This window comes from Channa argus, chromosome 11 (genome assembly GCF_033026475.1).
Source record: "Channa argus isolate prfri chromosome 11, Channa argus male v1.0, whole genome shotgun sequence".
In the NCBI taxonomy this organism is placed as follows: Eukaryota; Metazoa; Chordata; class Actinopteri; order Anabantiformes; family Channidae; genus Channa; species Channa argus.
In genome coordinates this window covers 23,050,711-23,193,752 of record NC_090207.1, presented here as the reverse complement: position 1 = coordinate 23,193,752, position 143,042 = coordinate 23,050,711, and the positions used below count along the sequence as shown (strand labels likewise).

Here is a 143,042-nt window from a genome sequence, read left to right as displayed (position 1 = left end):
CTTTTTGCTCAGCACCAGTTAGCAAACTGTTGCTGACTCCTAAACAAATGTGCGTGTTGTCATTGTTACTGGGATCGTGTTTTCATGATAACATACGGTTTAGCAGCCTCACATTTGTAATTTGAAACATCAGAATGGCAACTGGGTTGTATAAACGAAAGATTTAATATCTCAACTATTTTAACAACGATTTAAACATGATGAGCATAGTTATTACTATCTATCTTCTATCTATCTATCTATCTGTGTCCATGCCCTTCCAGTATTGTCAGATCTCCTACCAACCAGTCCAATGGCATGGAGAAATCTTTGTCTAGCCCCTGCTAATTACCTGGCAAACAGATGGGATAAAGAAATCCTGCAAAATAAATTGTAAATCCATCCTTATTTAAAGAGCCTCTGAGACAGTTCAGAATGTTCCATCCTTTTCCCCACAGTGTCTTCCACATTGTGACCACCCATGGTGAATACTAAAAAATACCTAATAACCCTTAAATCACACATATTTTGCGATTGAGACCTTTATAAAGCCAGAATTTTTCCATAGCCTATGGAAAATGTATGTGTAAACCACAAAACCCAACGCTTTACTCAACAGAACCCAGGGTCCATTTGTTAAAGGAGTTTCTCTGTCTTTCCTCGTTACTGGCAGCTGGAGGTACTCAGCGCTGACTCTAACATGGAGCTTTGAAATAGCAATCAATGCGTTTATACTGCAGGGAGGCCTCGTAAAAGTGTCGTTGGGAGGAATATATGATGTCGTAATTCACCTTTCCCTTCTTATTTTTAAACACTGAGTTATGGCTGCAGAAATGTGTACCCATTAAAGGTGATATGATGTATTTTCTGCCTTGTTCAGAAACCCATTCATCAACATGGACCAAAAAGAAAACCGCACTTACTCTTTCACCCCGTCTCCTTCCTCTCCAATCTTTACTCCCCTTCTCACCCCAACACCCCCAACTCTGTTCTTGTATGCTGTCTTTAGTAATTTACGATATGCCGGCAGTACAACCTTCTGGCAGGAACTGCAAGAGCAGCTTGCTCGCTTTCCCGGCAACTAAAAAACCTTTTATAAAAGACCAAAGTTGGCCAAGTCATCTGCTCCTGCACAATAAGAGAGGACAGAGCTGGACAGGGACAGGAGCAACAATCAGGAAGAAGAGAAGAAGAAGAAGAAAAAAGGAAGAAGAAGCAGGGTGAAGAAGTTGCGCCCTGATGGTTAATGTGGAAAAAGTCCTTGACAGTCTTGGGTGCTGCAGTACAGAAGCAAAGATTTTTTTTAAAAGAAAGGCCAAAGTAATTAGAAGTTTACATTTTGGACTTTGAAATGGCCTTTTTGATGACATAAGGTTTTAAAGTAAAATATTCTTATATATAAAATGGCTGTTATTAAATGTCAACATTTATTGTTCAACAGCACTTGGATTTTACAATTAGTCTGTGGGTTTTCTGAAGGCACTGAAAAATCTCTGTGAAGATACACTGGGTATTAATCATTTGTATTTGTTGCTGCTGTATTCCTGTACTGTCTGCACCTTGCTCATTTGCATGTTTGTGTGTGTCTAGTATTACCTGTATGATTGCTGTTCATAACCTTCATTGCATGGCATCTTGCATTCTTTCCACCACCCCCTGCAACTGGCACGCTAGCAAGTATAGCTGAAATAAATCAACACAAGCTGTAATTATTGCTACTACAACAGAGTTGTTGCTTCTGCTGTTGCTGCTGCTATGTTTTGTAGTCATCAAAAGTAGTTTGTGTGTGTGTGTGTTTGCGTGCATGCGTGTGTGTGTGTCTGTGTGTGTGTGTGTGTGTGTGCACGTGCTGCTGTTTCAGTCTGCTCCCAGTGTCTGCCGACACAGGATTAATCTCCCCAGCTGAGGCAGTAGCTAAGGTCAGCAAGGGAAATATTTTATAAGTGTCAGCTTGGCCCGTAGCCCTCAACGTAGGGTTCGAAATGAGAATGCGGTCGCATAACAAATGGATGTGTGGGACTTTGCAAGGCTCACATGAAACACATGGGGGAGGGGGCATGATATATGGTAGTGCTTCACTTTCATGTATTCATCTCAGCTTGTGAATTACTGCCAGGGACAAGCACAGTGCTTTGTCACCACAAGGACCCAGTTGAGAAAAAGTTTGGCCCCACCAGTTCCATGTCTTCAGTGCGTTTTCAATTGCTACCTTTAGAAAGTAAGATTTAGAAAAGGTACGTAGATGGGTTTTCTTTTTTCCCCATGTTGATTTCAACTCAATAAACCAGAAAAGTAAAATAATCTGCTGCATGTGTTGTTTTCTATTGGGCTTACAAATGGTCTAACAAAATGTTTTTGTCATGTTCCCTGTATCTAATACTCTCACGGTTGCAGGTTTCTCTTCTCCTGCGGTGACCCAGGGTTGGCAAGCACACATAGAGAGATTAATAGCATGGGCGTGTCGCTTCAATAACTGTTTGTTTGATGTGTCAAGCCTGAAAGGCGTTGATTTACTTACACATTGATAGGTTTTTAATTGAGCAATACCATCTCTTGTCACATCAAAGACATAGGAGCTGACATGACTTGGCCTCTCTGCGGGTTGTGATGATTGACATGTGCTGCAGAGCCCCGCCCATCCTGACCCTCATCCCTGGTAATGTTTGGCAGGGACTTTGTGGCTACTGCAGCTTCTGTTGTTCATCAGTTCATAATTACCAAGAATCGTTCTTTCAAATCAGTTGGTGGGGCAAAGCTTGAGGAAGCTAGATTGTGCAACTTTCTTTCTGAAAATTCAATTTTAATTTTCCTGATGGGAATTTCTGTTGCGGTGTAGATTCTATGACAAAAATAGGTGTGGTTTCACAGAAGGAAAGAAAGACAGAATGTGTGTTCCCAGCAGCCTCCTCCTAACAAAGGTTGGATGATGAAGACACAGAGGCAGTGACTGTGAGTGGAGGAAGCAGCATTGACTTTAACAAGCATGAGGAATGTGCAGAGGAGATTTTCTTTGCATGGGTTGTTGTTGTTTCTTGAACCAGACCTGTCACCCCCTCCCCTCCCCACCACTCTAACATCGCCAGACCAATGGAAAATAAAACATCTTTTGATGTCATCTGAAATTTCACACAACAATACAGGACGATCTGATTTGAGGCGGGCTCTGTCTGGAAGGGCCCGTTCTCCTCTTGTCTCCCCCTTCTGCTCCCTCTGTGCTCTTGATAACTTCGCAGTGTAGAGGACAATGGGAGCTTTTGTTTCCCAGTGTGGAGAGAGGACTTGAGGTTGGATGGGTGTGGGTGGTGTTCAGCCTACGTGCCTGTCTGTGAATGTGTTTCAGGTGTAGCGAGTACAACAAGGCGGAACCATCCATGGCGTAGAATTCGGAAATAAAAGTGCCAATCTGCGAACACAGAGGGAAGCCTATTATCCTGGTGTGATTATAATGCAGACAGATAGACGACAGGTAGGCAGAGTGGATAAGAGCGTTAGCTTGCGAGACGTGATGAGCTGACAAGAGAGACAATCTCCCTCCTAAACTGGGGAGATAAGGTTGTCAGCCGCAGCTCCGACTCCGACTAACAAACACACACACACACGGAAAGACAGATACATGATACTGTACAACAACTGCAAAATAGACTTTTAAGATGGCATCATGAGTGATATGTATGACCTGTCTGTGTTTGTGTGTAAAGGTTACATTTTCACATGTGAGCACATGCACAGTCAACTGTGAAAGGATTAGTATATGTATGTCAAAGACAGAGGGAGAGGCAACCACAGAAAGATAAACGAGGAAGTGTGAATACATTAAGTACACTGTGTAGATATTGTTTGTGGACCTTTCAGCTCAAGGAAATCCTTGTTTCAACATTGTGTCTTGACTGGAATGTTGCCTGCGAGGCTCTTTTTAAGTGTTTGGGTCTAAATGCCATGTCTGCTACACCCCATGAAACTGTCTTAATCCACTTTTTTCCCTTGGTTTTATTACTGCTGGAGAAAACACTAGGGGTAGAGCAGAGCCCCAGCCTCAGGCCTCTATTCCCATTCCACACACCCCATAAGTCAGTCACAGATAATTAAATAGGAGTTATTTACACTCGTTTTCCCTCCTCTGCTTCTCTGGCTCTTTTATCATTTCTCTCTCCTTCTCTTTGTACAGTACTACACGTAGCCAGACCTTGTCAAAGTCTCGCTGACACCAGTAAAGGCCTGTGGAAGTATAATAACTTGAGAGGGGAAAAAAAAAAGAAACAACACTCTTATGAGCTCACATCAGTGTCAGCCGCTCATTAAACAATCACACAGAGCATCTACACAGCACTAATCCCCGTGTGTGCCACAAAACGCCTCAGCACTTCCAAACACGGAGCAAAAGACAAATGAGCAGATGAGGATTTGTTTGAGCCAGGTTTGAAGAATTCAGCTGCCTAATGTCAGCGTTATATATTTACTCTGGAGTCAGGCAAACAGCAGCTTTTCAACACGGGGATGAATTAGGCCCTGCCACAGAGCTATGGCGTCCATTACAGGCCTCAGTGGTTCTATAAATCACGGGGGCATGTGGGGTCTGCTCCTCCTCACTCCTCCACAGCCCCTATGAACCCCATCCTGGGGGGGTTGTTTGGCTGCTGTTCTAGCCAAACCTACGGCTTTGATACAGCCATGGAAAGTCATGGAAGTGCCCGAGGGCCAGCGGGACCTGGACATGCTGAGAAGCCTCTTTAAATGGGAAAGCTGTCCCCTTCAAATACCCACAACAGGAAACAGCTATCAGTCATCAACACGCCAAAACAGCTGTTACCAGCCTACATCAAGGGGACACATAAAAAAGGAGTTGCTCCCTGTTGTTTGAGCCCGCCCTTGTTTCATTCTCTTGCTGCCTTTGTCTGACTTTTCCCAGTGCCCTCCTCTTTGGTCTACTTTTATCCCCCCCCCCCTCTTCCCTATGCAACTCCACCCACACCGCAGTGACTTTTACCCACTTACTCTTTTAACAAGTGGATGACTGCGTGATAAACAGGAATACAACCGGACAGCTCATAGCTTAACTAGCTGTCTGCCTTGTGAAAAAAAAATGTTTGAAATCCTCTTAAATCTCTCAGTATTACCTTTAAATCTCGCAGTGAGAAACCGGTTGTCATGCATCACCTGTTTGTGTGTCTCGGCCTGAGACAGCGACAGACACTTTCAAACAAACAGGCGGATTCAAAAGGAGATTGTAGTGCACTTAGCATGGCGGCGTGCACATTTGCGTTGACATACTCTTGGATCTCTGCATGTCATTGAAGCATGAGTGGCAGTGTGTGGGTGATGACTGACAAATAATCCTAATGATGACAGGTCAGACAGTGATGCTGTTGAGTGAAGCTGAAGTGACTTCATCATCATGTTTTCCTCTCTGCTGCAGATTAATGGCAGAAGCCATTACAATCAAGGAGGGGGCTAATGGCAGTACAGAGTGATAAGGCCAGCCTGTGTTGGGAAATGTCAAACAAGTTTACCTATAAAATGTCTGAAGAAAGGCTTGTTCCTGCTCTCTTTTGCCAGTGATCAGTGATCCGTGACACTACTTTAAACAAAGTGAATACAACAGTGTTGTAATATTTTGGATTATAGATCGAGAGTTCAAGCCAAGCGATCTGATTAAATGAAGAGGCATTTTAACCAGAATGGAAATCCCCATAAAGCACAGCTTGTTGTTCTTTATGGAAAATGAAATTAAGTTACTGTGCTTCACGATGTGGCAGCCAAAGAGGAACGTCACAGTCTTTTGGTTTTCTCTTTTTTATGCTCATATACATTCAAAGAGAAACTTTTATAGTGGTCTGGGAGCATCTGTAAATATAATAAAATACAACGCTGGGATTGTTTTGGAGTTTGTGACTCTAAATAACCAAAGTGGAGATACTTTTTTGCTGCTGCAGCAAAACATATGTAAAAAATGTGAATATGCTTTATTGCTGGAAAAATTTAATTAGTTGAAGCACTAGTGGAAGCAGCTCATTGCTATAATGCAATAACACCATTAACATCCAGGCCATATCCATCGACAGTAGATTATTATTGTAAATTAAATGCTCCTATTCACAAGATACATTCCAAATAAAACTATGCAGACAGTTGACTCCAAAATCTACTTTGCATGTTACTTATGGAGGTCACTGACACAGACTTCCACCCCAGCCTGAGGATGAGGGTGGGGTCAGAAGACAAATCGCGCCCCCTGCCAATCTACCGCCTCTGCTTGTGAATGCGGGCACTTGTGATTGGACGGCGGCTCATTGCTTTGAAATCCCTCCCCTTACGTCGTTAGTATGTGGAAGAAGTGAGGTACTGTGAGACAGAGGGAGAGAGGGAGACCAGCACGCACACCGGAGCGCTGTCACACACAATCCTCTGCGGGGATATTCTTTCACTTGCCCCGTATATTGATGAGCAGTGACTACTTGTGGTGTTTTGTTTGCTTTTTTCTCTATTTCTCCATTGTCAACACTGGATAAGGGAATACTTAGGAATAATAAGCGAAGAACACGGTAAAGGATGACATTTGTTTCTCTTTAGAGACAGCTTGGTCCGACACGAAGGACGCGCACTTCGCCGATGCCCTTTTGGATTACCGCACTCTCTTCTGCTGAATTTATCATTAGGAAAAGTGCTGGTAAATGAATTCCCACCCTGCGTCCTCTAGTTACATGCCGTCGTCTCTCCTCGCGTCCCGATCCAGATGAGAGATCTCCCCGGTGGACTTGAACCGCTTTTACGCAGCCAGTCCCCGGAGCGCAGCACCGCCAACGCCAGCGGTCATCCACACCGGACAGGAGCGGAGAGGCCGTCCCTTTCCACACCCACGTCTTGTCCATCTCCCTCGGATCCCTTGCGCCAGGCTAAAAGGATTCCTATCCGGATCGTAAAGATGTTGACGGCGCACAGCGGCCACTTGCTGCACCCGGAGTATCTCCAGCCCCTCACATCTGCGCCAGTCAGCATTGAAGTGAGTTAAGAAAAAAATTGTTTTGTGAAATCTGTTTGTGCCGTCTTACGTTGCTTTTACCTCTCTGTGGGATAATAATATTAACTACAAGGCGTATGTTTCAATGAGGGTTATTATGACCAAAAAAATAAAAGAGTCAGCGTATGCGCCATTTTACGCACAACGATTTAATGTCAAGTTTCTAAACCGAGTTTAATGTGGTCTTCCCTCAATTAATATACTGTTTTAAAAGTCATCATTCAGCACGTCATTTTTATAGATTTAATTAAATGTTCTCTGTATAAAAACGTTTCTCTGAGCTCCTTTAATTCTTCCATCGTTCAATTCTTTCTTTGTTAAACTTTTCTATTTTTACTATTTTACTATTAATTGATTCCTTTAACTTCGTACTTGTGTCAGATATAAAGTTATAAAAAAAAAGGAATAATTGTGTATGTTCCTGAATTCTCTGCTATACATTTAGAAAACTCAGATAATTATTTTAATTATTGTAGTGTATAATTATGTTTGTAACAGAGGCAATTTATCTCGTAAAGCTAAAATTCAATTAACTGAATTAAATAACCAGTTTTTCACCTTGTTGCTCTCTTTTTCTTCCTCAGCTGGATGCCAAGAAGAGTCCTTTGGCTCTGCTGGCCCAGACCTGCTCTCAAATTGGCAAACCAGATCCCCCCTCCTCCTCCAAGTTGGCCTCCCTTTCCTCAAGCAGCCTTGGAGACAAGGAGTCCTCCAGTCGTTCATCCAAGTCTGGAGAGCAACACCAGTCCATAGAGGACAAATCCAGCTTCAAGCCTTACTCAAAGTCATCAAGCGACTCCCGAAAGGATGTTCTAGTGACAAAGGGGTCCTCAGATAAAGCAGCTTTCAGGGTGCCAAATGTAAGCTCCAGTGGTGGCAGTGCCTCATGTTCGTCCTTTCCTTCTCATTCCCAGTCACCCAGCTCCAGCTCTCCTCCCCTGCACACTCAAAGCCAGCCCCACAGACAAAGCCATTCCCCCGCCCCGCAGCCTCAGCCACACTCCCAGGCCCAACACATGGACAACAAGTCTGGGAGCTCAGAGCAGGCCGGCTCGGACACTAACAACAGCATTGCTGGCAAAAAAGACTCAGATGCAGCAAAATCAGGAATGGATGGAGTTGAATTAGCAAACTCCAGTCACATACGTGCCAGCGCCAACTCCAGCAATGCCAGCTCCGCCAGCAGCCCGCGGCCGGAGAGCAAGGTCGACCCGCAGGCCTCCTCACAGCCTGGACTAGGCTCCGGGCACATCGCCCCTGTCTCCCCTTTCAAACCAGGACATTCTGTTTTCCCCTTGCCTCCTGCTACCATGGGTTACCATGGCTCCGTTGTGGGAGCCTACGCTGGCTATCCCTCCCAGTTTGTTCCCAGTTTGGATCCTACCAAATCTAGTTTGGGGTTAGGACTTCCGGGAAAGCACCCCAGCTCCAGCCCACTCACTGGAGCCTCACCCCCATCCCTTATGCAGGGCTTATGTCGGGACCCTTACTGTCTGACCTACCACAATGCACCTCACCTAGGGGGCAGTAACTGCTCCACCTGTGTTCATGAACCCCCAAGCCTCAAGTCTGGTTTCCCTCTGGTTTACCCCTCACACCATTTGCACTCCCTGCACTCCAGCTCCTTGTCATCCAGCACCACGCCTTCCCTCTCCCACCCCCTCTACACTTATGGTTTCATGCTCCCTAATGATCCCCAGCCCCACGCCTGTAACTGGGTGTCTGTCGGAGGTCCCTGTGACAAACGCTTCGCCACATCCGAGGAGTTACTTTCCCACCTGCGTACCCACACAGCCCTACCAGGGATGGTGGACAGTAAGCTGTTGTCAGCCTACCCTTCGTCAGTCTCATCGACAGCATCCTGCCACCTTCACCTGCCCCCGCCCAGCAGCCCGGGTACTCTGCCAAGCTCCTTCTCCCTCCGAGGCTCTCCAGGTTTGGGCCTGGCCCGCTATCATCCCTACAGCAAATCACACCTGCCAGGAGCCCCAGGACTCCACATGCCATCCCTCCCCTCCTCCTCGGCATATTACTCCCCCTATGCCCTCTACAGTCAGAGACTGGGTTCAGCCTCAGCCCTTGGATACCAGTGATGTTTGAAATAGTGTTGATGCCCACAGACTGCAGGCACCAGCTTGGACTCTCCAGAGCAGACCTGAAGATGGATTCTTGAGACTGGGGTCATCACCAGTACATGGCATCATGCCTGCTGGTGTGTCTGCCAGGAACACCACCTGTTAGCCTCAGGATTGTGCCTGGTGCTCCAAAGGCAAAAGCCCCGTGATGATGGTCTGCAGCACAGAACAAACAGACTTTAGTGATCAAAGACAAAGAGCAGAGGCAGAGGAAAATGATGAAACTGTGGGAGATTTACTACGGTCCTAATTTTGGTTTTTGTTTAGTTTTTTCCATATCTGTCTCCCAGAACTGAAAGTCTGTATTTATTTTTCACTCAAGCGCTTTGTATTCAACTCTGGGGGGAGGGGGGGATTTTTGCTGTCCAAATAAATTGTTCTGAAGTATTCTAACTGAATAAGATTGATTTAAGTATAATACATTTTTGCCTATCATACACTCTAAAAATAAAAATCTTGCACCATGATTAAGATAGAGTATGAAGCTTTATTGTGGAGACCTCTTTTTATCTCCTCTCTGCTGTTTTTTTCCTTCATCTTCTACTGTGTATCCTAACTCTGGAGACTTGCATGTCAATAGGAATTATCTTGAACCATGCCATTATTTTTATTTGTAAATATACAAAGATGTAATATTTTTTCAAGCTTACTTGGGGGTCAGCACGTTGGGGTCACAAATGCAAATGGTACAAAGATAAGATGACATAAATAAAAACAATTAATAATGCTGTGCTATCTAACCAACAGGAAAAAGTCTTATTTTGTTAAATAAATGATACATGATTTGAACTTGTTTTTTCCTCAATGATTACTATATATAGCACCACCCTTTGTCACAAAAGATGGAGTAAATCTTGCCAGTCTGCTGCACTGCACTTATCAAGACCTAGCTATCATTACGGCTGTTACCGCTGAGCTATATGTGGCTATGTGCAATATTTCATGGCTCATATCAGTTAACAGGGCTGTCCCAAGGAGGACAGGCTGGGTCACATTAGCCCTGTTAGCTAGTCTCTGAGGACTTTCATCCCTCCTCCACTCTACATCACCCACATTGCTTTTGTTGTTGCAAGTGCAGCTTTTAATTGCTGATTCTTGTTTAAGAGGCCTGAAAACAGCCTCCTCAGCACAGTGGATGGCAGTGTGGAGTGGCCGCTGGGTCACTGGGACTTCAATAATGACCTTAGGGAGGTGTCGACCCAGGATCTCCTCACGGTCTGATGGATTGGCCTGCAACACAAAGGCCAGGGCTGACAATGGGAGGCGGTTAATAGAGAAATATTCATCAAAGTCCTGACACCTCCCCTGAGGAGAGCAGGCTGTCTTACAGGAACCGCAAACACGGAGGCCTATGTCCTCATGTGAGCAGCCATATCTGCTGTTTTCTGCTGCGCTGCGGTTTTCTGAAGTCAGCATTCTTGACTCAGAGCTGTTAGATTCTAATTTGAAGGGAAGGAGTCGGTCTATCGCAAAGCCACACCAGTGCTATTAGAGTGTTTGGGTCCTGATAATGTGTCTTGTGTCTCCACTCTATTTGGCTGACAGGGTGTAGGTGGTGCAGAGTCTCTGAAGCTATTGACCCTGACTCCCAGACTTCTCTACTCTCGCGGTTCATTAGCACTCCAGACAGGGGAAAGGCGAGCACAGGTGTCACTTGACAGGACCATTAAGAAAATAGATGACCCTCCCAAACCAAATCCAGCCCCTGCCACACCAGCAAGGTCACAGTGTCCTGATCACCACTCTGCGTTGCTCTTTGGGACCGTACACTTATTTTTCTTTTTTAGGAGCTAGAGTCATGCATGCATTTCTGTTTAATAGGACAAATTTAAAATTTTTTGATGGATTTTTGTAAAGTAGTTTAGAAAAAAATAGGTCAAGGATATTCTGAATTTATTGCAGTGTTGCACGTCTTGCTTCATATTTTTTGTTAACTTGCAGAGTTTTGCCACACGAGATACACTTGATTGTGTTGCCCCCTAAAGTAGTGTCGGTGAAGTACATGTGAAAATTTTACAGGCAGATATGGCTCTAACACATATAAACATACCGCATGTAGTGTTATCTTGCTTCTGATATGCATGACTGTGAATGTTGGGTTGCTGTTTGACAAGCCATAGATAGAGTATTGGTTGCACTGGCTTAAGTCTAATGATGATTCACACTGGAGGTCATTCAAAGGGGAGAACTTTCAATCTTGTCGGGGTGGGGTGGGGGGTGGGGGGTGGTGGAATTAATTCCACTGTTGCCAGTTTACACTCGTTCATCAAATGCCTCACTATTCTCCCTATCCCCACGCTCATCAATTTCCTCCATCTATCTTCCCACCCCCCACACTCACGCAGCTGAGTCAACACCCACACACTCCATTTATGTCGCCTGTGTGAAGCTCTGTGTGTGTGAGTATTGGAAGCATGTGTGCTGAGCCTTAATATTGAGTCCATGTACAGGGTGACACATGTGAGGCAAAAGTTTGAGCATCTGTGGGGGCAAAAATAGTATTTTGTCTAAATTTTTTGCTTTTATGTTTAGAGAAGTGTGTAAAATCCAAAGCTTGAAATACAAGTAGCCACATTAAGTTCATATTAGCAATGTACTATTTTTATCAATTACAAAAGCTATTTAGTAACACAAAATTATTACTGTACTCTGTTTGACAGACATTTAATTTGTTGGCTCAGCTAATTTTGAAAACTGGAAGCAAAGGGAACCAGCAAACCTGTTCTGTCCAAAGGCCACAACAGTACTTAAATCTGAGGCCATAAGTGTTAAAGAATATTAATATCCCCAATTAAATTGTTACATGTTTAACTCAAACAAAAACAGATTCAAACATATTTTTTTAATGTTGAACTGTAACTGTACACGTACACATAGCAGTCAGTTACAATGAATACCAATTGTACTAGAATTGACAACAGTAATCAGAATGGTATTAGTAATATCAGTAAAGATAGTGATGGTGAGGCCAGGGGAGGGGACTAATATCTTTTTTTCTGTGCGTCAGACCAGAGACGGTAGAGAGTGCCACTGTGAGGTCTTGAGCAGCGGCTGACAGGGCTGGTGATTAATGACGACAGGGTGTGGAGCTGCTCTTCAATTAGACGCCAGCTCTACCCTGGCTCACCATAGCTGCTGACAGCTAGGACAGAAAAAGAGTGAGCGAGAGAGAGAGAGAGGAAAGTACTCAGTCTCTCTCTGTGTGTCTCCAGAACAAAACATTAACCTCAACTCCATGACTACCAACCTCTGTGTTTAACATTAGGACACAATACAGAGCCTCCGGCACAGTGACCACAGTGTTAAAGCAACCCAGATGGCATGAACACATCCCTCATCAGGGCCTGTCACACAGCCTCTGCTTTATATCTCTGCATAAACCCTGTGACTGATTCTTTTACATGCCTGTTTCAGCTCCGCTCTCATTCATGTCTGCAGCCAGCCATGCGGTAATGTTCGCTGGGAAAACAATAACAGCCACATAAAGGAATTCCAGGTTGTTAGTGGGCTGCAGGTTAAAGCAACATCCTTTCACAATTCCATGTACTGTAATATTTGCTTGGTCAGGGGAATAAGAAGATCATGAGAACTTAACATCCCCTTCAGTGTGCAAACGCAGCTTGGTCATACTGTCAGGGGTGAGAAATGATCGTGGGATATGATCCAATGAAGCAGAAACTCAAATATAGATATCTGTAACAATTCTTTTTCATAGTAGATATGCAGGGTTTCATGTTTGCTGGCAGACAGCAGCAGATAATTACCTCGCCCTATTTGATAGGTACAAAAACATGGTTTTGGCAGTTTCCACTCTTATGCTAAGCTAACTGCTAATCCAAAGTAGCTTTGTGTTGTTATGGCTGATTGCTAACCAGTTAGCGGACTGTCATAGTGGGCCCCGGGGCACTATGAGTAGAGACGCGTAAATAGTTCTGTGTGCTTAAAGTGTTGAATGTGTATAATTTGCGTTATGTTGACGATTCTAGGTATGTTTAAATGATGTGGTTCTGTTAGTTATTATTGTTATTTCATACTTGGTGTGTGTGTTAGCGGGCATGGTGGCTGGAGGTCCTTCAGGAACTACGAGATCCAGCACTGGTCAGGGCGACAACATGGCAACATGATTACTGCTTCTCTGATGAGTGCTGTTGCCATCTGGAAGAATGGGACTTGGGGCCATCAGCGGTGGCGGCTTAGCCACGCTGTGTCAGCAAAAGAGCCGGAGATCAAGATAATCCACTCGTTTAACAGTGGTGGTGAGAACCAGGTGGTTAGCAGGGGGTTGGCGACTTGGAACTCCAAGACAGTGCGCTGCCTGAGACAGGCGGTTGCTTTCCCCAAGCGGTTGCTTTCCTCAAAACTCACAAACCACTGTCAGGGACCTGGGGTGATTCTGGACTCTGAGGTGAATGGGGTCAGAGCGTGGTGCTGTACAGGGATTGGCTGGCACCGTACCATCCCCTGTCCCTGACCCTGGTGACTGAACTTGAGGACAGCCATTCATCGCCCACCTCTCAGGACTCAGCCTTGGCACTGTGGGTGGACCACTAGAAAGACCAGGGCGTGTTCGACGCCAGCCAGGACATTTAAAAGACTTCAATGTGGGGCTATGTAATGACTGAGGGTTGTGGGGACACTGAACCCTCTTTGGGGAGCTGTGTACCAGCCTGGCTAGCTAACCAGCTAGCGGACTGGCATAGTGGGCCCTGGGGTAGAGACGTGTCAATAGTTCTGTGTGCTTAAAGTCTTAAATGTATGTAAGTCTAGGTGTGTTTAAATGTTCTGGTTCTGTTAGTTGTTTTTGTTATGTCATACTTGGTGTATGTGTTGGCCGGCACTATGGGGGAAAGTGTTGTTTTTAGGAGTGACCCTCGCAGCGACTGGCCCCTGTTCGGTGGTTCCAAAATAAACTCAGCTATCTCTGGTCACAGGGGTAGCTGTAAAAATGCAAGAGCTGTCTGGGTTTCTGACTCATACTAACCAGCTCGAGACACTTGGGGTTGTGCATTGTATGGGGCACAAGTGTTCTCTCTTCCGCCTGCCATTTTGAAAGTTTGCTCCTGTGGTAGCCTGCTAGCACCAAAGCTAGCCGCTTAGCCTAGCTTAGGTAGACTAGCTTAGCCTTAGCTTCGGGGGCTGGAGTCTATCCCAGCCGTCAAGGTGGGGTCTTGCTTGTACTGATCTACAGTCTATCTTAGGGGCAACACAGAAAGACATGCACAGACAGAAAACCGGTCAAACTTACATTTACACCTACAGGCAAAAGAATTATTAATTAACCTAACATGCATGTATTTGGACTGTGGGAGGAAATGGAGAAGCAGGAGGAAACGCACAGGGAGAACATACAAGTGTAGATATTACCTTAGCAAGTTTCATAATTTCATATTTTCACAAACCAATGACAACAATGAACTAATGAGTGGTGGTTAAAGAAGGGCTACCACATACTTTTCATATACTGCATGTACAGATTAAAGGGGTATTACATGATTTATATAATATTTTGGTCTTGTCAGTAATAAAGACAACAACAGTGACTGGTCTGTGATAGATCCTACACTTACTAACACAGCTATACATTATATTGCTGAATTATAAATACCAATGTTGTATTCCTTCCATATAGACTTTTTGTAACCTTTAACCTCTATGAAATATTTGGCAGCAATACCTTCCACATTTGATACCAACATGCATTACATTCATAATGTTTGTTTGACTTATTTAAGTCTCACATATTGTAAAGCAAAATGTACCTAAATGTACCTAAAAGCAATTCCTCTTCTTCGGTTGATTCATTTATTGATTAGTAACAAGGAGAGGCTGCCAGCTCAGCTGTAGTTTCAGATAGAGAAATTGTGCTTTTGATTTAATTTTCATGCAGCCCTGACCTTGGCAAACCTCACTTGGTCTCAACATGGAAAGCCGCCCAGATCTGCTGTGGTCTTTCCAAAGTTCCACTGGTGTGAATGAACACCATTAATAGACATACCCTTCCAACCACCAGGGGAGAAATGAACGTTTCAATTACAGTATACGGTGCACTGCACTAATAGCACTTGGACAGCGTGTTCAGCTAGATTCCACTTGTTGGCACATTTGGAGATTGTGATTGAGAGTGCAAAGACATCACAAGTGTATGAAAATGAATGTGTTTTTTAAATAATGAATCACAGGGCTGATGGTTGGTATTCATGCTTTGATTAAAATGTATTTTTTTTCCACTTTGGAACAAACTAGGGTCTTAATTTTCTCACTGTTAGCATCATGGGCCTAATGTATGATTTATGTCCACCCTGGATGGGAATTAAGACTCAGATGCTGCCAGTGTGAAGACTACGCTCTTGTTATTCACTGCACAACAGGCAAGAATATACAGTTTATACTTACATCCGATCAGCTGCTTAATTTACCTTGCAGGATTATGCAGACACGTTGCATGTGTCATAGATGTAATGTGACGTTAGTCCTTTAGCAAAGCCTTCCAAACATCACAGGTGTCACTCTATCTCTCTTCAGTAACTTAACACATATGAGATAGCTGACTGACAGTTGAGTGCGAGTTCAGCTTTTAGAACCAGACAGTGTTCAGTGTGTGTGTGTGTGTCTGTCTGTGTTTGTGCCACCTTCACTCAGCTGTGTGGTATTCAGACATAGCTTTCTCACAACTGTTCAAACAGATACTATTTTCCACATCAACACACTGTAGGAGCCTAGCTCAAAGACACACTTGCTATATACATTATACATCTGTATAGGCGACATAACACTTTAAGCAGGTTATACATTTGTTTTAAAGAGCATTTAAGCTGAACAACTGTATATATTTAACTTTTAATAAGAACTACAGCTAGCAGTAATAAGTTTGTTTAGGTGCTGTAGACTTTTACTCTCCTTATGCTGTTACATGCTGCAGGTGCTGGAGCCAATCTGAGCTGTCACTGGGCATGAGGCAGCATAAAATGTGATCATTTTCGAAATCTGAAAGTGAAAATTTATGCACCTAATATGCTTCATTAAAAACAACAGTAGCAATGCCTATTGCATCATGACAACTTCACTACAAATGTCGCTTTTCACAACAGATATTTTGCCCTGTCATGGCAGGTGCAAGTATTCCAATAAGTGTTTCCATAAAATATGCCAGTTAGCTAAAATATGCAATACCAGAGATCAACTTAATGAAAAGAACTCATTCAGTGGTGCTATGAGAAGAGTACAACTACTTTATTATACAGCTGTATGGAATACTTTTATAATGATAGACTTTCTTTCTAGATCATTTAAACTCCTAATCCTGTGTTGCAAAAATTCTGTATTTTACCACATCAAGGAGTTTCCTATGACCCAACACCAAACACCTGCTTATGAGACAAAGTCAGCAACAGATTGGTGAACACAGTGAAGCATTTAGCAGCTTTGGAGCCAGATGTTTGCCCCAGGAGTTGGGAGTAAATGTTGCATTTTGATTTTCCAGGTGACCCAAATCACAGTTCTAAATGAATACTAATGTTGCTTTTTATCAATTGGATGTGAAAACAAAGATGCAATGCAAACTTAACAACATGTCACATTTTGTATCACGTTCTCACATTGCATAGTCAGCTTGTGTTTTTAAGTCCCCACATATACATCCATATGTTCTGGCTCGTGTTAGTGCTTCTACACCATCCATGAGTTTTCTGTGTTTGCAGTTTAGCAGCACTGTGTCAGTGGGGGTGTGCGCTCATGTACTCATGTTTAAATTAGCAGAGGCCTTGCGGTTTAATGAGTGAGGGTGGAAAATAACATTTTTTCACAGGCAGGGTAATTATTTTTACTTTTTTTTTGGACAACCTTTTCAGACATTAATAGACTCCTCCCTCACCTCTCTACAGTACACCTAATAGTGACGCAAAAAAAAAGAACATGGGGAGGGAATAGAAGGGGCAACCAGAGAGAGGGTGGGAAGGAAAACAGAGCTGATTATCCAAATACAGTCATTAAAGGGGAAATGTGTTTTTCAAGCTGTCAAGATGATTAATGGGTGAGAGCAAATCCTCACAAATGCTCTTGTTTAGTCTAACTGGCAGACACGATCCTGCCCATTGATTTATGGCAGGCCTGCTGTGTGAGACCATAGTGAGGTTAGAGGGTGTGCGTGTGTGTGTGCGCGGGCGTGTGTGTGCGTGCATTCATGCCTGATTGTTGTGCATGTGCATTTAGGAGTGCAGGAGTGTGTGTGTAAGGCAGAGAGGGGAGGGTTCGTGTTCATGACTAGAGGAGTTGAGGAGGGATCACAGAACAGAGGAGAGCAGTGAGTAAATTCTCCTCATCAGCTTTCACCCTCCGCTCTGACAAATCAGCTACACAAACCAGAGGAGGTTAGCTAAGCCCTTTTTTGTTATTTTTATGGCTCCATGATTGAACATCAACAACAGGATCAATGTTACACCTAGAATGAATCAAACAGCTGTCCAAAGGTACTTAGGCTTTCATCTGTCACTTGCCAATATCCCTCCTCACAGATAAGATTGGAACAGAATAAACAATATTTCTCCCATAGCTCAACTGTAGCCGATGTTTTCTGGCCTGTGCTGTAGATAACACTACCTAACAATACCTCTTGGCAAGCCAGTACCCCTTAGAATTTAATGAACAGCACCATGCCATGGCGTTTATTTATTTATTTATTTTTTTTAAATAAGCGTGATGTCTCAAAGGAGTAATATGACATTTTAGTTGGTTTTGTTGCTGAGAGTTAGATGAGAAGGTGTAATGACACCACTCAGCCTAAACCAGTGGTTCAACTTCTGTATCAAACCACTGCGTGTTTGTTTAGTGGTGGCAAATATTTGCACACGCACAGAAAGTCAATGTATCTGTAATCTAAATAACAGTTTAACATTTTGTGAGATTGATCATATTCTATACAGTGACATTCTATAACTTTCCATCATGGTAATTTAATTTGACAAAGGTTACATTGGCCTCAGGTTAAAGTCTCCTTCTTGCAGCCAGTAATTTTTTGAGTGGGCAGATTTGTACCTGTATCTGTGTACATGTTCCTTTCATGGATTTAAAGCTACAATATACAGCTTTGGGGAATCAAGTGAGCTAAAGCATGAAAGTAGAAATCAATCCACCCTGTGCATCAAATACTTGTGCTGTATTAAAGCCTGTGGTGTTTCACAGAGTGCGTTCACATGGGCTTAAAGAGCTACTACACCAATGTTCAACTTGCTCTCTATGACTTTAGTTTAAGGTGTAAATGAACATTAATACTTTTAAACTTCCCTGTGGCTTCTTTATAATAACATATTTATCTAGCTGAAAAAAATGAGTTTTTCATCATTAGAAGTTCAAATGAAATCATCTGGGGGAGCCCTGGAAAAGCAGATTGACTATGATTATAAACACTATGGTATGAGCAACAAGATGACACTATTTAAACTTAAGGTTTCTCAAAGTGATGTCATCTGGAGGCATTTTTCAGCTAGAAGTACACACATTTTTTGATATAGGGAAGTCAAACGACAGTTTAAAAGCATTAATGTACACTTACATCCTAAACTAGAACCAAAAGAAGCAAGTTTAATATCAGTGAATGCGTCCTTTAATTAACCAGGTTACAGTTTTCTCAATAAAGCTGATTTGTTAAGTTACATGTAAACAGAAAAGCGGGAGTTTATATCAAAGGATGCAGCTTTCTAGGTTTTTAATCAGCTTTCTCCAATTCTGCCTGTGTGTAGTTTGTGGAGCAAAAAAAAAAAGGTAGATTTTATTTATTTTATTTTATTTAAAACAAAGTCTGCAGAAAATGTAACCAACACAAAGTTCCTCGTAGGAATCTAAATAAGTCACTTTCTCTTAAGAATTTCTTAAAATTCAGACTGTTCCTGTTGGGGATCAGCTGCATGTGTCTCCCCCTTTTGTCCTTTCTCTCCCCCTTGAGGTGAAGGAGAAATCAGGTTACTCTTCTGCTCTATGTAAACATGGATTTCCACACTTTCAAGTTTCTTAAGTGCATGTAAACACTGTACCACGATTACCTGAGAAAGCTGATTTCTCTGGTTACTTAACTGCATGTAAATGCAGTCGTAGATATGAACAAGGTACTTTTATGTGTCTCCACTATTTAACCTTCTCTGATTTGTTGGAAGGCAGAGCCTTGCTCAAAAATTTGAAAGAGGGAATATCTCATTGTGTTGCCTGTGCTGTTCTGTGGTTCTGTGTTAGGAACGAGGAGGCACCTCACCAAAATACTGTAGCTTTGAAGGGGGTGAAAACTTATGCAGTTAGTTCTGTTTTCTATGGATGTACCACTTTTGTCATTTTCTTTCTCTTTTTTGCAATTTAAATTTACTGCGATTCAAATCTGGTAAAAAGGTGAAAGCCTCCAATGGGGGTAATATTTTCTATAGGCATTACAGATGATGAGTAGATGATTAGTTTATCTTAGACTGGAAACAAAGGGAGACGACTAGGCCCCAATCTATGGAACAGTCCTAACATCCACTTACCACCACCTCTAAAGCTTATTAATTAAAGTTATATTCCCTTTCCTGCACTCGCTGCTCATGGTGACCACAGAACATCAGAAAATCACTGCGCCATGTAAAACTACTGCAGCCAGATTTACATTTTGAAATGTATTTATTTTTATTACACATAAAAAAAGCATATATGTGCTGACTTGTTCTCTTTAGTCCTGCCTTAGGTGGATTTCTTTACCTCGGACTGGTCTGGTTGGGGAGAACAAGGCTAGCTGATTACCGAATACCAGTCTTTATGTCTGTAGCTTCATTTTTATCTCTTCTGACTCAACTCATTTCTATTTTATACACATAACCAACAACTGGTGTTTCAAGGGGAAAAACGTTTTTCACAATAAGTTTCACAGAACATATTCCAGTATGTTGGTGCTTCAATATGTTGGTGGTTTTCTTCTCCACAATGTGAATAGAAAACATTTTTGATCCCCAAGGGTGAATTCACAATCGGGCCTTTCCTTGGAAGGTTTCCACGTTTTCTAATCAATTTAGATGATCTATTGCTTTCTGTACAAGGCTTACGGTAATAAACCAAAACGATTTGATGTGTATACACATGTTTTGACATGTTTTGTCTGAATCAACCACTAACATAACACCTATGCAATCAAATCATGAGATGTTTTACATTTGTTGCTGTAAACTCTTACACATGGGTAGAGCTTTTATGGATTGAAATCTACATGTTTTTTATTTGTTTTTTTAACACCTAAATGTGTTTTCTAGGAATTTCTGAGATTAATTTCTGGGAACAATTATCTCTCAAAGAGAACCATAGACAAAGGAATGAGCACCACCCACAGAAACAGAAACTTCATCAATAAGAAAATTCAAAGGAAAAAACAAACCACAGAACCTCCCACGCTGCTTGTCTGACAGATGATCTCTCAGAAATGAAAAACAATGAGCGACAAAGATTACACCACTCCAGTTCATTTTCCTGAATCCTGAGATGAGCGTGTGTTACTTTAGAATTTAAAATAACAATCTGTGCTAAAACAGTCCAGTATGGCCTTGTATGTGTTTTGGTATGATAAAGAAAAACACGCCCCATCAAACATGATGTATGGATAAAAATAATAATTGCCCACATTTACAATATCCAAATGTTCTGTAGACTCCCTATGACTTATTGCTTCTATAACAATTCAAGTTTTCTAGTCATAACTGAACGGTCATTTTATTGCATTTGAATAAATTGGGCCCTCAAGTAATTTTAAAACAAACTTCATTAATTTATTGCAAATAATTATTGACCCTGCTCTGATGGAAAGTCCCAGTGCACATATCCTCTGAAGGTGAATATATCACTGCGGATTGGTCCAGTCCAGCTCTCCAGGCTGGTCTAGATGGATGGCTAGCAGCTGTTGGCCCTACAACCTCTTCGCTCAGCACAACCATTAGGCCTATCTGTATGCAATTTCCTCATTCATCCCCAGTTCCCTCTGAAGTCCAATGCGATCGCTTTCCCACACCCCCACAGCTCAGCAAGGCACCGCACTGTACGTACACTGCACCATCGTTTGGCCTGAGCAGACCCCAGTACATTCGCAGGGCCAATTATCCTGTCCACCCACACATGCATGCACACATGCATCCATTCACATGATCGTGCACATACACACAAACACACACATAAACACATCCTCTAATAAATTTCCCCAAAAAAAGCAGGCAGACACCCACGAGGAAGATGTTAAAGGGAACCAAGAGAAGATTAATGTAGCCCTGCAGAGAGAGGCCAGTTGTGTAACTTTGTTGCGGAACCTCCTTTGGGACTCTGCAGCATCACAAAGAGCAGGATCCTAAAGTCCCAAACAGTAACACAAGCAAATGATACTGAGAAAAGAAAAAAAGAGGAAAAGTGGATGAGTGTGGGCGTCCAACCCTTTAAAGTTCAATTGTGACTTATTGGTGTCAAGACATTCATGTTAGGCTTCAACTAGAGCCTGAAGGATGCAGAGTACAGGACGGGGTTTTCAAATTCCATTTAAGCTGCTATATGAAAATGTTTTATAATAAAATTAAAATAAATGATTACATGTAATGTACACTAGCCACCCATAGGGATGTGTAACAAGAGCAACACAAAGCAGTCAGTAACTACCACACAGGATCTCAACACTTACTACAATGCTGTATTGGCTGTAATGCCTAAAATATTTGCCAGACAACACAAGGGCTAAGAAGCAGCTGACAACTGAGCGATAATTACTATTAACTTACTCTTTCTTTGGCGCCTACTCGTAGCCAGCAACTATCTTAAACACGAGTTAAAGCGTGATTTTATTGTACTCAAAAGGAATGAAACATAATGATTTGTAACAAATGTTTAAAAACAGCTGCATGTAAAACTAATGAAGCATCTGGTAACGCAATCAGATAGGACTGAAAGCAGACGGATGCACCGTGATCGACAGCTTGTATATCCTGAGGCCGAACATGTTAGTCAGCAGGATATTAAGAAAGAAAAAAGGTTCAGTGTTACTATAGAGACTTTGGTGTTGAACAAAATATCAGCAGGTAAAGGTGGAGCTGTATTTAGCCAATGCATGTTCTTACAGGTAGTTAATGCATAATAATACATAAGAAATTATTAGTTGGTTTTAATTATTTGTGTATATGTGAACTGTAGTGCAATAAAACTATCAATACATCTATTACCTTCAATCACTTTTCCAGTTTAGAGTCGCAGAGGGTGGAAGTCTTCTCCACTGCTGACAGAGACAGAGACGTACACGGGGGGGAAGGGGAGAACATGCCGGCCATGGATTCAAACCAGGGACCTACTAGCTGTGAAGCAGCAGTGCTAACTACTCCAACACTGTGCTGCGCTGAATAAAAACATAAGTAACATATTCACCTATGGATATAGATGCTAGTACAATTATTAGCTGCACACAGTTTTGGGGAACATGCCAAGGTAGAATAATTATGTGCTAAATCCAACCTGAGCTGACCCTGAGCCTATAAAATGCAGCTGAGCCTTGCTGGGTTTGGATATACTATAATAATGCAGCCCTGGAATGGAAGAGGAGTGTGGGAACGTGGAGGTGGAGTTTGCCAAAATCGGAGGCATGTAGCCCAGCAGTGAGCTCATTCTCCTTGCATGTGTGTGTGCACATGAATACTACTTTTACTTAATGTTCAGCGTTGGGTTGCTTCCTTCTGCAAGCTCAGCACCAGCACCCTCCAAACCTCCTAACAGTATGTGTGTAGGAATCTATAAATCCTTGCCTTCATGTGTCAACAATCAATGATTAATGACTCGCAGCCCTGCTTTCTTTAACTTCCTTCCTCTCTACTGTTGTCAGACATATCATCACGCGTCACTATAATGAATGCTGGCAGAGGGCTGTAGCAGCTCCTGCTCAGGCTCATGGATACATGGATACAAACGGAACATAACATCCTTTAAATGCAAATATATTTATACATTTACATATGTGACTGCCGTACAGTCAGTGGCTCCCTGACTTCAGTGTGATGACAATAATGCTCCAGGTTACGCCGGAGTCACCAGCTACTGTTCAGAGAAACCATCACAAGTTGCTGTTTCATTTCAGATACAAAAAAAACAGCACCTTAAAAGAATAATTTAAGATTTATGGAAATACACTAATTTGCTTTGGCAACAACAATCTATTGTTGGTATTAATCTAGCGTGATAAAAACTCCCTTAGAGCTTAGTTGTTTTGTCAGACAACGCAAGTCAAAGATGGGCTACCATCTTCAACTACGACTGCCAAATAATTTCGCCACTTTCCCACCTTTTCCCACTTTTTTCAACTTTGTTGCTCCCTTGTCCCTTATCTCCCTAAGTTGGTTATAGTTTTATAATATTTGTACACATCAAATGCTAATTTGTAATGAAACAGCTACAAAGCTTTACAGAATCAGGTGGCCAGGAACATTCTTCCATTATCTGTAACTGCTTGTCCTGTTAGGGTCACGGGGAGCCTTTCCCAGCTGTCATAAAGCGAGAGGCGGGGTACACCCTAGCCAGTCTATCTCAGGGCCTGGCAAGGAACATACAGTAACCAAATTAATTATATCGTTTGCTTATTATAATCAAGTTTGCTTAGAAGTTTGCAGTACCTGTATGATGACTAAGTTGTCAGTTTTGTGTTCAGTTGTTTAAAAAAACAAAACAGGTTATTCCAGCTTGGAACATACGTCAGTGTCACCACTATATTGGACCGGGCAAGACTGGCTAGTAAACAAATAAAAGTAAACCGGGATAAATATATTTGTCAAGAGATTTCAGTGAATTGCTTTTATATTAAATGGAAAATAATCAAAATGTACTACACAAAACATTTTGTACTACAGACAGTCTTGCACAAAGTAAATTACTTACTGTACGTGGTAAAAAATAATTGTGAACAATATTGTTGACAAACGTGAATGTTGCTTGCTATCCAGCAGAATTGGAGCTACAGCATTTCCCAGTCCAATAAGGCAGGGACATTGACATTTTGCAGTAACAGGCCGAAGCAGCCAGTGTGGTGTGTTTGTGTTTGAAGACATAGATGCAGACAGCAGCTGATTAGCTTAGCTTAGCATTAAGGTTGAAAACAGGAGGTAACTGCCAGTTTGGATCTGTAGGCCTAAAGCTGAAAATAGAGAAGGAAATTCTGGCACAACTTTACCCGCTGTCAAAGTGCATAGATGAGGGAAATTAAATTACTTTTGTGGATTTTTTTTTCTATTTTTAAAGGTCTAAAGCTCAATATGTAACATGTTTTATCACGCCCTGACTAACCTTTCAGCCTTTATGCTAAGCTAAGCTAAGGGCCTCCCACCTTCAGCATTATATTGTATTTCTTTTGTTACCATCTGATAATTTGATCATAGATTATATCATATATTATACAGGAAGGTCAGAGAAACCAAGAATGAGGAGGAACACATAACACAGACCCAGTGAACACATCTGATCCATCAAAGAAGCACAAACTCTTCCAAACCCATCCTGTCAAACTAACTCGTGTGCGGGATGCCAAAAAAAGCAAGTGTGTGTTTGTGGGAGCACATGTGTCCTGAGCTGTTTGCTGACATGCTGCAATGTGCTGTAAGTATGTGTGAAAGACAGAGACAGAGCAAGAAAAAGAAGGGAAAAGAGAAAGAAAGGGAGTGGAACTGACAAGGAAAGAGAAACAAATGAGAAGGAATGGAAGATAAAGAAGGGGAAAGCAGTGGGAAAAAAAGGAGTGAAGTGGAAGAAAGGGGAACAGCAGCGAGAGAGAGAGAGAGTCTTGCATGTGTGTTGGTTCCCAGCCCTGTCAGGGCCCTGTCAGCCTGTGATTTATGGCACTGAGACTGGGAGCAGTCTTCGCTGCCAGCTCAGTATTGTTACAACTGACAGCTAATGAGGCCGGACGGGCTTTCAAGCACAGCACTTAACAGAGGCCTCCATCTTCACGAGTCACGAGCTCTCCTTTCTTTTCTCCCTACTCTTTTTCTCTCCCATTTATTTCTTCTTCCAGGGTGGCAGCAGTGTGGTGAGCTACCACAAGATTTCTAGAGTTGCGGAGAGAAAATAAGGCAGGCCGACAGAGATATATGGGCAACACTCTGCTACTGCTGCACTTCCACTCTCTTCCTCCTGCTCCATGCTATTAAGCCAGAGGCTCAGCTCATATAAATGAGGGAGAGAAGGTGAAATGCACAAAAGGGAGAGATCCAGTCCCTATACCAAACTATACTTCTCCTCTATAAATAAAATATTCCAGCCTTTCTACAATTATCCTGTCATGTTTCCAAACCCTCCAGGTACATGTCTGTCTGCTCAGTCTGTCTGTGATCTGTGTGAAGATACCTGAACTTTACATGCTTGGCTTTGGTGTGTTTTACCTTCAACACCTCTGGCCCGGGCTGCTTGGACCCTGTTTTATAATCACTACCAGAGTCTCTGGCAGAGCACTAACCCCCCCCTCCTCCTCCTCATGCGGCCCCTGGTTTCTTGTCAGTCGTGATTAATGGCACTAGGGCCCCGGCGCGGCTTACGCTGCCAGTTCCAGCCGATGTTCCCTTGATACTTAATGAACTCTGACAAACTTCTTTTCCCTTGCTCTGTTGTTCCCGTTCCCCTCCACCACCCCACCCCTCCCTGTTTAAAATGCACAACACAGAGCTGCCACTGCAGCACCTAGGGGTGAGCTCTGGTCCTCATAAGGCCAATGTGTAAAAATGAAGTCCCACAGCCATCTTGGTGTCAGGACCTCTAATAGTGTTTCATTTCCAGAGGTTTTTTAGTGACAGAAGATGAAATAATTTGACCTCTTAGACTGTCCTTTTCCTTTTTACACGGAAGCCTCATTTTTCTTATTACACGTAAAACTGTATTGTTTTTGCTAACAGCCAACACTATGAAGTGAACATTAATAGATCATTAAAATAAAAACCCACTGCCATGTAGCAGTGAAAGTTTCTGAAGAAGTCATGGTAGACTGACGTCTTGGGTTTCTGCAGCCTTCTCATTACATTTTCCATTGAAATCAAGCAGTGCGTGTCATCTGGTCTCTGTCTCCATCTGCTGTTCATATTGGAAAAGTGGGTAAAAACACATTTTGTATAAATTTTACAATCCTGTTCTAACTAAAAGAATTTAATGGGATTTGCATTCCTAATACCCGAAGTACAGATTGTTGATTAAAACATATGTAATAAATTATTAGTGTATAAAGTGTGCATAAATAAATGAGTTGTGGACATAATGGGAAGTTAATACCACTATGGACATTTGTAGAGGTAGAAGTTTTCAAGAAATGACATCAGCAAATGAGTATTTAAATAATTAAAAGCTAAGTATGCACAGTTTACTTTTTTAATGGGAAATGCAAAAACATTGTAATGCAATGCAAGATTTCTTGAATTATGACAGAAAGTTAGAGGAAGACTCGACACTAATGCTCCTGTGTACATGCACAGACCTGCCAGCTTCTGGCTCTGCAGCTGCAATGACAGCTGGGATAGGTTCCAGCCCCTTTGCAACCCTAAACGGGATAAGCAGTTACAGATAATGGATGGATGGATGGATGGATGGATGGAGTTTTATACTCTACTATTATGGCCCAAGTTTACATCATGTACCTATATTTGGAATTATTTGGAATTATTTGAGATCAAAAAATAGGAACAAAGGAGTTGAAATTTAAAAAATATATTTTTTAAATTCTTGAATGTATTTAAAGTATGCTATATTGTTAGAATTTTGGTAGATATATCTAACCTTGTAAATGTTTACTATGCAGTCATTCAGTATAAGCAATTCAAAGTATTGGAAGACGTATATCACAAAGTTGTCAAGACTTAAGATATATATGTAGACTATTGTTAGAGTTGAAATGAGGAGAAGGTAAAAAAAAATAATTAAAAATGCTTTTATAGATTTAAAAACAAGAATTTCCAAAGGTGGGGGAAATGTTTGCCGTGGAATAAAGTAATTGGGGAGTGACAACAGTACTGGGATCAGGAATCAAAAGGGAGGCATTTATACTGATTACAAAATAAAAAAGGCAATATAGTAATTAGGGTGAGAAATAAGAGGGAACAAGAAACTTTGATAAGAATGAGAACTGGAAATACAAACCTTAACAGCACATGGAGTCAAGCATCCAACTGTGTTACATGAAGAGTGTGAGCAAACAGTACGACATGTAGGTATCGTTCAGTGCATTAAGAAAGGTTGGTTTGAAAAAAAACACAGATAAAAGGATTTTAAAAATTGGGAGAGAGGGACAAGGAAATAAGATGGCTGTCACCGCACTACTAAAACGAATATGAAGGAAAGTGCAGTAAAAGAATAAGACAGAAGGAGGCAGCATTGCAATCAAATAGATGCCTGCTGTCATAGAGAAGAAGAAGAAATACGGAAGAAAAAGAAGAAGAAGAACAACACCAACATTCCCCTCTGGTAGGCGCTTTTGCAGCATTCTGGATGCTGCACATTAATTCTTCGTCGAAGAAGAATTAGAGAGCGAAGAAGAAGAAGAAGAAGAAGGAAAAAAAGGGTAGCAGGTGTTCGAGTTATTACCCCTGTTGTTGTCTTATCCCCGTTGAATCTACAGGTAAGACCCGCTCAACAAAGAACACTATGTCTTCCTCTTTAGTAAAATACTCTGCGGGATCTGCGGCCCAGTTTTATATGACAGTAGTATGTCAAAAGAAGAACAACCGTCTAATATTTTGGCCTTGAGTTGTGCTCTGCCGCTAACGATAAAGTGCAACATTAGCCAGTGAAGTTGCACGTAGGTAACTGCTGTTATATGTAAACAGGTCTCTCGGTGGAAGCGGCTCCTTTCTTTGAAGCAGCTCTATCGTTACGTTATCCCCGAATAATACTGTTAGCTCCGAAGCATTCGAATACGAATTTACGTGACGTTAAAAAAGTTTTGACATTTTAATTCGACGTTATCTATATATAACCTAATATATTATATGATATGCACAACATGATTTATGACTTATTACAAGAAGCCATATATATCTGCGAATTTTTGACAAACCTACAAACTTGCATGAATTTCACATCTTTTGTTCGGCACACATATAAATTCTGTTATTCTGGTGAAATGTCGACTTTAAACTATTATGAAGCTGTAGTCATTTTTTGGGTGGAGAGGTAATTGTGTCCACTGCTCTTTGAAAACTTAAGATGAACTGTATGAGACAGCTTCTGTTTGGTCAATCATATACAGAAATTCCCAGAGGACACTGTCTATTTGTGCAAAATGTGAAACAGGTGTGACTCCTCCCTGCTGGTCATGCAGGTTGTTATTAACAACACTCATATTCATATACACTTGATATTTACAGCTATTTGTGTTCCCAGAAAAAATTTATAATCATCTTGAAAAAGAAGACAAATGTATATACTTTATGCTTAAAATTTATATTAAGAAAGTGAAAACACACACTCACCAGTGTGTGTCCGCAAATTGTTATCAATTCGAGCTGATGCACATCCTGATCCAGTATTTAAACCTGCTAGAATAAAAAATATTAATCATACTGTATGTTAAAGAATGAAGATGGGGGAAGTTGTTTCAACACTGTATTGAAAGGGTTATTGTATGTAAGGCAAGCGCAGTTACAGTGTTGGCACACTTTAACCTCAATCCTCTTTAATGTTACAAGGTCAGTGAGTCCCAGCTGATGCCTGGCTAAGCCTGAGCTGAGCGGAGATAAACCAGTGGGAAAGAACACAAGACCAATGTGTTACTACACACTACTCTGTGTGGGTTAGAGAGAGAGCGAGAGAGAGAGAGAGTCACCAGCTAGTTGTAGATTTAACAGTCTTTAGACATTTGCTTTTAATTAAAACAGGACACATGGAAAACGGCACATTGTAAAGTTCCCAGCTGCTCATTTCCACATGCTATTTCTTTTGTCTGTTGCCAGGATGGCACAGTGGAGTGCCATATTCTCCATAATTACTGCCCTTGGAGGAGCTGCACTGTTAGCCTCTGTACACAAGATCGATGAAGGGCACACTGGAGTTTATTACAGGTAAGGCTGCAACACACACTGTTTTGATTTTCGAGTGTTTGTACTATTAAACTGTTTCGCTGCAAAACAGAAACTATAAAGAGGAGAGCATCTACTTTAAAGGTGTTTTTGCCATAAGAAAGATACTATAAAACTGAATAAAAATACCTGGACAGTAAAGCCATTAAATGCCAGCTGTGTCTTTTTTTTATCGTATCCCTTGTGTTGACATGCAGTAGATAAGAGAGTAGCTAACATATAACATACAATCAGCTTTTGTAGTGTAAACAAATAATTAGATGTACTGTGATCTGTTATTAATTATATTCCAGTTCATCATTAATTTTAATGTACAAAATATATACAAAAGTATGTGGAACTGCCAGGAGGGAATGTGTGTAATTTCCTTCAGTACTAAAATAAACGACAAAGAAAGCATCACTGTTTCTAAGTGCTGAAATTGAAAAGAGCTCTTTTTGAAGTAGTATGAGATGACTTTGTTGTGAATTGGTGCTATATAAATGATCTTATATTGAAAATTGAATTGAACATGGGTTTAACCATTATCAAATACCAAATCTTTTTTATACAAGCTCAATTCTGCCAGAAGAACACAAAAGAGTTTTAGTTTGTTGTAAAGCCTAACCTAAGATTTATTGATTAACTGTGCGTGTGTGTCGTGTATGTGTTTGTAAATCAGGGGAGGGGCTCTCCTTACCACCACCAGCGGCCCTGGTTTCCATCTTATGCTTCCATTCATCACTACCTACAAGTCTGTTCAGGTTTGTTTTATACCTTTTTAAATGTGAAGTTTCATCTCGCTTTTGTGGACGGGCGCCATCTCGTGTGGCATGTGCCATCTTTAACCATGCCTGCCCATGGAGCTTACCATGAGTTCACTGTATACCATTTGTTTTATGTTGTAAAAACATTGATTAACTCTTGCAAATCTGATGGATAAGGCAAGAGATGATCCCACTTACCACGGGAACGCTCTTCAGATTTAGGGCATCTGAAAGAAAGGGGCTCCTCATAACATGGTGCATGTAATTTAAAAATATTTGCATAATTTAATGTCAGCTTAACATTCTGTAAAGCCTAAAATAACACAGCTCTATGACACATTTTGCCCTTAAAGGCCTGGTTCAGGTAAACATAAACATTTGCTAAAAACTGCTCGGTAAGTGGCTGATAAGTAGTGTCTTGGACCACGTTCTCTTATGTTATTGTCTTTCTAGTTCACCCTAGATTAGTTTTTTAACCTCCTCTTTAAAACAATTGCTCATTGTCAGACAAAGGCCAACACACCTTTTTTCTGTTTTTGGAGTAACATTACACCCAGACATGTAATTTCAGCTTAAAAGGGCAACTTCACCAATTTTTTTACCTTTCTATGTATTTAGTTTAGAGTATAAATGTACATCGTACTTTCTCGTATAATATATATCTGTTATAATATATGTCATATATATATAATATTTATATCTATAATATATATAAATTTTAATATCAGTGAAAGCGTCCTTTAAGTGGGGGTTGAATTTCCTTTCCCTGTCACTGTGTTGGTTTTTCCTTTGAAATGAACCTTACCTTACTCCAGGCCGTGGCTCTGTGTTTCTGGTGTTATTCTAAGGATCTCAGCAACACTAAAATGTGTTCCTGTCTAGACAGATGGATTAATAAATAACACACAAATATCTTTTTGCCCTGCAGACGACACTGCAAACAGATGAGGTGAAAAATGTTCCGTGTGGCACAAGGTATGTTACCCTAACTTTAGTAGCGTCATGTGTGGTCTGAATGTTTATTACACTGAGCATTCATCTTGTCTCTGAACTTTACTATATATTGAAGAGAGGGGTTCAGTTTGACCCAGTGGAAATCACTCAGATTGAAAATATTTCCCTACGTAGATTTATCTAATACTGGTGTAGTACTGGTAGGCCAAAGTATTTGTCAAATTGATAATATTACACCGATCAGGCAAAACATTGTGCAATTTAATATAATCAATACAGTGGATCTGCCATAATAATTCTACTCTGTGCTTATTGATATCAACGTAGGTGGTGGAGTTGTACTGGAGTGCATTATAAGAAGAGGTGGTTCTAATAAGGTGTCCAAAACAGAACCACCTCTTCTTATAATGCAGCTAGTACTAGACTTTCCTCTTTGACCTTAATAATAAACACATGAAATTGCATGAAATTACACAGGTGGTTATAATGTTATGCCAGATTGGTGCATATAACTACATATTTTCTTTCTTTCTTCCTTTTAGTGGGGGGGTGATGATATACTTTGATCGCATTGAAGTGGTTAATTATCTAATTCCATCAGCAGGTAAACCTCCAAATGCTCAATAGGCCAAATGACATGTTTTATTTCTGGTAAACTCCCATTTTATGTTTTTGGGATTCTGTGACTGTGGGCACCTCAAAACACATCTGGAAATAACTTGTTGCAGCTTGCTGCAGCAGAGCCAAATCACTCTCTGTACTTTGTGTTTCCTGTCTCTTCTGGCTTGATTGAGTACTTTTTTCTTTTTTTTTTTCTCTCTCTCTCCTCAGTGTACGACATAGTACGGAACTTTACAGCAGACTATGACAAAGCTTTGATTTTTAACAAGGTTCACCATGAGCTCAATCAGTTCTGTAGTGTCCACTCACTGCAGGAGGTCTACATTGGCTTGTTTGGTAAGTGTGGTGGGCAGTCCTGGGGAAAAAAAATCACTAATCTGAAACTCTCCTGCTCTGTTTTTTAGCTTGGGGATAAGCTTAAACAATTTATGTTTGGTCTCAGAAACATTTTTATACACAACAGCAGTTATGCATATGCACATTTGTTGTATCTTTTCCTGAGGTGGATCACTCTTGTGATTGTTACAAATACACAAGTGTTTGCATAACCCCAGCTCATACAATGGAAACACAGCCTTAGTGTAATGGTGGGAAACTTGCATGTAGATAATTTATCAAATGTGTAAAAATGTCAAAATCCTTATTTGCAGTCAGCAAAAAAAGTTATTTAAGCAGTGTTAAATTGATGTCAATCATATTGCCCTAATATACTAATGGTTTAGTAGTAATTGTTTCCAGATACTAGTAAGTTGACACATATTGTGCAGTGTTACAGCGGAGACTTTATTGTTTTCAACATTCTCTTTCATCTGAAGACCAGCAAAAATCATGTCTATGCTCTTTGCTCAGGTGTGAACTTAATAGTGTGTCCTTAATAGACATAGGATGGATCTTGTTAAAGTAGCGCCAAGCAGTCACCTTTGTGTTCTAGTCTGGATGTCCATCTTACTACTTTGAACCCACTGCTACTAAAGCATTTACACCATTACACAATTGAAGGCTGTCAGGATCCTATAACAACAAAAACAATCCTACTTTTCCACATAAATAAAGCCGGTTATGTCAGTCTGACTTTGTCCAATGAAATCAATGTTTCCAAATGTTAAAATCTGCAGCTCTCTCTTGTATTTTATTCCCGCAGACCAAATTGATGAAAATCTGAAGCTGACCCTACAAGAGGATCTAACATCCATGGCACCTGGACTTATCATCCAGGTACAGTAAGACACCGGGACTTGCATTAGTTGAAACAAAGCTAGATTTGAGACCAGTTTGGAGAGATCAGAGATATTATGTTGGTAAAGTCATGTGGTTAGTGCAGTTCACTAATGATGAGTGTGGAAGGATTGACACGGATTATCTGCTTGTCCTGTACTTTGTATTTATTGGTAAATGCGCATACCAGTAATTCTTAGTTTAGGCGGTAGGTGTGTGCTTATTCTCTGAAAATTGCTGAGGTGTTTTCTAGAGCCTGTTTCACATAAGAACTCTGGACAGTGTTAAGAGAATTCAGCCTTGGGATAACCGTAACCGTCCTCACGTGTGAAAGTCTGCTTGAATTCAATGCGCGGTGAGCAAACACAGGAGGCACAATGTGATATAAAACGTAGGCTGTGGGAATCCGTGCACATCAGAGCCGTGCATTTAATAAAAAAGGTTCTCACTCGACTACGACAGCAGTCATAAAAGTCAAAGAAATGTCATCAACATGCCCGTTTGTTTAACTTTTAATTCTCCCACCAATTTGCACACAGGAGCTCATGTACATAATGGAGACATTGTACTATATGGGCTCGAAGAATGAAGTGAAATGTCCGAATTCCTGTGCATGTGTGAAAGGGGCAATCTTATTTATTCAATTTTATTTTTGTTGTGAAATCCAGATATAGTGAAGTTAGACATTAGGCTCTTGAGAACGCTGTCCTCCTCTAGAGTTAATCACATTATGAAACTGCACTGGGATTTTTGTTTCCTGTAAAACCAGAAACAGTTGACATTATACTTGCCGTATCCAAGAACACATACACAAGCACTCTTTTCTTCTTAGGACTCCTCTCCAAATACCCCCACCCTTTTTTTTTTTGTTTTCTCCAAACAACTCCCCTGGTGGTAAAAGACTTGGTTTTTGTGAACATTATGTTCTTTGCTATACTTCTGCTGTCTCTGTTTGCCAACTTTATAGTTTCTGTGAAACATTTCTTTCTGTCGTTGTCTTTCTCACTGGTCCACAGGCTGTTCGTGTCACAAAACCAAACATCCCAGAAAGCATTCGCAGGAACTATGAGCTCATGTAAGTTTAGATTTTTGTTTCTAATAAGTAAGGTCCTGTTCTTAGTTTTTTTTTTTTTTTTTTAATTTAAAAAAATAAATAATTAATTTAATATTAATTGATATTGACCCACCTCGCCAAGACTGGTAGAGAAGTCAGTCTGTGAGAATCTTTGCTATATTCTGCTTACTTATTAAACTACATGCCCTCGGTCACAATTACTGTCAAGTCAGTTGCACATAAAAAGCTTACAGGCATAATTTTGATCTGTGCTAATGCTGCACACATGTACCAACTGATTTGCTTTGACACCTGAAGGTGTATTCATTCCAAACTCTTATAAAATGAGTTTACAAGAGTGTAAATTTCTTCAAAGACAGTAATCTGTATCCCTCTGATAACATCCGTGACTGGCTCCCCACACAGTGACAAAATGCTAAACAGATGTATTGATCTTAAACAAGGTTTTCATTTAACCTCTAAACCCACAAAGTGCAGCAGTTAGTTTAATGTTAGTAAATCTTGGAGAAAGTCAGTTTGTCATTCTGCTATGCTGTAGCTGAGGCTAAAGCAGATATAAACTGTTCATTCCTTAAACCTTCATTTTTATTTTTATTTTTATTTTTTTGATTTAGAAAAAAAGCATGTGTACAAGTCATTGAAATGAAAGGGTGAAATACATGTCCTGAAACACTGAGTAATCCTAGAAAATTACATTCTTTTCTTTTTCGTTGAAAGTGAACTGTCAGTAAAATTAGAGCTTCTGTATGTTCAAGGCTGATACACTCTGACAGCCCCACAAAGCTGTGGACTTTACCATGCACTCCCAATCACTTAGGGTTGGTGAAGAGAAAAAGCTCGGGGGGCAGAAAATATAAAATGAAGCCTGACAAGCAAGAAATGAACTGATCTTTTATATGCAAACATCACCAGTTGTAGAATTGCTGTTTTCAATTACAGATATTGTTGCTTAATCATCAATTCCCAATGCTTGAAATGACTGTAGTGTATATAGTCCTCACTTTCTTTTCTTTCTTTCTTTCAAATAATCTGTTTCTTTTTGTTTTACTTCCGACAATGCTTAAGTTTGGGATCCTGTTTAGCAGTCACTCATAGTTCAGCTGTTCATTTTCAAATGAAGTTAACACTGCTGTTGTTAATAGGGTGTCGTAGGAATGATGTGTTTTTCTAGACCAACCCAGAAGTTGTCATCTCCTTGGTTCTCTCAAAAAAGGAGAAAAAAAAAAGATAGATGAACACCATCCATTATATTTTATAGACTAATGCAGTGTCACTCCCAAAGAGGACTCTGTACAGCTTTACAGATCATTATGACTACTGGATATAATGTATCTGCTGTGCCTATATAAGTGCAGACCTTTTACCATCTTGTCTATTAGGACAATAGTTTTTAGTTGTAGTTCTCAAACAATCGTGTTCACAGTGAGAACCACTACTATAGAACATTATGTATTTAAGTTCTGTATTTTTTTTGTTTGTTTGTTTTGCTGACAACTGCAACACTAATGCTGATGTGTGTTAAGATAACCAATAATGCTGAAGTCATTTTAAAAATGAAAATTGTAAATGGTCTGTACTTATATAGCGCTTTTCTACCTATTGGACTCACTGCTTATTCACCCACCCACACTAATTGAGTTTTGCAACCATTCTGCTATGCAGCACCTCTGGCTACACAGCTGTTGAAGGAGCTCTGAACAGAAGAGAACCCTCTTCAACCAACACAAACTTAGTGCTAATGCTGGGTGGGTGACTGGGCTTTGTAACTTGCAAACCTGTAAAAAAACTTTTAATTTTCCTTATGCTCGAGAGCCAGAATAAAGCCACAGCTTTACTTCACTGTGTACATTGCTACTTATATACTAAGGACCTGTCATCGTGATTTCTACTGGACTATTTATGTGACTACATGGGTAGATTTCTCGTCAGGGCTGGTGGCTGATAACTGTAATGATGTAGCTGTGTTATCATTGTGTTATTGGTTAATACATGATGCATGATTTTTGACCCAAATGTATCTGAAAACCTAAAATTCATATAACCACCCTCACTGTGTATGGTGAAGGGTAAAGTTTTTTTAGTGGGTTTTCCCATTATTGTAGGTCTTGTTAATGATCTTATGTCTGAAACCTTAAGATACCCAAGTGGACTGTCCAACTTATAATATTTTGGAAAGGGATGCATAACATGTTCATTTAGTACATTTTACTTTTTATTTGATTACTTTTATTTGATTTTCAAATGTTTAATATCACAACATATCGGTCTGTTTTTTGTTTTTTCTAGCATTGAATTGTTTGAAGATCTTGTAATAGTGTCTGTGGTATATGGTTATATTTACTCACCGTTTGTAACTGTTAAGTTATGTAGAGTCAGTGGGGAATCACTTACAGGAAGTGGAGTTCCGGAGTCATCAACATGAACTTTCCCACAATGGCAGAGATTTTTACCAGTTTTCCATGTTAAAATGTTTTTTTTTTGTTTGTTTGTTTGTTTGGTTGGTTTTTTGTTTTGTTTTTGTCCTTTATGAAGCTGTTGTAATTACTGCAGTTGTATATCATTTAAATTTTAATGTGCAGTAGACAGACTTTTTGACTTCCTTAAAGGTTGTTTTAGGTTATTTTCAGTTTTACAGTCTGTGTGATGGGCTGGGAATGGTTTTGTTTATCCTGGAATCCAGAAGTGGAAGCGGGTCCCAGCAATTAGAGTGTTGTTGTAACTGTTGGGAAGATGGCCCACAGCGTGGATATAACTACATACAAGAAATACAATTTTCCTTACAATGAACAATAGATGTAGTTTTTACTCTAGAATGATTGTCAGAGATGACGCAGATTGATGTAGTTGATTTAGTGACAGCAAGTCTTCCAATGAGGCAAAAGAATGTCTGCAGTTAGCTTCCAGATTTTGTGCATAGGCAGAGCAGTTTGTTTCCATAGTGTCTGCAGGATTTTTAGCTGGGGTATATCAGGCCCAGTCCTAATATCCACCCTTGAACACTTGTGTATTTCAGCTAACGTTTTTAGGGCCCTAGGCCATTTAGTTTTCCAGACTTTTGGTGCCCTTTCTGCCCACTATAAATAAACTTTTCTTTTGGAATTACCTATAGTTTATAGGATTTTAATAGTGTTGAAAATACTGCCATAAACACTTTGCATGTATAAGCCCTTAACAGTCTCTAGCTCTTTATGAAGTTGTCATCTTTTCCAAGGTAGTTCCTTGTCCAAGATAATCTTTCATTTCCTTTCTTTCTTTTTTAATGTTAAAGTGTTGGTATTTTTCAGGGAGAGCGAGAAGACAAAGTTGCTGATCTCTCAGCAAACACAAAAGGTTGTGGAAAAGGAGGCAGAGACTGAAAGGATCAAAGCTGTGATAGGTGAGAAAGGAAAACAATTTTGGTTATAGTTTAATGTTCATTCAGATGTGCATGAAGTAAATTACAGGTTGAAAGTGAAACTATGATCTTTTTTTTTAGAGGCAGAGAAAGTGGCACAAGTGTCAGAGATCAAGTTTGGACAGAAAGTCATGGAGAAGGAAACAGAGAAAAAGATCTCTGCGATCGAAGGTTTGTATCCAGGAGGGGAAGAAGTACACAGATCCTATACTTTGAGAGGTTCTCCACCAGTTTTACACATCCAAGTCTTTTTAGGGGCATTGAGGTGTACTACTTCATGTATCAAATGACTTGTTTAAAGACTGTTTGTGGGACCAGGCAGAGCTCCATTATGTCTTATGCGGAGTCCACGCTGTTTTTGGTACAAACCTCACATAACCGATACGCTCTTATTATAATCAGTCTAGTCGTTTGCACGTCACTAATGCTACACATGATGAAACGTGATGCATGTCTTTATGCTTTTATCTTATTTCTTTGGGTCTATGCACATAGAACACTCCACAGTGATGTACTAGCCCAGAGTAATGTAATATTGAGTCAATACTGTAATTTTCTCATCTCTAAAATGGGGGGGCATTGCAGAAAGTAGTGTATATGCCATTTACACTATATTTTTTTGTTCCAATTTTGATCCTAGTTTTAAGTGCACTATTTAATAGATAGAGTTACATAACATTCAGACACTACTGCAGAAAGGAAAACAAGCTATATAGGGAGTAGAGCCTGATTACAGACACAGCCCGAGCGAAAGTGGCCATGTCGTTAAAAAGGATTCTGCTGGGTGACACACCCAATTCTTTTGCTAGTGGTCAAGTGTCTTCTCAATAGGCCTCATAACTGTAGACATTTAGGGACTGGAAAGAACCAAACAAGACAGAAGTCAAGTGAACTCATAGATCAGGGGGTTTTGCAATTTAAAAAAAACAGACCAGCCATGGTGTCTGCAAAGTAGGCTTTTTTTTTTTTTTTTTCCCCCTACATTCAAGCTATTAACTCTGAAAGTGGTTTTGATTCATAGACGGTGCTTTCCTGGCCCGGCAGAAAGCCAAGGCGGATGCAGAGTTCTATACAGCACAGAGAGCTGCTGAGGCTAACATGGTAAAAAGATGACACAAACATGCATCACTTGTTTTCTTGACAAATAGGTACTAGAAATATCACAGTGCTCTTTTGTCATTTGAATTCTGTTGCTTGTCTTGCAGCTGAAGTTAACACCGGAGTACCTGCAACTAATGAAGTACAAGGCCATTGCAGCAAACAGTAAAATCTACTTTGGGAATGACATACCCCAGATGTTTGTGGACTCTGGTTCTGCAGAGAGTTCCATCAAAGCCTCTGTAGCCATGGACATTGTGGGCGAGCAGATCCGGGATATGGATTAGCCAGGAAGGTAATGGGTGGCACAGGACCACCCAGGGTTGGATGAATATCTGCAGAAGGGAAGGAGTCTATCCCACCGACAGACTGGCAGGTTGGCAGGTTGGCTGGTTCTCCATATGGCCCAGAGAAGTTCTGCTGACAAGAGCCCGCATTTCTCAAACATCTCGGAATCACTACTAGAAACCACATGGAAAGTTTGATTAAATTCTTCTACATTAGAGCAGAGGACCAAAGATTTTAGTAGTGTTATTTTTTCTTTAGGCTCCTTGTGCTTCTTTTTTTTTCTGATTGTGAATGACATCATGTAGACCGGAACTGTTAATTAGGTGGAGGCAAAACTAGATAAAGTAGCATCACCTGTGATTTTATGACAAGCCCCTGTTAAAAACTGCCATTTAGCCAAAACAGTTTAACCGTATTGGCCATTCTGCTGCTCTGCTCTGGGTAATCGCGTGTGCTTTAGCTTCACCCAGTCACAACAGCAACTAAAAGATCACTAGTGCTGTGTATATATATCGGTAGCCTTTTACATAACAAGTGTCCTCATCAAGCATTTTAAGCAGTGAAGATGCAGCCTGTTGACACTGAAGAATAAAAGGCAAAAGAGTTTTTCAAGTTCATTAGCGGGGCAATTACTGATTATACATCTTAATCAAGCTTTTAGGTGTAATAAATCGATTCACGCTTGTATGTTACATATCCATGTGTTGCCAGGTAATTCATTACAATAAGAAATGTAAAAAAAAGAGAACCCCCTATATTCACCTTATGGCTACATATACATGATGTCACTGCAACAGTTTTCTAAATGACCATCAATGTTACCAATTGATGAGTCATGTAGAAGGCCTGGTAAGTAACAAGAGCATTGGTCTTGTATTGCAGTACATCAAGGTAATACCACAATTATTTATGTGATGAGATCAGACTTGTTTTGCTGCTCATCTTAAAAGAGAGACTCACCATTTTGTAAGTGCATCTTAAAAACAACAGGCCTACTGTTAACTGGTCACACTAACTTTGCGTGGGTTTAAATATTTGGCTAACGGCTGAATTAAAATTCCCCAAAGTCAAAACAGATCAGCTGTTTTCCTGATGGCAGATAGGACCAGTTTGGAAGCAATAGAGGAACATTTCACTGTAAATCTAGCAGGTGTAAAGAAGGCATTTTATTATTTTATATAATCACCAAAGTAATAATCTTTGGTAATAATGGCAAACTCTTGTCTCTTGAAATAAGCTGCTCAGCTGTTAACAGTTAAAAATTTCTTCACCTGTGTTTCTAGATTGTTGGTTTTAAAAATGTCTTTAAAAAGACTAAATGCATGGTGTTGCACGTTTCAGTCGCTCGGTGTGGGTGTCGAGCATTTGAAATTCTTTTGAATTAAGGATTTGCATTCCTGAATTATAATTGACACCTTTTTATTCCAGTGCATTTCTTTTGAAGAAACCATGTTGTTTCTGATTACATGCATGCTCCCACATGTCCAGGGCAGGGCAGCTCCACAGCTTTTAGCTTATGGAAGAGATAGAATCGCTAAACAAGATTGGGGAAAAATAAATCAAATTTTGATAAAGAAGGAGGGAACATGTCACTCTGAGCATGGTGGCTCCTGTTTTATTCTCCAAGCAGCGTGTAAAATGTGGGCTCTGAACAGATGTGTCATAAATGTATAATGTGTGGCAAAGATGTAACGTCACTCAGTTGGGTTTTCTATATAAATATTTATGGACAGTTTCTTTTGAGCACAGGGAGCTTACTGAATATTAATTTTATTCGTGCAGCTGTATGAAGTTGTACCACGTTTTGCTGTATCTTTGTAGCACACTGTAGTTTCTGCATCTGTTCCGTTTGCATTTATTCTAGTGTCCATTTATGAAAAGAAAAATATCTGTTCATCAGTTTTTTAGACTTTAGACTAAAAAACTTTAGACTTGTGAGGTGAATCACAATTTATTGTAACCAACCTTTCTTCAGGGTGTGAACAGTAGAAAATTGCCTTTGAGCCTCTGAGGGTAGAGGTCACAGGAAGTGTAGCCTGAACCCTAGAGATCAGGTTTGTGTGTCAGAGTAGTATGTAGGAGTCAGTCTTTTACTGTGGACACTTCACAGTATTTTAAATGGAAATCATATTATCAGGACCAAAAACATACATTTTTAAGTCATTTGCTCATCACTGGCTCCTTTATGGCATTATATCTACTGTGCTATGTAGTACAGACTTTATGATCATAATTTGATGACCGAATATTGTGTTTTCCAAAGACCTCTCCAAATGGGAAAGTGACTCATTTTATTATGTCACTCATTGTTTGGAAAGAAAACATGATCAAATGTAGTGTGGGGCATGTTTAGGCACTGATTAGACACTTTACCACAGGGAAAAAACACCTGGTGTGTGGCAACTGACAAATCTGTGGTTTGTGTCTTGAAGTCTTCGTCTGTCTGAGGTTGGTCAGATCGCTCTCAAAGTGACCGAGAGATGGTATTTTACCTCCAGTTTCTCAGATTAATTTACCTTTATAATGACCTGAAATGCAGATGTTTTTGCACTGATTTTAACTACGAATGTGAAATCATGATATTGTCATTTGACAACGAAATACTGTGGGTTATTATTTGAGAAATGAATGGCATCTTTAAGGTTTTTTATTTACGTTGCAAGTGCAATGCCATGTATAAGACATTTTTATTAATAAAACATGAAAAAGTCAGATTATTTAAAAAAAAAAAAAAAAAAAGCTGTAACCACAATTTCCAGTATACAAAAATATTTTTGCAGTCTGCGTTTCAACTCACCTTACTACCCATGATCAGTTGATGATGATCAGCTTTTGATTTATGCTGAAAAGGAAAAAGGTAAAGAATTCCTGGACTAGTTGACACATTGATAACATGTTTGTATTAACATTTTAGAATCATTTCAAGTAGCTACATTTGTCTTTTCTTAAAATGACCTTTGTATGAGATTCTTATGTGGGCTTCTAGGAATTGTAACAAGTTCAATAAGGAACGGATATGAATTAGTTTAGAGGAAATCGACTCATCAGCATATGACTAGTCGTATCATCATTATTACCACTGAACCAGATGCTGAAAACCAGGAACTGAAAGGTTTATTTTAATACCTAATAGTCTCATATTTACTCACCCACTTGGCCCCTAGCTTGTAATGAATTCTTAATCTATTTGGACTTTTGTTCCTTATAGGAAATATGATAAGTCAAACTGTATTATTTCCTGTAAAACATGGCATTTGTCTGTGGACAGGCAATTTGAGTCACTTTTAACACATAATTAGTGTTAAGTAGTTCTCTGCCAAGAAGCTTTCATCGTAAATCATTTGTGACTTTGACACATGATCAAGTGAAAATGCACGACATGCCATGTTGATGCTTCTAGTATGTCAAGAAGACATCTGTGACCCGAAACAAAATGAACTTGCCGACCTCAGTAACAAACCTCTAGTCTAAATTGTGACCGCCCTCTTCTACAAACCCCTTCGATTTCTTCCGAAAACAGCGTAGGTGTTTGTGTTGCATAAAGGTGAAAGATGCTACAGTCACACACTGATCCAAAACACAACTCCTACAGCCACAGGCAGAGAAAGTTTCTTAACAGAGGAATTCGCCTGCAGGCGGAATTTTCGTTTCCAATATAGTGTCCTTTTCCTTTTTTTGGGGTTTTGGTAAGAACTGGCGACAGGAAGCATCAGGAGGTCTGCCGCACACAGAAGAAGATGTTAGGCACCGCGGTTATAAATCCACCCCCCACAGATGCTCCTGTCCTCCAGGGGCTGTGGGACTCTGTGAGAGCGGGGCAGGAACAGCTCCTGCTCTCCCCGTACCTGCCTGCGTCCTGCGCCTTCCTGATGCACGTCACGCTCTGCGCACCTTTCCTCGTGCTGGACGTGCTGGGGAGCGTGTGTCAGAGGGTCCGGTCGTGGAGGATCGAAGCGGGGTCGCCGCCGTCGCTCCGGCGGTGGTATGACTGTTTCGGGAGGTTGCTGTACAGATACCTGACCACGGTGCTGCCCGCCACCGCCTTGTTTCAGACCGCGCTGCGAAGCCCCACGTTCCCGGTTCAGGCTCCGTCTTGCTGGCAGCTCTTTGTGCAAGTCTTTGCCTGCTTTCTGCTTTTTGACGCGCTCTTCTTTATTTGGCACTTGTCCATGCACCGGTGAGCGGTTTATGTCTGTATTGTCCCTTTGTAGCCTAAAATTGAGGTCATCGCCTTTAAGATTGGACCTGTATTCTACACTGATAAAATAATCTTGATCGAGTTAATAGATTAAGGTAACTTTTTGAATCAGATTATTATCTAGTTCAAGCAAGATTAGTCTTTGGATTTACTACTTAAATTTCCATATCTAAACAAACGTTTTTGCTAGTAAAGTCTACTTAATTCAAGCCTTTCCCTAGTTTTGTTTTGTGTGTGCTCTACTTTAATTTTAAAAGTTTCAAATATATATTTAGATTTTTTTAAATTTTTTTTTAATTGAAACTTACCAATTTTTTTTAAGTTTCCATATTACTTAATTTTGAGTGGGACCTACTTTCGTTTTCTGAATGTAATAAGAGTAGCACATGCATTGGGAGAACTTGAGAAAATGGAAAATGGCTTTTACGCTTGCAAGATGACCTTAAGATTAGGAACCTTAGAGGATGTTTTTGGTTTACATCCTCATCTTGCACAGCCTTCTCAGTCCTGGTTGTCAAGCTCCTCTGCCTATTGATTGCCTAAGTCAGGTGTATTCAGTGAATCAGAAGCTGGAAGATAGCATCTCCAATGAGGGTCAAGTGGGCAAACACTATGTGAATTGGTATCTTTCAGCTTCTGATTCACTGAACACACCTGATCCAGGTAATGGATCAGGTTCATTGCCCTGGTGTGATCAATCAGTTTTATTGAAACAGAGTAATATGAACAAGATTTTTTTTAAGGAATAAATGCACAATGTCTTGTGTTCCAAAGAAATGCAGATTAACTTTTAAGTAAATGTTCAAACTTTATTGTTTATTGTTGATAAGATTTAATTATGCTACATTATCTCAGATGTGTTTTTTCAGTGTACAGTTGTTTACCGTTAATGCGTACATGAAATACAAGGTTACTTACAAAATACTATTATTATCTAGAGAAAGATTCTGGGCTTTTAAGACACATTGAGGGTTTAAGCTCCCAGTGTGTGGCACTGTGCACATTTATAAGGAGCAAAGTTAGGGGACTTAACACTGGCTTGATTGATTGAGTGATTGAGATATCCCTAATTTTGTCCACAGCTAAGAGTCCATTTTAACCATTAATCCGGTTCTGGAGTCTATCCCAGCACTCAGGCCGAAAGGCAGGGTACACCCTGGACTCGAGGCGCATTTTGGAGTCACCAGTTAACCTAACATTCATGTATTTGGACTATGGGAGGAAACCCACAGAAACACGTGGAGAACATGTAATCACACCACTTTGCTGACTCCTTCTAAGTCCAAAAACACTAAAACTGCACAATTAAACACCTTCAGATGATCCAAAATGCAGCAGCACGTCTCATTTGTGATCGCCCAAAACAAACTGTTGAAGACAGGTTTTTTTTTTTTCATCTTGCATCTTATGAAACAGAAACTCTTCTTCTCACAGCACTGTTGCTTTACAGTTTTCTACTTGTCTTAATTTTTTTTCTTGCTTGTTACCTCACTTGTAACTTGCTTTTGTCTGCCAAGTGACTAAATCAGTTCCCATCTCTCCCACTGATTTAAAAGTGAGATACAGCACTTTTGAAATAGCAGAAATACGTTTACTGGCACTAGCATTACACCACATTCTGGGAATATTGTAGTGATTTTCCATTGCACTAAAATGAGACCGTTGTTTCTGTCTGGCTCATCAGGTTTTCATGGCTCTATCGCAAAATCCACCAGCATCACCACCAGCACCACATTCCTTTTGCTCTAGCAGCCCAGGATGCCAGCTCAGCTGAGCTGCTGTCCCAGTTGCTGCTGGCTCTGACCAGCGCCTGGGTGGTGGGCTGTCACCCTCTGAGCGAAGTCGTCTTCCACATCCTCAACACCTGGCTGGCAGTGGAAGACCACTGTGGCTACAACCTGCCCTGGGCTCTTCACAGACTGCTGCCCTGTATGGGAGGAGCTCCTTATCACCAAGCCCACCATAGTTTACACAGTGGCAATTATGCCCCCTACTTCACGCACTGGGACAAGCTCTTTGGGACATACTACTCTTAAGTACTCAAATCCAAAGTGAGCACCCTGTGAGTTGCAAACATGTAGCAGTTTGGGATTGTTTACATATTCAAATTGGATCAAACTGTCACAATGAAATGAAGGATGTCTTCTGTAGATCTGGATAATAACTCGCAGCTTTGCTAAGTCAGTCTGCAGTCAGCAGTGATTCAGTGGGGATGAAGACAAACATATTTGTTACATAAGATCTGTATCTTTTATATAACAAGTGAATGCAGCTGAGGTGAGTTGAGGCCTGAGTTCAGTCTAGAAATGTGGAACTGATTTACTGCCAACACATGTGTTTTTGGATGAATTATACTCTCAGATGTCTTTTGTGGTCATAAGGCAGCTAATGTATCACAGATGTTTTATATTTTCATTGCTTATTATCTAAAATTTTAAATGAGTACAAGCACAATTTGCTAATTTACTTTCTTGTGAAAGGTTAGATGAGAAACTATTGTTGTGTGTGTCCAGTAAACAAAGGTCTAAAGCTGGTCTTTTTGCTAAAGCATAAAGATACCAAATGGGGGAAACACCTACACATTTTCATACAGCTTAAACAAACATTAGTGAGGTTGGTGATTTTTCTGTGGGACCTTTTTCATATTTGACCCTCTGGAGTTTCTGATCATAATTGTGAAAACAGTGTTTCATGGGAAAACTGTTTTTTTTACAGTACAATCAAACGTTTTAAAAAACACCTCAAGACTCTAAATGGTTGTAAATGTTATATACTGTAATATACAGCATGATTTGTACCATTTTCCTGATGAACACTGTACATTTTCTGTAATTTGTGTGATTATGTGATTGCAAAGTTTGCTTTTTTTTTTATTACAAAAAGCTTTACAAACTTTGCATGAGAAAACATACAAAGGCAGGAAACAGTTTGGGATTTAATTATTCACCTCAGTTTCAGGTTTCTGCTGTTGTGGTTAGTGATGTGTATGCCTAAGGCTCTTTTGCCATCTAACGTGGTTCTATAAGGATTCGTCTAAGAAATCAAACCCAGATGTGTTTTAGAGATGAGGCCTCTGTCACTATTCGATGCTTAGCTATTACTAAGCTTTTATTTATGTTGCAGAGATTCTGCCATGAGAACACTTTAAATCTTGTAATTGTGTTTTTCTCACACACAAGAAGAAGGATTTCAAAAAGGTTTAGATTACTCAAGCTTACTGCACTCACGGGGAGATGTGTGTGTGTGTGTGTGTGATTCACAATGTTGATGTACATGCAATTCCTGTAGAGAGACAAGTTTATATATCTATACATATATATATCAACTCTTTCCTAGTGCAATGTTGTCTTTCTAAATGTGATTTTACATCATTTATAAAAATGAGAGTTTTCCCACAGACAGTATACTATTAGATAATGTCTAATATCCTTTTGAGGGTCTCAGTTGAATAAACATGTCTAATAAAGAATTGAAGCTGTTTCTCTTTCACTACACTTTGGCACTGAAGACACAAAAAAAGCATCTAACAAATTTTGTTGAGAAATCATTCTGAAAGTAACATTACTTAATCTGAATGTCTGCTTTTCATTACAGAGTAATTCAGTGGGCGTTATATCCAGAGTCTTAAAGGTGAATGTACAAATGGATGGACATACTTACAGACATCAACTAATAGTCAAAGAAACGTTCTTTTCCTTGAAAAGTGGATGGGGGGTGTTGCCATGAGATTGAGTGATAATAATTAGACCTTGTTACAGAGCCAACGTCAGAGTCAGTCATGCACATTCGGATGACACACAGCAAAATGCACGTTCGCAGCCGACGTCAAGATGTCAGTCAGTGGACCGTCACGTGGTTTTGAAGGACTTTAAACTGTCTGCACATTGGGAACTGTGGGGTTTGTTTACATGTTAGGTGCGTGGCTAGTTAATCACGTAGGCCGAGTCCGTCACAAACTGCAGCGCTAAGATTAAAATGCTTTCGACACATGGAGCCATGTCAAAACAAGTGAGAGAAGAAGCACAGAGCCCTCCACAGCAGTCCTTATCGTCAGAGCAAATTCTGAATACTTCCCATTTCATCGTATTTCCTGAATACTTGCCATTCAATGACAAAGGCCAGATTCACATTTCCTCCACTATTCTGTAAATATGCAATTAGTGAGCTTTACATAGCTGAGACTACTTGTTGTTGCAATAACTGGAGGTTCTTGCCCTCTGATCTGCAGCTGTTTTTAGAAAACTTCTGTTCTCCTTTTGCATGAGAGGTCAGTCAGTGTCCGACTTGTTTGCTTCCTGAAACATGCACTTGTCATTAGTGGGGGGGGGGGGGGGGACTTGTAAGATACTAGTATATGTACTAGTATCTGGAGTACAGCATATTCAATAGCATACGTAAATTGTACTGTATAGTACAATTATACCCCCCCCCCCCAAAAGGAAAATAACCATGGCCGGCAGAGTCTAGCAATAATGGTTTACCCTGAATTTTAAATTTGTGTTAATTCAATTTTGTAAATTGTTTTTTGTAAGTGTAAGTAAATGTGAAAGACACTGCAGTAAAGTTTGTTAAGCTTTATTTCTTGCCAAGAGTTAGATGGGAAAACTGATATCTCTGTCAAAAACTGGAACGAGGAAAACTATTTTCATTTTTTAATTAAATTATTCAAACAAGATGAACACGTTTGTCAGTGTAAGTTAGAGACTTATTACCTTTGCACAATGTAATATTTCTTGCTGCCTCTTAACCCTTTTCTCTTTAACCAGTTTCTAAAGTAGCGTGAGATGAGTGAAATATTATCATCATATTTCACTCTGTCTGTCTTTGTCTAAATCTATAATCATAATTTTTGACCTGCTCATGTAGCCATGCAGTTTTTTGAAAAACAGCACAGCTGTTTCTTGTCTTTGATACACTTTTACTGCAGCTTTTGAATGTGAATCTGTACATGAGGCGAGCGGCAAACGGCTCTTCCTTACCAATTTAACATCGATAGAATTTAGCAAGAGCAGAAAGTGATACTGCACAAACAGGTTTTCCATCACAGCTGTTTGCATCTGCTTGCTGTCAGGGTGTGCAGCACCCCATCCATTTCGGTCATTAGCAGAGCATCCACTCGGTTTCCCATGGTTCTTTGTTTGTGTGTGGTGTTTGAACTGTGACCTGTGAGCTGATACTGTCGGACTGAATGATCTGAATGTCAGCAATGCTCTGTATCTTTGGTCTAGCAGCTTCTTTCTAAAAATGGAAAGGGAAGTTGACAACCAAGATGCCTTGATTGACAACTGTAATGTGGAAAATAGATCATGCAGAATTAACTGTGAAAAACAATGTCAGTCCGGCATTTTAGCCCCAAATATTTACATTCATCATTATGCAAAAGACATTTATAATCACATGGTGTGGAAACGTTTTGGAACAGCAAAGACCACGAAGTAGTTAGGGAGACATTTCTTTTGGCATTAGTCACGTAGTTGTTTTTTATTGTTTCAGAAAAGGTTCCAATATTTCTCTTCCAAACAAAATTCAGTTTGCGCTGCAGATGCGTTGCCACGGTTACAAAACCTGCTCTACAATAAGCAACTTACAAATTTACATATATAGTTATCTACTCTGTTGTAAAAATTAATAAATTAGAACAATAAATAGTCTTTTATTCGACTCAAGCAGCAGAGGTATCAAAAGGCTTATAACAAAAGACAATAACTGTATTTCCTTTGGGTGGCCATGAACAGATGGCAACAACGTGCCTCCTTGGCCACTTCTACTTTGGCTTACATGCTTCAAAAAGTCAATTTTTTACCATACAATACATGGATGACTCAACTCAGCAGTGTTGGGGCCACATGGTGCTGGGTCAGTGAGTTGAGCCAGCTAAGATTGTTGCCTAGGAATGTGGACGACCCCTGTCCTGTCCCACTCCCCCATCCCACCACCTCCAAAGTTGCCCAGAATGGCGTCCAGTTCTTCAAGTCTGAGTGGTGGCATACATGTTTTTCAGCCCCCAACACCTCGCTATCGCTATAGCTTGGGGGGGGGGGAGTCGAAAAGAGGCATGTGAAGTGGGAAACAGGGTTGAGAAAGATAACCCTGCCACTGGGACCCCTGCACAGCACCTACGTATCAGGAGGCAGGAGGTGGGCCTGCAGAGTTCACGTGTTGTCAGGTTGCCTTAAGGAGGCCATTTAACTGGGCACACGAAGTGCAGATTAGTGTTTGCATCGAGTGGGGAGGTCAGAGATAAGTGGAGAGGAAGACAGATGTCAACGGGAAGGAGAGGGAGGAGGACAACTGGCCCACTAGTTCCCACCGTACAACACACCGTGTAGGATGTGCTTGGTTTAATCATCTGGAAAATCTTGTATCTTTTTATTCTTGTTGGTGTGACGATACACCTTAGCATCAGTATTAGCAACATGTTGGCTGTAGAACTGCAGCACACTGTCTCTCCATTGTTTAAATGATGGCCATGTAAAAAGCATTTGGTTTTGCCTTTTGAAACATAGATTAGTCTGCACTCTTTCGTTTGGAAGGCACGTAGTTTCATAAACAGTGAATGTACACCTTCAGTCTCACCGAGTTGCCCTTGGAGAGATTCCAACAGTTGTCTGTTTGCTGAAGACTTTCTTGGCTTATCTCTTTTTCCAGCTTATTGTTAACTTTGCAAAGAGTTTAACTCAATGAAAGCAGAGACTATCTGCAGCCACACTCAGCAACCACCATGCCTTCAAACTTGTATTTGTAGGTAACCACACCTGTATCATCCAGGTATAGCAGAGAAATGGGGTCCAGCTTGGTAGGAACGCAACAAGCTCGTGAAGCCTTCTGAGGGCTGTTAATGTTGACCAATGTCTGGACAATGGCATGCTTGGTGGGTGTAACGTGCTTTGTTAGTGGGTATGAACAAATGCCGCTGCACTCAAAGGCATCATAACCAGTAGGTGCCAGGATCCAACTGTCCCAGCCAATGTCCTTGAACTCTACGTAGAGAGATTGTTTCTTGCAGTGGTTGCCCTTGGCGTTACGACGAATGCGAGATGCTGTGTCGTAGATCAGATTGGAACGCATTTGGATCAGGTCCTCTTCATCTGGTTCAGTTTCTCCGTCTCTCTCCCCCCACAGCCCGTACTGCCCCGTCTCTAAGTTGTTAGCCAGAAGTATGTCAGAGGTTTCATGGCTGATCATCTCATTCAGCTCACGCTTGTCATCACGATGATCACTGCTTGGGTCATCGGAGTAAACAATCAGCAGGGGTTTGTGTTTTTCCTCAGGACTGGTTTCAATCTTCATGTCTCCATCCAGCAGAACCCTATCTTTGCTGTTGTCTTTCATGTCTTGAGTATTATCTTTGTTAGCCATACTGGCAATGTGCACCTCTAAGCGGTGTGTGGTGCCATAGTCAGATTTCCGCCAGCGGTGAACAGCGGCAGTGAGGTCAAAGGCTTCCCAGCCATTATCTGTGCCGTAGACCTGACGTGAAGCCAACTCCACCAGCTCTATTCGCTCTCCTCGCACTCTCATTCCGTCTCCTCTCACAATGTTCCCATCAGTCATGTTGCCATCTTCATCATGTGATTCCAGTTCGTAAATGGTGACCTTACGGTCGACACCGGCATACAGGTGCCGGTCATTCTGGACAAGGGTGTAGAGGCGAAGCTCAGCTGCTGTGATGCGCTCGTGAAGGGGGACTGACACGTTGAAGATCAGAGGGTGATGCCTCACCCCTCCAACACCAACAACGCTGGGAGATGAATCTGGGGAAGAGAAATAAATGGTCAAAGAAATGATCGTTTGTGCATTTTATTAGTGTTTTCAGCTGAGTTCTGCAAAACATCCTACTGCTGTCCCAAACTAACCATCCTGAGGATTTCATCTTTCACAGTGAAACATTTAACAAGTAATTAACTATCTTATGTTTTAATGAAAGCCGTTCCATTTAAGGACATAATTAGTATTCCCATAGTTCTGACTTTTTGTCTTGCAAACAGAAGTAACAGCAGTCACAGTCTAGTTGAACACTGCACATGTAGGAAATGATTCACTCTCATTTTCACTACATTGCTTTTGTTGGCCTTTCAAAGTCTGACAAGGAAAATATTTAAACCATGGACTGTAATAAAAAACAGAAACTCTTTCTTGGTAACAGGAGCATCATCACCGGAATTGAAAAGTCTGTTACCTTCATTTTTGAAGCTGCGTATGATGTTGGCAGTGGGCATGGCAGTGCGATCATTCGCAAAGCGGTTGTAAAGCTCCATCATGTACTCAGGAGGCTCTTCTCGTGTGCTTCCAGGAGGCAGGGGAGGAGGACCCAAGCCAGACAGGTTGAAAGTCCGCAGAAACTGATCCTTTAAGCTCTCCACCAGGCTCTGCATGTCTGTGTTGCTGTCCTGCTCCAGCAGTAATGGATCCACCACCCCTCCGTGTCCGTCTCCCAGCCCTGGAGCGGGGCGATACCTTTGATGGGTGCTGGAGATGGGGCTGCTCTCTCCACAGAGAGGCCCCTGGAGCAGCAGGATGGAAAACAGCAAGAACAAAGTCTTGGAGCTGCAGATGGTTCCCAGTTCCCAGCAAATGCTCGCCATGGGAAAAACAGTCTGCAGCACTGGATTTTATGCCTCACCTTTTATAATCTTGGGTTGTCTATGGATGAACTGATGCAACAATAAGGCAGAGTGATAATGATTTCTAGACCCCTTTACCCAAAGGTTCAGTTCATCTGAAGCCTAAGATTACTTTAGTTCCTTAGCAGGACTCAGTAGTGTTGTTGACCCTTACACTGACCAGTGTGAGCCTCTCTGCAGGAGTGTGTTTGCTGTCTTTTCTCATCCAGATCTCACCGCATTTATTCTCATGTACACCTTTTGATGTCCTTTGCGACAGGGGTGCAGTTCCGGTGACAGGGTGGCCAAGGCTTGTCTTTGTCCATCCAACTCATCTCTGTTGTGTCCTCTCTTGTGTGTCTCTCTCTCTGTGCTCTGCTCTGTTCTTCCCAGCTCTTTCTTTCTGTCCCTTATCTATGATATGGTGGTCTCTGCATTGCACAGTGCTTACGGTCTCTTTGCTGGTGTGTGTGTGTGTGTGTGTGTTTGCGTGTGTGTGCGTTGTGTGCCTGCCTTCAACTCTGGGTGATGCACATGAGCGTGCGTTATCTCACTACTTCCTTAATGAGGATTTTGTAAACACTGTCCTGTACTCTCTTCCTTGTGGAAGTGCTATTTTGTTTGGGTGGATGCTCCAGAGTTGATATTCTGCATTTGTTTATTTACTTTGCAAATGGTGAAGTTCTGAGAGCTGCTGTGTAGGCTCCATTGACCATTTCGTTTTGACAAAATACACCAAGGGGTCTGTTGAATTGTTGAATGTAACAGGATATATCAGGCTGGGCAGCAGTTGTCCAAATGAAATTGAAATGCAATGGGGTGTGAGGCCTTAATGAACAGGAATGAAAGATACTGTTTCATGGTGAGTCTGGGGATCATTTCCAGTAGCTTAGAGTAGTACAAAGTAATCATTCATGTTCATCCAACATAGCCACAATCACCCGCTTCGTGATGCCTGCTGAAATGTTGTGTTCTTCCCCTTCAAGCAAAGGGACACTGTCGCTGAAATGGGTTATCTGGACACAAAAGGCCATGTAACAAATTTAAGGGCATGTACGATGAGGCACAATGACAAGGTTTCAACCGTGTAGATTAGAGAAACAACGAGTGAAATGTGATGGCTATGGAGACGTGAGTCATGGACAAAGACTTTCAACCCCTCAACAGATTGTGTCAGTGTATCTGGACATACTGTACAGTAAATGCTGCAGCAGACTGGCACTGCCACCAGCTGGAGGTCAAGAGGCTGCTCAGATGCTTTCTTATGAGAACATCGCTGACGCACACGACTCCTTGACAGGTTTGAACAACTCTCTGATTTGTCACCTGAACTCTCATCCCACTACACAACTGTCCATTCCTGAGCTTCTTTGGGTGACCTGCAGATACACTCCTGATTGTGGCGCGTCACAGAGATGGGGAAGGAATGAACTTTTTGCCTGCCTCTGCCACTCGTCTGCCAGGCTGACATTTGACAGACATGCTGTTATCTGTCTCTCTGTTCAACTGCTGCTGCAGGCAGACTATCGCATCTTCCTGATGGCAGTGAAAGTGGAAATGTGCTTTTGCACACACAGCCAAGCCCCCTCCATATGGTCTTTATTAAGGACCTCAGAAGGTATAACAAACATGGATTTATGGAGGCTGGATTTACTATTTTTAGACTGAGTCTTTGAAAAGATAAAAAATATTTTGACCTGACAGTCAGTATTCATATTTCATGGTTTCTATGAATTTTCTCCACAGTTTTGTGGTTTTTAGGTGGGAAAATATGTTGAAACCTACGTCGCTCCCAGATGACACCACCTTTACGACAAAATGTTGCAATCAGTTCAGGCTTCTTTAAGTGTGTACGTTAGTTAGGTTAAACAACTAAGAGTTGAAGCTATAGTAAATGACTCCAGCAACATTCTAAGTCATTATAATGAAACACAAATGAACCATTGCCTATTACACAAGAAGGAGTCATGCAACAATAACAATCGGGTGTTTCTGTCACATGCATCGCATTAAACGGAAACATTTCTTGTCTTCTCCCTAACTTACCTTTTTTGTTTGCTTTGTAATTTGCTCGGAACAAAAGCATTACTCATATGACTAATGTGTGGATAGCTTAAAAGTTAATAACTATCGACTCTACGGCTTTGACTTCGGTCACCACAATGCTGTGTTGCCAGACTTTGTCTGTTCTTTGGTTGGCAGGCAACAATTTATAAAACTGGAACAATGGTGTGAAAGACACTATTGCAACATAATTGGGTGTTGAGGTAGTAATTATCTACGGATTTGTGACACGTTGTTAACATAAAGAACATCGGTGCAGATTTAATAAACAAACATTCTCTGGGGGTAAACAATAGAGATATGTGGTTTGTGGGTTACCTGCCAAGCTCTCAGTGTATCTCTGTGGGGTTTCCCTACTATAACATTGTCATCATTTACTTTTTTCTCTCCCAATTGCTTCATAAGTGAAATCAATGATGTGATGAATGATCAGTTAAACTAGTGTTATAATAAGATAATAAGACATATGTGGTGTAAAATCATTTTATGCATTGACAAACATTTGTGCAGTTTTGTTAGTTTACCCTTGAAATGACACTTCACTTGACAATGCACTTCAAGACTAGTTACTTAATATGACACATAGTATTTGTACTGTCCACATCCCACAGTCCAGTTGACTAAACTCTGACTAAAGAGTGCAATCTAAGTTGAAATTGTCTGGCCTTCACATGGAACTACTTTCTTCCATTTTCAGGTTCCCAAATAACTTTAAACTAATAATTAACCTTCCAAGTGTGGCGCACCCCTTTCTTTATGTCCTGCATAACAAGTACACCAGACCCCTCAACAGTGAGGGAGGGAACAAACTTGTTTTTAAAGTCTTTCATTTGAATAGTGATATTAATAGACTTTCTTCATAGACATAAGCAAAAGAGCCAATAATTTACTGTATCTTTAGGACCAAACTGTGGAAACGCTACGTCTATCTCATTATAGCATTTTCCATAATCAGTTCTTGTGGAATTAGCTCTGTTGAGGTTAACGGACTTTTAAATCTACATACTAGAGAGTCTGAAAATGTTAGGTGGGAGCTTTTGGCTTTCCGCTAAGGAACTGCTGAATGTCTCTTTGCAGCTCCTTGTTGCGTCTCTGGGCCTCATCTCGACTGCGCTCAGCATTTTTCAGGCAGATTTCTAAAGCAGCCATACGGCAGCGCTCTGTCTCCAGAGCCGTCTGGAGCTCTGCCACTGTGGCCTTAAGCTCCTTGTTCTCCTTCTGCAGACTGAAAGAAACACAAAGAGTTCAGATATAAAGTAATAAGTACATCACTGGAAACAATTCAGGTCCTGATGCTGATCACTCCTAAACAAATGATCCAGTCCAAAAATAGAATGTCAACATACGTATGTTGAGATACGCTGCATGAAAATGCACCTTAAAGAAAATGTTTGCCTAATCCACTTGTTTGATTGTGTGTAGTAGTTTTTTTTGCATATCAATGTGTCTTTTCAGCTGGTCTCACCTGTCAGTGTCTTTCCTCTGCTCAGACGTGCTGTTGACCTGGTGACCTGAACCACTCACTGGCAGGTTCTCTGCACTCTTCTGATTGGACAGCTTCTGCCTGGACTGAGCATCACTGTCAGGTTTCTGGGAGCTAGCTGTTGAAAAACCTGTGTTGTCGCTCCCTCTTCGGGTTGTAAACTTATCCTCTTCCTCCTGTTTACTCATTTGAGTTCCCAAAAAGGATCCGGGACTTCGAAGGTCCAGTATCTTAAAAATGTCCTCTGACAATGTCCCGCCCTTCTCGTCACTCTCCTGGATGCGACTCCAGCGGTTGAGAGCATCAGCCTTTGCTGCCATCCCAGTGAGGGGGCAGTTGAAGGTGGGCAGAGTCTGGGTGCGCTTGCGGGGACTTCCGAGCCAGTCATCTGTCGTAGGTGAGAAAGGTTCTGAAGGGAGGGTTTGCGGGCAACAGATTCCTCTGTCTAGACTTGGACTGTCGATGTCCTCTTCTTCTTCTGGAGACTCAGATAGAGATGTGTCACCCATCTGAGAAACACATAATGGAAGATTAGTTAAAGCTGAAGTGTGCTAACAACGTGAAGAGGCAGAGAGAAGAAAATGACACAGAAATAAACTTCACTGGAAAAAAAAACGACCACTGAAAAAACTGTCCTAAAGGTTTGTTTGAACCTCTATCAAAGGCTACCAATGGGACAGCAGACTGGATCTGGACATGTCTTTAGTATTTCAAATATTTATTTTAATGGTTTGGAGTCCAGCTTCTGTAAAACTGCACTGAAATTCATGGAAACCTTGATAATTATTCATAAATGGTTTGCAATTTTGAGAAATAAAATGTCTTCACTGAATTGAAAAGATACAGACCCCCTTTTAAAAAAAGTTGGAACAGCTCTCTGGAGTCTGCAGATGTTAGTAAAGAGACAATATGTTCCTTCATACAGAATCACTTCCCCTCTCTATGCTAAACTGAGCTGATGACTTCACTTATTGTATTTATCATACACACATGAGGTTGGTATTTCTGTGTAAATGTCCGTATTACTTTAAATAATTCTCTATTTCAGAACTTAAATTTAAACCCTGAAAAGAACTCAAAGCTTCAAAAAAACTGTAACAACTCTTTGGTGTTGGTCATACTCATCGTTCACATTGAATATATGCTAAGTAATTTCAACAGACATCATTGTTTCCCACTGGCCATTTCTTTTTCCTGTTTTTACACCATGTTCTGCTTTTAGTGTTATGCACAATAAACAAGAAGCCGGATGTGTGTCAAGCAGCTCGGACCTCTGCAGACTCCCAGCCCACAAAGCTTCTTGGAGTGTTCTTCTGGCTCTCAGCCTTCTTTGAAGGAGGGGAGGGTAGAACGTCTTTGGAGAGCGGAAACAAAGTCTCATGCTGTCTGATCATCACTGTCATCAGTTTCTGGATCTGAGGAGTTGCTGCAAAGAAAAGAGAAAAATCAAAAGGTTATGCCTACAATATCTTATCTCAAGGTTCTTGTGCAAATTATTGACTCATTTCCTTCATTGCTTTGAAAATTCCCTTGCAGTGAGTAAAAGTTCGATTTCTATCCCACTTTTTGTTCTCTTTTGGTGCAGTTCAGATACATAGACACACAGTATATTTATCATTATCATACAGGCAGGAATATGTAAATGGAACATCCCTTCATACTGTAATGCTGTCACTTTTTCTGTAACTATAGCCACTCGAAAAGAGAAGGTATAGTCATGTTGCAGTATTTCTAAATATCATTGCTTAATAAATTTAGTAATGACAAGCCATTTTTTTTTCAGGTCAGGTGTTTTTCAGATATTGGGCAACACAGAAAAACACTTTAAACTCAATTAAACTTGTCAAAATGTCAGAATTATCCTATGTGGATATTTCAGACAACTCCACAATAGTGCGATTCAGTCACTTCTTCACAGCACACTTGTGGGAGCAACATGTTTGCTGAGTAACAATTGTATTCTCACCCTTCATCACAGTGATGGGGTCTTCTATCTGAGGTTTAAGCAGGTTGATCCCCATCACTGTAGCCAGATTTTCCACATTCATCTTGTTTACACTGGAATGCTGTTGCACTTCAAACAAAAAGCTACAGGACAAAGAGACGTGATTAGATACATGCAAGAGTGTGTCATGACTGAACACTCATCTCATCCGCATTTGGCTGATGTTTTTAACCAACCAACTTTAAAGTGTTTTTTAAATCAACAATTATATGACGTCTGCTTTAACCACAAAGGGTTCAAACCTTGGTCTCTGCAATAAAGCTTAGTGCTGCAGCTCCTACTCACCGGCAGACATAACTAAGAAGGTTGTAGTTGACTCTGGGGAGCAGAGAGATTTGTTTCTCCAACTGTTCCCATCCCTGAAAAGTCAAAATAGGACTCACACAGTCTTGTATAAACTCAGGTGAAGACATATTGCAGGCTTTTACATAAGCATATACCTCTGTACTGGTGCTGTCCAGCAGGTTGGTGCAGTCCAGGAAGGCTTGGTACTGAGTCCAGGGCACCACAGGCTCCGGCAGCTCACGCAGGTACAGCTTGAGCAGTGATGCCACCGTGTGGACATCTGTGTCACTACAGTCAATATCACAGTTCCAGTTAACATCCACTTACAATAAAGGACACACACAGCATTAGGTACATCTGTACAATATAATCCAATCAAATGCTCAGCCATGAATTCTACTTTTTGAAGGTAACGTAATTCCTCAGTCAAAACTGTCCGAAAGATGATAATTCCACTATGTTTTTTTATTGAGGTCCTAGTGGATGGTGGAGATGTACTGGAGTGCGTTCTATTAAGAGGTGGTTCTATCATTATGGACTCTAACCAATGTGTAATTTGATTTTGACATTAGATTACAGACAGTTAGGTTAAAGAGATGTTTTAATTAAGAGTGCTCTGTCAGAAGAGCTAGTGATTTTGAGTAGTACAGGCATCCTCCTTTGTGCCTGCCAGAACAGGATGTGGTATCACCTTCAGGTCTGAGCAGACAGAAATCTCTCAGCCTCTCTGCATCGCTCTTATCTCTCCTTGCTTCCTCAGAAGAAAAGCTGATGCTGTTGATTGACTGAGGTTAGGACACTTTCTCCTTATATAGCAGTGCCTTTCTTAAATGCTTCCTAACTACACTAATAAACCACTTTGTGACAAGTGGAAAATTATAACCCGGCTTTCATATACCACATGTGCCACATACATATGCACAATACCATAGCCATTACTACTGAAACACAGTTGTATGGAAATAAAATGTCTTAGCATGAATTCAATGTAAAGGCTTTCAGTAAACAAGCAGTATAAATCTGTTTAAAGATGGTTCATATGACTCTAGTCTATACAGAGGTGAGTATGAGGGTGTTACCTGGGGAAGGAGGGTCTTTCTCCTGCATCAAAGGCACCTCTGAACTGTTTTACAGCGTTGTCCTGTCCTGGGAGCCGAAAGATGCCCTCCTCATTCAGCCCGTGCTCTTTAATGAACTCCACACATTTCTGTACCAAGATCGGTACCATATGAGGCCCAAAACGTTGCTCATATGTTATTGTGTCCATGAGACTTTTTCCAAACACTGCAGAATGTAAAGAGGTACTATATGTCAGTAAATTATGTATATTCTATTTATGCTAATTGATGCTATTAATGCTAATGTCCTGACTTAATGCAATGATGTTCATTTTGCTCTGATATAATTTTCATTGTCATTTTTATATCTATATAATAAATTTGGGGTAACAGCCAGGTGAGATTATCTTAGCATATAGACTGGAAACAGCAGAAATCGGCTAGTCTTAGATTTTCCACAAATTGTATCTTCTTGGAGTCTAGTCATAAATATGAAGTTACAAAGCAACTAGGAGGCTCCAGGAAGTCAGTGCACCCCAGCACATACAGTTTAGTAAAAAAGTTTGCAACTTTTTATGTTAAATTGCCACAAAAAACCCAAACAAACAAAAAAATATTTTCATCAACATAATATATAATGTACCTTTATTTAGTACAACTGTTCCTCCATCATTAGAATTAACAAAAACAAGTGTGTGGGAAGTTTGATGTAAAATGAAAATGATTACAGTGTAGAGTTTGATAAACCCTCTTGGTAATGAGCGATATTGTTTAAAATCAGGTGTCTGATCTTTCTGATCTTTAAAATGATCGTTTGATCTTAAAAAATAAAATACTTTTATGAGTGGCAAAAGGTGAGTTAAGTTAAGTTCAGTTTGCGCTTTAAATTTGTAAGTAGGTAGATCTCCAGGGACAGACTCGAGCAGAAAAATGAGTGAAGAGGCCTTAGGAAACGTAGAATAAGAATTCCAAACAAAGAGCAGGACCCTGAAAAAGTCCACATCCACACAGTGAAGCTTGGGGCGCACAAGTCTGGATTATTTGAGAGAAGAGCACACAGGAAGCTGGGGCTTATTCAAGACAGAGGGCAGCTCGGAGTTCGCTAAGGAGCATGTGAAGAAACCAAATGAGTTTCAGAACGATGAGACTAAAGTTAAATAATTTGGCCATAAGAACCTTTAAAAAAAAAAAAAACAGACACTGGAGCTCTGCATGAAGTAAAATAAATTAATGCAGCCCAATATCAGAAGAGGTAGTGGATTCTTCAATAAGACAAATCAACTCACAAGTCAACTCTGGGTGGGTTGAAGGTTTTACCCAGTCTACAGACTTAAATATCATTGAAACCTGTGAAGATTTGAAGTAGGCTGCACATGGCAAACAACCAAGCAATCTGATAGGTATTTAACGGGTACAACACAGAATCGGCTAAAATACAGCTGAAAGGAAACAAAAACTGCTGACAGTGAACATTTCATAACTGCAAACTTAGATGCAAACTTTTGCACTGACATAATTTTCTTTTATTCTTTTTTTAAATGCTACTTAACCATTTGTGTTACTTCTGATGATAAAGGAACATTTGTAAATATTATGTTGATATTGATCAAAAAATAGTTTTTATCATTGTAAAGGAAGGGGATAGAAAGTTTTAAACTGGAAAATAACTATAGTTTTTCACATTAAACAAACAAATGACAATGAGTTATAAATAGTGAACTCTGCAGGTGCTAGTAGGTAGATTTTGTTTTTTTTCTTTAGTTCAGTTTAGTTTTGTTTTTAGCCAGTTCCCCGTGTCCAATCTTTATGCTTAGCTAAACTAACCTAACCGTCTCATGTCTGAAGCTTTATATTTAACACATAACCAGATAAACTACTTCTTAGAGATAAATATCTTGATGCCTTTTATTCACTGCATTTTTGGTATATTAAGTGAGATGATGACTCAGCAGGAGGTTCACATAAAGTAAATTTAAATCCTCTCGGATGCAGAACTGCACCACACACAATGAGACAAGTTCCTATTTATAAACGGAGACTTTGCACCATATGTTATTTAATTCAACTATTTCACCCAATCAAACAGGACATTTCATGTTTGTGTTTAGGAAATATTCGATGTGCCACAATTGCACCAAAGAGGACCCGTTTTTACAACATAGTATAATTTTACTGAACCTCCACTTGTTGGCACTCCAATGACTCTGCGCAGAGTGCGGACCCACTCCTCCATGTCGCTCTGGGAGTTGGCCATGAATACATATGGACATCTTTCTCTGTCCCCAGTTGAACCTGGAAAAGAGAGAATTTTACTGAAAATATGCATCGGACAACCAATCCCTGAAGTACCCACTGTCCAAAAGTCTTACATTTGCAGAGATATCTGAAAACATCAGGAAGTTTGTCATTTTCTGGTAGTTTCTAACTTCCTACTATAGAAATAGATGTACCAGAAGCGGACATGTTATGTAATTTAAATCATGAAGAAGAAATTTAACCAACCAATTTGATGACATGTTTTTTTGGCGCAATCACAATATGTCAGGTGAAATGTCAATTTGGTGTGAAGGTGGATTACACACTTACGTGGTATGATCTCAAAGAGGTACTTCCCAGGGTCATCTGAGTTTGAAGGCACTTCATTAACTTTACTGAACCGCAGCTGGATGACACCCTGGCCACACACAGACACAATAAATGTTATGCAATATGCTGCCGACAGTCCACATCATTTATGTGTACAGTACTTTTACTGTGGGTCTTTCTTTGATTGTGGCCAGAACCTGTCACAAGGGCTATTAGAGATATAAAACACACTCAAAAGGGTACAGCACAGTGTATTTCCCAGTTCACCATGCGTGGAGCCAGCTTCCTCTATCTTCTCCACCCACTGCATGTACTCTTCTAAAGTTCAAAAGTGGAGACAAACATTCAGTGAATGTAGGGGACATGGACTATAATATTTTCATATTCAATTCTTTCTGTTCCTGTTTCCTTGTCACTTATCTTTTAACAGGAAATACACAGGAAGGAAGTCTAAAATGTGGTAAATGGTAAAAAAAATAAATATATATTAGAGAAAAGATGAACAGAACTCAGACTTGGATCATCGTTATGTAAAATTCCAGCTAGAGTTACAGTCTCATAGTCTCTACAGTTTGTTATCCTTTCTGGAGGTTTGCCCAATACCTTGCACAAGAGAGTACCATCACGTGTTTGTCTGAAATTATTATGACAACATGGTTCTGATAAATATTCCAGCTGTCAGTGTAAAGCAGTGGATAAAAAGTGCAACAAAACAGGCAGGAGAGTGTTTTCTCTGCGGTGTTTACAGGAAGTATTTGAAGTTACCCTCACTGCAACCACATTGTTTGTGTGCTGTGACTGAAAATGCACAACACATTTATTTCTTATTAACCTATGAATGAATCAATGGATTCATTTCATGCATTATAATAGTAACGTTGTATTTCTAAACACTGTAGTCACAGAATGGGATTCGACTTCATTGCTGAATACTGCTTTATGTCGGGGAAATGGAAAATCAGCATTAAATAAATACAACTTAACAACAGTCCTATCAACATTCAGTGAATAAAACTTCCAGTCAAATTAATTTATTTTACAACTTTTGCAATATGTGGAATATGAATATTTCATTCATATTCCACATATTGCAAAAGCCTGGTTAAAGAAAAGTGAATTAATATAACCGCACTGCCAAAACAGACCATATTTTTACAGCGTCTCACCTGGACAGTGGTCTCCTTATCATCTTTGTGGTAGGTCAGCGTACTTCCTCTCAGCACAAAGTAACGCTGCTGCCAATTCTTTACTAAGGACCTCTGTTGTTTCTTGAGCCAGCCGGCCTTCAGTGGCCTCTCCATGGACCTGGAGGAGCGCGGTGAGCCCAGGCCGGGGCCTCCCTCTCCAGGTATCACACTTTTGGATCGTGCTGCCCGACACAATAAGCAGTTTGTGAAAATTTCAAAAAAACAATAGCGAGCGTGCAGTGTCACAGTCAGAGCTGTGTAACATTACTAAAACATCAGCACTGCTCAACTGCAGCACAGCACTTCCCCTTTTTGATATCATTATGCATCAGCCTATCGAGGTTGAGAAACCTGCTCAACCTAACCTATTTTTGTTCCCCACTAATAAACATTTAGGCCAAAAGGAAACTGTTGGTCTGAGTTGATCTGTTTCCTGTGGAAGGTGTGTGATTGCTTTGCATACTCTGATTGCTCTGCATAAATAACAAGTGGTCTACAACACACTAACCACCGAGTAGTAAGATGGAAAACTTTGCAGACTTAACTTAATTGTAAGTTAGACATGTACAGTATATCCTATAGTAAGGTTCTTAAAAAATACCACCTTGACACTTTAGGTTTAGGACCTTTAGGTTCTGGGATATAAGAGAAAGAGTAATGATGTGATGAAAGGAGACAGACAGAGTTGTACGTGGCATAGAGAAGACAGAGTCGAGTGGAGATGGTGTGAGTAACACGCAGGGTGGTGAGACTGCAGAGATAGCTGGGTTGAGATTGTGTCGTCTTGCTCAGTTCTTAAATAAAGTCATCGTTTTAAGCAAGATGACAGAAGAGAAGAAGAAGGAGAAACAGGGCACTGGAATAAACAGGAAGCTGCCACATAATTGCCAGAGGACCAGCAAGAATTTGAAGGTCTCCACCTAGAAGCTTGGGGCGTCTTTGGTCTAATTTTAATGGCATCACCCTCCCTTGATGAGTACAAAGTTAAAGCACTGTTGAGGAACCATGAGCCCACACACAGAGGCTAATGTCACACCACACCCTCAGCTGACAAACAGCCAGCTTCTGTAAACTGAGCTGATGGTCCCACAGCATCTCAGAGATGTGCTGAGTGCCCAACATCAAAAAGAATTTACGTGCAGCTTTCACGTCAACACAATTTCCCAATGACCGCGTGCAGACACCAGAGCTGCTGCTCACAATATTTCCCATTTTCACAGCTAAATATTCAACCAATGAAAACCACAATATACACAACACATCCCCATTTCCATTTAGAAATTCATGTAAAGGTCATCGTTTTGAGAAATATGCTTATCGACACCTTGAGAGTGCGATGTGGAAAGTATTTCCACTGTCATGCTCGAAATATAAACATCAAGATAGTTTACAGCCAGTTTGCTTAGCTGAGTGGAAAGGTAAACTATTTCTTATATCATGTTTATTATTGAGATTTACAGGAATTTCTCGTATCATCAGACATTAGATCGTCCTCCCCCCTTGTTTTTACTGTTGGTGGAGCTTCATATTTAATAGACAAACTTCTAAAGCTTTTTAAAACAGATTAAATGAATAAAGATAACCAGGACACTTTAGAAGTTATGGTAGAGAGATGTTTTTTATGTTCAGATGGAGCCAGGAGATATAGTTCTTAGTGTTTCCTGCCTTTATGCTAAGCTGTGCTATGCAAACTGCGAAATGAAGCTTCACCTTTAAAAAACAGAAAAAAAAGTGATTTCCATCTCCTCATCTATTTATCGTCAAGAAAGTGACTAATAAATGAATAATAATAACTGCACATTTAATCCTGCTTTAAGCAGCAGATGAAAAGGAGTTTACTGAATCCCGTACACGGACAGGGTCCATTGTACTGTACATTTTCTGCTCTACAATGACGGGTTTGTGGTTGTTCTTTCAAATCTTTATGTAAAGACGCATACACATGCACGCAGTACACGCCCCCACATACTGTAGCCTATAATGAATAGGTGTATATAGACTGTAACGATGTGAGCTCTGCAGAAACCGAACTCTTGCATCAGTTTCCTGTTAAAAGCCTGCGTCACTCTGCCTCCAGTAAAAAAAAAAATCTCTCACAGTCCACAAAATATCTCGAGGCAAAAGGGGGGGTCATCATCACGGGGGTCACTACATTTACTATCTTCCTGAAGCAGGTGCATGATAATAAGAGCAGTGGATTTCAGCTGCCATGATAAGCAGATAAAATGTAATGCACATAAAGCAGCTGCTTCCTTCCACAGAGCTGAACAACCAGTATTACAGATTGTAAAAATGATTAGAGCTGCAGCAAACATCATCGTGCTATAAAGAAAATACAGTGTTGTGTCAAATTGATTCAGGCATTGTGTGCAATCCTCTTATATCAGGCTGTTGCAACTATTGTGCCACCTAAGCCTGAGAGGAAACAAGGTATCCACCCTATGCAAACACTGTAAAGCACGGTATTAGTAAGTCTAGACCGCTGGACAACGGTATAACTTTAAAATACATGAAAATGTCTCAGTATGTTACTGCAGTTAGTAAGAGGTACTTTTGTGTGAGTTCAACATTCAAATGTCATCACTATCAGAGAGATATACTGTATAATACATCATGTATTAAGGGACAGTGATTTGTGCCAAAAAGGGTCTGAAAAACAATTCTGGTTTACCACCGGTGTGTTCAAAAACCCACTATGACAAACAAGGAGCAGAGCAGTCAGTTCTTCTCTTGGGTTTTACAGTTACATTTCACGAATGATTAATTAATGAAAAGAGAAAATACATGCATTTTGAAAAGGTGCTCTCATTATTTCTTCCATCCCTGGGTTGTAATCTAACTGTTACCCAGTTTACATCCCTTCAGATTTCATCAGCGAAATGGCAAAAATGTTAAGTGCCTGAGATGTGAGCGCTGCATCCTCACTGCTGACAGTGAACACAGCGTGGCCACTAGCTTACCTATCCGAACGTCAGCCTTGAAGGTGCTGAAGTCCCAGTTGCGAGGTAGTTTCAGAGACATTGTCCTTTACTCATAGCACAGGTCAGTGGTTCATTTCACACATGCTGTACACCCTATTGGAGCACACACACACACATACACACACACACACATGCACACATACACACTTTCACACACACTCTCACATACATACATACACACTGAGATATCGCAGATCACACTTCCTACTTCCTGTGTGTTAATCTTTCTTCTTCTTTTTTCAGCTCTTCAAAACACGTTGCTTCATGTTGCTTTTACTTCCATGTTCATACATGTTCAGATAAGAGTGCTGTGTAAATGTAAATGTCTCCCAGGCTGATTCACTATAATGTGAATCTCTAGGTTTCGGGTTAGTGGGCAGTTTTCAAATGAGTAATGCTCACTGGTGTCATATGAAAATGGGGGTGTCTTAAAGGAAATGGTTTTTACCTCTTGTTCTGACTCCTTCCGTAAGGATGTTGCTTCACATATTTGTGAGAAAGGAGGCTGCAGCAGAGAATTAACAAAGGTGTACTTTCAGGCCAAGGTTTGAGGTAACTGCTGACATTAAAAGGGCTACTTCTCCATCCTTAAAGAAATAAGCCATTATATTAATATCGGTAGTTACATGTAATGGAATCAATAGCGCATCTATTTCAAAATAGGGAAGGACACCAAGACGGAAGAAACCAGGCACACAAAGCAAACCACATGATTTTTCTTTTAAATATTTTAATGTTCTCTGAACTAAGGCAAAGCACTGTTTGGCAAGAAAGAGTACAACTTTTCTCTAAGCAAATGTACAACTCAACACAAACCATTGCACAGTTTAAAAAATGATATACTGAAATCATATAGTGTTATAAGAGAATCTATAGCCACAAAATAAAAGGTTCACAAAGGGGAGTCTAAACACTGTGGCACAGTCACAACTCCCATACATTCTGTCTAGAGGGTCCTGGCTGGACAGGATTGACATCAGCAAAGTGCCACTGTGTTGACTGAAAATGGCACAGAGGGGTTTTCCTGGATTAGATTAAAGATTAGATACTAAATACCTTATGTTCTGCCTTTCAGCCAATCTCCACTTTATTGGTCCTAGAATGTATCAAACAGCAGTGACAAAAGGTCAAAACCTGCTGCTTAGATGCAGCATCAGTGTCGACCACAGGAGCTCCAGCTCTCTCTAGTGGCTGTCTGTAACAACTGAGAAATGGCAGTTTCTGCAGGGCTAAAACCTCAAACACCAAAACCAGCCCAGAGTGGCTGACACCAGAGAAATATATACGAAATTGACGGCACCAATCCCCGCGCTACTTTCTGGAAACTTCCTGTCTGCTCAGAAGAAGCCAGTGCAGCACAGCACACTGCTCCTGCTTGCACTGTGACACACAAGCTGACACATGACAGCTACAAAAGAAAAAGTCTAGGAAACACACAAGTGCACTAAAGTCACAGCAACAATAAAAAGAGAAAAATATTTTTCTGCTATCTCAATACTCTTTCATATACTGTATAGCAATAATGAAACTTTAAATAAACACTCAACAGGTTTCTAAGCATCTTCTGAAATGTACAATATAGTCATTTGCTTACAGTAAATAAAATAAATACTTTAGGAAAGATAAAGGTAAGACTACTTGCACATTACACAAGTAAATACAAACTCAGTAACATTCAAATGCAACTAAACAAAACATGTAAATCCATGCATGTGTGTGATTTAAAATGGAATCAAATAGAACTGAAAAAAAAAATCATTTGGAGAAAATGAGGAAATTGAAAGCAAACTATTTGCATATTGACCCTGACGAAGTGAAGCACATTTGCTGCACACAGACAATAGCATGTTTATAAGCGGTTTTACACGATGACCATGGAGAAACACTTGCAGTAGATAATGACCTTCAAGCCCCTGCTACACTGACTACTGTATGTTCATATTGCTGAATAAAAAGACATTTCTGCCTGTTATATGTGAACACCTACAGTACTTCACCCGACCGCCACAGAGTTCGCTTGGCTTCACGGACACAAGAACAAACCAATTTTTTGATTTAATGAATGTGCAGACGTGATGAGGTGACTGGCTGATGTATGACAGGATGATTACAACTAAATTTTTGTCTATCTAATGAGTTGGACCAACATACGCTGGACCAACAAACCAGAACTGTATAATTAAATGGTCTCCACTTATATAGCGCTTTTCTACCTATTGGCACTCAAAGCGCTTTACACTGCTTCTTATTCACCTATTCACACACACACTCACACGCCGATGGAGGAGCTGCTATGCAGCTGGCCAACACTCACCAGGAGCGACTAAGTTGGGGTTCAGTGTCTTGCTCAAGGACACTTCAACATGTGACCGGAGGAGCTGGGGATCAAACCAGCTACTGGGGGATTGGTGTACGACTGCTCGACCTACTGCGCACATTCCCCCTATTATTAACGAGTTGGACACATCAATTACCAAGTCATTCAATCATTTGTAATTTAGGCTTTTAGAAATCTACTAAACTTTTTAAATTTTAAATACAAGCATAATCACATTTTTCTTTTCATTTCTTAAAAATATTAATCTCACAATTGCAAGAAATTTGCTGCCCAACTTTTCCATATTGGCAAATTTTAACAAAATGAAATTAATTTCTTAGTAAAAAGAATGAAACATTTTCGGCTGAGTCATTTAAGCACCGAGGAGGTGGGTGGATAAATGAATCAATGAAATTACTACTGCGCTTCCATGAAGTTGGAAACTCGCAAAAGCCAGATTAAACACAGATGCAGCAGATGCGGCGGTAAAGTGACTGTTAGTCGATACTACAATTCTTATCTCTGTAGTGTTGTTCATTTGTCCATTCTAAAATCAAAAGTGCTCCCATAATTGAATTGCAACCACTGTTTGAAACGCAGCATTACTGAGACGCTAATGACATCAATTTGACATTATTAGGTTCAGCCTTTCAAAAACTCCACAGCCACAGAAGGCAACAAGTAAGTGTTTAGTCTGAGTAGCACTTGTTCTTGCAGGTCAACTACAGACAATACCAAGATACTGGGGGTGAAATTAATTTAAAAAGTTTAAAAACCAGAAATGAACCAGGTAGTACAGAAACTTCAGCTTTTATATTTTATCAGGAAACCAAACACACACTTGCCTTTGGTACAAGTATCAAATAATCCTCAATGAAACCTCTGGGAATGACCATTTGTGTGTGTACAATAAGTGACTGTATCCAGATACATGTAAAGACAGCAGGCCAATTTTAAGCTAATGTTTCAGTCAAATATGTTCAGTTCTCCATTGATAGTCATATTCAGGGTTTGTGCTCTGAAACTGGAAGCACAATGAGGTCACAACTCACAGACAAAGGTGATGACAAAATCAGTGAGCCTGTTACAAATAGTGCAAACCCAAAAATGACACAAACAGAAGCCTTAATCCAACAACCTCAAACATCTTCCCGGGTATGTGGAAAAGCTGTAACAGCTCCTCAATTGTTGCAGATACAACACATGTACAGTACACAGAACGGGTCAAATACAAAAAAACAAACAAGAAAATTATCATGACTGTGTGTTTCTCTAAAATACAAGCTTTCTGTTTCTGCCATGAGACCTGGTGAAGGAAAGTGTGGTGCTGGTGTCCTAAGCACTGGCCTTCAGAGATCTCTTTAGATTCCTAATAACACATATTTTTGTGTGGAGCTTCATGTATAAAACTGCAAAAACTTGGTACTGTTCAACTGAAAGTCTGGATTAAACTTGGTTAGTTCCACCTCACATGCTGATAAGTAAAAACGTTAGATACCCCACGTCGCACGGTAACTTGGTAATATGTTGTCAGTGATTTGGCCGAGCATGAGAGGCTTTGAAATGACAAGTGAGAGCAAACACATGAAAAACACACACAAACACATGTGGCAGATGGCACAAGTGAATTGAGTCTGAATAAACAGACGCAGACATAACATTAAAATAAAACAGAACATAAAAAATATAAAACCCTCTATGTATAAATAAAACACTATCAAAACTTTCAAATTTGGGAAAGGGTGTAAATGGAATAACATCACAATGAGGACCAGGGTTGAGCAGTGCATTAAAACAAAACACAGTACAATTAAAATATTAACACATTAATTGAATATAGAGGAAATCTGTATACAGGTTGAAATGCACACCTGACCAGCACTTTAACAGTGCGAATAGACAAGTTTGATAAAATAGAAATGTGTACAGTATAGTAACTAACTAGCTCAACCTCAAACACTGGTGGCAGATTCACAGACTGTATAAACAAACATACACGACTCTCGAGTCCAAATAAAATGGAATGACCCAAAGCTGTAGATTTTTGTAGTTTTTCTTTTTTCTCTTATACGTGTTGTCGCTCACAAGTCTCCCAGAAGTCTGAAGCTGTGCAGAGCACCCAGGCGCTGCCCTCCTCTCTGGTCTCCCTCTCAGGGTGAGTTGATGTGGTTGCAGATGGCTCTAAGCAGCAGCTTCCTCCAGTGCTGGCAGCAGACCCTTCTCGGTCAGGTGAGTCTTCAGGGAGTTGAAGATGTGGAGCTGCTGATCTGCACGGAGAGCCAGGAGCTGCTGGATCACCTTGCTGGGGTTTGGGCCCCTAAGGGGTGTCATAAAAAATTGACAAGTAAAGATAAAATCGCCAGGACCTTTTATTGATCACTCTTAAATCACTAACCACTGATATTCCAATCATATAGCTGAGCAAGCATAACTAGGCCAGACAGACATGTTAGGCTAGGATTTTCTACATGTTAGAATAGTGTGCATAAATCTACACTAAAACAAAAAACTGGAGCAAAATTGTAAGAAATAGGTTTTATGGTTTTTATTTGTACTAACATGAGCTGAACCACTTATCATGGTTCGCTCGCTTGCTACAACAATAAACATAGTGAACTTTGTGTGTCTGAAATCTACCTATTTAATTTACACTGAGTAGTTCATTTAAAAGTGAACAGTCAATTGTACATTTACTAATTGTCTGTAATATTCTAATTTCTAAAATAGAGAGCATTGCATTTTGGGATTGTGAGCAGAAAGTAATGTGCATGTGTAGCTTCAGCATTCAGAGATTATAATAGAGAAGAAATGTTTGGGTACCAAGGACAAAAACTGACACTATAATAAGTACATGTCACACTTTATTACAGGTGCTGTGTTTTTACCTGATGAAGCTGGCGATGTATACGTTAACAAATGTGGCCATCAGGTACTGGCAGTCAAATCTGTCCATAATTCCACCATGACCCGGGATAGTGTTAGCAAAATCCTGAGGATAAAAGATAGAACTTTTTAAGCATAAAGTAAAGCAAAAAAGAAAGATTTGTGTTATTAATAGACATAAACAGTAATACAATTAGTTAAATAAATGTATAGATAGGAAATGTACACATGTGCAATTAAGCAAAACACACTATTTTTATCAGGCAGACTATGCAAATATGAACAGGAAAACACTCAGACAGCAGCAGCTGCTAACTGGAAGTTGGATGGTTATGTCCGGGGTCAACATAGTAGTTTCCTTCATTCCTACCTTGATCTTGAAGGCTCTCTTGAAGCCACTGGCAAAGAAGCCACCAAAGGGTCCCACAATAGAGGCGAAGGAAGACAGAGCAATGCTGTGGATCTGGAATGGATAGAGACGCACAGTGGTCTGTGGAGACAGAAAGGGATGGTTAGATTCAACCAGTCAACAGAAGCCAGCAGCTAAAAACCTTAAACCAGTGGTTTAATGTAGGACTGTTTGATGAATGGTTCACTCATAAGTCAGTACTTTTACCCCTTTTAGTCCATTTGGATTGCAATCCTGCATGGAGCATTTATACCATTAATATTAATTTTTAACATTAACGTTTTAACATCAACCTTACTTGCACTTACTGCAGCACATTGATATTTGATGATATTTTAAATGTAACTTTTGGAAACACAAAATCAAATAGATGAGTCCAGATCGATGAAGGACACTGCAGGTGAGTCTTACCCATCCAGTCACAGACTCCAGGATGCTGGGCAGAGCATAGTCCTGAAGCTGGAAGAGGTCAGATGGCTCACAGTCTACCTGGAATCTGTTGGAGTCGTTGTTGAACTCCACTGGACACACAAAGTAGCGGTAGCCAGCCATCACATAGGAGAGCTAGGAGGAGAGCAAGGACTGGTTACTATGCACAACATTACCAGCTGTTAACACATCTGAGGGTAAATGGCAGGGACTTTACTTATTAAAGCTTTCTATAGCCAGCTCATATATTACTGTGTCTCTCTTTCTTGTTGAATAAATGTAACTTTCTGTGGCACTGTTTGTTATTATTTGATTAATTTAATTTTTGTTTTTTGAATAATGTGAATAAAATTATGAAATTGAGATTAGTGCTACATGTGCTAGTCAAATGTCAAAGCCAGCAGTTCTCTAGAGTCACACCAGTTATGTACGTAGGCTGCACATGTTCTTTTGGCATTATTTTGTCATCTTCAGTTCCCGAACCTGCTATTTCTCCAGCTTGTTCACTGACAAGACAGTGTTGTTAGCTCTGGGATATGAAAATGGCAGACATCCTACCTACTCTCACTTTTCTTTGTGTGCAACCTTTATTTTAAATAATTAACAACATGTCTGCATAAAATTCTTAACATTGGCCGCTTGTACAGATATGGTGCTCTGTGTGTGTTTAAGGCATTTAGGGACTAAAGTGACTGTAGGTGAAACTGAAAAAACTAAGCTAAATTAGATTTTTGTTATGTAATCTTTAATGCAGACTTTAACAAATTATTATCATCTTTTGTCATGGTGATAAAATGTATCTGATCTGACACAACGTAGCCAGGCTCTGACCTACAGTAGGATGGGGAATTTAATCTTCCAATGAAACCTGATGAAAATGTAACATGGAAAAGTTGAGCTTCTTTAAGGATTTTAGAAGCTTTGGGAAAGTCCACACAAACACTAAAATTCTCTATTAAAAGCAAAGCTGTAAAAAAAAAAAAAAAAAAATCATATCGTACCATGATGCCAAACACGATAGTGGCGAACAATCCACCAATGAATCCCTCCCATGTCTTTTTAGGGGACAGCTGCAATGACCAAATTCAAGGCGTCGATAAAAGATTCACACACAGTTCAATCAAGTACTAAACAATATCTTCAATTAACCCATGTACATTTGTCAGTAATAACCTAAACCGCCATTCTAAACAAAGTGTAACAGAAGAATCATCTTTATACTGTAATTTGCTGGCACAAAAAACAAAACCAACCAACCTTGATGAGAGGGGTTCGGCCAAAGAAGAAACCAAACATGTAGGCCATGATGTCATTACAGATGACACAGGATATTGGCACAATGAACCTGTATCAGTCAAATGAGTCTACATCAGAACACTTTATGAAACAAGACAAGTGTGGTGAGACGATCTGAGACCGTAAGGACATTTCCAAGCTAACTAAGACTATTAAATGAAGATTATTGCATTTTAAAGTAGTAGCCATGGTAGGAGACAGACAGTTGCTCATTTAGTTCAGCTGTACAGCATAAAGGGTGTATATACACACCAGATCATCCCCTCAAACAGGTTGTGAATAATAAGATGAGACTGGGTCACCACGATCAGCAGGGTAACATGGGTCCAACCAAACTGTGAAGGCAATACAAGGAGATTAACCAAGTATATTTAAAAAGACATAACATTTTCTGAGACAAGTCATTTCCCAGTGATTGATTTCTTCAGGAAACGGACATGAAGATTATACACAGGGACACCACCCAGAGTTAACAATGAACAGCACAACATTTTTTAGTAGGAAAAACGGGGTAGTGGCAATAGTAACTAAACTAAATTAGAGACTAAATCAGTATTGTTCATGAAAATCATGGGGAGTTTAGTTTGACAAAAACTTGCTGTATTCAACATTCACTCAACTCCCTGCTCTAACAAACAGTAAAAGACAAAGGACGTGTACTGTAGCTGTAACCACCTGTGCTCTGCAAAACCATGTAAGGATAAAGATTGAGATAACACACGAGCAAAGGTCTCGCAAAGACCACGAGCACAGGTTGTCTCTCGGTTGGAAAAAAAAAAAAAAAGCCTGACACTAATGGAAGATACGCTCTGGGCACCTTTTGTGTTGATTAGATTTGCTGTTGCAGATTGCCTGCTCTTCTTTTGAAAAATAATCTGTGGCCCCATTTACTTGATGGACTGCATTTTAGCTAGACTCATCAATAAGGCAGAAGCATTGAGGCTATTGGCGTAGAGCAGGCAGAGTGCTTCTTACCATGTAGAACTGAAGGCGGTAGTGTTTCTTCACTAAACTCAGCACAAACATACAGAAACCTGTAACAATAGGACAAATAATGAATGAAACAAGTCATCAGACATAATTATAATTGTAGATGTAGTAAGAAGAGTAAGAAGCATCAATTCCTAATTCAGGTTGACTTTGGTCTAAATTTAGACTGAACTACTTCAGAAATAGCCCAATAATAATGTGCAGACATGAGCTGAGGACTGCTGGAGCCATTTCATTTATACTGTACACAAAACTGAGGTGAGAGTGCACCAGAGAGAAACGTTTAACCAATTATATTCTACCCTCTATAAAGTTGTTTGTTGTTTTTTTTAAAAATATCAGAATATTATCTCCTTCCCAGGTTTTACATAGTATCGACACAATTCAAAAAAATGTATTGTCACTACACCAATGTGAGGTTGGCCTATCACTGTTACCTTGACACTAGCAGGGGAGAGGCAGCAGCAGTCTGGTTGCTTCCCTCCTCACCACATCCTGTTTGGCATCTAATAGACCTGTTACACCCTGCAGTAAAGGAAGTGGGACTCATCTACCTAGCATGGCGCCGAAATAACTGACTAACATAATAAGGGACACCAATCTACATAAAAACATTACTTTATCACAGTTACTCATATTTCTCCTTTCCAGCACATTAATGTATCTGTCACTGCCATCTGCTGAGACAATAGCAGTTGAATTATATGATAGCAGTGTGAACATTCCACTCACATTAAATGTAAAGCATTTTATGTGAAAATTGTGCTAAGTTTGGTTTTCTTAGTCTAAGGACATGATTTGATAAAATAAAAGTTTCCCTTCTTTGACCGTAAGGTCATTCACCTAATTTAAGCTTGTTTCACCTTCGGATTAGTGTACAACAGAACTTTGGGCACTTGTTGGTAGGAAGTATTATTCATTAGAAAACTGTTTGGCTAGAGGTTGCCAACTGTATTCAAGTGTTTCAATTGTGTGCTAACCCATGGCCTATAAACCTGTCTTTTTAGTTCCAAGATAGCAAAATGTGACCTGAATTGATTTGCAGTTTTGTGGCCCACAGGCAACAAATTAACAACTGGAAAGGTTTCCTCATATCAATGTAAGATGGATTTGTGTAAGTTTCACTTTCATATTAACTGTCACCGTGTTTGTACCTGTGAGGTAGAGAGCAAAGGAGATAAAGCGGTGGTATTTGCTGAGGATGCGAAGCGGCTCCTCCCTTTGCACCAGTGTGAAGAAGTAATCAGTCACAGTCTCACCGTAGAAGAAGTAGTTTACACAGAGGAGGAAGTACCTGTGGCACAAAGGTTTGAAGCAAAAGTGCACAACTCACAGCTTTAATAACAGCAGTTAGTCTCTGGCTCCATGTAGAATGTGCAGCTGCAAGTGGTTAAAAGACACATCACATTTTAATTATATGGATTTGGAAACGTTTTGATTTTAAATTATCTTGAAATAAATACAGCCTGTGAATAACCAATTTTCATAGACTCACTTCTCTGCATAGTGAATTTCAATATTGTGCAATTCCACACTGCACTGCATGTAAATGTTTTACTACCTTCATCAAAAACATGGCAAAGTGAATGTCAGGTCTCCACTCTATTAGACTCTATCACACTATACAAGAGGTTTTCAAATGGTTTGACCTACCTTCTGACATAAGGCAACAGCACTGCATAAGGGAAGGCAGCAAGTGCATGCCCATGTTCCAAAATAGAAAGTTATTGTATTTGAGCCATTAAATTGTTTAGCAAAGTGGTCAGCAGTTGCAGCTGCAACCGTTTCCTGACACACAGCTTACAAAGGCAATTAAGGTTTCGACAACGGATTTGTTTCAGTTCTGTCTGTAATGAGGTCCAGAGCATCACAACTTGAAAACCCCTGCACTATCACTAAAACAACATTAATGATTTCTTTGCCATTTTCGCTGGTTTAATGATCTACAATCTACTTTAAGTTTAACACAGGTCTAATAGCAAACCTCATGAAGTCTGCAACAAAAATAAAACATGAGATAATACGTTTAGAGAGATGCAATCAAGGAAATTTGTTGTGCTTATGGCACCTCTCTAAAATGTATGAATGTTTGTGTACTTTATTAATACGTCCTCACCAGCTCAATGTCCTGAACCAGGGCAGGTGGTAGGAGTGATACACACTGTAGCCGATTGTGATAATCTCTTGGAAGCACTTGATCTGAACACAGAGGACCTACACAGAGAAACACGGCATCACTAGTTCTGAAATGATTGGAGAATCAGAAGTGTGTGTGTGTTTGCTTAATTATGCTGTGCTACTGACACAAATACAGCTGTGAAGGCTATTTCAACAGAATTCCCAGATGACAGAAGCAGCAATCTTGCATGATATTAGAGATTCCGAAACCCATGAGATTAATCTTTTATTTGTGTGCCAAAGTTGAAATGCACAGAACTTGCTGCTGAGAGCAATTATGAATCTCAACATGCTCCACAACTCGCTGTAGTTTTCACTTCAGTGAAGCTACAAATGTTTGTACTTACAATCATCATAAGCACCATTGGGCCCAGGTAGATAATGAAGAAGAAGAAGGAGATCATAGCTAATGTGAGGATGCCTCGTACCCACCAGTTCTTCCATCTGAAGGAGAGAGGGGAACAAATGCATGCATCTCACTAAATAACAAAACACAGAGCCTTTAGATAATTGGTTTATAGCCTCTAAAACTATAGTTTTATGCCTCCCATAAAAAATGCCACTAATGCTATAAGATATCTTTCACGGGTGCACACACACAACTTAGCAGTATGGTTTTCCCTTCACCAGAAATTACCTTGAGGAGAGTCCAGAAAGGGCCTTGTTAAGAACCTCAGGAGTGTCATCAGGAGAGACTGGCACCTCTGGGACCCCTGAGTCCCCCTTAGATTCACCGTCTGACACGCCCTCTTTTTCCACCCTCAGCTCACTGTCTGAGCCCTGACAGACATTCAGAGGAGAAATAAAACACTGATATTTCAAAGCAAATTCTATAGATCAACGACTTTAGGCTTGTTCCTTCAGGGTTTTTGTGCCAATTGCCCTTCCTGCCGCATACGCAGCCTTCTGCATCTTCGGAGAGTTTTGTGCATTAAATTCATGTGTGAAAACTATCCCAGGTGTATTTTTGATGGTCTTTCGTGTCACATGATGTCAGCCTATCAGATGTATATCATTCAAGCACTGACTCATTCCTTTTATTTTTTTTTGAATGAATGCTCACTCCCTCTGCTCAGAGTTACCTCAAAGTAAGCAGCTCCACAGCAGCATTGATGGCCAAGAGATAAAGAGAAGCGTAATGTGGTGCTATTTTTCCCCCAAAATAATGCCACGTGCTTCGTCAGCAAAAAAGTGGTGCCACATAGCAGCAATCCCTCCAAATTCTCTTTAAGTGTAATTAAACAAATGAAATTATCATTTTGCATTTTTTTGTTGAAGACGATGTTGCTGCTGATGTTGATAATGATGCGACGATTATGTTGCGTTATGATGTTTCACAGGCTTCATGCAGGTTTGTGAGCGATAAATTAAAAAAATGTTCTACTCATTTGTAGTCTAATAATTTTTATTATAATTGGAATAAAGTTATTAATGAACACTGTGCAATCACTTTGTTTTCCTGCTATTGTAACGGTATCGTATCGCTACAAAAGTATCATAATCTAATCGTAAAGTATCAAAAGGAAAAAAGTTGGCATTGCCCATCCCTACAACATACACCCCACATATCCAAGACGACAAATATATTTGGGTAAGACACGAACAACATAACCGGAAAAGCAACTAGAGGCGATCAGCTGCAGCACCACTTACAGTCAAGGTGCCAACATAGACTCCACCCACTGGCTAAACCTCAGCTACACAACATGTATCTGAAACAACACTGCTACATAATGCAACAGAATAACCCACAGAACAGAACTCCCACAATCCCTAGCGCTTAGAAGTCTCTCCCCCTTGGTCATTCCCCTTGGGTCGCTGCAATAATATAACATAATATAATAAAAAAGATAATTCATTTTTATAAAAATGTAAATTCATCAATCATATATTTAAATATAATTCAAAGTTTGCAGTGCAGGGCATTATTCCTTCACCCCAAAACAGCCCAGTCTTAACTGGTAATTTGTGTTTTATAGACTCATAATATAACGTCTCTCGACTAGTTATTTTAGCTTGTTCCATTCAAGTTAAAGGAACGTGGTGCAATATACATTTTCCTCAGTAAAGACTTTAGTTTAAATACTGTAACAGAATAGACAATTGAACATGAAATCAGTCACTTTCACTGATCGCTGTCCTCCTCCGTCAGCTGCTGATGGGAACTCTGCTGACCGCTACTTCGATTATGTCGACATGTCGCCCCACCCCTACATGTGTAACACAATTACCAGAAAAACCAGAAAGTTCTACTTTTATATAGTATAAGTATTTTCATTAAATGTTTTTAAAATAGAACCTTCTTTCATTTTTATACCATCTGTGTAAGAGTAGTAAAAGGCTTAACAGTCAAGCCGACAGTAAATACTATTTACAGTAAACCGCAATTTAGCCTCAAGCTAAATCATGATACTGTTGCAAGGCTCTTGGTATTTTAACCATCACATCACACAAAACATATCTTGCACCATTCTCCCTCAGCATATAATTGCAAAAGCAGCTCCTCATAAATTAAGAAATGTGCATTGTTTTGTGTAACTTCATTCGAACTAAACTGTCAGCACATCGCTCTATGAGTATGTCACTGTGTGAGCAGTAAGCTTATTCTAATCACCATTTTTACACTAATATTAAAATTTTAGTGCTTTTTTTCAACATTTGTGATTTACAATTTCGCTGCAATGATCAGGTTTGGCTATATCAAAGGCGCATTAATGTTTTTATGTGAACTCATTTCACAAATCTAACTGATAAAGCTACAGTGTGTCACTTGAAATAAGCTGGAAAATTTATGGTAAGGATCTGCCAACAGCTTCTGTGGTCCAGACGCAATGCAAAGATATTAGGTTCTAAAAAGTGTGAGCAAGGCTTGCCCTTAAACCCATCAGAGGATTTCAAATATTTGATTACTTAATTTTAGAGTATTCTCATTTATTGTCATCTGATAATGAGCACAGTAGATCAGAGAATGTTGATTTCAATTCTCATGTTGGCTTCTGAACTAGGTTCTTACTAAAACCATTTAAATAAAAATGTCCTGTCAATAGCACTAAACAACACAAAATAGTAAACTCAACTTATTACATTGGTCAGAATTTAAATGCTGTGTAAACCTTAACAGTTGTACATTCTACCAATCCTACTAATGCTCAGACTCAACTTGGCTGAAAAGATGCAACAGAACATTAAAGTGAACAGTGTTTTTGAACCTGCCCCCATATGTTACCGCTTCTACAGTGAACTTGCAGTCATTTTTAAACCGTGCTTCTTTAATCTCACACATATGTAAACAAAAGCAGAAGATTTGTTAGATAAAATGGTGTATGTTCACAAGTACATTTTAATCTGTTCCACTAGCTGAGTAAAAATAAATATACAGTTCGCTGAACTCTGTCTTTATAAGCTTTTACGGTTTTCCATCAGATGTGCTTTATGAACCACAATTTTAATTTATTTTAAAGTATTTTACATGTGTGCTTGGCACAACATACATGGTATAATGCTGGCAAGACTGAGGCTAAAGCTGCAAGTTCCTGATAAAAAGTCAATATCCTCGTTCTGATTCATGTTGATGGCATATAACAAAAGAGCAGCATTTCTCTTACACTGCTAGTAGGACAAAACAGAAAAAATAAAAACTTAGCCCAAACTAATGGTGGTGGCTAAATAGTAGCTGAAATAATGGCTCCCACATATGGATTAATCAGTCCTGAAGACATATTTAACTTGTAATACCACATAACAATCTGTCCCTCCAAGAATTTGCAATGTTGCAACCACAACAAATAATCAATCCCTCATAAATTCTGGGGACCCTTTATATACATACATATATCACAACGTATTTAGAAAAGCTGTCTATTCAGTCCCTCCAGGTTTTCATAATGTGTAGTTAGGTGCAGAAGTGTTCATCCTCTCATTATAAAGTGGAAAAACTTGTAAAACAAATAATATTTATCATAATGCTATTTAGTGTACATTACATACATTAGTGCTATTAAGTTAGTACAAATCTTCATTGATCAGTGAAAATGTTCATTTTTCTCTAACTTATCAAGAGAAATGGAAACTTTTGCATTAATTTTGTTAACATTATTTTACTGTAACTTTTTTCAATACAATCCTTGAGCATTTTTGGTACTTCTGAGGAGACAACATTTATACTAGCTAAATGTCCCTTATATTGAAAATGCATGCAGGGGGATGCAAAATTAACATTATAGAAATTCTGAAAATGAAATTAGCACAAAGGTTAATAAAAACCTAACTTCTGCTTCCTTTCTTTCTGCCAACTAGCAACCTAAAAAAAGAAATCTGCCAAAAACATCTGCCAAATGATTAACTGTAAATGCACCAACGCCCTGTGCACACTGCTTCTACATGTAAAACACTCGAAGTTTGAAACACCTGCTATGATTGGACAATATGCAAAAGTGCTAATTAACAAAAAAAACCGAAGCATCCCTCTCATAAGCACATTGTGTGCCCCATAATCGCAAATACATACATACACAGTACACTCACTAAACATCTTCAGCGATATCACATATTAAGCAAACTGTGTAATGTATTAGGCAAATAGTAGCAGGTCTGGCAGAGCATGGTTGTATGTAGGCGACTAAACACAGCGCCATTCTCCGTCCATATTGTTGACTTTTCAAAACCATCTGTTTACTGATGGAGGCCTGTTTAATACATAGTGATCTCTCTATGGCAACTATGATTGAAGGATGGATGTCATCAAATGGTGCCAGTTAGTCTCACCTGCAGCTCCTGATGAAAACAGCGGGGTTTCTTCAGGTCACTTAGTCATTTTACTTTTCACCACCATCTCACTGACCCCTCTGTTGCGTGTGACCAAATTAGACTTGCGGCTCTCACCTTCACACAGCAGATGGCTGTCTTGCTGTTTTAAGAAAACCACACAGTCTCACACTAGGGTTATAACACCTAACAGATGTTAATTTCTTGAACTGTCAAATTCCTTCGATCAATATAGCTTTTTGCATTTTGCCTCAATTTGTATTATCATTTTACAGTGTTATTCCAGCCAAATTCTACATGCTTAATGTTACAACGGTGACAACAAACACGCTCACACCAGACTGGGAACATTTCTTCTATGATACAAAAATATACAGATTTTTCTGCTTAGAATCTAGGTGCGAATTTTTAATTAACCAGGTCACAAAATGGAAAGCCTACTTTTAAAAGTGACATTAGCTGCCAGTAGCCACTAATGTTAAGTAGTAGAAAAAGAAATGAAAGTCTGCATTTATAGGAGTATAAATGCTGTGACTTCTCTTCAGGTAGAATAGGTAGATTAAATCTTTCTTTTGGCTGCTTTTGGCTTCACTTCCTCCAGTTCAGAATTACTCTTTTCTGTGTCACCTTTGTGTGCGTTTTTATCAATACACTGCTGCATCTGCACGCTGGTGTAGAAAGCTGCTTTGTACTGCAAAAACATTTTTTGCATCAGTACAAAGGTAGGACATGTTCTGAACGGAGATGAGCGCCGATCAGCCATCTCTCTGGATCGTCAATTCTAAAAGCAACCACGACATTTCTTTTCATTAAATTATAGGAAACACTCATAGAAACTTGCACCGTCTGTAGTGACACAAGCGGAAAGTAGAAGCATACACAGACCTACTCTGCGCCTGCTGGTTTCTATGGAGACTATATCCGTCATTCAGGATACTTGAGTTTAAAAATAGGTCTCTCTCTCTCGCTCGCTCTCTCTCTCTCTCTCTCATCTATTTTGTTCATCTTCAAATTGTTTAAAAGTGTTAAAGGTTACCACAAATATGCTGTAAAGGCCTAAATCTTTAGAGCTTTTACACCAAGCCATCTGAATCCAGAAGAGTATTTCTTCCCCAGAACTAGAGGAAAAGAGGTTTGTCATCAGTTTTTTAGCCGCGTTGTGCTTTGAGCTGATTAGACACAAATATTTTCATGACCATTTTGAAAGGTTTAAAGATCACGTGTGTTCAGGTGGTCATTTCAACACAAATCTGTCCTTAGACTGTACACTAGTTCGGTGCTCCAACTCAATTTTTAAGGCATCTTCGAATTGGTAAAAGAAATGTGAACTGGATTTCACTTTATGCCTGTTTTACGCAAACCACCATAAAAATTGATATCAACTGATATCCTTATTTCATAAAACTATCTATTTTTTAAACATGTTAATCTATAGATCATGCAGGTAATACATTGTATCTCGGGCAGAAGAATTCCATTTCCCCCTGCTACAATTACTACATCACTGGAATTGGATCTACTAGGATGGCAGTGACAATGATCATGAATGTTTACCTATTTATAAGTGACAGGACAGTGAAACCCAAATCTGACATTCAACAGCTTATTTAAAAGCAAATTAAAGACATAATGTTAATTTCAGTGATAAAATACATAAACTAGCAATATCTTCCCACTAATGCTAAAGAATCATCTTCATTAAATGCTGTATTTTCCACTATTCTGAAGCACATCAGAGACCAGAGAAACAAAATAAAACTCTTAAAATAAAACTGTAAATGCACAAACAGTGAGCATCATTGATAAACCATTATTCCCCTGACATGTCCATTGTGGCTTGTTGCAGAGATGTGGCTAATGCCTCGACATCTGGTTTAAGCAGTTTTCCTATTTTTAGTAATCATGTCCTCCTCCTGGAAACATCTCCACATCCATCACACCATCACCAACACGCCCCTCTTTTGGCTCCAACTATTCACTGGCTCATCCATGTTGACAACACATTTATCAAACTTCACTTTTAATATAATATATTTTTTTTATAATATCGTATCAGACATAAACATGTCAAGCTAGAGCTGTCACAGACTGGGCCGCAGTCTGCGTGTTTTGGCATTCGTATTGTAAAGTAAATACTTGATTTGAGCTTATGCAGCTGGAGAAGCAAATAGTTTTCTAACAACAGCAAAGAGCGTCCTCAGCAGTTATTAAACAGAGGCTCCACTTTCAGCTTCCTCTGCTTTTTTGTAGCCCGTGTTTGTGGCTAGCAGCTAAATGTCTACCGTTGACCGAACATTTAATGTTGCTGTCCTTTCCATAAAATAAAGAAGCCAGATCGAGTACAACTGCACATGCTTTAATAAGGACAAATAACTGCTCTGCATGTCGGCATTTGCTCCGTAAAAATCGCAGGACTAAATTCAATACATTTTTAACTTTAGCATTTGTTTTCTGCACGAAACACACCCAGGAAGACGGTACGTAGCATCAGCCAATCAAGTCCAATATTTGAGTAGTTTGGTGGATGATTTGTAGAACGCAATTTCAGGGGCTTGTACCAACATTTAAATTATAGCAATTGTTCTTCTAAGTAAGCGACCTTACATTTAACAATACATTATTAAATGACGCTTTACGTTGATCTGACGCGCATTTTTATTTGGCTATAGTTACACAAGCTACTAAAGTGAATGTCTTGCAATAGCTAGCGGGCTACCTAGCATTAGCATCGCTTCCAAATGGAAGGACTGGTCCTGGCTAACGTTACCTTGTCCTCTGACGGCTGCTGTTGTAACGGTGGCTCGGTGTCTCTGCCTCCACGATGCCGGAATTCTGTCATCTTAGCAGAGCGAAGGTCCACACACAAACCTGTTATTTAGCTTGGCAGATATACGGATACGCTTCAGTCTAGATTTTCCACAACACTTTTCACACGAAAACCCCAGATTTTGTCAAGTAAGCGGGAATAAAACTAAAATACAACTTCCTGTTTTCAAAATAAAGCCAGTGCCACAACGATTATACAGCAAAGGCTTTCGGCTTGTCCCTTCAGGGGTCGCCACCGCGGAACGTGTTCCGCACGTTGATCTGGCACGAGCTTTGTTTTTTGGTTTATGTGTTTGCTTGTTTTTTTTTTTACGCCGGATGCCCTTCCTCCCGCAACCTTCCCATTTTATCCGGGAGGAAGCCACTAGGCCCCCTAACGTTTATAGAAAGTATAATGTAAACAATTACACCTAGACCAGTTATGGATGGAGCTGATTAAATGATCTGCAGAAGTGCATCCACCTCAGGATGGAGATAAAATCAGATGTAAATAGCCAAATATATAAATAAATTGCCAAACAGGGAGGGATGTTAAACGCTGTTTTTCAGAGCACCCACAGTTTGCTGTGTCCTATGACTGGTATATTTTTTTACATTTGCATTATAACACTGGCTTTTTAGCTGATCTTTAACATTATAATGGCTTGTGTACCCTACTCTAAAATGCCATATTCTCTTCTTTGTTTACTAGCCTTTCCTTTGAAATACACTGAAATATAAATACAATGATATAAACATATTTCTACATTTGCAAACAGCCAATGTGAGATAAAATTTTTAAGGTGCATCTGCTTGATTTCAGTAATATTCTGGCTAATTTAACATTGTTCTCAGAGTCCAGTGACGTCATGGTGGCGTGAGCTTTGTGCAAGTGAAATACTGTGTGATGTTTTGAAGTGTTGCGAAATTTTACGTCATGAAACAATACAACATCAGTTTGTCTCAGAACTCGCATTTCTGAGACAAAGGATTTGAACTTAAAACTATGCTTTACTTAATTTGATAAAAGGATCAATGCATTTTGTGCCCCGGTCCCAACATTAGAAAGCATTTCAATTTTAAATGTTGATTTTTTTAAATCTCTTCCTGTTTTTGAGGCCTTTGAAAATGAATTGTCCATCTTAACAAATTCCCTAAGCCATGTCATCAATAATAACACACAGAAACCACTTAATTTCCTTAAACTGTATTACAAGTAAACCCCTCTTACAATGTTGTTTATTTATTTAATTAGATATTTATTTACTTATTTACATTTCATTTCCATTATTGTATTTTTTAAATATAGTTGTTATTATTTCTATACATACTAAAGAAGCAGTCATGTTCTTATTGGTGTTAAGTAAAAGTATGTTCTGACTGAAAATGCCTGTTTGTACTAATGTTTTCAATAAAGAGAGAAAGGAAAAAAGTTGTAACCGGAACTTGCCTGTTTCCATTACATTCTGAAGGCCTAATTCAACATAAGTATATTAATTACGATTTAACACGTCATGTTACTGGGAGCATAAATCTATCGACCATATGTTTTGAATGAAGACATATGTCATGCTGTGGGCCAGTGTGTCTGGCTGATGTGTATTTAATCCTTTTTGGGCAACAGTGGGGGCCATGACACAGACAAACAAGCAATTAACATTAACATCAGTCAGTCAACTGTCTTTGTTGACCAGAAGGCTTGATGGTAAGTTTTTTGAAAATGATCTGCATTTTACACTTTTAACACCAAGTGGCAGTACAAACTCACTATAATTGTGTGTGTGTGCGTGTGTGTGGCCTGACAGAAGCCGACAGTCATAAATACTTAATATCCCACTTCTGTTGCAGCAGGAGGGAAGGGAGGGTAAACATTAGAGTCCAAATACAACAGTTCAATAGTCTCTGGCACCTTTTTGTAGGGTGATCCCTTGTTAGTCAATGATAAATAGTATTAACAAGGCTGTGAAAAAGCCCAGTTATTTAGGAGTGAGACAGCTTACATTTTCAAACCTATAGCAGACAGCAACCTGGTCAATCTGAAATAAATCTTTAATATATGTATAGTATGACATTGGAATGCATATTTTGTTACCTCTGCACAGACTTGCATCCTTTTTTTTGATATTTGCAAACATACATATTTTGCGAGCAGCGTGGTGGTGGGTGCTGCCACCATTTGCATGTTCTTTCTTCTGGGTACTCCAGTTTCTTCCACAGTCCAAACACATGCGTGTTAGGTTATTTGGTGACTTTAAATTGTCTGTGGCTGTGTGAGTATTAATGACCTGTCTGTCTGTGTCTGTATGTCTCTGTGTGGGGCCTAAAAATAGACTGGTGACCTGTACCTGTGCCTCCTGAACCCTACCTCTCTAACCAGTGGCAGCTGGGATCGGCTCCCCGCAACCCTAAGTAAGATAATGATAATGGATGTTAAAGATAATGGATGGATATTAATACTAGTGGTTCTAATATTGTCATGGAGGACAAGATTCAAGATGGCCATTCTGAGCAGTATTGGCCTAAAGAAAGTCTCTCCTAGAAGTACCACTTTAAATCTATTAGTCAAATAAAATGAGAGTATCTGCATTTTACTTCAAGTAAAGAAATAAAAGTACTCCACTAAGAAAACAATGTGGCAAAACATGTACAGTAATTAATAAAATATTATATAATTAATATATATATTAATATATATTATAGTCCACCAGGTGGTCTTAATGTTGTGACTGATGGTGTATATTCGATGAAAATTAGTCATTGCTGTAGATATCTCACCTGAATTACTTCATTAACTTCCATTTTACCTACATTGTCCCATTATTGTAATGTTGTTTTAACTGAAAAGAATGAAGAATTTTTCTATTACATATTGTTAAGATTCAATAATGAACCTGATGTTAATATCTTATTGGCCTTTTAAAAAATATTTTCTATATTTATTAAACTTTACTTTATTATACTTTACATTAAGTCTCTATATATCATATTTAAATTATTTAGTTTAATCTGTTGCTGTTTACAAAAACTATTTGGTATTAAGGTATTAAGTATTAATAAGTTATTTATGCCCAACCACCATCCAAATAATTAATTACATTTTGTATGACTTGCACAAAAAAAGAAATAGTATTTTGGAAGAAACATGACATATTATTATTGCTGTTTTTGGAAATGTGATTATTCACTGTGGTTTAAAAACATTCTAAAAACACAGCTTCTAAAAAAAATGGAGCAATGACAGAGCAGTTCTGTTAGAGCAAAAAAGACAACAGGAGGTAAATGTTTCAAAAACATTAGCTTGACAACAAGGAAACCATTCCACTCACTAACATACCCACCCACCAAAGGATTATGACTGCAGTGTTTCTGACTCTGTTCTGTTGGCGGCACTTCATCCTTGCTGCAGTTTGAAGCCTCTGACATTGTTGAGCTGTGCTGCTCAGCAGACTGCACATGTACTTCGATACCATGTCCACTTCTGTCAGGCTGTAACTGTCATACCTGTGGTGCACAGTCAGTCTGCTGCTTCTGTTGTCTGTGTTCTGTGTGTTTCAGGCAGAAGAAATTTTGGCTGGAGCTCTTCAGCAGCTCCTCCAAAACTGCGGGGCACTGGGACATCTGCAATGCAGAAGTCTATATATAGCAATGAAATTACTGGGAGAGAGAGAGGGGGGCGAAGGAGAGAGAGACATCGAGAAAGAGATGGGGTGAGACATAAAGGGAAAGGACAAGACAGAGAGAAGCAGTGAATGAAATGACTGAAAAAAGTGATGCTTGAACAGAAAAGGAGCTGGGGAACAATATAAAGCCAACAAAAAGCAGCATATTAAAATGTTTTTCTTAGCTAAAAGCTAATTTTACAGCGTCCCTTATAAAAGGTTTATTCTTAGCTTGAGCAAACGGAGATATTATTATATACTTCACTTGTAAAACCACTAGAACCACCTCACCACTCAGGACGTCAGTATTTGCCACGGCAAGGTCACCGACGAGTGTGTTTGCCAGGCTCTCTGTGTTTAACTCACTTAAAAGAGGAAATATACTGTAATTACTTTTGGACTCGCAGCAACAAGAACAGTGCAGGGTGGTTGTTAAATGCTGAAGCTGAGAATTTATTACTTTATCTCAAAGGGTCCCAGGAGGGCAGTGGAGGAGGATGAAGAGGAGGGGAGAACGGATCAATTATGTATGCACCTCCACAACAACAGAATCTGCTGACAGCAGAGCTCAGCATACTCACAAAATCAAGGACAACTCCACAGGGCCGGCCAGGCCGGTCACAGGCCTGCAGAGCTGTGGGACTGATCTGATTCTTGAATTTTTATTTAATCTGCCCCCTGACCCTGATCCCTGTGTGATTGCTGCAGTGGTCCCTGTCAAGTCTTAACTCTCCTGGTGTCACTTAGGAAAGATAGAGCATCAATCATTAAGCTCCAGAAAGCACAGAGAGCAGGCAGACAGCAACTGAGGTATTGAGCTGTTTTAAAGAAACATGAAAGAGTTTTTTTTGTTTTGTTTTAGTTTTTTTTTTTTTTTTGTCCTTTCGGCTTATTATCCCATAAGTTCAGGGTCTCCACAGCGGATCATTGTCCACATGTTGATTTGGAACAGTTTATTTATTTATTTTTTAACGCCAGATGCCCTTCCTGACACAACCCTCCCCAATTTCTACCGGGCTTGGACCTGCACTGCACAGCTGGGGAGGGGAATGGGCTGTTAGCGCTTCAGTGTCTTGCCCAGCGACACTTCGACATATAGCCGGGGCCGAGGATCAAACCACTGACCCTTTGGTTCGTAGACGACTGCCTTTACCATCTGAGCTACAGCCGCCCCACTAAAACATTAAAGAGTATTTTAGCACTATTCAGAAATGGAGCATTTTACTTCAGACGAGACCCATCAATGCTAAGCTTCAGGAGTGTGCTCTTTTATACTTGTAACAAAAAGTCAAGGTGTATTAACTATTGGGGGGATCTGTGCCTCATCATCTTGTGATGATGTCGTCTGACTGCTGCAGTGGTCAGGATGGTTTAACTGCATGCGTTTTGTTTGGCTAAAAAATGATTTGCAATACTAAAATTGGATGGAGATGGGAAGGACGAAAGGTGAAGAAAAGGGACCCTACTTGGAGAAATTACACCAGTAATTTAAAGAAAGCACAATAATACGGTTTTCCAATGGCTCTATGCAAAATCTACTAATTCAGGTCCAGTCATACTCCCAAAGTGGCAGAAGCCCTGATGTTTTGTGGCAATGCTTTTCACAGTCTGACAGAAAGTCAACAACAGAACTCCAACCCAACAACAGTAAGGCAGGAAAATTCTCTAACCACTGTAAGCAGGCGTTGGTAAACAGGCCCCATCAATCAGACGATGACACCTGTCTCCCAACAGCAGTGTCACAGTGTCCCTGAGTTCACCTGTTTGGTTTCTGTTTACCTGTCGTGCTTCAAAAGTAACCTTTTACATTGGTGCTGTTTACGCCACAGTTTTATTTGAAACTATTAAAGGAATAGTTCCACTCTGACATTCTGACTCTGTCTGACATATCTCTGTCTCTTGGGAAATGGTAAATATGAAAATATAACCCACCACCAGCCTTCAGTCAGCGGAGCTTTTTTTTTAATTTGCAGTTTTTAATAAACCAACTAATGTGAAGAGCATATCGTTTCATTTCATTTCTGTCATTTTCCTTGAGTCAGTTCTATCTTCCAATTGAATCTCATGAAACAGAAACACTTCGTCTCATAGCTCTTTGCTTTAATCATCGGATACTCTTTGATATGTAGTGTTGACTATAGCAATATTTCAGGATATGGCTCTGCTCCTCGTGTTACATTTTGTAAATGTTTGGATGTAACGTTCAGGTAAAACATTATGTTTAGTAAATAACTATCATGTGACTTAGTGTGTTTTATCACCCAATTTGAAGCCTGCCTGCATGTGGAGCAGGCACCAACTGGCCAATGGTGCTAATAACCATCTGAAGTAGTTGGTTTTAGGTGCTAAATCCTTCAATCATACTTGGAAAAAGTAATCTGATACTGCAACTATAGATTGATTGTTGTGTGTGTGTGAAAGAGAAAGAGAGATAGAGAGAGAAAGAAATACAAATTTGCACTTAAACTCAGTACAAAGATGCTGTTCAATATCCTTATCTCTAATATAGGGTTGTAGTTATCTGTCTCTATGTCTTATTGATTGTGCCGACCACACTCGGGAAAGATTTTGCAGCAGCTCTTTCCTTTGCTGTATCTCGTTGCATTCTCTTTTTTTGAACCTCAGTTGTGCTCCTTATCATCTAATACTGTAGTAAAAAACATTTGTCCTTGCTGTTTTCCTCTGGCTTTTCTGACACTTTTATTGATTGTCTGTTAGTGCTGATAATGTTTTTTACCCACTGTGTTTCTCTTCCCTACCACACACACACACACACACTTACACGCCTACAGCCTGTGAGCAGGGAAATGAACAGACTCAGGTGGTGATGAAGTTGTTGCTGGTGACAGCTGTGCTGGCGGGGAACTGCCATCCATCTTAGCTCTGCCCCATCCTTCACCTCTGGCTGTGGAAAGGAAGATACTGAGATGAGCTGACGATAACACCCAGCTAACATTATACAGCTGCTCCCATTTATGAGAAGGAATCGACTGTAGCCTGAAGGCTGAGGAACCAACAACACAGTGTGTATTTCTGATGTGGAGATTAACCTGAATAAGAAGACACCCCTCAAATAGCCAATGCTGTCAATGTGCCTATGAGCAAAGAACAGAGCCTTCAACTCACTTACATTAGTGGTAACTGATACATCAGCAGGTTTTTTCCACAGAAGTTTTTTTTTAAATATGACAGGAACTGCACAAGTGCACAAAATAAAATCAGTGATGGCTGGATTCCATTTAGCTTATTCTATTTCAGGATCCGCAATTGTGCTGACTCTTTGCTTTTAAGGAGACGCTCACCTCACTGCTACTGTAAGTCCTACAAAAGACAGTCACATGACAGACAGGCCAATGCACCAAAGCTGGATTTCAGTAGCCTCTGACTACTTAATTAAATTACAAGAAGAAAAACACAGTAAAACTGTTTTACTTTCAGGGACGAGGGTGCAGCCAGACCAAAATAAAGTATCCAGCCATGTCTCAGTGTACCCCAAATCAGTGATGCGAGTTATTACAAAACACAGCTTACCAGTAATTGAACAATTATTCATACACATTTCAGTAAATTCTAGATTAATGATAATGACTTTTGATAAAACACTGTTTAGTTTACAACTTTCTGAACTGCTTTCTGTCCCCTGCATTTAGCCACAGCATGCATATCAATTTCACCCAGCAGGTTGTGGTTTGACTGCACCATATTTCCCCTTGTCATGGCAGGAGGCACTGCTCTAATTGGCTGTCCAACTCTGCCCATTGTGATGCATTATTCTCTGCTCACCAGCGTTTTTAAGTGCCCCTTAGGTGTGGCAGGACCCACCCCAGCACCCACTGTGGAAGTAGTAACCTGCCAAATTGACTCATGTTGTGAGACCACAATTTGGAAGCGACAATAAACAACATGGGTGGGGATGTTAACATTACGTGTGGGGTTAAACTGGCTTACAGCACTGCATAAAGTTATGAAGTATACAGTGTTTTATCAAACTCATCCTGCGTGAGCCCTGAGTGTAGCTGTTACAATCACTGTAGCCTCTGCTTATACATTTTCCCAGTGCAAACATCATTTCCTATAGAGAAGCGCAGTCCCACTCCCTCGCTTGATATCACTGTATTATAATTTATGATTCAGTCACATTTAACTCTGAGTAAAGTGAAAGCAGGTCACTTGCACCGCCAGAGGCAAATTCCACTTAACAATGGGAAGCAAAATCTGTTTGGACTGTGTCACAACCCATAGTAGTGCCGTAGCCTCTGCCCCCAGTGGCTTTCCAAGCTTGCCTAGTAGACCCCTTCCTGCAGTTCTGGTGGGCTCAGCTGACCACGGTGCACTGTAATGGATGCACAGTGAAAACAGAAGAAGTGTACATACCAGTTTAGGAAAAGGATGTTATAGCACAACACTGCTGCACTGCTACATTTGGAGATTTGTTGCCGACAGTAGATGGGATGATACCGCATGTCAAAAGTGCTACTCAGTGGAAACTTTACTTGCTAGAGGTTCCTGAAAATGTTTTCCCCTCTTATCTGAAAGGCTTCAATGGTTCTAACTCCAAGTAGAGTTTTCCATGGATTCAAACTATCTACTACTAATAAGCAATTCCAGTTCCCACTGAGCAGCAGCTTTAGCTATGACCTGGATAATGGAGACTCTCCACAGACAAAGGTACTCATTTACTGATATATCAACTCAAAACATTACATGCACCATGCAGCTCAGCTGTATTGTCTTCAACAGATGAAGAACTTATTATTTTTCTCATTAGAAAAAAACTCCATTCTGATGTCGCATTTTCTGGACAGTTCCCACACAAGCCAAAACAGAATCTGCACTTTGCAATGGCAACTTTTTTTAGTTGACTTTTTGAATTGGTAGGATGGTTAATTACAGTGAATGTGTTCGACGCTTTAAAGCACAAAAGCTGAGAGCACTTTGAGTCTGTTGTACTGTAAACGATGAAAGCATTTCAAACATCATTTTGAAAACACTAATAACAGAATGTAAAACTGTGTTTATCACTGGATGCATCCACTGCTTGTTTTGGCTGCATAGGCTGCTGTTGGGTCATATCTGAAAAACTACATCTTTAATGGCCTTGTGCATAATCAGTGCTGCAGGAAATTATTTAATGTACTGTATAGAACAAACATAAATATGGAGTATTTAAATAATAAATACCTAGATGTTTTGTTGTTGTTGTTGTTTTCCCTGCAACTTAATCATCATGTTGGAGTGTCCTTTTCTGTAAAGACCAACATTATCATATTTCATAACTCCATTAAATCAGCTCTGAATGCTAATAGATTCCACTCCTACACCAACCAACCCCCCCCCCCGTGCTTTTACACACACACACACACACACACACACACACACACACACACACACACACACACACACACACACACAGACCTTTATTGTTTTATATAAACCTTGCACATCTACTCTTTACACTAGCTCAGCAGCCCATAAATATATTTGTCAAATCATAAAACATCTGAACCCATGGTCTTTATTTATGTCTGTTGCAAGTGCTAATTCAATTTAGCAAAATATTATTTAAACCTAATGATCTGATCATCTGGTGTCAAGCCATTTCTTATTAATACGCTCATATCTTTACATATGAACAGCTGTCACATTGAAAACTGCATATTATAAAAATGTAGCATTTACCTCAAATCACATTAAAGCAGAGTAACATATTAATTTAAACCCATTTACAATCTGTCCTGTGCCGTGAGATTTAAAACACATTGACGTACTCAGCCTTTGGTTAATAAATGTCTTTATTTGGCATTGAGAGAAATATCACTGCATGAGCAGTACATACGGTCACAGTTGTATAGCAGAACGGCCTGGAAAGTGTTAGCACTCCTTAGCCTCCCCAGCAATAAGTGAGATGCAGGTGAAAACATGTTTCATTTAAATTTTCAGTCATGGTTAAGGCAAGTTTTTAATTGAACACACAACAAGCAAAAGTCGATCCCATCCAGCCGATATTCAATCTCCAAGATTCAGGCCATGCATTCATCCCCTTTGTTCGATTCATTTGTCAGAAAGAAAAAGTAAAGGGCTTGAAACTATAACCAGTGATTCAAACAGTTCAGGGTGAAGTAATAGAAGGGGTTATGGTGCAATTAGCCCTTAGAAGCATTTCAGTACCATAAAACCATACCCCAGTGGCATCTGCCCCTCTGCATAGAGCTGAGGGCTGTCAGTGCCACACTGACACCCGTGCTCACCTTCACCTTGTTTCTTGTTACCAGTTAAATTAAACAAAAGCATCACCGACTTTGTGTGGGGAGAAAAGAAATGTCTGTAAAAACTACGGCAAAGAAAAGGAGGAAGGAGACTTGCAGGTAAATGTTGAATTCTGACAGGTGAGATGGCTGATAAAAATCCTTGACAAATGAATCAATCAAAGGGTTTCAATAATTTTCCAGAAAAATGATATATAGCAGCGATTTAATCTCTGTATTTTTCATTCCCAGGGATGCACTTCCTCAGGAGCTGCAGCACTCCTTACCAGCTACTGAAAAATCCACCCACCCTCCAAACCCATCTGTATATATAAGGTTTCCTCAACTCCACATTGCCATTATTGCTATGCTGTGACACTGCAGTGAGTGAAAGAAGATGTAACAAGTGCTTGAACGGTTGGTGGTACATTTCATTTTGTCATGGTGGGATGAGATGCAAGTGGAGAGTAACGGAAAAGAGTGGAAGAAACCCGGGGAGTGAAAAGCATTCACCTGCTGTGTAACGTGTGGGTTCTGACGTATAGTTCTAACAGAAGCTTTAACTTCCCTTTCAGCTTGTCTGAGTGCCAGGCTGACATTCAGGAAAGAGCTGGTGGAGCTTTGTTCTGTGAGAAAATCTTTACTTACAGAAACTCCCCAACTTTTATATGTAAAAATCAAATAGCACCGTAAAAGTTGGACTGGCTGTTTCTCTTTCATCACGTTGTGTGCCTTTTTCTTAAAGTGTGCTGACATTCGTCTTTCTTCAAGGTATTGATTGCTCTTAATGTGAATGTTAATCATTAATGGCACATTTTACTGTTTTGGGGAGGAAAATCATCCCCTTTATCCAACTTGTGAAACATTGTGGCATCATGCTATAGATTTCTTTACTTATGTGATGTAAAATCCTGAAGAGTATGTAAATGATTCAAAGTCTCCTGGTATTTTATGGTATTGTAATGTTTCTGTTCCTTTCTAAAGCTCCTTTTCCTTCTAACTAAATTTGGACTAACCACTGAGTTACAGAGCAAACAGAGACAGAAAAACACAGAAGTGTTTGGCATGTGGAATATGTAGAATCTGGAAAGTGACTGGTGGGAAATGGGTTGTGACACTGGTGATGATGAAGAGGACGACACACCAGCAGTTTAGCTCTTTGTGCTCTTGTCAGTAGAGCTCTCCTTCTTCTCTTTCTCCTCTTTCTCTTTAGGCTTCTCCCCCTCCTCTTCCTCTTCCTCCTCTCCCTCCCCCTCGCCTTCTTCCTGATCATCTCCTTCCTCTCCCTCCTCTCCCTCTTCTCCCTCCTCAGCCTCCTCCTCTCCCTCTTCTCCACCTTCCTCCTCCTCTTCCTCCTCCTTCTGCTCCTCTTCTGCCTCCTCCTCCTCAGGCTTGGCGCTAGTCTTCCTATAAGCTCCAAGGGTGTAGCTGCGAGCAGACATATAGGAGAAGCCAGGGTAGCCGGATTGGACCATGGCTCCACCAACAGAGCTGAGGCGGCACTCCTCGCCCTCCAGCAGCTTCCTGTACAGAAAGAAATAGGGACAAGAGATGATGTTACTATTACAATTATTATCTCATTGAATTTGTCCTGAGGGATCTAGTGTCACTGGAATCAATCAATCAATCAATGTATTTGCCCTGAGCATTATCACTCTTGCTGATGTAGATGTTTTCACCTTGTATCGCTTCCCTTTATCTATCATGTTACAGTCCACAGACTGTGGACGTTGCAGTTACACTCTATGCAATGTCTCACAAACTAGGCCAGAAACACAATAAATGTTTCAGTCTAAATATACTTGCTGTTGAGTGAAGTGAAGCTCATTCTGTTTCATTTTCCCAAAAAGTTTATATTTTCAAGATATTTATAGAAAAACGTCAGCTAAAATCTTGTCTCTAAAAAAAACCTGATCTGTACAGCCATAGTAGCGAAATTACACTAAATGCAAAACGTACTAATAAGGTGGAAATAATTGTTCTTCTTTGATTGGCAGAAATGTAATCCAAAAATTGTTTTTAAAGAAATCTCATCTGCACTACTGCTAGTGCAGCTCTGTGAGTGTTAGTTATGGGAGGCATTGAGAGCAGCTCTCCACAATCAGTTGGAGAGCATCTCCCTAATAAAACCGATTTAAAAAAGTTACACACTGGACCTTTAGCATGAATAGTTAAAATATTGAATGGCTATTTTACAAAGTAAAAACACCTTATTCAAAGTGATTACTGCTTTACATATTTTAATGTGGCAAACCTGTAGGCAGCAATCTCAATGTCCAATGCCATTTTGACGTTCAGCAGGTCCTGGTATTCACGCAGGTGACGAGACATTTCTCCTTTAGTGCTGCGCAGGGCAGCCTCCATCTGCTGAATGGTATCCTACACACACACACACACACAAACATGCAAACTGTTTGTTTTATCTTTTCCTTGCAAATTAGGTTTCCCACCTCAGTGGGACTCATCTTATTAAATACATTTTAAATAGATGAAATCAATTTTAAAAAAATCAAAATCTCACAATGATATTTCATGTACGTACCTGCATTTCTCCAATTTCATTGTTATGGCGATCCTCCATCTCTGCAATCTGCCTCTCTAAAGCCTCATTGTGGCCCCTGAGGGCCTCGATCTCCAGGGTGCGGGCCTGCACCTGCCTGCGGTACTCACTTAGCTCCTCTTTTGAGTGCTTGATAGCATCGTGGTTGGAGGCAGCTGCTTCGGTCATGCTGACAAACTTGGAGCGGTACCAGTCTTCTGCCTGGGCCTGGTTTTTGGCTGACAGGTTCTCGTACTGAGCCCGGATGTCCTTCAGGGCAGCAGCCAGGTCCGGTTTGCTCATGTCCATCTCCACTGACACCTGGATGTAGGACAGAAGAACGATGTTTATTTTAAGTGTTTGTCATTTGTAGACATGCTGTTATAAATTTAATTTGTAAATGAATGCGGCAATGTTATTAAAGTGGCTAAAACCAATGAGCTGAAAGAGTTAGAAAAGCAGGCTTTTGACCAGAAAAGTCTAAATACCAGAGCTTGTCTGTGTGGGCAGTTGTTGAATTGTTCTTTAAACAGTGACTGTATTTAAATATACTCAAACACACTAACATTTTTAAGCAACGTTGGATAGTTAAACAAAAACTGATACTAATGAAATCCGGTCTCAGGGACTTTTTTTATGTGTTTTTCACAAAATGCAATCTCAGAAATGAAATTAGCGTGACCATGTATGTACATGCTTACTTTAACCACCTCAAGGCAAAATCTTTTTTTCATTGTTACCCACAGCTGTGTTAAATGAATCTCTTTTTGGGAGTTGTAATAATGCGCTGCTAGACTACTGAAATATACAGTACATATAAGTATAAGTGTTTTTGTTTTATTTCATGACCACTGCAGGGCTGATGAATGGACTGCTGAGTCAGGCTTTTAGAAAAATCTGTGCTGTCAATAGCTTACATAGCAATAGGATTCCCAGTAGGGAGGAGAATCCCAGGAGAAATCTACCCGGTGACCATCATTCTATTGCATGACTTACTGCTCCTCTCTCAGTCGACTGATCCTGCTCAGAGATTACACACACATTGACGGTTCTCTGTAGCCATTTTTCACTCTAAAGGGAAAGTTTTTCCTCGACTTTTTAGTTTGCTCCAATTGCAACAAACGGGTAATGGGCTCTAATACAGAAAAAATGCAGCCACAAAAAAATTAAAAAAAATCACAGTAATACCTGGAGCTTCTATTTGTGAAGCAAATAGAACCTTCCAATGTAGTAATTCATGACTTTGTTGATGAGATTGTTGTGCTTTTTTTAAATGAAATATACAAATAAAATGCTGGCTGTACCAAAGGCTATGAGCCCCCTATTCCCTTTGGGAAGACCACACCCCTGGACTATCCGCATTTTTTCTGTCCCTCCTCCCCCTGCAGTGTCCCCTCACCTCTTTCAGTGAGAACCCCACTATTACCCCCAATAATGGAGTTCACAGGACCGTGAGGTTTGCAATGATAGATTTTTCCTTCAGATTATTTTTTTTATTAAGCGACATAACTGTAACAGCATACTTATTGTCATATTGTCGCAGGTTTGCCACACACTTTCTAAAACTTTCTACTTATACTTGAGATTTAAAAAAAGACACGGTCCTATTCTCACAGACATGAGCTCTTTCTTAAAGTTAGCGTTGGCGTGAGGCAGCGCGCGGGACGCTGCAGAGATGCTCGAGACCACCCCTATTTGAAAGTGGGGGAGGGGGGGTCAGCTCGTGGTGCTGAAACAGAACTGCAGTGCCATCAATTATCCAGTGCGCAGTTCCAGTTTGAAGAGTACGCAGCAAGACTTAATGTGTAACAAGAAATACCAACCTACTCTGGCAGCAGGTCACCGAATTCCTGTAATACCGAGAGAAACTTACTAATACAGTTGTAATATCGAATATGTGGGTCTATTATTACCACTGTAGTTATTCCATCTTAATATTAGCGCCATTATGGGACTCTGAGAGGTGTTTCAAGCCTTTAGAGGATACAGAAAATAGTATCTCATCAGTGCCACTGGAAAATCAGTCAGTGAGTTGCCTCTTTTATACTGTAGGTATATTATTTGTCTGTGTCCTTTATTGCTTCATATAACATGAAGGGTTCTGTACATGGCAATGAAAACACACAGCCGAGTTTGTGGGAGTGTTTGTGGCAAATTTGAGAAGCGAACACAAGCACCACCTGTATGAGCCTGTATGGGATGTGTACCGTACCTCTGTGGCCTGCAGAGACGCCTGCAGCTCCTGCAGCTCCTCCTCATGAACTTTCCTGAGGAAGGCAATCTCGTCCAGCAGAGCCTCCACTTTCTTCTCCAGCTCCAGGCGGGCCAAGGTGGCGTCGTCCACGTCCTTCCGATAGCCTTTCAGGGTGTTCTCCGCTTCCTCGCGCAGCCTGGTCTCCTCCTCCAGCTTCTCCCGCACGCGCTCCAGCGTGTCGTTCATCTGCACACAGTCAAGGTGCATCTGGCTTTTCTCGTGCGTCAGTTCCTCCACGCGCGCCCGCAGCTCGCGGATCTCCTGCTCATAGAGCTCGTGCAGGCGCGAGGGCTCGCTGTTGCGCTGCCGCAGCATTGTGACCTCTGCTTCCAGGACCTTGTTCTGCTGCTCCAGGTTGTGCACTTTCTCAATGAAGGACACGAAGCGGTCGTTGAGGCCCTGCAGCTGCTCCTTCTCGTTGGTGCGGATGATCTTCAGCTCGTTGGTGACCGCGGTGGACTGGGTCAGGTCCATCACGGAGTCCTGCATGGAGGAGAAGACGCGGCCGGGTGCCGCTGTCCTGCGGTAGGTGGTGGAGGACACCACGGACGGGGCACCATAGGTGCGGTGGCTGCTGCGGTAACCCGCAGAGTGCAGGCGGGACGGGCTGCTGCCGCCCAGACCCACACGGCCGGACCGGGGGGCATCTCCGAAAATCTTCCGATAGGAGCTGCTGCTGTAAATGTCGCTGGAGTAACTCATGTTTGATTCACCCTGGTGCTCTGAACAGGAGCTTGTGTATGTGTGAAGTTCCGGAGTATGTGAGAGTGAGCGTGTGTGTGAGAGAAAGAGACAGAAAGTGAGATGCGAGTGATGTCTGGCCAGGACAGGTGCTTTTATAGAGAAGGCGATGGCGCATCATTTGACGCAGCGGCAACAGAAGACGAGGGGAAACCTGCAACCTTTTGCACAAAGCCTCCGCCCTCTGGGGAGACACGAATTCACTCATGCAGCTCCTCTTGTCTGTCTTATAACTCAGGCATCAACACAACTCCAAATAAAGAGCAGGTTTCATAGGGGCTTTATTGTAGCCTGTGCAGATCAACTTTTCCCTCAGTTACTAACTCACAGTTTGTGTGAACCTAATAACATGCGAACACAATCAGATCATAAAATCACACCTGTAATCTTTTTTGCCTTACACATTTATTTTCCCACTAGACTGTCTCATGTTACCTTGGTGCACGATGTCCAGTGTCGTTGCAGTTCTTCTTTGCTGTCACAGCAAAACGACAAATGGGATCGATGAGCAAAGCTGTGCGCCACAGTGTGTTTTGGTGCTGCAGTCTGCATCAAGCTGCGTTTTTTGCTCAACCTCCGCAATATTGGAATGCGGGATGAGACATTTTATGAGGGCCTGATTCTTGCACTCCCAGATCATCTTAGCCTCATATACGCTCCTGCAATATAATATTAAACTGGATACCCGTGAGCTGAATAAAGTAAATAAATCACTTTAGTTTGTGTGATCATGAGGCATAAAGTTGACACTGGTATGAAGTACATAGATAGCTTCCTCGTGAGTTTGCTTTTGATGAGTTTGTAAGTTTCAACCTGAAACAGGCCGAACCACCACCAATCACTGCTCAGTCTCTGGAGGTAAAAATTCGTGTCTGGCCTGTGTGATGTGAAGGTGCAGCGTGCAGTGTCGCTGGCCTTGGTCCCGATCCTTGTCGGAGAAGAACCACGCCCCTGTAGAGGAGTGAAGAGTACACCCACAGATCTGCAGCCTTGCCACCTCCAAACAGCGCACAGGGCGCCTCCAGTGCACCGCCTGAGTAAAAAACAGCTCCAACAGTGTAAGTGTACATCAGACCCAACGCTGAGTCATCTCAAATATCCTCAGACCATTTGTGCTGGTGCTACTTTCACCATCACAAAGACGATGTCGCTAAATAAAATCTCTCTAAAAATACTATGTTTTCTGGGGGGAAATCTATAAAATTATATGTATATCTAAAAAGTTTACATTTGTTAAAGTCACTTGACCTTACATCGATTATTATTCATTAGTTTTTAGGAGAAAATGTCTGCAACAAATTATAAATGACTAATCACTAGATCAGTGTTGAATTTTTCTCTGTAAACACAAGAGTTCATCAGTGGTGAGATGTGACTGTGTGTTTGTAGCTGTTAGCAGCTGTTGGTGTCATCTAAGTGTCTACATGTGTGACTATTCTATCTGCTTTGTTTTAGAGATTAATACAAAATCAATGTCCACCTCCATGTATTTTGACATGTTAGCTTTATTAGTATGAAGGCTGTTACACATTTTAAACACTAGGAGATGCTAAGTCATCAGTAAGGCTTCACACATTCAACAGACATGAGCTGATGCTGTGAGCAAGTGTAAACAGCCTCATCCTCACCATTACTACAGAGACACTTTTATACTATCATTTCTTCATACTGAAATTATTCCCTTCACTCGCACTGATAATTGTGCATAGGAGTGTGGGTTTATGATTTACTGGTCACTGATGCCTCCACAGTAACTAAACTAGTCAGTAGTCACGGTGTAAAGCTACAGTGCAACACCGAGGATGTTCAGGTACGTTAGATTTTAGGACTCACGTTTCACCTTCACACTAAAAAAATAGAACTCAAGTTAAGAGTTCATTTAATTAAAAATGACAAAATATCATAGACACTCACGCTAGAAGATAATGGATGGTTTGTTTATGTGTGTGTACAAACCTAGTTTTACACGTGCCTTGGATTCCTCCTCCTGTCATGTGGTTCCTGACACCTGAAGGCCAGCCCCTAAAAATCCCAATCAAGCCCCACCTAGACTCTCTCTCTCTCTCTCAGCAGCCATGTTCTCAGCCACCACATTTTCTTTGTTTTATCACCATTTTATGCAATTATCCTAGTAACTCCCTGTTGTCGCTTCCCTTGAGCCAATGTCTCATGTCAAGGTCTAACTTCAGACCTATCAGGTCTGAATTTAAATCTAAAATAGATTTGTTGTTATCTCCAAGGTTATTCGGGTTTAGTGTGATGTTGCTTGTTTGGTGGCGTACTGCCTAAAACTGGTTGCTGATGCCTATGTGTGCTGCCACACTGGTGAGTACATGACGATTGATTTCCCAGTGAAGTTTAGTTGGACTGGAATGAGTAATTAGTCCTTTTTCGAAGTAATCCTAGATGGAGACAAGTTTCCCTTGTTTAATTGTGCACTCAAGACCTTACTTACTGTAGTATGGGAAGGTTAATGTACAGTAGGTATGTTAACATTGGAGCTCAGTTTGTTGGGTACAGTTGTCGTTGTTGTGCTTGATCCTAATTTTGTATGTTATGCAGATTTTGGATTGTCAAGCGATGAGTATCTTGAGCAGATTTTCCTGTAGTTTGGTAGTTGAATTAGAAGGTATTTGTTCACTGCCATTTAAATCAGTGTTCTTTGTTTGGTAGTCACAAACCGACGCTGGGCAGCTGGAGATGGGCTGTTGGGATTCCAGTGTTCTACCAACGGAGGCACTACCCCTGTACTAGTTTGCGCTGATGTTTAGGCCTAAAGTGGATTTGATGGCCTTTAGGTGGAGAAAGCTTTTTTTTTTTTGCTTTTGTTGGAGTGGATGCTTTGTTGTGTGCATTGAACAAGTACATGTTATTTGTTGTTTTCTTTGAGGATTTAAGTTTCCTATTTGTGGTTAAGTTAGGGGAAGGAGTTAAGCATTGGCCACATTTAAAACAAAGTAGAAAGATGCTCATAAAACTATATTAATAGAAAATGGGATCCTCAAGCCCACCTTCTAAATGCGTCTGCAGCTTCATTTACATCTGTAGAAGAATTTGTAGACTGTCATTGAGCTTAGGTGAAGGGAATCCGCTTTACAAGAACTGCAACTGCAAGATAATCACAGAGCGGCAATTAAGAGGAATGAATGCAGATAGTCAGGATGGACAAAAGGGGAAACCCTTGTTTCCTCAAGCTTATTCCTTAGAGTCTGTAATTGTCTTCCTGGCTTAAAAGACTTACTGGGAATGATTCTACAGTAAAGCCTTGTTTCCATTGTTAAAAATTTTTGACCAAAAAGCAATGATCCTCCAAGCCTGTAGCCTTGAAGTCTGTGAAAAGTCTTCCTTGAATAAGATAACTCCGCTTTTGTCTCTCGTGAGCTAATTGAAGGTATTGTTGGACGTAGTTCATCTTTGCCTTCACATACTCCCAACCTTGAATGTTCTTCAACACATTATTAATGTGGGTGATGACGCTACTCGTGACGAATAAAATTCCTACAGAGTGAGCCCTGAGATGTGTCAGCCTGTACTGTATGTAAGAGAGCTCATTAGATGTTAGATCCCGGTGATGCAGAATCTAGAACTTTCTCATGGCGGTTGCCTTGTCTACTTGTCAACAAGGCAGAAGGTCAACACAGTAACCATGAGCGATTGCTACCCTCTCTTTTGACTGGATGAGTTGTTGACTAGTGGTTTTGCCACTTTTGTCCCATAAGTGGATGTTTTAAAGCAGTGATTCTTGACCCTGGTCCTGAGGGCCTCCCTTCCCTTCTTTTTTTTTTTTTTTACTATCCCTACCAAAGAAGTGCCCTACCCAATACTGATTACCTGGTTCAGGTGTGTTAATCAATCCGAACCTGGAAAATATTCAAGTGCTATTGGCAGATTCTCTTTATTCAGTGCACATGAAATCTCTGTCTTTGTGGCACCCGATGACTTTTTTCAGTAGCCCGTCGTGGTATTTGTAATGTCAAATGAAACTTGTAAATAAAGTGCTCAAAATGGTTGCTGGGTGTGAAGCTGATCTTAACGATGTGGTTATTCTATTTGTTCCAACCATGTTAATCATATAACAAAAGTATTCCATAGGTTAGCTGCTGCCAACTTGTCTTTGACCTTCCTCCTTTAAGTGGATCCATTAGCGCTTCATCCTTCGGTGTGCTACTTCTCTAAAAGGTTTAACCTGAACCAGAAACAGTTCTCTAATATAGGTACAGAGGGTTTGGCCCTTATTCTTACTTTGAGCCATTTTGATGTGTATGTGTCTTTTGCTCAGACTCTTGTGGTCTTTACTGATTACAACACCCTTGTTTTTCCTAACAAGAAGAAAAACTCCACCCAGAAACTAATGTGATGGCATTGATCTTGCAGGAATTTACTTCCATTCAGTTCTGGAAAGGATAATGTCCTGGCAGATGTCCTGTCAGGGCTTGTGGGCTTGTCAGTAGCTTTTGAAGTTTATAGTTTTGTCAGGTTTTCTTAAGTCAACCTGCTTTTTGGGTGGACATGTTATGTAGATGTTGTCAAGCCCCAACTACAATCTCTCTCTCAACTGCCAGGTACAGCAGCCATGTTGTCAGCCACCACACTTGTTGTTCTCCATTTTACTTTGCAATAAACCTTTTTTAAAGCCGGGGACAAAGCCAGAGTCACAACAGTTGTGTGTGTCTGAGAGAGAGAGAAACTGTCGCACTCCACTGTCTCTTCCCAGCCATGTTGACCATCTGTGATAACTAAAGGGTCCATTCAAGACAGAGTTTGCCAGTGGCTCAGCAGGATATTACATTTGCCCAAAAATGTCCTTCGATTGTTGTGTGTGTGTGTGTGTGTGTGTTTCTCAGGCTGCCTGTCCACATCTACAAGTATCAGACAGCACGGTAACATGACAGATGCTGCCTTTTAAATAATTCTGCTGAAAGCATTGTACCACTCAGTGAACTGATAAATGTCATCAAATCCTCATTCTCTCAGGCATCTGCTCTGTTTACTGCAGTATCATAAGACTTTTAGGTCACTCTGCATACAATGTGCAGTCAACCAACAGCTACTATTTATACTGAGACAATAGTTTAATGACCACTGACACCATCCCAGCTGGGAGCCTCCTGGAAACCCCACACTCTTTTTATCATGCAGACAGTGGCACTAATTGGATTTCACAGAAATTCTGCTTTGGTGTTTTACACTCTAAAACAGGAAGAGGGTGCTGTTATTCCAGCAGAAACAGGGGAAGCGTTCAGGTTTTGTGGCAATGGTGGAAATGGTGGGAGACATGATAGGGTTATGGGAAAATGTATTGTGCTGAGTATAGAAAGGAAAATAGAACACGAACACTCATCCACTAATATCAGGTAGCAGACCTCAATATTAGCAGACATTTGACGTGCCATAGTAGGAAAAGGAACATGTAATGATGGCTGCCTTCTATTTATTTCAGACAAGAACAGCACATGGCTAATTGGGGTCAGTAATGAAACATGCAGGTAGTAATTTTATTATTTACAGGTAAGTCTGGGCTTTTGCTGTTGTGACCTGTCAACAACATCTGCAATGTCAGAAGGCTGAGCAACATCACCACAAGTGGTAACAACCCAAAATGACTGAAAACCATGAAATTTCCAGGGTGGTGCATTGTTTTGCAGGGAGATCTGAGTAAGAAAAACTGGTTTTAAAATAGAAGCACTTACAAAGTTACTGGTTGTGCAGGACTAGGTGACAGCTGACAAAAGTGGCAGAGTGATGGCTTTGGATGGAAAATGCATCGTATCTTTATGCCCGTCATTCTTTTCAAAGGAAAATGCAGTAGATAACCAGGTGTGATCTTGTTTGACTTTGCGTACAGATGATAAATAATAAATTAACACAAATTGTTATGAGTGAACACCTGCCTGTATCCACTGCAGGCATTTATAGCAATATGAGGTTTTTGCATTAATGTAACACATCTGGCCTGCTCTACTTTAACCATAAACAGCAGGAGGTTGAATCCAGAATGAGGAGTCTTCTGTGCTCTTAATGTGCAGCAAGCAACCTAAAGATTTATGTCTGAACAGTAATTTCACTTGTTTCTTGCAAATGTATTTCTAAATACTGAAATATCTATTTAGTTATGACATGATGAGTTAGTTTTATTGCTGTGGGGACAAGTAGTAAAACTCATCAGAATAGAATCCCTTTTATAAATAAGGTTATTTATAAACTGTCTTTCCAGAGAGCAGTATGGTGGTGGAGTAGTTAGCCCGGCTGCCTCACAGTTCCAAGTTTCCCCGTTCAAATCCCTGGCCAGCTGTGGCCTTTCTGTGTGTTCTCCTAAAGAAATCATCTCCAAACACTGGCCCAAAGTGCTGCAGGCACTCTTTAGCTGTACAACCAGAATTTATCCAAAGAACTGAAAATACATAGAGTACATATACACATATAGGATCACTGATGTGATGTGGTCCAGCTCACTACATATTATATCATATTATTATATTCAGCACTAAATGGGAAACACTGTAAACAAAACGGGGGCATCTGGGTGATTACTAATAGTATGGATCAAGTATTTAACAACACACACTGTATATTCTATTGTCTAATCATAGAGTGGGGTTATCTACATATGTTAATGGTAATAATAGCTCAGAAATTCCCAGCTCTCCGTGGAGGCCCTGACACAAACCACTCCCCAGCAGCCCTGCTCCTTTGAAACCCGTTTCTCTTTGGTGCTTTGATATGCCAGGTGTGACTCACAAGCGCTAAGCGAGGGATTCTGTGAAGGGCTTTACTATGTGTCACGTACAGGCCACTCAGCTTCTCTGCTTTTGTTCTGTCTTGGATGCACTGATCTTGTCTGATGTGCACTCTTCCGGTCCCCCGAGATCTCTGTTTCCCACATGCTGACGATCTCCTCCATCTGTTTGCAAGCACATACACACACACACACACACACACACACACACACGTGTTGAAAGCACACAAATATACACAATGACTTCTCTATTCTTTGATTTAAGGCTGTGAGGCTGTTGCAACTCAGCCACTTCCTGCACCGACATTACATTCAGACACGGAGCTGTACTGTATGTGCCGACTGCAGGATTTCTATTCACGTTATGAAATCCCCACTACGCCATCAGGGAGTCTCTACTGCAGCCTGAGGAACACAATAGAGAGGAGTTTCCTCAAATGGAGACTGCACCAAATTTCTACTCTTGTGGGAACATGTTCCTTCTGCCTTTATCTTCTAGCTTGAAAATTCAATTCTTTTAGTTGAGTCGGTGTTATGTGGAGGAGTTCCAGAAAGGCAGGTCGACAAAGACTACCACCTCCATTATATGAGCAACCAAATGGTGTCATCTATACTGACAAATTCCTCCGGATGAGATCATCTGGTGGATTTTTTTTACCAATTCATATGCATGTACTCACCAAACTAGAACCACATGAATTAAATTGAAATTATTAAAGTTGCCCCTTTACAGTTTTTACCAACTGCTTACACACAAAATCTTTTCATGTCACATGATTTTTTAAAAACCTCTCACTCAAAGTGCAAAACTACATTCCAAATCTCCAAAACCATAAGCTATTTCTCAGCCTTTGACTCAGTTTTCAATTGCATAAAACACTTTTTTCAAAACACTACACACAATTCTCTACCTAAAACACAAAGGTCTATCAGGAAGTGACTTGCTTTCCTTTTCCAAACACAACCAATCAAAATGCTACAAATTATTCACCAGGGTCACACAGACACACTCCTCACATGTGCAAACACTAATTGCTTAACAGATCACTAACCAATCACTGCTTTACTTTCCAGTAATATAGATAGGCCTATAAATAGGTCAAAGGTCAGATTACCTGTTTTGAACAATGGATGCTAACAATGAACAGAGAGCAAGAGGAGTACAAGGAAGAGGCAGGGGACAACGAGGACAAATACCAAGAGGAGGAGGAGGAGGAGGAGGAGGAAGGAGAGCCATCTCTGATGAGATTAGGACAACACTTGTTGACGCATGTGGGGACATAGAGGTTGCCTCTGTCCAAGGTTGGATGCGCCATGCTAGGAGATACTTCCCTCAATGTTTGGCAAGAGAAAACGTATCTTGTTATGTGGACGAAGTATTGTGGCCAGACCAAACTCGGAGAAGAGATAAAGCTTAGCACTGGGGACTGCACCCCCCCTGCCAATTCCTGGACGGGACCGCACACACAATTGACTGTATTCTATTGGAAAGAATATAATGTTTGGCCTAAGAAATATTTTCTGTTTCTACATTGCATTGGCGTTTCCGGTGTACTTGTCACCCCTCTCAGCGGATTACTTTCACTGTCGAACATTGTATTGAAATGTACATATAAGCCTATGAAGGACCAAAGAGCTTTAGATTTAGAACAGCACTGTTTACTTGGTATATCCAGAACTTTATAATTATGAAAGAAGTGTTTGCCATTTGATGCAAATGCTTCATTCTGACATGTGTTTATGGCATTTTGAATGCAGTGTTGCATTTTGAAGGAGATGTGAGGCATTTTGCATTTTGTGTGTGCAGTTTTGAGAATTGTGTGAAGAGTTTTGAAAAAAGGAGACTTAGTTTTGAAAACGTGTGTAAGCAATTGGTAAAAACTGTAACATCATGTCCAACTTAGTACACCATAAACGCTCCTCTTTGTATTCTATTTTATATTTGCTTCTTACATTAACTTACGTGATAATTAAACTTTTTGACACTATAATTTTAATCTAAAATATCAAATTTTTCACATTTTTGCACATCATAAAAACATTTTCCTGCATAGTTGAACGCGTCGTACAATGGGTTTGATGTATGTGGCAAATGAAGCGTGATTTTGACTGAATTTCAGATGGAAAGACATTTTGCGTGGAAGGGGAAGAAAACTTGTTAGACAAACCCAGTCAACAACTAACTAGCTTTAGTTTTGTTCTACACCAACTAAGGGACTATCTACCTTTAGCTGTTAAATTATGTTCATCAGTTTTTTGACATAACTTTGAAAAGACAAAAAAACTAGAATGTTCATTGGGTACAGGTGTTTTCATGACTAAGGGGAATCTTACATGACATACAGTAATTGTATCTATTTCTGATTTAATATTGTTGATTAGCTGCAGTACATGTATGTTCTGAGGAGAAGTGTCTCACATGAATAAGGTAATGTGAAAAATTATAGACCAATTAAACAATAAAAGAAAAAGAAACCCGAGTGTATTGGTGATATCATCTACAAATGAGGGCTATGATGCAGTTGAGTGTGGGGAGAGGCAGGGGATGGAGCGAGTCTTTCTGTCCTCTCTGTTGGTGACTTGATTAAATTGTTGTGTATTCACTCAATTGTTCCCAAGGGCTCAGTGTTGTTCTGTGTTTCCATGGCACACGTCATATGTTGTTTGACTGTGATGCTTGGCTGTGCGTGTGACATGTGGGTGTGCCCCCAGTATAGTTTGTCTGTGTGTCTGAATGCAGGTTTGCATGTGCGTGTGTGTGTGTGTGCGTTTGTGTTTTGTTGCTGTTAAATGTGTGTGACTGGTCTGGGTGGTGCTGGGAGGGGGAGGCCAAAGATCAGTGTGCAGGTCCTGAATAAGCTGCAGCGTTTGACTAATCTGACCAGCGAGGATGTGGACAGGGTGGACATGGGTCATTACGTCTGTGACCCTGTGACACAAAGACGCAAACAATGCACTTACTTACACAACTATGTCAACAACGTTTCCACACACACACACCAGCAGGTACAGTAGGTTATGTCAATACACTCAGCTGGAGTGTGTTGTGTTTGGCTCAGGCTGAGCTGCATTGCAGTGTCTGTCTCCTGTTTCATGTGCTCATTACAGACAAGGTGTGTCTTATTGTGGACGCGCTTTTGCAAAGTGCTGTTCCATGTTATGGAAGACCTTACACAATACTGAGATAGATAGGAAAGACTTGAGGTCATGTCAATGATAGAAACCATCCAGACTGAAGTAGTTCAGCATTCAGAGAGAGTCCTCCTGACTGCTCTGTTGTGCTGAGACCATCTCCAGTCTTTCCTTGACAGCCTCAACTCTGCTGTATCTCCTCCACTGCACAGCAGGCTCATTTTTATTTTACTGAACACTGAACAGTGACTTAGTGACAGTGACGACTTAGAATTTCCATTTGAGATATTTTATTAAGCGTAGAGGTTTAGAGAGAGCAGATCAGAGGTTAAAATGTAGTGTTAATGGAAGACTGTATGTTTGCTCTACTAAGTGGAGTCTTGTTGAATATGAATAATCTAGCATGGCAGTGAAAACACAATTGAATAAAATCATGTAAAGATTTTTAATAACATTTTACTAAACTAAAAAAAATATGATTAATTTACACTTATAACTGCATAAATACCATCTTTCCCAGAGCTGCTGCATTTTACTACATTAACTTTCACATTAACAAAATCAGTCAGGAAGGGCATCCGGCATAAAAACTGTGCCAAATCAACATGCGGACAATGATCCGCTGGGGCGACCCTGAACTCACGGGATAAGCTGAAAGGACAAAATAAATAAATAAATAAATAAATAAATAAAACTCATAATGTAATAACAAAATATTCAAGTTATTGAACTGAATATTCAAGTTATTCACTTTTAGTAATTTCCTTATTACATTATGCATTTTTACACTGAGTTGGAGCTTATCGATTAAAATGATAACTTAGAAAGAGCTACAGCTATTGATGCTAGTGACTAATTGTTTATAACTTGACTGGACATTGTTACAGATGGTTCCTGGTAACACATTAGCACATTTCTACAGCGCAATGTAAAAAAGGTTATAGAAGTATATCATTTGTGCTCAGTCAGCAATGGATTATAGAATTATTGATGTTACCAAATTCTGCTGCAGAGATAACATAGTACTTCACAAGGAATCAAGCAAGGAAGGGAAGAATGTCTGAAGGAACACGTGTAATTTTGTCTAGCAGCTTTCTTCCTGCTTTTCAATCCCAGCTGTTAAGATTTATTGTTTGACCAATAATGGTCCCTGACTCAAAGGCCGGGACCTACTTCTTTAAACAGACTGGTGCTGATCAATTGCACACTGCATTAAATACCTAATCTGTCAAAGGGACTCAACATGGCTCAGCATCAACCTGATAGGTCTGCAGTGGAAAACTGGATTATATGGTGCCAATGATGGAGAAGCTCCTTCAATGAAGAATAAACTCACTCAGAGCTCAGTTCATAGTTAAACCAACCAGTCCAAGATTGACGTTGATGAGCACTTACAGACGTTCTCCATGGTAGGAAATTCTTCGTCTAGGTCTGCCTTCTCTCTCAGCAGTCACACAGCTCCAGAAGGGATGTGGGATGCTTTTCAAGATGCCCATCCCCCTCTTTCTTTTCCTTCTCTGGCTTTGTGTGTGTTGGCTACTGAGCAGCAGTCAGATGGCAATGATCATACAAACCGGGGATATGGCCAGCAGATTACTCTAAAACACACTAGATGGTTGAGGAGGATTAAGCCCCTGTGAAGGTTCTTTCATCCGCTGCTGAAAAACCTACTTATTACTGTCTGTTGAAACCTACATGAAGATTATATATTGTATGAAAAACTGGTGGGTTGGACTCTCCTAGGAAAAGCCCTCATTTGTTCTTAGAATATAATTGCTGTAGAGCCTTTTGTGTCTTGGACATAAATAAAGACGATGACACATTGATAGGTAGGTAAACAAGGGTTTCAAATGTTTTATTCCTTTTAAGATCACTGGCAAATATAAACTGCTTTTCCACAATTCATTTTCAAAGGGTTTTATCTCCCACACTTAAAGTGATTTTCCTTAGAAGACAAAAGTCTAAATTCTCCAATTGTTAAAAAGTAAGTGCACAAAACGTCCACCTTTAAGTTATTGTTCAACAAATATTAATACAACCTTTCTACGAAGAAAGGTGGCAGGTGATGTTCATGTAGCTATGACGTGGTGTGTCTGTGTGTATGTGTACTGTGTAATGCACGAAAGCACCACGCCGCTGCGATGAAAAGGAATGACCTTTGATACATGTGGATGTATCACAAATGCTTCTGGTATTTTGTACATTTGTGTCTGTTTTAAGGCATCATCAGCCACTTTGTTTGCAGGGATAAAATGTGAAAAAATAAAAATAAAATGTTTCTCCTGATGCTGAAACCTGTAGCTTAAATAACTGGTCAGACCGAAGTCTTGTTCTTTTACAGATTCCACACCTGCTTCATAAGGCAGATGCTGAGAGCACCAGGGTCTTTGTAAAGGCGAGGAGGGCGTGGGGGCTGAGGAGCAGGAGTTTAACGTGATCGTTGACACATTCACTGCTCCATCACAAGCACAATCCAGCCACCCACCCACCTCGCCTGCACCATGGATGCCAAAGCAGCATGTGGAAGAGGGAACCACGCATACAGAACACGCATACACGCACCTGGGCGGGCAGAAGACAGACAACAGGCCATGAACGGAGAAAAATAAATGCAGAAATGAGACTCCCCATACACAGACATTAATGCTTAGGTTAATACATGAAGTTTTTTTTTTTGCATTTTACTAGTAAACAAATGAACAGAAAAACCAGAACGAAAACTCTGACAATTTTCTTTTCTAAATCACCCACCCTCTACAACCCCAAAATATTTCTCTCTGAAGACAGTGACGAATAAAACCACACACACATTATTTTATACACATGCACACACTGACAGATGGCATTTCAGCGAACACCTGCCCACTCACACCTACATTTCAATACATGTCCCCTTTAGTCCCACTTGAAGTGTGACTACACAGTTCCTTTCTGCTTAGGGAAAAAAAAAAAAATCATCATTCCACAATCAAAATACTAAACAATCCTATATCTATTTTTCTGATTTTCTCTTTTTTTTTTTTTGGTGTACCATCGTCATGCTTCAACTGAGGGGCAGACACAGGTGCAGGGGAGGTGGTATGGGGATCCTCTGTTGCTGTGCTGTTACACGCTGCGGGGTCGAGGACATTTACATTCGAAAAAGCTGCAACCCTCTCCCTGCCCGTGAGGATTTTGGACCAAAAAAAAGTGCTAAAATCTCGCAGGCGGAGCAGCCATTTTGTTTGAGGTTCCTAGGCACAGAGGTGGGCCAAAAGGCGGCACAGCTCTGCCAGAGGAATCATCACAACCCCTCAGACATGCTGCCACCAGCTTTTATACTTTTTCTAAACAACTTCCAGATATTTTTTTTTAGATTATCACTTTATTAAAAGGACCAGTTGGCTTTGAAAATAGCTAAAAATTTAAATCAAACATAAAATAAAAACATTGAAGTTGCTAGGAGCCCCGTGCCACACATAAAAGCCCAGAGGCACAAGAGACATTTCTAAATATTGTATGGATTGACTAGGCTGTGCAAACAAACTACACATAGGAAACTCTGAATAAATTTCACAACAACATAAGCTATGACTAATTAAATATATTTATATATATATATATATATATATATTTATCTATATATTTCGTAGATCTAATAAATACATTTGTTGATAGACATAGAGATCTTTCTGTAAACTATTTACATTAAAAGGTGTTTTTTTGCAGAAACAATAAATAGCTATGAAGGCAAAAGAGAGAAAATCTATGGTTTTAACATTTTGGTGCTTTTCAGCTGTGAACACAGAGGAGACGAGCTTCCTCAGTGTGTTTCCACTGAAAAGTCAAAGCCAGCCGTTCTGTTTCAGGGTGACTCGCCTCCTCTCAAACTCGACTCTCCTTCTATAAATAATAAAATAAAATGAAAACAAAAAATAATAATAATGCTTTCAGTCTCACCTGCCTGTTCTCTCAGTCTACATAGTGGAATGTGTTCCAGCCTCTCAACTGTTTTCAGCACAGGGGCTCTCTCTTTCCTTACTGTTCGTACCTGAAGAACAGGGCAGTAAGGAAATGAGGTACAAAAAAACAAAACAAACAAAAAAAAAAAGGACCAGCGCCTGCCAAAATATACCAGCATTTGACCTGGTGGCTGGTGTTTTAAAGTTTCATTCCCAGGCTCAGGCATGACATACACACATTATTATAACACCACCGTCATCAGAGAGAGGCAGAAAACATCAAACCCACCCCCAAAGCCTTCGCATAACACCAAATCTTTTCACAATCTCATGCTGCACAATATTTTTGTTATTCTTGTTTTATGTGTTACTTTTCCCCTGAACGGCAGGTGTGGACAGAAAATTACAGGGTTCTCAGGAGCCTGCCACCAAAGCCTTGAAGTGGGGGGGCTAAGGGACCTATTGCTGTCAGCCCCGACAGTTTAACACCACCCACGGTCAAGTTTAATGTCCACACCGCCTGCTGCGCCCTAAAGCCCAGACAAGCGACTGACTTTTTTTTTTTTCCAAACACTTTCTTCATTTGGTGACATTACTTCAACAGCTGGATTGGGGGCATTAATATTATTAAGAGATAGTGTTTGATGAGATGATACAGTTTTGTTTACAAAATAAATTTTAAGTGCAAAGTACCGTGCACAGATGGTCGACTGGTGAGCAAGGCAGAAAAAAAAAGCCCCACATCAAAACAGCGCCACTCCTTTGGGAGGACTCTGCGATGGAAGTGTGTGTGTGTGTTTTAATCTGTGTGTTTGTGTGTGTGTGTGTGTGAGAAGTAAGGGTGAAATCTCACAAGTGCTTCCCATGGCTCTTGAGGCATAGAAAAAGAGGCAGTGGGATATTGTGTGGTAACATTCTCTGGCTGAAAGTTGTGTTTCTGACGGACGGACGGACGGTTGGATGGACCGAGGTATGGACGGAGGAAAAGGGTGAAATGTCTTTAAAATTCCACTCGTTTGATTGGTGCAAAGCACAGCGGGTGACACTCTAAAGACTCAATGCTGATGATGGGCTGGATGTGGGTAGGTGTTTTTTCGGTGTTGCAGTCTGAATGGAAGTCACCGGGGGGACAGAAAGTCTGCAGAGGCCCAGCTGAAAGACAGGCCTCACACTTGGTCAGTCCTTGCAGGGAGGGAGGTAGTGAGGAAAGGAAAGAGGCAGGGGTGGGTGAGGTCTAAGTGGAACAAGGGAGTAGTGACACAATCAGGGGACAGGATTAGCAGAAGGGAGGAAGTGGTTGAAGGGTCAGTGACCAGTGCTGTTTATAGGCTGCAGCCCAGCTGCTTGGCCCTCTCCTGAGTGTCCTGCAGGCGCTGCAGACTGGCGCTGGAGTAGCCCTCGTCGCTGTAGCTGCTGCGCAGGCTGCCTCGCTCGTCCCCTGAGTCGCTTACACTGCTGGTGCTCCACTCCAGGTCACCCAGCAGGTAGTCTGTCCCCTCCACATCCACGTCCAGGTCCTCTGTTGCCACACGGTGAACACAACCACAGAGGTTAGAATGTCAGATGTAAACAATGTACACAGGGTTCCTTTAATATCACCAGCTCTGGTCATATAGAGCTGAATGCTCTGGTGATAGTATATTTTTGTTATTTTTTAATTATTTATTTATAGTGATAAATCTTTCTTTTTGTTAAAAATGATCTAACCTTTATAGTTATTGCTGTTACTTGTGCTAGTTGTATCTACAGGTGCAACAACACAACTAAATGCTGGCAATCTTAAATTTCCAATAACGCATTTATCTATCTAAAGTTTACGTTTTAAATTAATATTAATTAATGTGAGTATCGAGTGAACTTTTTTAACAGAGGGGGCACTGTACACTATGGCCCTTTTATCCTACAGTGCAGTAGTGTTGTGGGTGGAAACGTTCAGCGTACTGTATTAAGTAGCATGTAACTGACAATCGTGCGGCACAATACTTGAATCCTCTAACCTACATTTTCCCATCTACATGCTTATTTACCATTTTAAACAGGATATAGAGGAGTTGCACTTGCTCTAGCAAACAGTTATATTTAAAGAAACAGTTTGAAAAGTTTGGTTTATAAAAACTTTTGTGTTTGACAAAGAGAACTCAAAACATACTCAAAAGTACTAATATATCCAGTTATCTTCTCTTTAAAAAATGATTTCTGGTTTCAGAGCATTGTAATAAATCCTTGTTATTCGGACTTTCCTGCAGGAAAGTTCCCCCTGTTGCTTTTTTCATTATAAATTTACATAACTCAATTTAAAGGAGGAAAGCTGCTGACTATGAGATAAATGTCTCTGGCTTCCTTATAGCTTGTCACCACTGTAATATCACATAAAAATTATTTCATAAACCTTTTAAAAAAGGCCACAGTTATTTATCGTTCGTTAGCAGCTGTTGCAGAGAGAGTTACTGTATCATTTATGGCAGTAGAACTGTCTATTGTTGTTTTGTCTTCTCATCTGCATTCACCTGTGAGAACTCTACTGTGTGTGTGAGGCTCACCCTGATCTGAGTCAGACTTGTCGGAGGACACAGTGGAGCCGGTACTGTCCATCCGGGTCCTCTCCACCCCCAGCTGCTCGAGACGCCTTCTCAGGTGTCTGTGCTCCCGCTGCAACTGCTCCAAGGTATGTTGAGCTTTCCTATCGCTCTCCTCCAACCTCTGAGGAGAAGGAAGAGAAATATTTTAGAAAATCTAAGACAAATCTAAGACTACTTCTTCTTTAGGCAGGTGGCATACACACATGCATACACATACCTTGATGTGATCTTTGGCCTTCATCAGCAGGCTGAGGGTGGTGTGCCTGTTAGCATCCGGTCCCAAGGGAACGAGGGATTTCAAGCGTTCTAAACAAAGTCGTAGATGTGCCCTTCTGAATAAAGAAGACAAGGAAAAAGAAAAGAGAAGCTGTCAATCATTAGTACTTTTTCTTGTTTTTATAAAAGGTGCACAAAAGATGCATGAGAGTTCATTCAAAGAAAGAACTAAATTCCAGATTCACCTACAAACATCTTTCCAGAACTTTCAACTGCATCTCTTGGTCTTGTGCACAATAAATTTGTTACATGTGAATTGTTATTCACTTGGCTAAAAGGCTGCTTATCTGTTTAACTTTAAGATGTGGACACCTGAGGAGGATTTTGTGACACAATCTGAGAGCCAATCATGGTCCTGATTTCAATTCTGGAAAAATATCCTTTGTCATTGTGCCATTTCCAACTTTTCAGTATTTAGTTGCGTTTTCTTAAGATCTGGTAGCTTAAGCTCTATGGGCCACCATACTGTAACATCTAGCCCTCCCATGTAGCTTTCTTCCACAGGAAATCAGCATTGTAACATACAACACATAAGATATTTTATTGAGCACCAATGCACAATTCCTTCCTGTCAAGAACTTGGAAATGTGTTCAAATCCATCATCTGTGACATATGTTCACAATTTGAACCTACTACTAATGTCACCTGTCCTACAATATCTCCCCCCACAGTTTGCATTTGCTTCTCTCTTCGCTTCTCCATTTCCTCCTGTAGCACTCTCAGCCGCTCTGAGCTGGCAGCCTTGGCAGTTGCTAAGGTCTGGTGGGTGTTTGTGACCACTCGACCCTGCTGTTACACAACACACACCTCCAGTTCCAGCCTTTGCTGAGCGCGTACGTGTCTGTGTGCTGCTGTGCAAGTGGGCGTGTGTACGTCACTCTTCCTGAGAGTAAGCGCAAAAGCGTTATTCTAGTAGCTGAGGGCTGGTTCGATGAGCTGTTCATTTATTGTCTGCTACAGGTAATCCTGATTTTAGGCGTCACTGCCGGAAAGTGCGGATTCAAAATCGGACACTAGGAGAGAACAGACCACTTGATTTGAATGTGGGCAGCGGATGCACGCACAAATACATCCTTACCCCTAGTTCTTCTGAAAATGCACAAACACACACAAAGCAACATTCAGAGGCTAAAACCAAGTGCCTTCCTCTGAACTGGCTCCAACCAAAGGGCAGGCAGACTGCGATTACATAACATGCCCTCGCCTATTTTCTTCTGACATAATAAGGGATTAGCAGGGCAAGTTAATGTTTGTTAAACAACAGCAAGCAGCAGACTCGTGAAACAGCACAGGTCACATGGTGTCTGTGTAAAAGAAAACACTGTGGGCGTGGCTGCAACATAGTGACATTTCAGCAACAAGTTATTCTGGTTCACTATGGCTTTAGTGCAGTGTGTCAATAGGTGAGTATGTACAGTATGTGAAGGTACAGGTTTGGATGTTATCAGCCTACGGCCAGATCCTGCATTTTCTCTGCCCTAATTTTACTCTTGTATGTTTTAAACGCAGTCTGAGAATTGGATCAACCTGCGAGACAAACATATCACAGCTGGGTCCTTTCATGCAACTCAGTGGTTTCGCTTACAGATACAAGTATGTGTATGTGACGTGCAAATGACCCCACTGCCCAAACTTGCCAGGGCTGTAAGTGACATGAACTTGCATGTAAAAAAAGGCATGGTGATAGCTGGGGTCATGTCATAGGAACATAAACACGCATACACTCTTGATTCTGTGTGCTACAACAATCAGAGGGGAGGGTAGTGGTACAAAACAGGACCTCCAATTTGTGGATGGAGATTTCACAAGGCAAACGTTCGTTAAAGATGTAGTGGTGGTGGTGGTGGTGGGTGTTGGTTATACTCTACTACCTCCCAGGGATCATCAGGCTACTAGTGAGAGAAACTGGTTAAAATCCAAGATTATTCTCCTCAGGTCTAACACAACAGGCTGTGTTCATAAATTTGACTTACTTCTGGAACACACACACACACACACACACCTAAATCCAGGCACAGGTCTTAGTGCCATATATTATTCAGGCTGTCGACTGAGCTGCTGGTTTGGATCAACTAGCACAGGAAGGATGAGAGCACTGAGACTGACAAGGAATGAAACAGTACAGAAAAAACATTTGTGTTGACGCCTTAAATGTCTGCTTGAGGAAGTACTGAAAATAGCAGCAGGCTGATTTTTGTTCGTGTTCAGTGAAACACAAGCAGCCTGCTGTCAAAAATATGATCTTGGCCTAAATATTATATATTTTTATGTTGTAAACACACACTGTAGTCAAAACTCAGACAATCTAATGCCATTTTAATAAGCGAATAGTATCTCTGCACCATTGTTTATCAAGCAAATTATTCTATCAGTCCCTCCAGGATTTTTGAGCTTTTGAGATTGTTGCGGCCTAAAATGCCAGATTTAATACAGCTTTTCTAAAAAAATAGTACATCATGTTGTAGTTTTTATTTATGATGTTTAAAATGCCAGGTCAAGCAGATATCACTATGGATTGGTTTAATTATGTATTGCAATCACAACACTGCAAATTCCTGAAAAGACTGATAAATGTGCATTATACTCTCACTCAGTGTGTTTACATGGACTTAAAGGAGGAGAAATGTTATTAAACTTCTCATTGACTTCCCTATATCAAAATTTCTCTCTGCTTCTAGCTGAAAAATGCCTCCAGATGACCACTTGGAGGAAGCTTCCATTCAGATTATGTCATCTTGTTCCTCCAGATGACATCATCTGAACCCCTAATGATGAAAAATCCCTCTGGGTGATGTCAGAGGAGGAGTTTTTCAGATAAATAGAAATATTTTCGTATAGGGAAGTCAGGGGGAAGTATAAAAGCATTAATGAGCATTTACATCCAGATCTAAGCCAAAGAGCAAGTTGAAAATTGGGGAAGTCGCCTTTATATAACCAGGTTACAGTCGGCTTTCTTGAGAAAGCTGATTTCTTAACTGTCATGTAAATGGGAAAGCTTGCTTCCAAATCAGGGTGGAGGATTAGGGAAACCTAATTTCCCCAGGTAGATTTCTCTTTGACAACCTGCAATTGGATTTCTAATCGACTTTCTCTAACTGCATACGTGCGTAACAAAAGACTGCAGATGGAAACACGTAGCTGAGTAAAAGCATGTATGAAAGGAGATTATTAACGGGAATTGAAAAAAAAAAAAAAAAAAAAAAAAAAAAGATCAGCGGCTTTCGGCTTGTCCCCAGAGCGGAATCCCCTTCTGCCCGGAACCCTCCTGAATATATACATTTTAAATTCGGCCAGCTCACATTGTGGGTCAAATGTATGCGTCTCTCTTCTCCCTTTTCTTCTCTCTACCCCTGCACTATCAATCTGGAGCAGCATGAACACAGCCACAAAAAAGAAAGAAAAGTGAGGAAGCAGCATTTCCTCTCACTACACAGTTTAAATCTGTGAGCCAGGCTTCCAAAATGGGGAAATTCCACTGTTCCAGCGAGAGAAAAAAAGATAGAGATCCAGATATTGCACCTCACATTAAATTAAATTATTGCACCTGATTGCAATTACAAATGCAAATCAGTGCACGTAAACACCGTTACCCGTTTACCCCAGGAAGCTGATTTTTTTGAGCAACCTGGTTACTTCAGATCATGTAAACACAGTCACTGTCATTTTTCTTACAGAAAATGGTGAAAAAAAGCACTTACAACTTCCCACAAGCTAAGAAAATGTATTCAAATTACTTATCTTACTTATTTTTGCTTAAAAAATGACAAAAACATTCTGTAGGATTTCATTAAAAAATAAAAGATATAATTTGGTTTTCCCTCCCAATTTTTCACTAGATAATTATTCCATCTTGTCTGATAACTATTGCCTTTTCATTACACACTTCATTTACACAACCCACTGAAGGGAAAGCAATGGTGAACTGATAAAGCTGCAGTTATAACACACATGTCCCAGCTCTGTAAAGAGACAGCCCAGGTGTAAGTTATTGAAACAAGATCAGCTGCTCTCATTTGCCAAAGTGCTTGCTCAGTCACCTGATACAACCATGATACCTCAATTGTGTCAGTTTCAGGAGGGGAACGGTTTGCACAAACCAATGCAGTGAAACATAAATAAAATTATCATAATACATCAACCTTGGTTACTTTAGTAAGAATACATTTCAAAATACACTTTTTAACAGAAAACTGTGTCCTGTAAACATCATAATCAATTCTGATAAGGTTCCTGGGTCATTCTGATATGATTTTGAATACTGACGCATATTAAAGTCTCAAGCTTTTACAGGTGGTTTTCCATTTCTGCAAGGGCAAGAGTAGTTTTAAATGGATCACTGCGTAAATAGTTTCATCAATGATTTTTCAATCATGTAGCTTTACACTTCATTAGTTACACGTTGGGTTTACAAAATAATAACACCAAACTATGTGGAGGGACACACCCAGAGCAACCTTGCACCTGTGGCCCTGCATATTATGTTACATTGAGTGTGATTAAGCTGAGGGCAAAGTAAGTGCTAACATAAGTGCGCACATAACGTAGTCATTCCTCAGTGACTGAACATCAAAACTAAGCTTGAGAAGTATAAGTTTGATATTTTTACAGATCAAATAAGTAATCACATTGCATATATGTTAGTTCTTTTTTTCTGTCTGTTTATCAATTCTGCCTTATTTACATTGACAAAAAAAAAAACCCAACTGGGGAGTAATCAGATTCCAACCATACCTTAAACCTGGTCAGGAACCATAACTTGTTCAGCTTAAGGGATGTGCACTCTGAAACAAGTGCTGTGTTGAGATCCATCGAAGTGAATTATACCAAGTGGTTAAAAGAATCCCAGGTTTGGCTACAAAATGTATTTGTGATACTAGATCCTTGTTATGTCTTAATATTACAACTCGCCAACAATCAGAAATAACTTAAAACTCAAGTTATACCTATTTAGGCCAGTTATGCAAAATGTGGCTGGACTGAGATTAAATAGACTGAGATCGAGATTAAAGTAACAACACACAAATATATACAAGAAATGTTTACATACCTGTTCTTTTCCATTTCATTGTGCGTAGACCTGTGGAGATAAAACGAAAAACATAAGAAAATGACAACACATAACAGCACAGTCACTGACTGAACAGGGCAGGGTTTCCCCTTTTATGGGCTACCAAAGTAGTCTAAGGCCTTACTGCAGAGGAAAGAAGGAGAGAGAGAAGGCTGTGTAGGTGGTTATGACAAAAAGAGATTCCATGAAAAATTAAGAGAAGGCAGGGTATCCTGATGCCCGAGGCTTGTTTTACACAAGAAACATGTTTTTTTAAGAAACAAATTCACACACAGATATGTGATGAGGAGGCCAGAGATAAAACATAGTAACAGCAATCAGAAACAGTGGACAGGAGTAGGTGTATGCAGCACTACGCCTAAGTACCAACATACAGCACTGAACTAGTTGGGGGATGGGGAAAGACACAGTGACGGTAAACTGAGAGATGGAGGTGCGCTAGTGGCCAGTATGACTCCTGCATTGCAGTGTTAAAGCACCGAGCGTACAGATTGAGGTGATGAAGAAATGGGGTCAGGTATTGTTTTTTTGAATTTTTTTAATTGAATTAGAGGGGGATGGAGAAGCACCAGCCAGAGAAGACATATCTGCAACACTGAACTATCCTCTACCTCCACTGAACCCCTCCAATTCCCCCACCGTACCCCACATTGCCCAAAATAGCCTTTGCACCTTCAGCTCTGCTCCATGGTGTCATCATGTCATAGCCAAGATCTTTACAGGACTCTTACCTACTTCCACACAGCGCCCCCCACCTTGAGTCACCTTCATGTGTGATTACTTACATTTAAGCCCGAAGCTTAGAAATACTACCCATCAATCACGATACTCGAGTCACCGCATTTGAACAGCAGTGGCTGTAATGCCTATGTTTTTGAATGACACTGGGGCGGGTATCATCCTATTTCAGCTCCATCTCTGTGGGTGCTCTCTCTCACTTGACCACATGCAACCAGTGTGCATTCCTGTGCAGGGCAGACAGCCGCTGCTGACATAACCGCACCAGCATGGAAATGATCCCACTTATTCAGGCTGGCTTTCAGGCACTGACACCTCCCACCTCCTTCCCTGGTCCCATAACCTTGTAGCCCTCTGTTACTTAACACAGCTATGACGTGACAATTGTTAAGTAATACTGAGATTTTTTATCATGAGAGATGCGGTATAATCATATTACACTTGATACTAAGCTGAATCACCACACTACTATAATATTACATAAGTGACACTTTCTGAAGGTCTAACTACTGCGCTGCACAATACCTTTTACAGCTCTGTGTCAATATGAATGCCAAGATCCGGCTTCACCTTTTATTAGCGCACCTGACAAAAGTCCTCTATAACACCATGAGCTGTCTGGTCAATGGAAGTAATACTTGGAAACCCAGCTACAGCTAACTTTATTCTTGACGGTGGTTGTAGTTACGCTACAGTCAAAGGGCACAGCGTAGCAATGAGAGGGAGCTGTGTGGAGCATGCATGTGGATTGATTTGGACTTCAATGCTTGTGCTACCTTAAATTACATATTGTAGCTTTAGGCTAGCGTCACCATGAGAATTGAAATCAATCCACATTGTTCACAGCCTTCCCGCTCTCTATGCTGCTACACTTTGCTACACTCCACTGCTCCACTCTGCCCAGCGCTTCAATTACTTATGGAATTACAATACATAGGAATGCATCAATCAAGAAAAAATAATTCTAACTAGTTAGAAGAGCGAGCCATGCTCAAAAACATTTGGAAGAAAATGTTTGTGCACAGCTGCCAGTACTGTTCAAAACCTCTGGATCACAGGAGGTTTTGACAGCACCTTTCCACATTTAGCCAAGTTTTGTAGTATAGTTTAGTTTTAAAAAATGATGTATGTGTAAAAAAAGTTAGATATTGTAAGTTAACCCTAAACCAAACATAATGGTAATGCAGATTCAGCTAGTACAAATGTTTCATCATCAGAAGTAACTAAACTGGTCAAGGAATGTATTTAAAAAATATATATAATAAATTAAAAACTACACTGGGGCAAAAGTTTGCATCCCCCTTGAACATTTAAATAAAAATGAACTTTAAGGAATATTTGTAATAAATATGCATTAAATACTATGTTGATCCTTATTTTATGTTTTTGCCATTTCAAAATGAGGGGATAGAAACTTTTGCAAGCAACTATAACAAGATGTAGTATTGCATCTTAATAACGATTGAATAGTTTCAGTAACTGACTATTTTCTCTGCTCTTTCTAGTTGGATTAAAATTATTCCTGTCTCAGGATTTATCAAGTCAGAGTTCAGGATCTGTTTTAATGTTCGTTATGTTTTGTATGTATTATTAGGTTGTTGACATTTAAAATAAGGGGTTGCAAACTTTCCTTTTAGAAACACTCGAAAATACAAATGAGAACCATGAGATTCCAAACAGGTCATATGGTCTTTGTGGGATTTCAAAACTATATATTAACACATGACATACCAACACAATCTTGCCACGGGCCCCTTAGGTTTGTTTCTCTATGTTCACAAAGACACATTCAGAAGGCAGATCCAATAACAATATTTAAGTTTACACTGCATTATAAAACAAAACTGAACACAACCCTGTGCAGTATAACTAAAAAGTTAAATGATCTAAATTGTACCATTAATCTAATTAAGCTGAAACAGAGCTGCAGCAGTGGTTACAAGTACACAAAGAGCCATTCAATATGTAACAGAAAGCAAAGTAACACATACAGGATTCACAATGTGCAGAACTTTGCATGGTTTTGTGCACAGTAGGCTTTGGCTAATGGTAGATTATATATATATATATATATATATATATATATATATATATATATATATATATATATATATATATATATATATATATATATATATATATATATATATATATATATATATATATATATATATATATATATATATATATATATTCCAATACAGTTCAACAGCAGTACAAACTACTTCTTCCAAAATTACTTACATACAGATAACATTAATCTACCATTAACCTTCCTTATAAAGTCATAGCACATTAGCCTGAATAGCAACACAGGTTGGCGAGTGTGAAGAGACTCCATTTGCCTGCCTAACAAGGATGGCAAGAGCACTGTGTGATTTCCATAGTGCACTGTAGTTGCACACTGTGTGTACGTGTGTGTAGAGTGGGGGAGGACACTCTCCATCTATGTAATGGAGGAGCTGGTGTTCTCCACTGACTGCCAAGAGGGAGAACACAGCAGGAAAGACATGAAGGGGTGGAGGGGGTGAGGTGTGAGAGAGAAAAACACGAGAGAGAGAGAGAGAGAGAGAGAGAGAGAGAGAGAGAGAGAGAGAGAGAGAGAGAGAGAGAGAGAGAGAGAGAGAGAGAGAGAGAGGGCAAGCGGGGAATTACAACTACTGACACACACTCATGCACACGTACACACACGAGGTATGGCGACTCCCCTCCCCCATGACTAACACATCCATGCTATAGAAAACAACACAAACTGGAGGGGCTTGTGAATACTGAGTTCAAATGTATACCGGGTTAATGGTTGCCTGCCCTACATATGGTCAATATTCCAAAAAGAATCGACTGATGTTTTGCTCTTCGCTACTAGAAATCCCCATGCAGGATGTGCAGAAATCTGATTAATAACAAGTGTGATCCTGCTGGCCTGAAATTGTAATAAATATATCTGATGAACCGCTGCCGCTTAATGTACCATTTTAGTTAAACAACAATAAAGGGTAAAGGTAAATGCTGGTCGGCTAAAAGCTTTTATGACTGGAGGAAAGGACTCTTCTGCAGCAGCTAGTAATATATTGGAAATATCCATCTAGTCCCACATTTTCCTCACTATACATGTCTGTAGATGGGACATCTAAACATGTTAAGACAGGAGCTTGATGCATGTACAATCCTGCAGCCTTCTACATCCAGTCAATTTCATTGGAAATAGAGGAACAGTACAAAAACACTTGAAAAACATCAAGTTTCTTTTAAACAGTCTTTTTTTTTGCATACATGCTGCATGTATGCACACATTAAATGAAAATTTACTTACACGTATGAGGGAAATGCACGTACCGATTTCTTAAATCAAATTAGACTTAAGAAAAAAGAATTTGTTGCATCATTGACAGAAGTGATTATGCAACAATTTTGATAATCTTTTACTAATTTAGGTGACTTATTCAGACATATATTATACATTTACTGCTTGCAGCTTCTCTAATGCAAGTGTTTGCCATTTTCTTTTCCAAATACCATTGGGTTTTGGGGAGAAAGACCAAAAAAAGATCACCTTAGACTGTTAAGGTTTTAGGAGAGACTCGACTTACTATGTTCCTGAAAACTGCACAATATAAAAGATCACCAATAATGACAACAATGGTTGTTGACACACTCACTGTACAGTCTGTGGTGCAAAAATTGCTGTGATTCAACAACAGGCGGTGCATGTAAGTAGGAAGTCAACAGTCTGTGTATAGCAGCCTCGTAACTTTAGCTCTGCAGATAGTATAGCTGGACATATATTAAATTACAAGGGCTAAAAGGCCTATGACTGAAGCTATACATGTCCTTTTTTTTTTACATGATTCATGTGTTCTATAGATTGGATACTAAAGGTGGAGTCCAGTTGACACTTTAGGACCGTGTTTTCTTCAAACTAGTTTGTATGGTGTTTGGTCCAACTGTGCCATGCTCAAAGCCTGGATAAAAGGCCTAACCTTTTGGAGAGGTGTATTGATTCATTCATCTGCCAGATTTAGAAACTTATGGAAATTGTTGGTTCTGTTTGACGGTCTGTCAAGCACTGTGAATCGAAGTAACACCTTTAATGCAGGGAGGCGGTAGCTGAAGCCAGTTTATCTGCCTAAAAAGCCTTCTTATTCATCAAGTCTACTGATCAATGAGGTGATGGCACGTAATTATAAAGTTTATAGAAGGATTTGGTGGTTTGAAACATTAAGATGCAGACAGACTATAGAAAACATAAAAAATGTATAGTATAGTCAAATGCATACTCAGCATATATAGATTATGATCCCACTAATGCTGTGTTTTATCCTTTCCACCCAAACAATCAATGCACTCAAAAGCTTTAGATTAAAAAGACCAGAATTTTACAGTTGCCTCAAATATATACATGACCTATTCTCCTACAGATTTCATCTAAAGGTTAAGAATGGAACATAAAACTGTTCTTGCTTTGACTGATTTATATATTTGTGGATACTAATTGTACACTTTTTGTGTACCGTAGTGTCCACTGAGGTGACTAGAGCTGCCCCTAACTGAAATGGCTTCTGCAGTCACCTTGACTGACCCAGTTAGCCTTTATCGAATGGCTATTCACTTTAAGCTAGACTGATCTTTGCTACTGTCGGTCACAGGGTTTAAAGGAGACAAGAGGAAGTCTGAATGGGACTTTAGTCTGACAGACTTATGCGTAAACATGCAGCCACAGCTGCTAAAGTCAAAAGACCTTTTCTGTACTGCTTTGTATACAATACCCATTAACTTATTAACCCATTAACTGATTTATTTTTGTAAAAATTAATGTCTGCCATCACATTGTTCTGTATGTAAGTGATATGTATGGCATGCATGTAGATATCACTTTACAGTCTGTTAATAACTGCCCTATACCTAAAGTGGACCATATAAAGAACAGGTGAGTTTAAAATTACCTGCCAGGCTTTTCATGCTATACTTCAACTTAATTTGAGTGAAGCACTTGCAATAGCACACTTGCTTACTGAACTACAGAAATATATTTGTTTACTTCAAAACAAATGACTGTGGTCGTGTCTGTAAGTATTGGTGTTTTTTGACAATGGCAATAAATACAGGTGTTTCTCACTTTCAAATGACTTCCTTTAGCTGATTCTTAATATTTTCAGTAAAACAAATATGCCTGTACAGTAACTGAATATGTAGATGAAAACAAAGCTGCCATTTCAAAACCCACTCCACTTTTGGCACAGCAAACTCACCAAAAAAGAATAATATTGTTAAGCACAATCAAATATCAGTCTACCATCACTAACAGTAAATTATAATTGTGACATGAAAAACAAACAGTGTGGGAACAATGGATTAATCCTGCTGCACTTAGTGGGGGCACACTTGCAGTGGGGATATGATGGGTGGCTTATTTCAGATATGAAAATTAATAAAGTGTGTCGGCCCAAAGGAGCTGTATAGTCTTTACCTGCTACTTGTGTTTTTCTTGCTTTTGCTTTTCCTTTTCAAGCTTTCCCTCTCTCGACTGCTGATGAAGGGTGGCATGGATGCATAGCCATGTTCAGCCTCTACAAAGAAATAAACAACATAGTGGTCACATGTCTTGGTATCTGGCAATGCAAAATTTAGTACTTTAAAGAATCCACTGGAAGTCTAGGAAGACCACAAAATGACACATTTTAGCTTGATCGTTTAAAAATTCAGTAGCAATGTCTTGTGCTGAAGTGCATGCATGCAATAATTAGTTTTATACAGCACATTTAAACAGTATGTTCTCCCCTTAGCCTGGACAATGATGTCATCTTGAACTGAAATAGACCCCACAAGCAAACCACAACAGAAGGAAAGGAGGGGCCTCGGTGAAAACAATGTGTCCCTGCACATCTGAATGCATCTTCCACACATGCATTAATCTTTTCATTTCAGAAATGCACATGCATATTTGCACAAATGCATTACATCATACACTTGTCTGAATATGATTTGGGTAAGGCATACATTCTGATGTACTGTACGATATCTTATAATGTTTTTAATGCATATTTCTATCACTTGATGAATTAGAAAGGACAGACAACGTTGCAGAAAAAGAAGCTTTAAAATGACAGGTGCATAAATCAGCGTGATTTGGGGAGTAGGGGGGGGGGTGTCGATGGATTTTCTCAGAAATAAAATGGACCTTAGTAAACAACACTGTCTTACTTTACCTCGTTCCCTGCGATCAAGGTACTCGGCTGCTTCGATCAACATCTGCACCATTCCGATCGCCGCCATTTTCAACAATAACACTGATAATATTACAATCCGATGAGGGATCCCGTGGCTGTACACAACCTGCTTCAGGTCCTACCGCTGGCTCGCTTTCAAACACTCAGGTAGCTTAACCGTTCTGCCACTGGTTCTTTTATAAGGCGAGTGCTAACGTTGACGTTAGAGTTCGAGCTAGTCCAGCAGTGTGCCAGATAGGCTATTTAAAAGTTAAAGGTCTTGATACAAGACCAACCAGATGTTAAAGACGAACAGCTTTCTCCGTTAATGAATGTTTCAGTGGTTCAGTTAGGGGTTTGCTGTTGGCTGGCTAGTCAAGGCTTTGACGCTAACGTTAGCACTTCTTCCACAACTACGGATGCTTTGTTCCCTTTTTGACCAAATTGTAAACTTAATCTGGTCAGTTTAATAGGTAGTTGTTGTTGTTTTTTTCGAAATAGCAGCTTGCTGACAAAAAAATAAACAGAGGTTTGCTTCACATATAAGTCCAGTATTGTTTTGTTTGGCAAAAAAAGAAGTTGGCTAACGTCACCGCTAGTGACAAGTTGTCAAATAAACGAAGAAAAGTTCTTGCTAGCTCGGTTGTCAGCCAGTAAAAAATCAAGAACGCGGGCTTATTCAGCTGTCACTCGCCTGATGTGAAATTATTAGGAAAAAACGAGCTACTTGTCTTTAAAGTTCAGTCGACGATGGCTTTCAACCTTTTCGCCTCGGAATTATGTGGCTGGATAGTTTTGTGCTGGTTTATCTCTGATAACGCGTAATACGTCTCGCTGGAAACGCAGATAGCAATTGACATCAACTGAGAAACAGTGAGTGTTTATCAAACTGCTTCCAAAATAGCGGCTTGTTGATCTGGACAGGAGCTAACTACTGTAACGTTACTTCGCCACAAAGCTTCTGTTTGCTGCGACGTGATTGGGTGTTGGAGAGAAGTCAAGCTCCTATTGGGCGCTTAAAATGTCGATCATTCAGATTAGCCAACTCTGTCTGCCACTGAGAGCCTTCTTCTGCCATTTTGGTTCTGTATTACGATTAAAACATTGCCCTATTAGGAGCCAGAATGGCGACAGTTTCTGAGGCACACACACCTGCGCCGTGATTGGCCACGTTCTGAAACTCGTTATCTATTGGCTATAGTGCCCACGAGCTCAAGAGACAACGCCCGCTTCTGACAGGCCACACACCCCTCTAGCATGCTGGTTCGCGGTGTATGTCAATTATTGGTTAACGTGGTGTTGTTTGTCGAATTTCTTAAACGGAGATTGGCCAGATTCACATGCTCACTTACTATTGGTCACTTGGTTCTCCAATCGCGAAGAACATTTCGGCGCATGCCTCCATAAACACCCGAGTATAAGACGTGTTTTGCTGGATTGTCGATATTAAATCAGGATGATCCATAAATGCTGGACCTACGCTAACATGGAACCGAGGTAAAACGTCTGTCCCATGAGACTTTGATGTTTTAATCGCACAACATGAGAAACATGGCCTTAGCATCTACTCATATAGAACACCAATGTTGATCCAGTTTGTCGATACAGACCACAGAAAATGCAAGCCACACTGTCCTACATGCCTACATAACATCTTGGTTTATAAAAGATATATTTAGACACTAATACTTATAGCAAACTCTTTAATTTGCAAGTGTGAAATGCTACAGGGTAAATACGATTAATAATTATCATCACAAATGTTGCATATGTTGACAGATGCAACAGGCAATACTTGCTTAAAACAAATACAATGAAATCACAACTGCATACTCATTTTAAAATAGTTTATTTCAAATAAATCACCTCAACAACAATGTTTGCCCACAAAGGGGTTTTATATCAACACTCAGCTGTAGCTCTTACTATTCTATTATCTACATATACAGTTTTATTAAAAAAAAAAAAAAAAAAAAAAAAAAAAGGGACATACATCATTGTTGCATAAAGTTAGAAATAACAGCAATAGTACAATATCATCCACAAGGGGGAACAGAGGCAAGTGTCTCACAACCGGAATGAGGTGCTACTTTCAGGCGATAAAGTCCAGTGGTCTGTTGAATCCACCTTTTCTGTTCATGTACTGCCTAAAAAAAAAGTATATAAAGAAAACATTACACCACTTTTACCCTCGCAACACTTGCAGATTACATCATCGTGCACCAATGGGAGAGCCAGGATCTCTGCATAGAAACACCTGCAGAGGTGATTGGCTACAATAACAGTGGTTGCTGCTGAGAGTGCACACTGTGAGGGGCTGAAAAGTTGACGTTTTCACTCAGCAATCTGACCAAAAACTTGGGTTCAGGTAAGCACTTCGGAAAGACCATTTCCAAAAATTGTCCTCTATATTCAGCTCTGTTGTAATGCTGTATAATACCAAAAGCTCTACTACTAGATACATATTGTTTAAGTACCTGTATTTTCTCTTCAGAGTCACGTTGACAGCATACGCATTCACCGATCCATCAGTTTTCTTGCCCTGTTTGAAGACATCACAATTGGCAGTTATAAAGTGAGGTTAATAATATAGCAAATGTAAGCTGTGCTCAACTTTTATTGCTTTTTTAAATTATGAAATGTATTTGTTCAGATAAACTATAACAAATGACCTGAAAACTACTGTAAAATGTTTGACTAACACACACACACGTATATACAATTTTAAAATTGTTTAAAACCTAAAAATTCTAAGAGTATAATGCAATAAAAAAAAAAAAACATGCTCTAACAAACAAGAGCTTTGATCTTCTGAGTGCCAGGACATTTACCCCTCCTTCACCATAAATAAATGAATTAGTCCTCACTGGCTATCTTAATATCCCCTTCAAATTCATGTGACTGCAGCTGTGTCATTACAAAAACCTTCCATCTACTGCTTAAAGGATGTCGCTTTGAAGAGTAACTTTTGTAAACAAAACACAAGGGGACAACAACTGCACTGTGCAGGAGCTAGTCGCTGTTTCAGTCATAGTATTAAACTGCTCCACCTCGTGGCTGCACAACATAGGACACCGTCTGCACACTCACCTTGCTGCTATTAAAGGAAGCAAAGCCCATGAGTTTCATCATCTCAATTTCCTCATCTGTTTTGCCCTGCATGTCCTCCGCTGTTAAAATATAATGGTATTCAGTGTTGGACAAAACATGAATATTGCACTTGAAAATTCCATTTCAATAGTCTTGCTTAACATATGTAAACATACACTTATACTTTGCCACTTCATAGGTAGACCTGTACAATATATTGCAATTCAATACAGCAGTTCTGCCTTGAACTTTTACAAGGTTATAATTACTCAGTTTTTAAGTTGGAACTGTCAGAAAGGTGATAATTCCACTATGTTTTTATTACTGTGTGATGGAGTCTGGACTGCATTATAGTAAGATGTGCTTCTAATGTTTTGGCCACCCTATTTAAAAAGAATGAGGGTGACAAAACATCAGAGGCACCTCTTAATACAATGCACTCCAATCTGACTCCACCATCCACTTGTACAGATGTAACAAATGAAGTGGCTAGTCTGTGTATAGTCGAATGTGAACACTTTGACCATCTTGTACCTGAAATCTGAATGGGCTTTGCTGGCTTTTCCTTAACCTCTTTGCGCTCATCTTCACGTCTGTCTTTTTGCCTTACAGGAGAAAGGGAGGAAGAGCGATGACGTCTAGGAGGAGATCTATGGCGGGAACACAACGATGGCTGCAGTTATCAAGACTACTGAGGGCAGCTTGTTAAAGCAATTTTAATAAATGTGCTATACCCATAAACAAATTGATCTTAAGGACAATGGATCTTTGACAGTTAACCCGACAGGGTATAAACATGGGATCAACCCAGGGTTATTGTAAGACATCAATGTTATTGTAGTGACAATGTTTAGTATGGCAAGATATGTCAATCATTGTTACATCCTATATAGAGGCGGAACCACAAAAATACACTGGAAATAAAAACACTTCCTAGTTAAACATCCACTTATTCATAATCTTTGTCCAGGCACAACATGCACATCTATTAGCATTTAAAAAACTAGCACTGATGTAATAAAAGTGACAAAACAACCAGACAGCTACAAATGTGAATCCTGTTCTATCCTAAAATCCCACAATCATTAAATAAAACTCACCTTGAACGCCTCCTGTGAGGAGACCGCGAGCGAGATCTGCGTCTATCCCTGTCGCGATCTCGAGAACGAGAGCGATCCCTCTCTCTTCGCCTTCGCTCACGGTCCCGTGAAGTTGACCGGGAGCGCCTTCTCTCTGCAAGAAAGCAAAAAATAATATTATGATACCATATCCATAGAAAAGGAAATCTTCAATACAGGTAGACCTTCAAGAAAATATCTTTATTATCCTTCAACTTTGTTTCCATATGACTTCTCTTTTCTCTTAAAGGAGATTATCGAGAATTTAAATGTTTGCCCCAAGGCAAATTATTTATTAAGGAATGACTGACATAAACATCTGCATCTGGAGACATTTGCTCTGACACTGCCAAAGTATCTTTTAGGCATATTAATGTATATGGACTACAGTAGTGTCAGGACAGTGTAATCACTTCAGCTAAAACTTAGTCTAGAGAATGGCCTAGATTGTCTTACGTCAGTAACACATACTGTTCTACCTCTGTTTGGTTCCATTAACTTAGTCACGCAGGAATAAGTTAGTGGAACAACACATGTTTAAATGAAGGAAAAACGCATCAGAACAGGTCATTTACTAGCTAAATACTACAATACGAAAAAATATTTGATTCAATGAACGTCATTGCATTGGTCAAAATAACGACGACTGCTAATAATGTAATATCAAGAAACTCCGCAGGAATTTCACCTGTAACGTTAAAAGACGCTTTAACCGCTGGCTGAACAAATGCACTGTATCAACACATGGTGTTCTGCACTAATCAAGAGATTTCTTGGTCTCCACATACTCAGGTCCAAAACAAATGTAGCTTACTACGATACAAAGCATTTCAACGTTAAAACGCTGCTTGTATATATATGGTATCCAGCTAGAGAATGTCAGATGTTAACGTGCCTAACTACACCCAGAAACATCCAGTTAACTCACAATCATTAAACAAAAATCAGACCAGAAACGTGCGTATTTACCTTCTTAACTATGTGCGTGCTAGCTAACCTAGCTAACGTTTACCTGAGCTGCGTTTAGTTTCTTACCTCGTCTTGGGGGAGTTCGGCTCCTGCTCCTGCCCATTTCCCTTGTCAAATATTTAGCTTTCTAAATCTACGTCGCACAAAGTAAAAAATGTATGGAAAAAAAAATGTGAAGCTGAGAGTAGTGTTTTGTTAAATTTAATGGCTGCTTCTCTGAGCCGGACTTGTATTGCCTCTCGTTGATGTGCGACTTCCGGTTACCGTTCTACGTAAAAGCGCCCTCTACAGAGCTGGAGGTGAGCTTGTGTTTTATTCTTGTCACAGTAAACTGACTCTAATTAGCCTCAATGGTAGTGACATTACGTGCCGAGGCTTAGGAGCACGTAATTAGGAGGTTTATCCTGGGTAACCTAGGATAAAAAACAGCTTGTTTTGATGAGGTATGTGAAGCCTTTGACCTTTAAAGCCTCGCTTGCGGGACGTACCACGTGACAGAAAAACACTATATTATTATTATTATTATTATTATTATTATTATTATTATTATTATTATTATTATTATTATTATTATTATAGGTGCATATTTACTGACATTGTGGAAAGTAAATTTATTCAATTCAGTTTGAAAAGTATACGCAAACCATATTACAGTAACCATCAATGTCGTGTTTTAATTGTTTGACCTGTTGAATTGCTTTTGTCTAGTATATAGCTTGGTGGAGCTAATGAAGCTTCAAGAAGTGAACCAATTTGATGAAAAGCTACAATGCTTCATGAAGTTTGATCTGGCCATCACTACTACATGGTTCTCAATCCTGGTCCTCAAAGAGCCCTGCTCTGCTTGTTTTACTAACTCAGCTCATCTTCCTCTGTCTGATTGACCGACACACCTGATCCAGGTAATCAGCAGTGGATAAGTTAAAGATAGTTGGAAAACAAGCAGGGTAGGGGGCCTTCAGGACCCGGATTGAGACCCACTGCTTTAACTGCTGTTAGTTTCTCTATTTGAAGTAGTTTCTTTTTCAACTTTCAACTTTTTCAACAGAATTTCAAAATCTGATGTTTTTCAATTGTTGTGTAATAGTTTGTAAATGAATGTTAATAAATGGTGATGGGTCAAACTTTACAAGCACAGAGACTGAAACACCGTATTGATGTGTGTCACCTTGAGAAAACTCACGTGACCAGCAGCTGCTGCGTCGTAAGGAAGTTAAGTGCCAAATTGTGCTGCTTTTGGCTGTATTGGCTATGGTAAAAGGAGAGGAGACTTTGTTTGGTGCTTTTTGTATGAGTTTTTGTTTTGTCATTATCCACTGATATTATTGAACTTATGGAAAATGTTCTCCAGTCTGGGATCATTTTGATATTATGATGCCAAATTAGATAAATGTTTTCCTTTCCTGTTTCCACTTTTGCTCCGTTTTCATCTGAGTTATTTATATTCAAATTCCTTTCTAAAGGACTCTTTTTTTTCCACATGAATTAAATTCTAATTAATTTATTTGCAGGTAAAATGTTGACTCTGCTCCAGGGAGCTGTCTTACATAAACCGGATCAGTCCATCAATGCACCTCTATAAACTTGTACTCCTGCCTCATCTGTACCTTGTGTAAGAGTTTTTTTGAAACAGAACTAGTCTCAAAGAGACATCATTTTGGCCCCAATATGCTACAAAACTTCTTTCTTAATAAAAATGTGTAAACTCTGCCTTTGACCCTCACAGTACACAAGCACTTATACTTCCTTGCAAAATGTATTTTTGTACATTCTGCATTTGACATACTATTAGTCATAGTCATATTATTTTGGTTATATTCAAACTAATTGGAATATATACACTTCTCTTTCATTCAGTTTGCACTTTATTGTCAGCTGATTATGTAAACAGGATCATTCATCCACGTAAATAGGGATGAACCAAGTTTAATTTCCGCACGGTTTATCTATGTTGCCTGCAGTGTTTTTTGTAATCTAGCAGATATCACTATGACTTAATGACTGTGGATTTAGAAGTTATTCACAAATCCACAGTTTTTCAAACATATTTTTGGCTCAAAGCATAACACCCATATGGTTTTAAATCAAACTTGATTTTTAATGACTGATACATGGTAACCTTGCAACACTCACTTATACATTCTAATATAAAATAAATTAAAACCATGAGCAAACATCACACATCAGCATTTTGATAACAGCTACTTGTTTAAACAGAAAATAATTACAACTGTTAAGAGGTATTTTGCACACATACATTTAAAAGAAATGAGAAAAGTGGAATGTTTAGTACCTTCAGTATTTCACTGCGTTTCAAACTGCATTGACAAGTAGCAAATTCTTTATGCCGTATCCATTTTTAGTGGCATTTATAGCGGCTTGAGTTTTGTTGCGAGCCAGTATATTTACTGTCATTTTTTCCTTTTTCCTCCCTGATGTTATAATTGTACAGAAAACCAGCATTCAGAACAGCACAATCAGTTAGCTATCAGTATATTTCTACATGTACTGCACCTGTGCTCACATAGTATACCTGCAACATCTATCTGATAAGAACCAAATCATGACTAGAAGATGCCTTTGACATTGAACAAATGCAACATACTAGAATGTGTATATATACTTGCCTATACATGGATAACGGGTGCATAACTTATGGGGACCTACATTTCCACTGTGTTTTGCAAAATTATGGCTAAAATACTGAAACAAACTGTGAGCAATGAATGTACAGGATCACATCAGTAATGCCAGTGTAAAAAAGGAACACGTATGAATGCCTATACAGTGAAGTTAAGTAATGCTTACATAGCAAAGCAGGTGAAAATAATATGTCACACAGGGAGTGTGTGTGTGTGTGTGTCCAACAAAAAGTAGTGCATCAAAATCTTGGGTTTTATCCGACCTGGGTCAAATAGTATGTGATAATAATTATCAGTGTTTTTTTTTAGCCTGCATATAATGAATCAGCACATAGATCAAATCAGTGAGTAGCAGTGTTACAGTAAATGATTTAAAAGTCAATTTAGCACACTGTGTCTGTGAATGACATCTTAACTGACAGTTTGGATAGATACGTATAAAGTGGTTAACTCCATCAGCGACTCCATTACACACTAAGAAATATTTCACAATAGCATTTCACCGAGGTCTGCTGTGTCCGAATGCCTCAGGTCTCCGCTTTCTCCTTCTGCTTCTTGCTCTTTTTCAGGAATGATGGTGGCTTAAACTTCTTTTTCTTCTTCGATGGGGACTTGGATGGCGAACCCTCGGGTGTGCCACCTTGTGGTTTGGCAGGCACAGGAGCAGGGATGGAGGTGGTGTCATTGGTTGAAAGGGCCTTCATGCCTTTCTCTAGGGCCTCAGTCATCTGCTTCTCCTCCTCGCCTCCATTCTGTATGGCTGGAGAGTCAGTCTTTGCCTCTTCTGCTCCAAGGAAAGAGAACGTAGGAAAAGAAAAAACATTCAGTGATCAGCCAGAATGGAAAACCTTAAGTGGGTTGAATCTGCAAAGTTACATGCTTGACATGTTGCTGCGCATGAACATGCTTGCTTATAGAAGTTACCATACTGTTTCTCTATTAACTATTGAGACAAGACCAAAGCACCAAAAGTGCCCTATGAATAAGTATGGAGGAACACACACAGAGGATAGAGAGATAGTATAAGAGAAACAGCGGGTACAGAGACAGATGGACTTTCCCACTAAGAACTGAAATGTGGCAAATGTAACTAAACCATTAACAGCCAAAACAACAAGTGTTTTACAGAGGTGTAACTATGCTATGCTGAACATAAGAAAGATTTATTACAAACAATGACAGGACCCGACAGCCCATTTTACTCTAGATCATAATTTGTATTATAGAAATGTAGATTAGATAGATAGATGACTACACATAAAATGATCTGCTTTGGTAAATGAGTAAATGTTTTGTCATTTGTTTTAACCAACATTTTTAAATTGTATTGATCAGTGTTTACTTAAAAATAGTACTGAATGTGTTAATATTTGTTATTAACCATCCAACAATATTAGAAATTACCACCAGCTTAAACAGATAGAACAGTAAAATGCTACTTGCTGTGTAAGCGCGGCTGGCGCCAATCTCTGTACGAGACGATAGCATTTTCTGCCAGAGTCACAACCGTTTTGGTAATTGCACTCTCTGGGCTCTTCGCAGTGGTTAGGAATTGGTGGGAAGTTTGAATAAAGAAGATGTGCACTTCCATGCACCACTCACTCAGCTGCACTACATTTGACTGTCTGACAGGTGAAAGGTTGTTTGGTCAGAGTCAAACAAATCTGGTTCAAACACACACACAGTCCTGTTAAAACATGTTAGCTGATTATTTTCGTAAAATCAACGATAACTAACAACCTATCCCAGGTGTTACAGGGCAACAGCACCAACAGACAATTGAGAGTCACCAGTGTATGAACAGAGACAGCACCTACTGAATACGATGAGGAGTAACATGTTTGTTAGTGAATAATTGAAGCATGAGATGAAACAAGCAGCAGTAAGTCACATGAGTCCATGTGAAGGCCGATGGCAAAGCAGGGCAGTGCTCTGCCAAGCCTCACCTGAGAGAGGGGGGCCCTTTATAGGGGAGGTAGCAGGGGAAGACTCCTTTTCATTTGCAACCTCCTCCCCTACTTACACAAACACACAAAGGCACAGAGTGAGGGACAGTGAGGGATCAGAAGTTAGTTGCAAGAAGTTAGATTTGTGAGGCAAAGAGACAGTCACAACAGTCACTAGTGAAATCCAGTTTTGCATTAAAGTGCTGTGTTTAGCATTTCAACTTCAAAAGGTTTGTAGACTTAAACATGAATCGTTTAGAATAAGAAAAAAAAAAAAAGAAAACAGCCAGCATTGAATAGATGCAGCAAAATATGTTGCAGTGTTTTGCAACATGAAACAGAGGAGGGCAAAAAACAGGACAAATAGATGTGATGATTTCACATTTCCATACAAAGTCTGATACACAAAACCTGGTTTGAAAATGTTACACACAGCACTTTTAAAATGCTTCGAAAGAATTGCAAAAATCTTGTGAAAGTGAGGGATGGCATATTAATCACAATATAACCAAAAGTTTGCAGACACCCCTGTGGCTCACTAGGACTGCAAGAAGGCAATAAAAGATGATGTGACAAGTCAGTTATTAACCAATAATCTCCAGTCAATGGGTAAAACTACTTTTATATTTCTTTGTCTCCAATCACTAAACGATTGATCAGATAAATAAATATCTTTATTTATCTGTTACTACATCCTTTGTCTTCTCTTTTCCGGGGCTTTTAGAATGACATTAGAAATAGCAACTTTAGGTAAATGATTGAAATAACTTGCTAAGTAGCTAACACATTTATAGCAGCATCTTGGTTTTGTAGGAGAGTTGGTTAAGATAACTGAGGTAATACAGTTAATGTAACGAGCTGCTGCTGATGTTGTATTACTTGTACCATTAGTCCCTCCATCTTGTTTCCTTTGCACCTCCTTGCGGTACTCCTCCAGCTCCTGATCTGTCAGCTGGTTGAAAGGGTTGGGAGGCTCTGGCTCTGGTGGGACTTTGGGTGGGCTTACTGGAGACTAACAGAAAGAGAAACGAAAAAACGGCTTTTAAAAGTAAAGTTCAACAAAGGGACTTGAAGATGAAATGAGAGATTTGATGGACTGAGCTTACAGGAGGACTGTCCTCTGTGATGACACTGGCAAGTACTTGAGACTGTGGTCCGGCTGTCTTCATGTCCTGACGATTCTGCTGTCGAATCTGGGGGTAGGGGGAAAGTGTTTAAAATGTTTTTTTATTCATGCGACAGCATAATGAATGCAACATTTGCAAATGATTATGTGAGACAGAAAAGGGCCAGTGCAAAACAAACCTTGTTTCGTGTCTCAATCACTTCTTGAGGGTTGGTGAAAAGAGGCACAAACTGGTTTGGGTTCTCCATCTTAATGGAAGTGCTGCCAGCTTGCATCACCTCTTCTGTCTTCAACCACTACAGAGCCAGTTTTCAATTATTTAGTCAGAATATGTTCAAAAAGTAGAGGATCTGACTTTTTTATAACCATGCAAGTTTTTCTTAAAAAGTATATTTTTGTGAAGCTGTATTAATATGGAGTATATTTTTGCCACCAGAGGGCAGACATTGCACTGCAGTAGTCACCTCTAAGTAGTGGTCTTTCCCCTGCAATGCAGAGAAGACGGGAGCGAGGGTGGTGGGAGGTGTCAGAGGACAAGAGAAAGCAGAAAGGGTGAGCCAAGCCCCTCCCACTGATGTAACGCAACCAGCTTTATACTTTGTCTCTGAAGGACTCATCACTGATGCTGTGCTCCATCTTTTCTCCAAAGTATATGGAAATTTAAAAAACAAGCTCCACAGTCTACTTCCACCTCCACACGAACCACCTGATAAGTTGGTTTTGTATTCAGAATGCACATCAAATCCAACCAAATTCATTTTAAATCAGCAGAGAGATGGTGAGTTAGTTACTCTGTTACAGTGTCTGTTTCCCTTTTACGTGCCCTATATATTATAAAATGTACAGTAAATGTCTCAGCAAACCTCAAGCATTTTCCGTCCTTTCCTCCCTACAGCTCACTGTAATCTTCCTCCTGTTTCTGATCCCTGTGATCTCCACCATTTTTATATTTCCCACATATCACTAATTCCCTCTACCTACAGTATCTCTCTCTTACTGTGGATATAGCAATGGACAAATAATTCTCTGTAATATAACTGAGACCATCACAAGTATTTCAAACATATGGAAATACTGTATCAACTTGATTTTAGATCATTCTGTTCAGTAAATCAAAAGAAAATGACTTCCAGAGTCTCACAGTGCTGCGCTGGTGTCCTGGGCTAGCTTGTTCCTGGCTGACTTTTTGGTAAGTGTTGGGTGTGTTGAGCCACCGGGTTCTCTCCTGCTGTTGGCGCTGGGCAAAGGGATGCTGCCTCATAGCTGGGTGGACTCCGTCATCATCAAACTGGTGGAAGGCAGTTACGGTTGCAGGCACCTCCACCTCCCTCCGTGTTCGCGACCGCTCCAGCAGTACAGGGAAACGGTACGCATAGCCGGTGCGGTAGCCCTGAAAAACAGCAAAGGGAAACAATCGCTTAAGTGTCACTTCACTCCTTGGTGGACAGAAAACAACCACTTGTCTCCTGGTCTGCTTCGTGGACTCCAGTTGCACCGAGCTGTGATATGCTGTATCTGTAAAGATACACATTTCCATCACAAACTCTCAGGAGATAATTATCAAAGTAGTTGACTCATGATATTATAATACAAATATTATATATAAGAAATATATATAATAAAAGAAGTATTTCACACTATGTTCCTCTTACACCCATATCTCCTGAATGAAAGATGCAATTACTAGTGAGTTACTGCTGATTTAAAGCTCACCATCTTGTGCTTCTTTACATTTAAGTGTTTCCATTACAAACCACAGGAAGGCTTTCATGCTTTTATTGTAAATCAGCCACAGGAAATACAGCAGCAGTTGCCATAGCACATGGCTGATACACTGCACTCACACAATAAAATGATGATAAGGAGTGGAAAAATCTCAATGTTGAGTAGCAAGAAGTCACACTATAAGACTCAAACCTCAAATCAAACTCAAAATATATAGGGTTGTAAAGTTGGTCACGTGAGGGTTAAAAATCCTCAGTGTAACACTCAGTGTACAATATGTATATGTACAATCCTATATATAGTAACATCCATATGGCATCGAGCAGTGCTCATGTTGTATTGCAAATGCAATGCAGCTGACAGACTTTGACATTTTTGTAAATCAAACAAGAAAATAAGTAATGCGTTAATGTGGCACTGGTCTAACGGGACAACTCTCCTACAGTATAACTTAACCTTCACTTACCAAGTTATCCAGAGTCCTCATGAGGGCTTCAAACTCATGCTCTCCTATACGACTCTTATGCAGTGGCCCAAAGGTGGAGCCAGCCCATCCCACAGTGCCAGCCGGGTTGGGTTTATGGGTTGTTCGATCCAGCAGAATCAGGTTCTGTTCTCCACCGGCACAGCACAAAGCTGACACCTGGAAGAGGAAAACAGATTTGAAACAAGCTGCAGCATCTCATCAGCTCCTCTGAGCTTACTTTCACTTTTCCTGTTCTACGTTGTTCACACACACACAACACACACTGAACATTATATAACGTGTCTACTAATATTTAATATGTGCTCCTGTACAGGTTACTATTGGTCCTGTAGGATCACTGCAGTGACTTTTTGGCACACAAAATGCCTGTAATGCATTATGCTGCAGTGCAGATCAGATGGCCAAATTACAGTGAAGGGGTAAAAAGCAAAGGGCAAATGCCAAACTGTAATACTGCTGCATCTACAAGATATTGTATACAAATGCCAGCATACTCTCCCAGACATATACACATGTAGTGGCAGCACTTGTCTGAAGAATGCCAAAGAATGCCAGCTGTTAGTCAGTGGAGTGTGAGTGCATGTATACCTTCATGTGTGTGTGTGTGTGTGTGTGTGTGTGTGTGTGTGTGTGTGTGTGTGTGTGCGCGCGCGCGTGTGGGTTCGTGTGTAAGCATCTTGTCCCCATGAGTAAAACACTACATTTAACTGTGAAGACCTGGTTTAAGATTAGGGTATGTTTGGGGTTGAGAAAAGGTTAGGCACATACTGGATTATCTAAATTAATGTAAAGAAACTGAAATTATAGAAACCAGCCTCTGTACATGTGTATGAGTGTGTGCACTACCTGGATTTGGCAGGCAGCCTGGATGTGGTAGATTGTGTAGAAGGCCTCCTCCACAGATTCCCCCAGAGCCACAATACCATGATTTCTTAGCACTAGAACCTGAGACACATAAAATAAAATTCAACTCTGGACTAAAAGAGAGAAGCAGCATCAGCTTCAGTAATGAATCCAAAGTAAGGTCACATAGCCTCATGTCCTCTCTCTGTTCATCCTTAAAGTTCAAACAATCCATGTGGGAGCCATTAGCTGCTGAATCAGGCAATGATATGCACGTATCCAATTTCTTTCAGGTTCTGTCTCCTGAGGTCCGCTCACCTTGCAGGTAGGTCCCAAGCTCTTCTGCAGCTCCACTCTGTCCTCTTCCTCCTCCATGACTCCATTGTAGTCGTAGTACGCTACATCCCCAACCAACAGAGCCTCATGGGACAATGGCAAAAGGCCGCACTTCATAGCTGAAACCTAGAGAGAGACAAAGCAGTCAGATGTGCCAGCAAACCTCATAATCCCAGTGTTGTCACAATGTTCTTTATAAGCGAATCCATGCTAAACAAAACAATGTTATCAGAATCGAATGAATTAAACACTACAGCAACAGTATGAAGCAATATTTAATGTAACTTACTGAATTACCACCAATGATCCAAGATGAGCAGTTTAGATAGTGTTTTATGTTGAGACAACACTCTTCTATGTAAATCTGGATGTAAGCGTAATCTCCTCTGAACATGACAGGACAGAGCTTCTGTATAAGATTATTACTTCCCCCATCCCTGGCACCAGCCCAGGCCGACTCACCGCAGCTGTGGCCGGTGTGTGGAGGTGAAGCAGGCAGCGAACATCTGGCCGGGCCGAGTAGATGGCAGAGTGTAGGCTGAATTTCTCTTTGTCCACACCCAGGGGAGTGCTGCCCTTCTCCACCACCTCCCCCAGGATATTGACTTTTACCTTAGAAACCACAAAGCACCACAAGCATGTTTTTTTTTTTTTTCTAGAGAGTAGCAATCTTGTCAGCAACTGAACGCCAATGCGACGGAAGTAAAGCCAATATCAACTACAACTATTTACTTAAAAATATTAATTATTTCACTTCTGATCAATAGGATAATATACAATAGGATAATACAATCGCCATTTGAATATTAATTAAATTGCAGGGCTGTATTTTTCCATGTCGCATGTGTGCAACCTAGGTTCTGACTGATTACTCACCAGACTAGATCCATTCACCTCACTGTAGGCCAGGCCATCTGGAAGCACCAGGAAGTGCTCCTGTTCTTTGCTGACACGCAGCTGCAGGGAGGACAAGGACCACACTTAAATACATAATGACCATAAGGCAAAATATTACACTGTAATGTGAGAAACCTTCTGTGGCCTGTTTAACAAATATTAAAACAGAGTTTGGACTCTGAGTTAATGAAGCCCCAGAGAAAAAAGTCGAGCAGTTAAAGCTAATGCATTATTGGTTGGTGCATTCACTCAGTCAACTCAAATTTCTTTAAAGGATGATAGAGATGCAGTACATTAAAAAAACAGAACAGAAATGTCTGATCAGAGACAAAAGGCTTCTTCAAAACCTTTTTTAATACAGCTGTTTTGCTTTCCTTTCTCTGTAAATGGGTGTTCTGCATATTAAAACAGAAAAAGTTGGGAATGTAATGTAAAAAACAGTAATACTGACAGTGAGACAGGCGCGGCTAATCTGGGACCAGCCATAGAGGTCGAACAGGCGATGTGTGCTGGCCAGCTTGCAGCGCATCAACCTCTCCCCCTTCACCAGGCTGCCAGGCTCCCAGCCCTGCAGATCATTGATGGGCGTCACCATCATCATGTCTGTGTTGTTGGGAAGAAGCGAGAAAAGCGGAGGGAAG

General features: G+C 40.2%; 10 protein-coding genes across 22 annotated transcripts in view; 3 read left to right on the top strand and 7 right to left on the bottom strand.

The window, feature by feature from the left end:
- Window positions 1-6,309: 6,309 nt before the first annotated feature.
- Window positions 6,310-9,918, top strand: znf703 (zinc finger protein 703). Its single transcript, XM_067521856.1, has 2 exons — window positions 6,310-6,976; window positions 7,579-9,918. Exons 1-2 carry the CDS (start codon window positions 6,710-6,712, stop codon window positions 9,085-9,087), a joined length of 1,776 nt encoding a protein of 591 aa, XP_067377957.1. The 5' UTR covers window positions 6,310-6,709; the 3' UTR covers window positions 9,088-9,918.
- Window positions 9,919-27,580: 17,662 nt separating this feature from the next.
- Window positions 27,581-39,203, top strand: erlin2 (ER lipid raft associated 2). Of its 2 annotated transcripts, XM_067521341.1 has the most exons (12): window positions 27,581-27,736; window positions 29,070-29,177; window positions 29,857-29,938; window positions 30,870-30,916; window positions 31,438-31,499; window positions 31,727-31,852; window positions 32,658-32,731; window positions 33,748-33,806; window positions 37,091-37,182; window positions 37,282-37,371; window positions 38,222-38,301; window positions 38,406-39,203. In XM_067521341.1, exons 2-12 carry the CDS (start codon window positions 29,071-29,073, stop codon window positions 38,583-38,585), a joined length of 999 nt encoding a protein of 332 aa, XP_067377442.1. In that variant the 5' UTR covers window positions 27,581-27,736; window position 29,070; the 3' UTR covers window positions 38,586-39,203. The 2 variants fall into 2 exon arrangements, with proteins under 2 accessions (XP_067377442.1, XP_067377441.1); XM_067521340.1 differs by lacking the exon at window positions 27,581-27,736 and having other exon boundaries at window positions 29,051-29,177.
- Window positions 39,204-39,423: 220 nt separating this feature from the next.
- On the top strand, window positions 39,424-46,262 carry ch25hl3 (cholesterol 25-hydroxylase like 3). The gene is made up of 2 exons (XM_067521342.1): window positions 39,424-42,763; window positions 44,469-46,262. Exons 1-2 carry the CDS (start codon window positions 42,324-42,326, stop codon window positions 44,818-44,820), a joined length of 792 nt encoding a protein of 263 aa, XP_067377443.1. The 5' UTR covers window positions 39,424-42,323; the 3' UTR covers window positions 44,821-46,262.
- Window positions 46,263-47,393: 1,131 nt separating this feature from the next.
- Window positions 47,394-53,788, bottom strand: bmp10 (bone morphogenetic protein 10). The gene is made up of 2 exons (XM_067521722.1): window positions 50,964-53,788; window positions 47,394-50,538 (listed from the first exon to the last, which is right to left on the bottom strand). The coding sequence occupies exons 1-2, from the start codon at window positions 51,367-51,369 to the stop codon at window positions 49,478-49,480; spliced, it is 1,467 nt and encodes a 488-aa protein (XP_067377823.1). The 5' UTR covers window positions 51,370-53,788; the 3' UTR covers window positions 47,394-49,477.
- Window positions 53,789-53,918: 130 nt separating this feature from the next.
- arhgap25 (Rho GTPase activating protein 25) lies at window positions 53,919-65,414 on the bottom strand. Its single transcript, XM_067521721.1, has 11 exons — window positions 65,016-65,414; window positions 62,035-62,237; window positions 60,869-60,956; window positions 60,461-60,574; window positions 58,304-58,508; window positions 57,380-57,512; window positions 57,225-57,298; window positions 56,901-57,022; window positions 56,206-56,360; window positions 54,917-55,443; window positions 53,919-54,676 (listed from the first exon to the last, which is right to left on the bottom strand). Exons 1-11 carry the CDS (start codon window positions 65,074-65,076, stop codon window positions 54,475-54,477), a joined length of 1,884 nt encoding a protein of 627 aa, XP_067377822.1. The 5' UTR covers window positions 65,077-65,414; the 3' UTR covers window positions 53,919-54,474.
- A 332-nt stretch (window positions 65,415-65,746) lies between these two features.
- cds2 (CDP-diacylglycerol synthase (phosphatidate cytidylyltransferase) 2) lies at window positions 65,747-83,405 on the bottom strand. Its single transcript, XM_067521405.1, has 13 exons — window positions 83,070-83,405; window positions 76,176-76,318; window positions 75,886-75,982; window positions 75,477-75,574; window positions 74,515-74,654; window positions 73,346-73,404; window positions 72,623-72,705; window positions 72,332-72,419; window positions 72,076-72,144; window positions 71,057-71,209; window positions 70,607-70,726; window positions 70,239-70,342; window positions 65,747-69,670 (listed from the first exon to the last, which is right to left on the bottom strand). Exons 1-13 carry the CDS (start codon window positions 83,139-83,141, stop codon window positions 69,535-69,537), a joined length of 1,362 nt encoding a protein of 453 aa, XP_067377506.1. The 5' UTR covers window positions 83,142-83,405; the 3' UTR covers window positions 65,747-69,534.
- A 9,132-nt stretch (window positions 83,406-92,537) lies between these two features.
- Window positions 92,538-98,798, bottom strand: neff1 (neuronal intermediate filament family member 1). The gene is made up of 4 exons (XM_067520222.1): window positions 97,763-98,798; window positions 95,554-95,871; window positions 95,266-95,390; window positions 92,538-94,535 (listed from the first exon to the last, which is right to left on the bottom strand). Exons 1-4 carry the CDS (start codon window positions 98,504-98,506, stop codon window positions 94,163-94,165), a joined length of 1,560 nt encoding a protein of 519 aa, XP_067376323.1. The 5' UTR covers window positions 98,507-98,798; the 3' UTR covers window positions 92,538-94,162.
- An 11,441-nt stretch (window positions 98,799-110,239) lies between these two features.
- Window positions 110,240-128,200, bottom strand: mxd1 (MAX dimerization protein 1). Its single transcript, XM_067520220.1, has 6 exons — window positions 127,223-128,200; window positions 126,484-126,583; window positions 120,258-120,287; window positions 115,151-115,265; window positions 114,895-115,054; window positions 110,240-113,873 (listed from the first exon to the last, which is right to left on the bottom strand). The coding sequence occupies exons 1-6, from the start codon at window positions 127,287-127,289 to the stop codon at window positions 113,677-113,679; spliced, it is 669 nt and encodes a 222-aa protein (XP_067376321.1). The 5' UTR covers window positions 127,290-128,200; the 3' UTR covers window positions 110,240-113,676.
- Window positions 128,201-129,182: 982 nt separating this feature from the next.
- On the bottom strand, window positions 129,183-132,654 carry snrnp27 (small nuclear ribonucleoprotein 27 (U4/U6.U5)). The gene is made up of 6 exons (XM_067520221.1): window positions 132,466-132,654; window positions 131,413-131,545; window positions 130,847-130,962; window positions 130,313-130,392; window positions 129,700-129,764; window positions 129,183-129,369 (listed from the first exon to the last, which is right to left on the bottom strand). Exons 1-6 carry the CDS (start codon window positions 132,500-132,502, stop codon window positions 129,315-129,317), a joined length of 486 nt encoding a protein of 161 aa, XP_067376322.1. The 5' UTR covers window positions 132,503-132,654; the 3' UTR covers window positions 129,183-129,314.
- Window positions 132,655-134,473: 1,819 nt separating this feature from the next.
- The window catches only part of add2 (adducin 2 (beta)), a 14,500-nt gene continuing 5,931 nt past the window's right edge, over window positions 134,474-143,042 (bottom strand). For 3 of the 12 annotated variants that reach the window (XM_067520207.1, XM_067520208.1, XM_067520209.1), the window contains exons 4-16: window positions 142,853-143,004; window positions 142,381-142,461; window positions 141,967-142,116; window positions 141,487-141,630; window positions 141,172-141,270; window positions 140,305-140,481; window positions 139,255-139,503; window positions 138,578-138,598; window positions 138,293-138,409; window positions 138,094-138,180; window positions 137,867-137,999; window positions 136,988-137,059; window positions 134,474-135,825 (exon numbers count right to left, since the gene is read on the bottom strand). In XM_067520207.1, coding sequence (XP_067376308.1) covers window positions 135,569-135,825; window positions 136,988-137,059; window positions 137,867-137,999; window positions 138,094-138,180; window positions 138,293-138,409; window positions 138,578-138,598; window positions 139,255-139,503; window positions 140,305-140,481; window positions 141,172-141,270; window positions 141,487-141,630; window positions 141,967-142,116; window positions 142,381-142,461; window positions 142,853-143,004 — 1,739 coding nt within the window. In that variant the 3' untranslated portion in view covers window positions 134,474-135,568. The remainder of the gene's footprint in view (window positions 135,826-136,987; window positions 137,060-137,866; window positions 138,000-138,093; window positions 138,181-138,292; window positions 138,410-138,577; window positions 138,599-139,254; window positions 139,504-140,304; window positions 140,482-141,171; window positions 141,271-141,486; window positions 141,631-141,966; window positions 142,117-142,380; window positions 142,462-142,852; window positions 143,005-143,042) is intronic. The other 9 variants (XM_067520210.1, XM_067520211.1, XM_067520212.1 and 6 more) reach the window with 9 other exon arrangements.

Coding starts and splice junctions, on each gene's coding strand:
- znf703 (XM_067521856.1), top strand. CDS start 6,710: ATGAGAGATCTCCCCGGTGGACTTGAACCGCTTTTACGCAGCCAGTCC. Junction 6,977..7,578: donor CTGCGCCAGTCAGCATTGAA/GTGAGTTAAGAA, acceptor TTTCTTCCTCAG/CTGGATGCCAAGAAGAGTCC.
- erlin2 (XM_067521341.1), top strand. CDS start 29,071: ATGGCACAGTGGAGTGCCATATTCTCCATAATTACTGCCCTTGGAGGA. Junction 29,939..30,869: donor CTACCTACAAGTCTGTTCAG/GTTTGTTTTATA, acceptor TTTGCCCTGCAG/ACGACACTGCAAACAGATGA. Junction 33,807..37,090: donor CGCAGGAACTATGAGCTCAT/GTAAGTTTAGAT, acceptor GGTATTTTTCAG/GGAGAGCGAGAAGACAAAGT.
- ch25hl3 (XM_067521342.1), top strand. CDS start 42,324: ATGTTAGGCACCGCGGTTATAAATCCACCCCCCACAGATGCTCCTGTC. Junction 42,764..44,468: donor TGGCACTTGTCCATGCACCG/GTGAGCGGTTTA, acceptor CTGGCTCATCAG/GTTTTCATGGCTCTATCGCA.
- bmp10 (XM_067521722.1), bottom strand. CDS start 51,369: ATGGCGAGCATTTGCTGGGAACTGGGAACCATCTGCAGCTCCAAGACT. Junction 50,539..50,963: donor ACGCAGCTTCAAAAATGAAG/GTAACAGACTTT, acceptor TCTCTTCCCCAG/ATTCATCTCCCAGCGTTGTT.
- arhgap25 (XM_067521721.1), bottom strand. CDS start 65,076: ATGTCTCTGAAACTACCTCGCAACTGGGACTTCAGCACCTTCAAGGCT. Junction 60,575..60,868: donor CCTCTTTGAGATCATACCAC/GTAAGTGTGTAA, acceptor TCTCTTTTCCAG/GTTCAACTGGGGACAGAGAA. Junction 54,677..54,916: donor CAGAGGAAAGACACTGACAG/GTGAGACCAGCT, acceptor TGTTTCTTTCAG/TCTGCAGAAGGAGAACAAGG.
- cds2 (XM_067521405.1), bottom strand. CDS start 83,141: ATGACAGAATTCCGGCATCGTGGAGGCAGAGACACCGAGCCACCGTTA. Junction 72,145..72,331: donor GCCGAACCCCTCTCATCAAG/GTTGGTTGGTTT, acceptor TGGTCATTGCAG/CTGTCCCCTAAAAAGACATG. Junction 69,671..70,238: donor TACATCGCCAGCTTCATCAG/GTAAAAACACAG, acceptor GACACCCCTTAG/GGGCCCAAACCCCAGCAAGG.
- neff1 (XM_067520222.1), bottom strand. CDS start 98,506: ATGAGTTACTCCAGCGACATTTACAGCAGCAGCTCCTATCGGAAGATT. Junction 95,391..95,553: donor ATGAAATTGGAGAAATGCAG/GTACGTACATGA, acceptor GTGTGTGTGTAG/GATACCATTCAGCAGATGGA. Junction 94,536..95,265: donor ATTGAGATTGCTGCCTACAG/GTTTGCCACATT, acceptor CTTTCTGTACAG/GAAGCTGCTGGAGGGCGAGG.
- mxd1 (XM_067520220.1), bottom strand. CDS start 127,289: ATGGCGGCGATCGGAATGGTGCAGATGTTGATCGAAGCAGCCGAGTAC. Junction 126,584..127,222: donor CCTTGATCGCAGGGAACGAG/GTAAAGTAAGAC, acceptor ATTTCTTTGTAG/AGGCTGAACATGGCTATGCA. Junction 115,055..115,150: donor AGGCCAAAGATCACATCAAG/GTATGTGTATGC, acceptor CCTTCTCCTCAG/AGGTTGGAGGAGAGCGATAG.
- snrnp27 (XM_067520221.1), bottom strand. CDS start 132,502: ATGGGCAGGAGCAGGAGCCGAACTCCCCCAAGACGAG. Junction 130,393..130,846: donor AAAGCCCATTCAGATTTCAG/GTACAAGATGGT, acceptor ATATTTTAACAG/CGGAGGACATGCAGGGCAAA. Junction 129,370..129,699: donor ACTCTGAAGAGAAAATACAG/GTACTTAAACAA, acceptor CTTTTTTTTTAG/GCAGTACATGAACAGAAAAG.